The 144,179-nt window shown below is 37.2% G+C and overlaps 1 protein-coding gene and 1 long non-coding RNA gene across 3 annotated transcripts; one reads left to right on the top strand and one right to left on the bottom strand.

Moving 5' to 3' along the window:
* Positions 1–48,928: 48,928 nt before the first annotated feature.
* On the top strand, positions 48,929–105,904 carry LOC131035919 (uncharacterized). The gene is made up of 2 exons (XR_009104010.2): positions 48,929–50,503; positions 105,326–105,904. It is a non-coding gene; the product is annotated as an uncharacterized LOC131035919 (long non-coding RNA).
* Positions 97,546–109,206, bottom strand: LOC131035918 (protein NEOXANTHIN-DEFICIENT 1). 2 transcript variants are annotated; one of them, XM_057967687.2, is made up of 10 exons: positions 108,474–109,206; positions 108,289–108,372; positions 107,958–108,021; positions 107,214–107,260; positions 106,859–106,913; positions 106,642–106,680; positions 106,403–106,525; positions 106,197–106,291; positions 98,225–98,281; positions 97,546–97,852 (listed from the first exon to the last, which is right to left on the bottom strand). In XM_057967687.2, exons 1-10 carry the CDS (start codon positions 108,551–108,553, stop codon positions 97,615–97,617), a joined length of 882 nt encoding a protein of 293 aa, XP_057823670.2. In that variant the 5' UTR covers positions 108,554–109,206; the 3' UTR covers positions 97,546–97,614. The 2 variants fall into 2 exon arrangements, with proteins under 2 accessions (XP_057823670.2, XP_057823671.2); XM_057967688.2 differs by having other exon boundaries at positions 106,197–106,288; positions 108,474–109,196.
* Between the last annotated feature and the right edge of the window lie 34,973 nt (positions 109,207–144,179).

The raw sequence follows: 144,179 nt of genomic DNA, 5'->3' as shown, positions 1-144,179 counted from the left end.
ATCTAGTGTTAAGAGCCGATATGCACATGATCCATAGACTATTGTGATGACATAAGGAACAAGCCAATTTGGTTTGAACTTGCCTTTCTTCTCTCTGTCTTGCTTATTTTTAGGATTTTCTCTCAGAACTAAGTCGCCCACCTCAAATGTGCGAGACTTTACTTTATGATTATAGCTTCGACGTTCCTTGACTAAATGATGTGTTTCTCCCTTGATGGTCTTCATTGATGAAGGAACTAAAGTAGAATTACCGATGTGTGGACTACGTTCGCCCATTTGCATGTCACCTAAAGAAGTTTGGTCATCCCTGACAACAAAGTCCTTTGAGGAAGTTCCATTAAAGGTCCATTGATGTGATGTATCACCAAAAAAGGATGGATGTGTAGAACAATTGGATGAGTAATGAAGGCTTATGATTGCAAAAAGAAGTGAAAGTAGTATGGCATGATGGAGACTTAGGATCAACAAGAATACTTCTTGACTTATAATTTTAGAAATTTTGCCCCCAATTATTTTGGTATTAGGGGAGATCAACTCTTTTTCTTTTTCCTTCATAGGATTTTTATCCTTGACTTTGATTTTTGCATAGTCCAATAGCTTTTGATTTTGATTTGGACTAAAGGAATTTTCTTTATTTTTGACTTTTAGATTTTTCTTTTCAAAGCTTGATTTTTGATCCCCAGTGACTAAGGGCTTTTGTGATTCTTGTTGATCCAAGTTTAGGAGACGAGTGGAAATGGAATGAGTGGATGAAATGGTAAGACTATAGGATTTCTCAAGAGGGTTGGTGATATATTCAATAAGTTCTTTGTTGGAACCACTCTTAAGACTATTGATATCAAGAGCTGCTTGCACCACTAGAGGAGATTTGCATTCAAACTTAGTAGCCACAACACTAGGTGGTTCATACCCAATTCCTTGATATTGAGAATTGTTTGTAGGTTGTTCCTATCAACTAAATGTCTTAGGAGATAGTGGGAGTTGATCAACATGAAAGATATACTCACCACATCCCATGTCTTTAACCTTGAATTTTTCTTTGAGCTCTGCTTGTTTTGATGTAGAAGGTTTTAATAGTTCGGGATCCATATATGTTGATGATGGATTTTCTTCTCTATTGATTGGAATTATTATTTTAGATCCTGTTCATAGGTTATTATAGTACATGAATGGATTTGGATCTCCTCTTATTGTTATTTCAACTCCATTATAAGGGAATTTGATACATTGATGATACAGTGATGGTACTGCTCTTAAATCATGAATCCATGGTCATCCCAAAATTATGTTGTATGTGAGATCTAAATCAAGGACTTGACAAACCACATCCCTCGTGACTAGCCCAATTCTTAAAGGTAAGGTGATTGTTCCCTTGGATGAGCGTTCTTCGTCATCATATTCTTTAATGGTGATCTTGTTCTTTGAATTCACAATTTATTCAGAATATCCCAATTGTTTAATAGTATTCAATGTACAAATGTTCTGACCTGCTCCTCCATCTATCAAGACTCATTTAATACGATTTTTATGGAGAAAGGCTTCAATTTCAAGGGGTGCATTGTGTGGTTGGCATATGGAAACATAATCGGCTTCTATGAATGTAAGGAAATGTGAGTGGAAAGGTATCCCACCATGGCTTGAAACTGGTCCACATTCATATCAATGGGTACAAAGGTTTCTCTCAATGCTTTGTCAAGAATGACCTTATGTGAAGGGGATATGCGTAAGATATAAAGAATGGAAATAAGGGTGGGTGTCTTCCCTAGCTGATCTACAAAGTCATACTCATTTTTGGTAGATGATGAGGTTGTGGTATTGGATGGAACACCTTGCAAGGTGACTTTACCTCTACGGTTTGTGGTATTACATTTAGAGGTTTCATCGTTGGAGGATGAAGAAGATGGTCCAATGCCTTTTAAACAACCTTACTCCTTTGGGTAGGACCTTTGGGAGTTTTGTCCTTTATGATAGTGGTAGAAACATAATTATCCATTGAAATGTGGTTAATAGTTGAGTCATAATCATAGGACATCTTGGCATAGTTGGTTTGATTATCTGTTTTAGCTTTTCCTTTATCATGTTTAGGGAATGGTTCCTTAAACATCACATGTTCTTCATTAGAGGTATGACCATCAACTTCTATGTCACCCTTGTCAATGAGATCTTGTATAGCATCATTCAATCTGTGACAATCGCTACTTATGTGTCCTTTTTTCTTGTGATAGTCACAATATTCATCATCATTCTACCACGCAGGTTTTACTTTTGGTTCATAAGGTGGATTATCTGGTAGCACATTATGAGCTTGTTTGCAACCAATTTCTTGAATGTTATCTCAAGTGGCTCTCCCAATGGAGTGTATTTTCTTTGAGGCTTTGGTGGTCTTTGAGTGTTCACTTGATTGCTTGTATTGGATGAACTTGCACCGGGGAAAGTTACTTTTGGTTTAACAACATTTGCATCTACTACCCCATCATTAACTGTATTCTCATTCTTGTTCCAAAAGTGGGGTTTGTCTTTCCCATTTGATTCCTCTTTGTTCTCTTTGAATATCTTAATGACACCTTTCTCAATAAGGACATTCTCTGTTGTCAATCCTTTTTCAATGACCACTTTCAAGGTAGACAAACAAGCTTTTCTTAGCTCATATCCAATATCCTTGTTGACGTTTTGAGTGAAAATTTCTATCATTTTTTTTTGTGGGATATCACAAGAGCATCGACTAGCAAGACTTCTCCATCGCTATAAAAATGAAGCAAAAGATTCCCCATTTTTCTGCTTAGTATTGCACAAGGTAGTTACTGACACATATGTTTCGATGTTATACGAGAAGTGTTGTATGAAATCCTTTGCTAGATCACTCCATGATTTGATTCCATGTGGAAGCTGGGAGAACCATTCCATAGCTTGTCCACCTAAACTTTGTGGGAACAATCTCATCAAGTATGTTTCTTTTGCTGCTACCTTAATGCAAGCTATGAAAAATTATCTTATGTGTGCCTTAGGATCCCCTTTGCCTCTATACTTATCAAATTTTGGTGTCACAAAATGTGGAGGAAATGGAGACATTGGAATTCTTCTATAAAATGGGTAAGGACATAGATCTTTCATTGTGTATTGTTGCTTTGGTGTATTCATGTTCACCATTTGCTTTTGCAAATCCTTGATTTGTTGTTGCAAGTCATTCTTGGGTGGTGTCTTTTCTCTTTGAGCTAGTCCCATACTTGAGCCACCGGGTGGAGGAGGAGGGATATAATGCATATATGGATGGTATTGATCATAGATGTGTTCATATGGAGGAGGGACATAGTTGTAGCTTGCATATGGACCACTTGGTGTGGTATTATAGTGAGAAGCACTAGGTCTAGGATGATACATATTATGACTATAAGGATAGGAGGTATCGTAAGAGTGATCTTGAGTATTGCCCCCAAATCTGGTATGAGGTCTCCTCGTGTCATGATTTTGAATGTTCACTTGGATGTAATTGTATGAATTGGTATGATCTTGGGTATCATCATGAGCATGTGTAGTGGTAGTTCTTCTCCATGGGAAAGGACGACTGAGGGGTTGTTCATGAGAGTTCCTAGTAAAATTGGCATGAGCATAGGTATTGGGAACTTATGGTTTTTTAAATAAGGATGAAGGTGATTCAGGAACAAAATGCTCTCTCCTATTACCATGATTATGTCCTCTAGGATTTGCATTTGTTTGATTTCCTTGATTTGGGTCCTCTTCTATAATTTGTGACACATCAAAATCATGAGGTACTTTCATTCCACTTTGTGCCATGACTTGAAAGAAGTATTGTCTATCTCTTCTCATGATTTCTTCAACCAATCTATTGAACCTTGGATCTATGATGTTCTCTTCAATGTCTGCGGAAGTGATAGATACATTTTCATTATCATTGGTGTTCTCACTGTCATTGTCTGGTATATTACTGTGATTGTCAAATGGATTGTAAAATTTGTCTCCATCAAACTCATAGGTACTCATGTTGAGAGATCTTAGAGCTTCTTTGGCTTCTCTTCTAGACCTTTGGGAACGAGTTTCAACCATGAAATTGACCTTGCATGAGGAATGGAAGAAAATTCCAAGACTATGGAATAATAAGAAAGGATATGAGATGACAAGAACATAGGGTTGTCTTGCAATGTCCAAAAGTGTAGGTTCAAGATATGTGTGATCTTAAGCAAAGTGTGGCTTCCAAAGAGATTATAGATCTCTTGATGATGTAAGTTGATCTTGACCAAAGATGACCAAATGGGACCCTAAGATGATAGATCTGATGTGGGAACCACTTAGTGATATGTTGTAGTAAGTTTGCAATATATGATGAGGACAACAAAGCAACCTTTTGACTCTATTTTGGAAAATTTGTATGAGGTATTGCAAATGAAGGGAAATGATGGATAAATATGTGACCAATACTGGTTGACTAAAAATGATGACTCCCTATAGGAAATGCCTTAGAAGCTATTTAAATCTCAAAACTTAAGCCTGTTTTCTCTTTTCAAGTTTTGCAAAATGTTGTTCTAAAATAGAGATGCGAAATTGTTCTACATAGACGTGATTTCTCAACTCAGATGTTGTTTTAGGTGACATAGACACAATTTCAACTGTTGAACTGATAATTTCTTTCTTTCTAACAAAAACGCAATTTTGTCCTGTGCAAATGCGATTTCCCAACCCAAACGCGGTTTAAACTGATGCAAACGCAGTTTTTGATAGATTTTTTGAGTCTATCCAAATGTGAAGTTGTTGAATGTGACCAAATCTCAATATAGAGTGTTTTTGTGGCAAGAAGACACAACAAACAATGAAGACACAATGTCTAAAAAGTGTGTTTGCTTGATTAGAAATAAAAACCTGCAAGCACAAATCCTAAGGTCGGCTAGGACAATAGTTGTTGGATCTCACTTGGTTTCCCAACTATGCTTATTCAAAGCGGATACTTAGATGCTTCACCCCACTGGCTCCACTCCATGACACTCACTTTTCAGGGGCAGCCAAGCACCATTCCCCATGGCGAACTTTGTATGGGTAAGTGTACCAAAATTGTTAACAAAAAGGGGGTATAAGTGGCCAATTTTTTTTTCTGAAAATAGGTAAACCTGAACTTCAAAGAGATATTTGAAGGTCATGCACTCAAAACTAGGAGTTGAGAAAAGAATAAGAATTATAGTAATTTGAATCTAGTTTCTAAACTACTAAAGTTTTTTAAAATTGGATAAGACTAAGAGGGTCAAACCTCTCATGCATGAAAAATTGTTCCTAAATTTTTTAGAAAAACATAACATAGCTATTTTCGTGCACTGCACAAAATATATAGTTAAATTTAGTATTTTGTAAAACCCTTTGGTAGGATGATAGGTAAGAGTGAGATCTAGAAGTTGTGTATTTTTTTTGTAATTTTCCATTGAGTATTCTTTTTTTTTTATGATTTTTTGAAGTGACCACATCCTGAATTTGGTATTTGTTTGTGCGTTGGGCATAACTTGCATCAAAATAATCGAAAATGCAAACTTCTTTTTTTTAAAGTGTATAGAATCTAGTGTAGAACAATAATATGTAATTTATTTTGAATTTGGTCAAGTATATCAAAATTTATTAAAAAAATGGTAGACATATGTCTGTGAGGACTGTCAAGGCATTGGTAAAGAAAATTAAAGTTTCCTATGCTAATGTTGTTCAAAAATAGAAAAATTTATATGGTCAGAAAGCTGAGAAGACATGTGAGATTATGGTGGTAATTTTAGAGATACCCACTTGATCATTTGTAAACCTGATGATGACGAAGTTGAGACTTCATGTTGGAAAATGAAAAACGTGTAAAGGGACAAAAATGGAGGGAAAATTGGCAAGCCGTAGGGTCATTTTCCAACCCTCTTAGCAAGCCAAAACCCGCATAGGTTCTGATGTGCAAGATAACCCACTTGGGTTTTAAGAAACAAAAAGTACCATTCATAGTTCTACATAACCCGTACGGGTTAAGTAGAACCAAAACCATCATTTTGAGTTTCACAAAACCCGTACGGGTTATGAAGACATCAAAATGTATGCTTGTAAACTTAGCATTTATTACACATATGTATAAATATATATAATATGTGTTTATGTATGTATATATGCATATCTATAGTTATATATACATATATTTATATAGATATATGTATATATGTTTGTATACATGCATGTCTCTCTTCTTTTCCTCTCTCTCTCATCTTCCTTCCCCTATCACCGTCTTTGTCTATTCTGAGCCCTAATTATCCTCCTTGAGTTCTATCTCATCTCTCCCCCCTCACACTTATCTCTCTGCCAAGTCTCTCACCCTCTTCTCCTTCTCGATATCTCTCTACCTCATCTCTCTCTCTCTCTCTCTCTCTCTCTCTCTCTCTCTCTCTCTCTCTCTCTCTCTCTCTCTCCCTCTCTCCCTCCCCCTCTCCTTATCCTATTCTATCCCTCTTCCTATCACCTATTCTCTCTCACCCCTCTCCTTATCTCTCTCTCTCTCTCTCTCTCTCTCTCTCTCTCTCTCTCTCTCTCTCTCTCTCTCTCTCTCTCTCTCTATTTTCCTATCTCTATCCCTCTCTTCATATCCCCTTCTCTCTCTATCTCTAACTCTCTCTCCCTTGCCCTCTCTCTCTCTCTCTCTCTCTCTCTCTCTCTCTCTCTCTCTCTCTCTCTCTCTCTCTCTCTCTCTATCCTATTCTCACCCTCTATCCCTTCTCTTTCTTTCCCTATCTCTCTCCCTCTCTTCCTATCCCCTAACTCTCTCTCCCTCCCCCTCTCCTTATCCTATTCTATCCCTCTCTTCCTACCCCCTACTTTGCCTCTCTCTAACTCTCTCTCCCTCCCCCTCTCTCTCTCTCTCTCTCTCTCTCTCTCTCTCTCTCTCTCTCTCTCTCTCTCTCTCTCTCTCTCTCTCCACTTCCTCTTTGGTTCCTAGTTCTACATAACTTGTACGGGTTATGCAGAACCAAGGCAAAAACTTCTAGTTTTGCATAACCCATACGAGTTATGAGAAATTGTAAACATTCCCATTGGGTTTGCATAACCCATACAGGTTATGGGAAAATCTTCATATTTAGTCCCAACCAAGCCTAGCATGTTTTTGAATTGCATAACCAAGCTTAGCACATTTTTGAATTTCATAGAACATGCACGGGTTATGAAAAATTTCTTTTTTTTGCATGTGGCCACTTTTATGTTCACCATCATGGTGCACTTACCCGTATCTCTACTAAGAACTGTAAGAATGTGAGATGACATCAGAGGTCCGACCTCCTGTACCAACAACTAGAAGGTTTTTGGCTTCTAAAACAAGGGGTTTTTAGTAAGGGCATCTGTTCAAGTGGCCATAATCAACAACGTGTTATGATCCGTTAAGGAAGGCCTCCCAGTCTTGTAGACGTCACGCTCCACAAGGTTTTACGTGTCACACAGACACCGAGGGAGTCATTACGTCGTTATGGTAGCATGTAACACTTGTTGCTTGCAACTTTTGTCACAAAAACTTTTATTTATAGTGGTTCAAAAGAGCTTGGGTTGTTCCCTCTCACTTGGCCTTATGGGCTCCTCGGGAGGCAGACCCTCCTACTTAAATATAAGATGATAACAATTTCTCTTGCAAAAAAGGTCCAATGGAAGGCGAGGGGAAAGGATACTTTTGTTATCAACTCTAGGGTTATAAACATTAAATGTGCAAAGAGCACCAAACACTTCAAACAAGTTCTTTAACCCCAAATGAAAAAGAGATGTGACCCTAATTAGACTAAAATCCAAAGACACGCACCTAGACTACCTCTACGACAAATGATTAGTATTTTTGATAGATTACCCCCACCTGCAACCACACTAAATAGGTAAATTTTAGAAATCCAAATCCAAATGTGAAAGGGGAGGCCTTCTACAATACGTTTTTTGACAAATCCAAAGATCTGATTTTCTATGATTTTTTTTGCATCAAAATTAAAATAATAAAGAACAGACCACGTGTAGAATTTAAACAAATTTCCAGAAATGTAAGAAAATCCAAAAAACTTGCTAATTTGCTCCCAAAATTATTTTTTTTTATGAAAAATCATAAAAAATTCAATATTGATCCAAAAAATCTGAATTTTGGACTGAGAACTCCTGAAAGCATTCCTAACATCGAAAACAAAATTCCTTCATAAATTCCAAGCCATTTGTGAGATATGATCAAATCATTGCAAAATCCTAATTTTTAAAGATCTGATTTTTCACTAATTATTTTGCATTAAAATAAAAAATAAAAAAAACCCCTTGTAGAATTTTGTGGCCTTTCTATATGTTGGTGTAAATAATTATTTATCTTGGATATTATTACACTTTACTTAAGTTTACTTAGGAAATGCATTTTATAGTAGTTTGGGTATGCGACACTTGGGTGTTTGTGCCACATTGGGATAGTGTGTGTAGGAGAATTTTCACCTTTTATGGTGTTAATCTTATCTTGTTGTTACATTCCACCTCATGTGGAATATTATATTGTTTCTCCTACCTACCACGCCTATTTCCTACCCACCCTTGTTTCTTATTGAGCCACATGTCATGTTTGTGTGCTCACATATCCCTAGCCTTGCCTATATAAGCAGGCTCATCTACATTGCTTTTACAGACATGACAGACAATCTATCAACATCTTGTAATGATCCAGTTGATCATATTTTGCATCTTGATAGAATACAGTTTATTCCTATCATCTATTTTGTTCTCTCTTATTTGTGCTTTCCATTGCCTCTATATCTTGGAAAAATCTTACATGGTATCAAAGTCATTAGAGTGTCATTGGTTTGCTAATTGAGAGAAATTTGATGCTATTTGGGGTTGTGTATTTTGGAGCTTTCTATTGCAAGTTATTATTGAAGCTTGATATGTCAAATCTGAGGTCACCATTGGATTGAGTAGGTCCAAGAAAGTCAGTTTTGCCTTTTGTTTCATCCAAATCGGCCAAATCTAGAGGCATTTGAAGTTTGAAGTTGTGGCGGAAATTTTCCAGAAATTATATTTTTGCAGACAATTTTCAAATAGTGATATCTCTCTCATCCGGACTCCTTTTTTCGAGAATTTTTTTTGTTTTGGGGTAGAATTTTGTGATCTGTACAGTGGTGCAGGAGTGTTCTATTTTTCAAATACAGGGTTTTCAGAAATTATGAAATCCTGATTTTTACAACTTCAGAGGCTTCGTTTAGGGTCATACGACCTCCTTTTCAAGTGCTGGTTTTTTTTAGAGTGCATAATTTTTTGTCTACTTTCATAATCTGCTATTAGTTTGCAGTGATTTTGAGTAGAAATTGTACTTTCAGTATTTGGTCATTTTTTGGCCTATTTGACCTACTTGTATTTTGCTTGGATCTCAGTTTAGATCACTAGCAGTATTTGTTGAAGTCTCTTATATCTTATTTTGAGAAGTTGTAATCATTGAAATTAGAAGTCCACTTTGCCATTATTTCCAAGTGCCAACATGATCTTTTAATGGGGGGTCAGTTGTTCATTTATATCTCTTGGTGAAATTCCATTCGGAGGCATCTTCATCTACAATAATCTACAGGGCTTCTTTGTTGGTAGCATCATTTTCATGTTTCCACATTTGAATATTTTATCATGATGTATGCTCTTGCTTGAGCAATGTTGTACTCACACTATCATAAAGTGCCACACCTCTTTGTATCTTGTTATTATTGACATATTTGATGTAATCCTCTTGTACACGTAGATTAGGAATATCTTGTGAGACTTGGTGCATGGCTCTAGTTGAGACTTAGATTGTACACATTTGTGCATGGCTCCCATGAGACTTAGATTGTACTAGTATTTCTGCCATTTACGAGTATCCAAATGATGCTCAAAGAAGGTTGTCTCCATGCCTGATCTTTATCATATTGTAGCGAGTGATTCATCGTCATCAACATTGGTACCTGGTTTTGTCACACTTTGACATTATTGGTGCAACATTGGCTCTCTGTCTTCCTTATGGGGAGGTATTTTGGTCATCATCATTGGACCATCCTTGCAGGAGATTTGACATTGAGGGGGGGCTTCATGGTCTGTTCTTTTCATCATTGATTGCATTGGTTTTCTTTGCATTTGCATTTGCATTTGTACATGGGTACCTAACATGGCCTCGTAGCCGGGACCCATCTTGCATTGCTCAGTTGTATTGTAGACTTTAGTGCATTCCCCTAAGTTACACTTAAGGGGGGGTGTTGGTGTAAATAATTATTCATCTTGGATATTATTACACTTTACTTAAGTTTACTTAGGAAATGCATGTCATGGTAGTTTGGGTATGAGACACTTAGGTGTTTGTGCCATATTGGGATAGTGTGTGTAGGAGAATTTCCACCTTTTATGGTGTTGATCTTATCTTGTTGTTACATTCCACCTCATGTGGAATATTATATTGTTTCTCCTACCTACCACACCTATTTCCTACCTGCCCTTATTTTTTATTGAGCCACATGTCATGTTTGTGTGCTCACATATCTCTAGCATTGCCTATATAAGCAGGCTTATCTACATTGCTTGTACAAACATAACGAACAATCAATCAACATCTTGTAATGATCCAGTTGATCATATTTTGCATCTTGATAGAATACAGTTTATTCCTATCATCTATTTTGTTCTCTCTTATTTGTCCTTTCCATTGCCTCTAGATCTTGGCAAAATCTTACACTATAAATGTAATAAAATCCAAAAAAATCGCTAATTTCCTCCCAAAATTAATTTTTTATAAAAAATTAAAAAAAAATCATAAAAAAATCAAATATGCTCCAAAAAATCTGAATTTGGACTGATAGCTTCGGATACTATCCATAACCTGCAAAAACAATTTGATGTAAAAATTTCAAGGTGTTTTTGAGATCTGATCAAATTATTACCAAGTCCTAATTTCCAAAGATCTATTTTTTAACGAATTATTTTGAATCAAAATTAAAATCACAAAAACAGTCCCCTTGTAGAATTATGTCCTTTCCATAAATGTAATAAAATCCAAAAAAATCGCTAATTTTCTCCCAAAATTATTTTTTTTATGAAAAATAATAAAAAAATTCAAATATGCTCCAAAAAATCTGAATTTCGGATTGAACACTCCTGATATTGTCCCCAACCTGCAAAACAAATTTGATGCAAAAATTCCTAGCTGTTTGTGAGATCTGATCAAATCTCTCCAAAATCTTAATTTGGTGTCCAAAACCCTAGCTGCACAAGGTTATTCTCCAAATTGTTTTACAAAACAACAATATAGGGTTAGAAAAACTTGCCAAAAACATGGATCTAACAAAAATCCATGTCCCACTGGGCGTGCCAAAATGTATACGGTGAAAAATATAATGATAAACTATTGTAAAACCATAAAGATCCCACCACAAACAATCTAGGTCCTACAATGAAACATTCACCAATACCAATAGAGATACCTAAGATCATGCAAATTCATAAAATAAAACATTATTACCATTCACATGTCAAGTAGGGTTACAAACTCCATTGTCTCTTATCTCTATTGATCTTGTTTGCTATATTTGCTCTCAGATTTTTGTGTGCACAAGAGCTCAACAAAGAACGAATTATGGTTGATAGCTTGATCACAAGAAGGCTTGATTGCATAAGATCAATTAGACACACTAATTAGGGTTGAAAAAGAAGAGGGCATCCTCCTGTATAGAGAACATTGTAAGAAATGGAGGGATAAGATTAAGAGGTGTAAAGATAAATGGTCGACTATGGTTAAAGGGTAGGTAGAGGAAATAATAAAAATAGTAAGAGGGTAGGTAGAGAATAATTAAGAGATGAATGACATGTGTCATGGGTAGAAAAGGCTAATGAATTAATTAAATAAATACATATTTATTTAGTTAATAGAGGAAGTGGGATCAATTAAATAAATTAAATATTTATTTAAATTGAGGAAAAGGATAATTTAAATAAATAAAAGTATTTATTTAAATGAGAAAAGGCTTAGAAGAGGATTAATGAATTAATTAAATAAAAAAAAAATTATTTAATTAATAGAAGACTTAGGATAGGCTTGTTAATGGGTTGTTGAGGGCTAATCTTCAGAGTAAGGGCAATCCAACCCCGGAGTGGACTCCACCTGAGAAGGGGTGGACTAAGATTAATTTTGACGGAGCATCGAGGGGAAATCCAGGGCCATTGGGTGCTGGGGTGATTGCTCGAGATGATCGGGGAAACATTCTGGCCATTGTGGCCAAGAGATTGGTGGATGGGTCGAACAATGTTGCCGAATGTCAAGCTGCGTTGGATGCAATCCTTATGGCTGGGAAATTGGGAGTCAAGAAACTTCATTTAGAAGGTGATTCTCAGGTAGTGGTAAATGGGATTGCACGAGGGCAAATGGAAGCGCGGTTTCTAGATAAGCAGGTGCGTAGGATGCAATTGTTGCTGAACAATTTTGAAGATTTTAAAATAACTCATGTCCTGTGGGAAGCTAATTTGGAAGCTGACAAACTTTCTAATGTGGGAGAAAATGGTTCCTTGGAAAATTTGTTTAGTATGTTTGAGGACTTTAGAGATTGTAGTCTTCTTGAGTAAGTCTTGAGTTGATGGCTTTTTGGAAAAGTGAACCCAAGTTCGAATTGTTGTGTCCACTTGCAACCTTGGCTCTGTGGGAATTTAAGTCCCTCGTGGTGTGTGTTCTTCAAATTTTTTGCAAGTGGCCTTGAGGTGTTGGTTGATGATGGAGGTGTGCGGAGTGAGTGACTGGCGATGATGTTGGGAATAATGTGAAGCATGTGAAGCTTTCATGACAAGAGATGGAGGCAGCTTTTAAGTTCCTTGTGTGTTGATTCTTGGCACTTTGTGGGGAAAGCTTGGTGTTTTGATGGAGTGCTCAGGGTTGTTTTCTGTGCAGCGAAGAGTTAGGATGGAGGAAAAAATTTTGTTGGAGTCGAACGGACAATTGCCTGCTTTTCGAGGGTCGGTCTCGAGTATCAGGCTTTCAAATGTTTTCAGAGTGGATGGAGATGCCTTCTGGAGGGCAGTTAGGCTTCTATTGGGAGAGGAATTTCTTTCTCAGGATTGGCGACCCAGAACAAATCTTGACATCTCATCTCTGTTTACTGCTTTGGCCCTACATGTGGGGAAGTCGAATGAGGAAGTGCAATGGATCTCTTCCCTGGTTTTATGACCCAAATGGACATGAGGCTTGCAGGATGTGGTGGCCTATTCTGTCATTAGTGTGGGGCTGAGGATGGCGGAGGGCCCAAGCAGGAGGATTGGAGTGGATGTTGGGGAGTTGCAGCCTTTTGTAGTTTGGTCAGCTTCTCAGTCAGTCACTTCATAGGTGGAGGATGCAAGAAATGGCTGGGCAGAGATCGTGAACTTTGTTCGCCAGTTGGGGCCAACTGAACGTTTCAATATCCGTGGGAAGGTGACTCCCATTCAGTCTGAGGCCCCCCTGGATGAGAATGGGAGGCCTATGGTTCGGCATCAGCTCCCAAAGAAACCAGCGAAGTTGGTGGAGCGTGGGTCATTGTGTGGAGGAAGGCCTGGAATGGAGCCAGGTGGTGGGAGTGAGTAACAGGTGGCTGGTTCCAGCAGGGGCATTCCCAATTTCTCAAGAGAGGAAGCTTTGGGATGGTTTTGTAGCTAGGTTGGGCTAGTTGGGGTTTGTGGTGTGGTCCTTTTTGTATATGTAAGCGACCCTTTTTTGTGACTATGGGTCTTAGTAGGTTGATGCTTGGGTTCTTTTTTGTAGTAGGGGCATGACCCCTTGGTATTGCAGATTGTCATTCTGCCCCTTGATTGTAATACTTTTCTTTCAAAGCAATATATTACTATATGTTATTGTGTGGGAGAAAAAGTGACACTAAGCAAACATGCCCTAATCTCACCTTCAATCACACATTTGTGGAATACGAAAGAGCCTAGAGGTATCACACAATTGGCTACTTCTTTTTGTGGAAGAGAGAGCCACGGGCTACCTATTAGGATTTCTATTCCTTTGTTGTAATTAAAAGATGAAATAATGCAAGTTCAATCCCTAACCCCAAAGTGCAAGTATGAACTAATAACAAGATTGCAGAATTGAACTTAAACAATGGAAAGTTGTAAACACAAGGACAAGACAAGAATGTAAATGCGTACCCAGAGTTAAAATCTGACTGAAAATGTTCGGGACGGGGGCGCGGGCGCGGGCGCCACTGTCCTAATTCTGCCCCTAAAACTGCTCCGGAAACTGTTGTTTTTGCACTCTGGAAAAGCTGTCAAAAATGCTGAAAATGCTGTCTGTCAGGAGGACCAGGGCGCCCAGCACCCCTATCCTGGTAGGACCAGGGCGCCCCATGCCCCTGTCCTGGTCTTTTACTCTGAAACTTGGTGTGAAGTTCTGTCTCGGTCTGCTTCTTTCGGATCTGCAACCTGCGGCGTCGTCCGAGTCCCGAAACCTGCACTTATATCTGAAAAGATGTTGTGGGTGGCTATATAGGGTTTTGCCTTAGTCAAACCCCCACTTCAGTGATTTCCACCTCCACGAATAGCCAAGTTGTATTGTAAAATGTATTGTGTGTGCAGACCTAGTGTGTGTGCAAGGTCCTTAAATGCAAGAAAGCAAACTAGAGCAACCTAGAAAGTAAACCCTAATTGCTTGTAAATGATAATGTAAATGCTCTAAATCAAGATGCAAAGTGATCTAAAGCATGAATAAAGGATATATTGAAGCTTATGCAAAGACATGAAAACAACATGAAATCATACCCAACCCTCAAGGGAGGAGTACAAGCCAATCTTCAGTCGGTAATCTCCTATTGTTCTTCAATGTCTCCCAAGCCCTAAATGAATGAAATTGATGAATGCTTGATGGATGGATGTTGAATGTTATTGAAGTCTTCAAAGATCTACTCTTTCGCTGCATATGAGGTTCCTGAAAACGAAAATCGGATCCTTTCAAATGAAAAAAGAGAGCTCTTATATATGAAACCCTAGATCTTAATTTCAACTTTTGGCCGACCTAGAGATTGAATATCCCACCAATTTCTTGGGGTTAAGCTTTATTTTATGATTGGATCATGCTCCTAAAATTTTGGGAAAAATGTCCGGGACCATGTGCACTCTGGGCGCCATGGTCCCGACAACTTTTCACCAAATTTTCAGGGCCGTCGGATATGATGATTTTAGAGAGAATCCCGAAGTTACAGCTGATTTCAAGATGTTTTGACCCCCGAAATCAAGCCCCCAAGTTCAAAATAGGACCTAATCAGGGTTTTTGATTAAATGATGTATTGGAAGAATAAAATGAAAGGGGCACACTTTAATGAAAAGGGCCCAACTTTATGATATAGGAGATGATAAAATAGAACCTTAGACCTAATTAATTTAATTAATTAAGTACTAAAGGGGAAATGCAATGCAAAATGCAAAATGACCAAGGTGGGTGCTAAACTAGGTGTGAAATTGTACCACCCTAGCAAGTGCGTACAATTTACGACGCTGCAGTTATCAATCAAAAAAAAATAGAAGACTTAGGATAAAATAATTAAATAAATAAAATATTTATTTAATTAGACAAGACAATTTTAGGTGTCTACATAGATGACACATGCCAAGATGTGTCGCATATATTTTTGTAATTTTTTTTGCAAGTAAATAATCAGTTATGAATTTTTTATTAGAACTTTTTAAAATATTAAAAATTGCTTTTCCGACTGCCAAAACCTGTTCAAAACTTTATGAATTTTTTTTTATCTATAGTGTGGGAAGCATATAATGTGCCACATCTTTCGGATTTGAAAAATGCAAAACTATTTAAAAATTATAGATGTTTTTCAATTAGCCTATCAATTGGGACTTAAGACACAATGCATGTAAAAAAACAATAATAAATATCTATTAAATTCAAAAAAAATCATATCTTTTCTTTTTTTTTGATAAAAGTGGCTAAGCCACTGAAATTTATTAATTTTTAAAAATAATTCATATCTTATATTGATGAAAAACTAGCAATTTTATCAATAAACCATTTCGTTTCATCAAATTTGAATAAAAAATTCCTCAGCTATAAGGGTGAAATCCAAAAAAGAAGATGAAACCTCTTAACATGTGAGCAATTGACCTTTTAGGCTTGACCCGCACAAGCCTAATTCCAAAGCTTTGCCAAGGAAAAATTGGAGGTAAAAATATTATGTCAAGAAAAATGGATATCTATTTCCTAAAGTTGTTTTTTTAATTTTTAATTTTAAGTTTTTTTTAAGCATATATTCATTTTGAAGAACCTTAAAAAGTACATTTTAGTCAAATGGGTATAACTTTTACGTTTCCAATCGAATTTTGGATTTTTTATAGACATTGGAAAGGTGATTCAAATATCTACATAATGGAATAGGTAGCATTTCTATGTTATGTATAACCAATTAGTTATATGTAATCCAAATTCATACTTAGTTTTTGAAACATAAAATGCTCACAACTTTTACATATGAAGTCCCTTTTTCATGATTGTTTGTAACACTCATTTCAAAATACTTTAAACATTTAATGAAAAATCAATAATATTAAATTTAGGCATTTTACTAAGGAGAGTAATAAATATGGATGAAACATAATATCTCTTTCTATCCCTTACTCTACCTCCTCTCTCTTAAGATCCAAACCTATCTCTTGCCCCCTCCCTTGCTCTCAACCTTGCTCCCTCCCTCTCTCTTTATCCCACTTTATACATCAATCTCTAGACCTATCTCTACCTCTCCCTCAATCCCTCCTTCCTTATATCTCTCTCAAGCTCTACACTTATATTTCTACTTCTACACTGCTCCCTCCTCTATTGCACTCTCCATCTCCTAAGATTTAAACTTGTCTCTTTACCTCTCCATCACTCTCCCTTCATCCCTTATAGCTACATGGAAAGATAAGTATGGATAGAAAGAGGGAGAAATATAGAGCTACATGTTTAGCTATTTCTGATAGCTTACCCTGTTAGGAGTATCAAGATCTATTAGATCTACCTTGCTAAAGGATTTTACAACACTTATTCTAAATGCTGCACTTGGTTAGAGGCTTTACAATTTATAGACTTAGTTAGAGTCTTTTACCTTGTTAGAGGTTTTTCTTACAACTCAAAATATTACAATCAAATCTTTACAAATTATCTGCAACTTCACATATAAAATGTTATAGAAAATTCTATGTGCTCAAAATGATATTACCTTGCTTATAGCATACCTCGGTAATTCATATATTAACTCGGTAAACCCTTATGTTTACTCAGTTCCTTGACTGTTCTCTGAAATCCTTCTCGGTGACCTCTGTGTTTCTCTGTCAACTGTAACAGTCATAACACTCTGTGATATCTCATGATTTTCCTTTTTGTATATGTCTTGATTCACACACACATGCACATATATACTTGCACATATATCTAATCCTGAATTCATGTTGTATAAATAGATCTCTTATGTCGGTGATCTGGTCCATGCTTCGATCTTACAAACATGATTTCTCAAATGAATAACCATGCAAAATATTTCATTGGTTAGATGACCTCAAAACCTCAAAATCATACACAATCTTTAAGTGCAATTTCCAATGTGATAACGGTTACTTGTTCCTCGATCTTTGTAACACGTTTCCCATATATGTCCAAGTTCAGTGAATCGGGTAACACGTTTCACTCGGTGTGTGTTCACTCGGTATATCATTCTTGCTGCTCAGTAGACATAGAGTGTTACTCGGTAGAGTATTCAATGTATACTACGCTTTGAGACTACTTTCTTCTATAACCGACTACACTGTGCTTACCGACTGTTCTGTGCTTACCGACTGAAAGATTCGGTAGAAGTAACTGACTAGAATATATAGAATAACTTTGAACATAAGACTAATGGCAATCTTAGTAAGTAGTAACAATCTCCCCTATTGACATTAGTTGAGATGTTTGACAAAAACTACTTTCAAAGTTGTAACTCAAAAATCTATATACTTGCAAAATTTGACTAAACTGACAATATATACATTTGTCAATGAAATGGTATATTCAGATATACTCCCCTTATCAATATGCTATACATAACTCTGATTTTGCATGCTTGGTGATCAATGTTTTGTGTGCTGCTCTTGTTCTTTGCTTACTGCTCTGTTCACTGCTCGGTATACTCCCCCCGTATACTTTGATACTATACTCCCCCTTTTTGACAAACATCAAAATTTAGTTACCATGTGGTGGAGGCAACTAGTCAAAAATGGATTTATACTTTGTCCTTGCTTCGGTGAGGGCGACAGAGAGTGTATCCTTGACACTGTCCATTAAAGAATTTTGTGCTTGAATGTCAACCAATAGAGAAATTAAGCCATCTAATGTGCTTCCCTCTTGTGTAGTAGATAGGTAAGTGGCTCGGTTGAACTATTCTTGAACGGAGGACAAGTGTGGAATGAATAAGGTTTGAAGAGTCATAATGTTCATCCTTGTTTTGTGCTCTTCATTCCTGAGTTCCAATTGTTGAGCCATGAGCTATTGTAACTTTGTATAAAAATTCTGAACATAATTGGGCTCGGTGGTCAACTTATTTGAGAGATCGGTGATCTCTTTCTCAATTGCTTCTATTTTATTTTTGATATCTTTAATGAATAAAGAGAATGTACAGAGTTTCTGAAATAAATAAAGAATGTGCTTGAGTTGAGGGGACAACTCAACAATAAATTTGACAAGTTTAACTTTGCCAATAGCAATAGCTTTCTGTACCTCTTCAATCATTTTTGCAGTGAGCTCTTTGTCCTTTAACTTGCTCAAATATTCATATGCATCTACTCTAGATGTCTCTATCTGATTGAGGAGTTCATCCAATTGAATATGGATGGTTTCATCTGTTGACACTGTAGCTGTGGGTAGCATATCGGATAATAGTGTCTTTACCTTCTGAAGTACTTTATTTTTCTTTTGTATGGCCATTTGTTTTTCCTGTTCGGCCTTTGCTTTGCATAGTTCACCGAATTCAATGAGTGCTTGCCCTTTTAATTTTGATATGTCTACATTGGGAAACACTATTGGTTTCGATATATCTACCTTGAAACTATGCTTTTTCATCTTCTTTTCTTTAGATTTGGCTAGTTGAACCAATAAAATAGCTTGGGAAGCTTGTGGATCCTTGGTAGGTTGCTCGATGGAGGCAACACTTTTGTCAGTTTCTTTAGCCTTTGTTGAGTCCTTCGATGGTTCGGTGCTCGGGGTCTCAGTTGCAACATTTTCAGTGTTAGGAGGATCCTGAGAGGTTTGTTCCCCGGTGGCCTGAGGAGTAGCTTCTCCTTTTGTAGACTTGTGAACCTCTACACCTTGTTCAGTATCCTGAGGGGCCTCGGTTGTAGCAGAATGAGTGACCGGAGGATAAGGCTGAACTTGTTCCAAAACTGATTCACTAGATACTAGTTTTGCATAGGCATTGCCTTCTATCATTTCCTGTTTAGGTGCCTCGGTGTCCATGATGCCTTCATCAATTTGTATGGTGTCAGCAGGGTCTTGCTCGGTGACATCAGGATCTTGCTCGGTGACATCAACTATTTCTACTTCACCTTGCTCACCAGCAGTCTTGAGTCGAAAGATTTATGCACTTTTCTTTTGTCTCATTTTCCACTTCAATATACAGACCATTCATCAGTTTTAAGGCTCTTGTTTGACAAGGAACTTTGTGTGGTAGGTTGTTAGATGTTCTTTTATTTCAACTACCGACATGTCTGGAAAGAGATGTACTAGACTTCTTTCTCTAATCTGTTTCTCTGAGTCCATTGCATATTTCCACCTGTTATCAATATGCAAATATAATTCTTTTGGAAGAGAGTTAGATACTTCCAATGGGACCAATCAGAATTTTAGAATTGTGCAAATGACAGCTTCTTCTATTTGTCTCTTTTCATTATTAGATCTGGTTTCATACTTAACATATCTGAATCCTCCAAATCCACCATATTCTTTCAAGTTAGTACAGAAATTAGCAACACTATGTACATTTTCCTTTGTACTCTTAACAATCTGAAATTTGTTAGCATCTTCAGACTCTGTGTCAATGGACTCTTTAGTCAAAATGAGTCTCCGAGTAGATTTCTTATAGGTCTTTGTTACCTTAGGAACAACAACAGTCTTTGGTTTCTTACTCGGTGACACTGCAGATGATCTTGTGTTTGGGCGCTTTATTGAGGGAGTCGATGATGCCTTTGATGTGTCCTGTTTCTTCCTCTTCAGAACTTTCCCTTTAGGTAGCTCAATGCTTAGTGTAATAGTAGCCTCTTGGGCTTCTGATTCCTCCTCAGTGATTACTAGTGTTCCCTTGATAGGTGTGGAGGAAGAACCTTCTCCAAATTTCTTTGATAGTGCCTTGATCATCTTTGTTGCTTTTCTTGTAACTTTTGGTACTACAATGCTCATCTTTACTTTCTCTTTCACTTCTTCATATGTTCCATACCTCAGCTCAGTAGCATGCCTTGGTAGTGTAAGAAAGGCATCTATCTGTTGTTGTGTGATGTCAAAGTCAATCTCATAACCCATAGGTGGCAAAGATTGAGTTCTTGGTTCCACAACATTCACATAGCAGTAGTCGGTGTCTACTTCAAAACATATGTCATCTTTGTATTTTTCCACTAGCTGGGGTGGAATTCTATACTTGTTATGCATCTTCTCTTGAAACTTGCTGAAATAATCATCCATAATATCATTGAAGTTGTCACCTAGACGTTTGATAAAGTCATTAATTTGATGGGTGACTGGTCGGTGTAGCTCCCAAACTACTTTACCGACTATTGGAAAGAATTTTTCAAAATAGAAAAACATGCATACTAACAGTGATCCAAACTTTAGTGTATTGGCCGAGTTGTTCTTCTTCGGCTTCCTGATGGTGTTTAGATTCTCAAACAGGTTTTTTAGCAATACTTAACAAAGATCAATTTTCATTCCCTTTTTCACAATCTTGTATGCTAAGTCGACTGCTGCACAGGGTACACTGTTTTCCCTTGCCGATTGGAAGAAACAATAACCTATCACTCTAATAGAAAACTTTAGCTCTGCATCAATTACATTATCCAGTTTCAATCCTCTACAATCGGATTCCACTCCGGTTAAGGTGATCAATTCCTTTTGTGATATCATCTTCTGAGCTCGGGCATGATCATAAATAGGGTAACCGGTGATCAGATGAATGATTTCCTTGGTGATTTTGAATGGTTGCTCCTCTAACCAGATGAAATCATCGTGAACTCTGCTCAGAACAAACTTGACCCACTGGGGTTTGAAGACACAGGGATAGGTTAGGGCTTTAGTCAATCCCTTGATCTTAATGTGCTCATACTTGCTATCCAATTTCCCATCGGTGCACAATTCATCATAGGTGTCTTTGATTTCAACATGACCTAGTTCTTCAACTCGACATTTGGTGAAGAATCTGACATCCTCAAATAGTAAAACTCTATCCGGGATGAGTGAAAATGTAGTTTTGTCATCCAGTTCTGATGCTACTTTGGGAGTTAGAGAGTATTTTAGTGAGGGCTTTTCAACATTCTTAACGACAACGGGTTCATGGATCTTCGGTGCCATTGTAGATTTCAGATAGAAATTATCAAAAGATCCTTAGGGTTTGAAAACTTTCAAATGACAGATGCTTTTCCTCTTAACAAATATGAAACAGAAATCTTCAACAGATATGATCGGTAAACCAGCTTAACAATGCATTGAGATTGATGTAAATACCTTGAATTTCACTTCGGAGGATGTTTGATCACCTTGGAATCACTTTGCTCTGCTCTCTTGAAAACTTGGTAAGTGAAAAATGACCGCGTAAATGCTTTAAGTACACAATATACCTTATCGGGCTCCGTGCAGGTTAGGTTAAAACATTAAATGCACTCGGTTCCACTAAACCAATTTACTCTCTCTCTTTTTTTTGCTTTAACTAAGTAGCCAGATTTCCTTCATTTACCAACTAGACAGGCTTCTTGTAGTTACCGACTTGACAGGTTTCCTTTATAGTGCTTTCAAAATACTTTGATAGAATTTCAAACTTACTAATACATCTTTAACTATGCAGATTTTGACTTAAGTACATAATAAAGTAGGAATTGTTTAAGATTTAACCTTAAGAGAATGCAGTCCCTTCATACCTTTACCGATTAATTTGGAATAGGTGCACCTAACTCGATAGGTAAGGTGCTTTCTTCATTTGACACAATTTCCTTCTTTTTCAAATCATCTGTAATTTGCTTTTTATTTCTTTAGTGTCTCCTCTAGGTTGATCTCTGCAATCTCCAGCCAAGTGTCCAACTTTGTGACAATGAAAACATGTCATACCAATATTTCTCCATGATCTTCGGTTGTTCATTCCAAACCTTATAAAGCAGTTGGCACTTATATGTCCATATCTTCCACAACATTCACACCATATCCTTGTATTGTAATCCCATGGTACTGTAGCATATGGTCGGTTAAGTTCTCTGTGAGTTCGGTAGCTTTCAGTATTTGCTCGGTGTGCAGACCACATATAGTTCTTTTTCTTAAGACAACACTTCTCGGTACTATGTCCATATCTATTGCATTTTTTATAAAACCCTTTAATTTTTGGGTTCTTATAATTGCTAGCAGACTTTGTCCTACATTGGTTAAATGTGTGACCATATTTATTGCAATTGTAACAATAATCGTTGGACTTAGTGACATTTGGTTGCTTACCTTTTATGATTTGGCACATGTTGGCAGTATGACCTTGATTTCCACAATAGTTGCAAATAGGCTTCTTTCTTTTGATGTTCTTCTTGATTCCAGCTTGCTTTGATGATTCTCCTCTCTCGGTTGTATGAGTTCCCTTCTCGGTAGAGTCTTTTCCTTTATAATTGAGTCCTGCATCTTTGTTGGGTCTTCTTGTATTCATTTGCTCATCCAACATCTTTGATGCTTCATAACTCTTCTTCAGTGTTTCTTTGGATTTCTTCTCTATTTCAAGTTCATCGGTCAACCTTGATACTTCAAGTTTCAATGCGTGATTCTCATCATCTTTCAGATTTGCTTCATGATGTGCATAACCTAGTTGATCTGACATATTTTGTTGAATCCCAATCAATCTTATGATTTCATCATTCTTTTCAGATACTAATGCTTCAAGTTGTTGTTTCTCTCTTTCTAGATCTCTTACTTTATCCTCGACTGTCCTCAATGCATCAAGATTTTCAGTCATTTGTGTGCTAAAATGCTCATGTTCTCTTTTCATTGCTTTTAGCCAATTAGTCAGTGCTTTGTTCTTTTCTTTCAACACTTCAATCATTTATTCAGTCTCTTTAGACATACTGTTCTCAGATGATGTCTCAATTTGTTCCACCAGCTCTTGAGAGTCCTGCAAATCATCAGATAACCTTCTTCTCACTTTCAATGATTTTTGCATTTGTCTTTGCATGTCTGCAATCACTTGATTAGCATGATCCAACTCTTTTTGCAGATATACAATTCTTCGAGATTGTTTATAGCCTTCCATTGATAAGATCTTTCTCTTTGGGCAGTTAAACCCTTTTCCAAGATTGAAGCTCTAATACCAATTGTTAGGCCCAATATGGAAAGCTAATGTACTGAGAGGGGAGGCGTGAATCAGTACTTCAAAACTTTTCTTCAATAATAACTTTACTGTTAAGCATAAACTGAATAGTGCAGTAACATAATATAATGCTAAAACAAATAAATAACAATCATACATGATTCACTACATAACACATATATTTTGGTTACGCAGAAACTCTTGGTTAGAGAGAAAAACTGTGGTGGGGATGACACCCACAACTTCACTACTGCAATAATAAAGGTTGCTCGGTTAGAGCTACATGTTTAGCTATTTCTGATAGCTTACCTTGTTAGGAGTATCAAGATCTGTTAGATCTACCTTGCTAAAGGATTTTACAACACTTATTCTAAATGTTGCACCTGGTTAGAGGCTTTACAATTTATAGACTTAGTTAGAGTCTTTTACCTTGTTAGAGGTTTTTCTTACAACTCAAAATATTACAATCAAATCTTTACAAATTATCTACAACTTCACATCTGAAATGTTATAGCAGATTCTATGTGCTCAAAATGATATTACCTTACTTATAGCATACCTCGGTAATTCATATATTAACTCGGTAAACCCTTATGTTTACTTGGTTCCTTAATTGTTCTCTGAAATCCTTCTCGGTGACCTCTGTGTTTCTCTGTCAACTGTAACAGTCATAACACTCTGTGATATCTCGTGATTTTCTTTTTTGTATATGTCTTGCTTCACACACACATGCACATATATCTATTCCTGAATTCATGTTGTATAAATAGATATCTTATGTCGGTGATCTGGTCCATGCTTCAATCTTACAAACATGATTTCTCGAATGAATAACCATGCAAAATATTTCATTGGTTAGATGACCTCAAAATCATACACAATCTTTAAGTGCAATTTCCAATGTGATAATGGTTGTTCCTCGATCTTTGTAACACGTTTCCCATATATGTCCAGGTTCAGTGAATCTGGTAACATGTTTCACTCGGTGTGTGTTCACTCGGTATATCATTCTTGTTGCTCGGTAGACATAGAGTGTTACTTGGTAGAGTGTTTGGTATATACTACGCTCTGAGACTACTTTCTTCTATAACCAACTGCACTGTGCTTATCGACTGTTCTGTGCTTACCGACTGAAAGATTTGGTAGAAGTAACCGACTAGAATATATAGAATAACTTTGAACATAAGACTAATGGCAATCTTAGTAAGTAGTAACAATAGATGCTGCAATATAATGATGAAGAGAGAAATAGAGATAGAGAGGGACAAATAGAGAGAGTGAGGGATGGAGAGATAGACATATACAAAAGGGGATATAGAGAAGGATAGAGGGAGAGCCAAAGGTAGATAGAGAGGGGTTAAATAGAAAGATAGAGGTAGAGAAAGGGAGAGATGCATAGAGAGGAAGAGAGAGGAAGAGGGGGGAGATAGATTGATCATGTATAGAGCTAGAGAGATATTGATAGAGGGAGATATATAGAGAGATGGATATGAAGAGAGATAGAGAGATATGGAAATTGAGGTAGAGATAGATATGGATAGATAGAGTAATACATATAGAGTGAGAGATGGAGTGAAATAAGAGAGTTGTATATAATGCGATATAGATAGACATGAAGATAGATATATAGGGAGATAGAGATAGAGGGGCAAGAATGAGAGAGAAAGGAGGTGATATAGACAAATAAATAGGTATAGGTAGAGGGAGGTAGAAGGAGGGAGATAAATAAAGAGAATAAATATTAGTGGAGAGATATAGAAATAGGGATTGATAGGAATAGAGGGGGAGAGGGAGAGATAGGGATAAAAGGGGATATATATAACTTTGGAAAGATCTAGAGGGGATGATAAAAGGAGTGATATATATATATATATATATATATATATATTGTAGCGTCCTAAAATTGCGACACTTGCAATTTTGACTGCATTTCGGTCTTCATGATGGCCACGCAACACGCAACCTGAATGGAGACCCCGAAACCTGATTATGACACCAAAAACTGCATTTTCTTGCACCCTGGCCTGAACCTCCTTTGCACCCTGCTGTCCCGGGAGGTGGGACCAGAGCGCCCAGCGCCCTGGTCCTTCAGGACCAGGGCACCCAGCGCCCTAGTCCCCCAGGACCATGGCGCCCAGCGCCCTGGTCCCTGGGTCCTATTTTGGGCCCGGTCTCTTTTGGACTTCGGGTCTTTATGTTTGCAAATTGGAAAATTATCTTTCCTAGTCGGCCTAAGGTCGGGAAAATCAGTCTATTAACCCTAATTGGCAAGTATATAAATGACATATTCCTCTTTCATTCGATATGATGGAAAAAGCGTGGAAACTATACTCAAGCATTCAAGCATTCTTTCAAGCAATTGATTATTCTAAGTCTCCATTCAAGGCTAAGTGTTGCATTCAAGATAAGGATTCAACCATTGAAGAGGAGATCACATACTACATGCTACATACAACATACAACAATACAACAAACAACAACATCTATACCTTCGCACATAAGGATACAAACATCCTTACAACAAGGTATTAGTACTTGTTTTACATTACATTTACAGCAATTTCTCATTTCTTGGTTAATTCCAAAACCGGGGTTTGACCTAAAGGCAAACCCCTAATCCCTAACCCCCCAATCGTCTTCGCTTTTCTGTGTGTAGGTTGCAGGTACGCGGCTGAAATTGAAGATCTGGAATCCTTGTGCAGAGACGAACAGATCCCCCTTCGTTTCGCGGATTTTTCGGAGGACCGTGTGCACGCCGGGCGCCATCGTCCCGACAACTTTTGCTCAAATTTGCAGGACAGCACCGTATCAACATTTTACTGCTAATTCTAGGTCCGCAGCTTCATCCTATATCCCTATCTCAGTTTATAAGCGAATCTCCGTCACTTTCTATGCATTCCTAGCTTAATTCTTCTATCAACATTCTTTACAAAAGAGGGTAGCCTTGCTTTCTTAACCCTTGAAACACATTTAGCATCCAATCTTGCATTGTGTGGGATTGGATCTTGTGGGTTTCAACCCCTCTTTTGAATGTAAAGTCTCTCCCCTAAGTGAAAACCATCAACCCTAGTGAACCTCCCTTCTCTCTCCTTGGAGTTGGAAGAGGGGAGAGCAACTAGGGTTTGATCGCGATTCTTCGCTTTACATTTTGGTGAACCCGACGTGAACATCCTTTCTGATTATTCATAGTTAGATCTGAAAATTGGATTCCTTGATTACATTTCCATGTTTGATCTTTTGCAAAATTTTAGAGGTTAATTGCATAAAAACCCTAAATTTTCTTTTTAGTAATTAAGCTTGCGAAATGTTTAATTGTTGATGCTTGTTTCAGATCTTCCCTTCTATTACAAATTATCAATTCATATTTGTGCTTTAATTCTGAAAATTAAGTGGTTAAGTGTCAAAACCCTAATTTTTGAAACCCTCTTGATTCAACCTTTGTCCGACAATTTCACTGATCAAAACATCTCCAAATCAGCTGTAACTTTGGATTCCGCAATAAAATCACAATATCTTTCATCCCTGAAAATTTGGAAAAAAGTTGCGAGGACCGTGTGCACTCCGAGCGCCATCGTCCCCGACATTTTTTCCGAAATTTCGGGAGCTAGATCTTACTGTATTTTTCTGCTAAAATCCAGAATTTTGGCTGATTTTATCAATTTTAACACCTTCAAAATTACAGTCAAAGTTGGTCTAGCGATTACTTGGATTGAGGCTTCTAATCATTCAAAAATTGTTGAAATTGAAATTTGTGTCAAAATTGTGTTTCTTACAGTCCTAAATCTGAAAAGGGTGTTATCATTCATTCGAAATTTTAGTGATTTATTCAAATTCTTGCAATTTGTGACTTTTGAAATTAAGTGCTTAATTACAACAACTTTGGTTTCCGCTTTCAAAATTGAATTTTGCGTGAAATTGAGTCAACTTTCAAATTTCAAAACTTGCATTGCTTTTGGTATTCCATCTAAAATCATAAAATTCAAAATTTCAGTTTCCCTCTCTTTTTCAAAATTCAAATTTTGCATTTTTCGACAATCTTGGTAGGGTTCAATTTTGAGATTGCAACTTTAATTTGGCCTATCTACAGATCGTAAAATCACTCAATTTTTTCAGGTTAGCTGTAAAATCATCATAACTTTCATCCTTGCAAATTTCGAAAAAAGTTGCGAGGACTGTGTGCACTCCGAGCGCCACGGTCCCGGACATTTTTTCCAAAATTTTGGGAGATTATCCTGATTGTATTTAACAGCTTAAATCTGGAAGATTGGCTGGTTTTACTAAAATTTGCTACCTTTAAAATTCAAAATCTTCTCTCTCTCTTTAGTGCATGAGTTTTACAACAATAAGCCCTACCTACACTATTCCCGTTAGACAAAGCCTTAGAATTAGGTCCTTCCAAGGTTTAATTACTGAGGAGATGGAACCTAATTTGAATGGTCTTTTTAACGAGGACATGGGTAATTCCTCTAATCCTCTTAATGATGAAGAAGCTCTCCATGAGGTTTCTGTAGAACAACTTTCAAAATTGGATAACCAATTTGACGATTTTCGACAATGGATGTCTCAAGAATACCCTGATAGTCAAGCTCTTCCTTTAATTGAGGGTCTAAAACGTATGCTTCAAAGTGATAAGAATGGAATTGATATTTTGCGTGATATTGCACACATTGTGGATTCAAATGTGATGCCTATGAAAAGTTGTGCCGAAACCTTAGGTTATACACAACCTCCTACTCAAGACAATCATTCTATTCCTTTGACAACTTCTATTGCTAGCATACCTACTTTTACATCAAACATAATGACTACTTCAATACAAGACATTCCTCCTATGATCACTAGTCATGGGGGCAATCCCTCTTCTTCAATTAACCCTCTTCCTTCAATCAATCCAACTTCTTCATTCATTCCTTCAATGAGTGTTCCTATTACATCTCCGCAAATGAACATGATGCAAGGGGGCAATTCATTTAACCATTCCATTCCTCCTTGTAGTGTTCCTCCTTTCCAATCATCTCCTATGACTAACTATCATAGTGTCCCACCACCTTACTCTCTACCTTCTTTCAATAACATAACACCTCCATCACAATCTAACACGTCCAATATGAACTCTTCGACTGAAGCGACCATTAACAATCTTGCACAAACTGTCTCTTCTTTACAGCAACAAATTGCCTCTATGAATCAATCTAAGTTTAGTATGCCCACATTTGATGTTGCGAGCCCACTTTCTCTTGATATTGTTCGAGCTATTCCCCCTAAACATGTTGAAATTCCACATTTGGAGCTTTATAATGGTAAGGGTGATCCTCTAACACATGTTAAGACCTTTCAAACAATATGTACTGATTTTGCTTATGACCAAAGGTTGCTTGCAAAACTGTTTACTAGAACATTAAGAGACAAAGCCCTACAATGGTATTGCTCGTTGCCTTCTTATTGTATTACTTCTTTCGAACAACTTGCAAATGCTTTCATTCAACAATTTCAAAACAATATAAGTCCTAAAGTTACTTTGATTGATTTAATGCATTGTAAACAAGGTGTTAAAGAAAAAGTGACTGATTTCATTGGTAGATATAAGCATTTGTATGCTCAAATTTCTTTTCCAGTGCCTGACAATGATATTCAAAGAATCTTTATTTCTAATTTACAAAAAGATATTAGAGACAAACTCCTGTTTTCTGAGTTTACTTCTTTCCAACAGTTGTGCGCAACTCTTCACAATTATCAACTGACTGTGAGTCAAATGGAACAATCACATCCTATGGCTCCGAGTGATAAGGGTGATAGTAGTCAACAACCATTTGGGAAGTTTAAACCGAACAGAGAGTCCATTAAATTCAATGAAAACATCATCAACAACAATGTGAATGCAGCATCAGGTGTGTCTCCTATTTCTAAGTTTTTCAAGAGAGAAAGAAAGTTTACTCCTTTGAATGAATCATTGCATAGTATTATGAATAAGTTATTGGAACAAAATGTGCTTACTCTTCCTCCTATAAGGCAAATTGATCCTGCAAAGATTACCTCACCCTATTTTGATAACAAATCTTTTTGTCAATTTCATCGTCAACCTGGGCATGATACTGAAAAATGTTTTGCTTTAAAGGGTAAAATTCAAGATTTGATTGATAATAATACTATTTCTGTTTCTGGAGTGAATGATAGAGGCAACACATATGTAGCTCCTCCTAACCAAAATCTTTAGATTTTCACTGATCCATTGCCTTCTCATACCTCTAATGCGATTGATACTACTGATTCCTCTGTCTCACCTGATGATCTCGTGTCTATGACTCCGAATGTGATTAACTTTGTAGAGCAGCAAGAAAACCCTAAAGAACCTTCCATCACATTTGATTCCAGTGAAACTATCAGGGCACCTGATGGTCCTTTATATATAGTTGCAAAAGTCAAAAATACACCTTGCCGTGGAGTGCTTATTGATCCTTCTTGCATGGTTAATGTCATTACTGAAGAATTTCTTTTTACTTTGCAATTGAATCAAGTGATCTATGACAAAACAGATGTGATTGTGAAACTATTTGATGCATTTTCTTCTCCTGCAATTGGTTCTATTACATTACCTATTGAGGTCCATAACAAAACCCTTGATGTGGACTTTGCTATCATTCCATCATCCGAACAATTTCGTGTGAAGCTAGGCTATCCTTGGCTATCTTCCATGAAAGCTATTGCTTCTCCTATTCACAAGTGTTTGAAATTTCCCCATAATGGTGAAGTTGTTACTGTCAATCATAGTCTCTTTAAACCGGCTGAAAGAACCTCTAGTGTTCCTATTGATTATTTTTGGCCTAAACAATTCCAATCTCTTCCTCTGCGAAGTGATCATCTTTTCAAATCTTATCAAAAGTGGAAAACAGATATGATCCTATCTCTAAGTGAACCTAGAACACCCAAACTTGATATTCCTATCGTTCTTGAGAAGGAGGTTCTTCCTTTGAAAGATAAAACTAATGTCTTTCCTCAAGAAGATTCCCAACCCATTCCTATGGATGTGACTATGCCTATATCTAATAAACTTCCTAAAAGTAGACCTATCCCTCCTCATCATGATGGACTTGGTCTCCTTCCAAAACCAAATATTCCTCCCTTATATGGAGCAGTTCCTCCTCCTTCCTTTTATAGAGAGAAGAGACCTTCTTCTTCTCCTATTATCCAGCCTAAGAGACCACAACCTAAACACCCAAGTGATAAGGATGAGAACATTTCTCCTCCTCACTCTTCGCAACTTCCTACTAAGACTAGACGAAATCGTTCTGCACGTGAACGCCGACGAAAGCGTCGTCTTAGAGCTCAGGCAGCTGCTTTTCAAACTTTGCAATCTCCAAAAACACCTTCAACAAGCATTATTCCATTTTCTCCTCAGCCGACGATTGAGCCGAAATCTCCTAAACATAAGATGCATGATGGTCTTGATCCTGTGCGAGTTAAAGATCCTATTTTTATAAATCTTGATGATGATATAGATGAAAATGTTATTCGTGATGAAAATGCTACTTCTCCTGTTCATTCTGATAGTGAATATGAACTTGTTGATATTGATAACCATCTATCTAACGAATTTTCTAAAGCACTTATCCTAGCTCCTAGACAAGAACAACGTGGCTCGGAACATGAACATGGCCCTTGTTTGGATCTTGTGATAGCTCCATCTGCTGTGTTGGATGTTCCTCCTCTAGTGTGTTCCCTACCTTCCGGAAACATTGATCAGCAAGATCGGGGGGTAGATGACGTGCTAGAATAGTTTCATTAGCATAGCAGATTCTCTCCCCCTCTCTTTTGTTACTTCTTCTATATGTTATTCTCATTCTTCTATTTGTTGTCCTTAGTGTTGTCTACTTGAGGACGATGCAAAGCATTGAGATCTCTTGGTCTCTCTCATGTTGACTCAAAAGACACATGTGTTCCCTTCTTCTAGGTGACCTTCCTTGATTGGGGAATGAAGAACAATTATGCATACATACATATGATATACATGAATTATCATATAGCATACTGACCCCGAGGAAAGCGAAGTCACCTTGTGCTTTGTGTTTTGTGTCTATTATCCTTGGGCTTATCTCACACTTGGGGGCTAAATCCTTGTGATAACGTGCTCCTTTCTCATTTCTTATATGTATCACTACCTTAAAGCAATCACCCCCGATGAGGCGTGTGCGATCGCTTTAACGTAGGGGGGCATACATCCCGTCCATATCTTTTCAAGATACTTGAAAATTTCTTGACAAATTTAGCTTTGTCTTGAAAATTTTTGATATCTTTCTTGCATGACTCATAGTGAGGGAACCTTACTACTGACAGTCATGGTTCTCCCTTGTGATCTTCCCTTTTACTGTGTCAATCGAAGTCGTAAGATCCTTAGCCCACTGGGGGCTTGGTGTATCTTGCCTCCTTGACGTGGTGAAAGTTTTTCAATGTTGTTTCCTTGTACTTTACCGGAAGTATGAGCGTACGCTTATACTCCCGCTAAAGTGGGGACTAAATGTAGCGTCCTAAAATTGCGACACTTGCAATTTTGACTGCATTTCGGTCTTCACGATGGCGACGCAATATGCAACCTGAATGGAGACCCCGAAACCTGATTATGACACCAAAAATTGCATTTTCTTGCACCCTGGCCTGAACCTCCTTTGCACCCTGCTATCCCGGGAGGTGGGACCAGAGCGCCCAGCGCCCTGGTCCTTCAGGACCAGGGTGCCCAGCGCCCTGGTCCCCCAGGACCATGGCGCCCAACGCCCTGGTATAGGAGTTGAGAAAATACAACACCACAGGAGCCTGAAGATCTTCTGCAAGCTGAATAACCTGTTACAAGGAGAAGCAATGAAGCAAAATCTGAAGAACATACAAAACACAGAGAATATGCTCAAAAAGAGAGAGCTCAATATTCACAAAAATATGTAATGTGATTCTTACAATGAAAAGAAAGAACTCAACCTTTAATAGGTCAAGAAACCCTAAAAAGGGAAAACCTAGGTTTGTACATAATAATTAATTAAAACAATTAATTATATGCACCTAAAGTTATCTTAAGTGTAATAGAGATAAAGGGAACTTAAATAATTAAACAAAGAATGTTTAATTAATCAAGTAAATACCCGAATACTCTAACACCCCCCCTTAAGCTAGACTTAGGGAGAAGCTAAAACCTAGAACAGCTACTGAAAGCAATAAAGATGGGTCCCGACAACAAGGCCTGATCAGGTACCCAAATACAATGAAATCTCTATGAATTGGAGAAATGGAGAAAACCACATGGGAACAAAACTCTACTCCAAAAAGAGATGGAAAAGAATATCACTGAAGCATGAAGACCCTGCAAACTCTGTCGAAGAATAACTGCTGATCTGAAGAACATCCACTGAACTAGAACATGACCAGGTAGAGAAGACTATAATCTGCATGAGTGCCCTTAAATGACACTACTCGAATCAGGAGGCAAACAAGGCAAAACAACTGAAATCGAAGATACAGATGGCATGAGAAACCAAAGCCTGAAGAGCTGATCAATCGAACCACGGAAGCATTAGAACCAATAGGAAATCGAAGATACAGATGGCATGAGAAACCAAAGCCTGAAGAGCTGATCAATCGAACCACGGAAGCATTAGAACCAACAGGATAAACCTCCCCATAATGCGGAAGTGGGAGAGGGATAGGAAAACTGAAAAGGACAGCCAAAAACAACTGCATGACGAAGAACCAAGAACATCAAAGGTGCTGAGACACATCATCATGAGGCCAATGTCGTGGAAGGAACACTCACTTGACAAAGGAAGATGGCAAACAAAGGCAAACATCAACCCCCTCATGGCACTTGATATGCAAGATTCCAAGTAAACAATGCATGTTGGCACTTTATCTCAGTGCGTTTGCATAATTACAAGCTACAATGATAAGAAGACTAGAAATAGAAACGAGAATCAAAACAGAGACATCCTACTTAGAAAAGAGATCCCAGGACCTGAAACAACCACGATATCCACTAGAGTGCTGAAAAGCAAAAAATTGAATAAAATATGCATGGAGCAGAATCTGGAAAAAAAAACCATATTTATGGAAAGTACATAGAACACGCTTTCCAAAAATATAAAGTTTTCAAAAAATGGAGGTCGGATGCTCATTCTACATCTCCCGGAGTGCAAAAAAGAGACCTCACTTTGACTGTAAAAAAACACAGTCAAACAGAAAAATTGGAATAAATTACCAACACCATGAGGTCGGCCTCGGAACTAGCTTTTCGACGCCTATTCGTTTTCCAAAATCCGACTCCGTATGCCCAAGATAGGGCCAAAAAACCAAACCCCCCTTGAAAAGGCCCAAAAAAGGGGTCTGGTGGCCTGTTGGTTGTCTGGTGGCCAGGGAGCGGAGCTCCGGTGGCGGCCGGGTGGCAGGGCGGCGGCCGGAAAAAACTGTGCCCGGGGAACGGACGGAGCCGGGCTGCCGGCAGTTTTGATAGGCGGCGGCAGCGCAGGGAGGTGGAGACGGCGGACCTGGCCGGCGGGGAGCCGGAGCGGCGATATGGAGCGGCCGGCAGCGGCAGTTCGCGGGCGGCGAGAGCCGGAGGAACAGCGGCGGCATCCGGAAAAGGACGGAGGGGCCGCCGGCAGGGGCCGCAGGGGCCGGACTGATAGGTCTGACAAGCCTGTCAGTCCAGTACCCTGCGGTACCCAAAAAATGTGCCCAAAAAAAATTTTTTTTTCTTAAAAAGAAACAAAAACCTCTTTTTTTTTCGCCTTTTTTGAAAGATTTTTTTTTTAAAAGAAAATTTCGGCTTGCATGCCATAAAAAGGCAAAAAATAATTTATTTTTTTTTTAAATTTTTTTTCTCGATCTGCGTGCCAAGGCCGTACGGCCTGGATCGGAAAAAAATAGCTCCCGGAGGCTCAGGAACCAAAATAGGTCGAATTTTATATGACCATAGGGGTTTTCGGGCCTTCTGAGCACGATGGTGAGGTCCGTTTAGGCCCAAAGTGCTCAGAAAAAAAGCTCAAACGCTAGGTACACAAAAAAAATTCCTGAAACCCCAGATCTGCTTCCAAAGCCAAAAAACTCAAAAACAAGAACAGGCAGCTGCAAATCCACGCTCTGATACCATATAGGAGTTGAGAAAATACAACACCACAGGAGCCTGAAGATCTTCTGCAAGCTGAATAACCTGTTACAAGGAGAAGCAATGAAGCAAAATCTGAAGAACATACAAAACACAGAGAATATGCTCAAAAAGAGAGAGCTCAATATTCACAAAAATATGTAATGTGATTCTTACAATGAAAAGAAAGAACTCAACCTTTAATAGGTCAAGAAACCCTAAAAAGGGAAAACCTAGGTTTGTACATAATAATTAATTAAAACAATTAATTATATGCACCTAAAGTTAGCTTAAGTGTAATAGAGATAAAGGGAACTTAAATAATTAAACAAAGAATGTTTAATTAATCAAGTAAATACCCAAATACTCTAACACCTGGTCCCTGGGTCCTATTTTGGGCCCGGTCTCTTTTGGACTTCAGGTCTTTATGTTTGCAAATTGGAAAATTATCTTTCCTGGTCGGCCTAAGGTCGGGAAAATCAGTCTATTAACCCTAATTGGCAAGTATATAAATGACATATTCCTCTTTCATTCGATATGATGGAAAAAGCGTGGAAACTATACTCAAGCATTCAAGCATTCAAGCATTCTTTCAAGCAATTGATTATTCTAAGTCTCCATTCAAGGCTAAGTGTTGCATTCAAGACAAGGATTCAACCATTGAAGAGGAGATCACATACTACATGCTACATACAACATACAACAATACAACAAACAACAACATCTATACCTTCGCACATAAGGATACAAACATCCTTACAACAAGGTATTAGTACTTGTTTTACATTACATTTACAGCAATTTCTCATTTCTTGGTTAATTCCAAAACCGGGGTTTGACCTAAAGGCAAACCCCTAATCCCTAACCCCCCAATCGTCTTCGCTTTTCTGTGTGTAGGTTGCAGGTACGCGGCTGAAATTGAAGATCTGGAATCCTTGTGCAAAGACGAACAGATCCCCCTTCGTTTCGCGGATTTTTCGAAGGACCCTGTGCACGTCGGGCGCCATCGTCCCGACAACTTTTGCTCAAATTTGCAGGACAGCGCCGTATCGACATTTTACTGCTAATTCCAGGTCCGCAGCTTCATCCTATATCCCTATCTCAGTTTATAAGCGAATCTTCGTCACTTTCTATGCATTCCTAGCTTAATTCTTCTATCAACATTCTTTACAAAAGAGGGTAGCCTTGCTTTCTTAACCCTTGAAACACATTTAGCATCCAATCTTGCATTGTGTGGGATTGGATCTTGTGGGTTTCAACCCCTCTTTTGAATGTAAAGTCTCTCCCCTAAGTGAAAACCATCAACCCTAGTGAACCTCCCTTCTCTCTCTTTGGAGTTGGAAGAGGGGAGAGCAACTAGGGTTCGATCGTGATTTTCTGCTTTATATATATATATATATATAAGAGAGAGAGAGAGAGAGAGAGAGAGAGAGAGAGAGAGAGAGAGAGAGAGAGATGTTCTCTTAGGTCAACTTACACAAAGGTGTGCATAGGATCAAAGACAACAAGACAACTTTCTATGATGATTTATGAATTTTTTTCTCTCCTTAGTATGTAAAATTAAATGTTTCATTATTTACTACTTTTTAAATGTTTCAATTCTTTTGGGAACCAAAAAAAAGACTTTGTATGCAAAAGTTGTGAGCATTTAAAGTTTTAAAAATAAAGGATGAAATTCAAATGATTTTAATTAATTTTTGGTGTATAATCTAATAAAATTATCTTATCCATTTTTTAGGCCTCTAAATCACCTTCCCAATGCTTGTAAAAAATCAAATTTATATGATAAGAAATCCACTAAAATAATAATAAATTTAATATTTATTTTTTGAAAATATGTAAATTGTATTGGAACAATAAATATTAAATAAATAATCTTTCCCATTATATCCTATCTTAGTCAACTTACCATTTTTGGCTAATGGGGACTTACTATATTTAGTAAGTTCTATGTTTAAAAAAAGGGACATGACAGATAATTAAGTGTAAGTGGAATAAAAAATGCTTTTTTGATTGTTGGAAAAAGGTTATTTCCTCAAAGGGTATATGCAAATATTATTAATGTAGTGTGGTTTTCAATCATAATATGATAATTTTGAATATAGTTGTCGATAATTGAAACTTTGTTTCACATTTATTAATAACAATTTTTAATTAATATTTTTTTAAGTCGGTAATCACTTTTGACTGGAGCTTTGAACTAGTGGAGCCATAATGGGGGACTCCATCCCTGAGAACATGTCGAGGCATTAACACCTCTTTGGCATTTTTTCATTTCTCCTCTACCAATCTCCACATCCACCAACCACCAACATGCCCACCAACCTCATGCATGTCCACCAACCTCCTACACACCCACCAACCTCCAACACGTCTACCAACCTCCTGCACATCCACCACTCCCATCTCCACGTCCACTAGCATGCCCACCAACTTCCAACACATCCACCAATCTCTAGCACATCCACTAAGGTGGGCCCAAACTGACATCAATCGTGTTTGGGCCAAGTGGGGATTTGAACCTTGGTTGCATCATTAACAATGCAACCACTTGACCATTAAACCACAAGGTGATCCCCCAATTTTGAATTAATAATTATTATAAACATGGTGTACAATATTTTGATGGTGTTAAAAAATCTCTATGATTATTAGATTTAGTATGAGATGCTTCTACTAATATTATAAATGATTGCTATTGTATGTGGATTATGAATATTTAAAATTTCTTATCAAAGATAATAGTTTTAGGGCATGGGATTCATGCTATACAATGGGTTTGATCACTAGCACTGTCCCTTAGAAAAAAAAAAGTATGCCTCCCTAGTGCTTTTTGGGTGAAGTACTTTGCTTAAATCTATAATTGCCACATCTAGTTTGTTGCTTGCCCAAGATAGTTACAAAATTGGAATGATAAGGTCATATATATTTGGAAAATAATAAAAAGAAAAGATGAAATTTAGATGACGTCATTGATGCAATTATAAGGACTGAATAAAGTCCCAACTTATTTTAGTTAAATAAATCCATGTGATGCCAATAAATATGATTATTCATTTGTTGTTGTTCATAGGAAAAATGCAAAAGGGTCCCACTAAGTACTTGTTGTAATTATCACAAGTCTATAAAATAAGCCTAGACCACAATCATCCAAGGCCTCCTAATATAAATTAGAGTCTCTTTTAGTTGTGTAAGGTGTGTATTCATAAAAATGAACTTGAAGTGAAATTATATCACCCACCACCATTATTGACAACTTGATGTAGATAAGTTTCTTTCTTGTAGCATTGGTTGATTTATTTTGGATGCATTAGCAATGAAAATCGACATCCAGGGACATTTTTCATTAAGGGGAGCAAATATGAAAAGTGTGGTGAATCTCAATTGCAACTAGAAAATGTAGGCAATGACTAACCAAGGCCAACCATATGTTGTGCAATATAAGATTTCCTATTTAAATACTAAAGGGGGTGTTAGGAATTAGTGCATAACATAAGAAATATTATTAAAGCTATTAGTAATTAGTAATTAGTTATGTTAATATTAATTTATTAAATAGATGTTAGTTATTAGTTAAGTTATGTTGTTTGGGTAGTTAGCAAGTTGAAAGGCTTTATAAATCCATTAAATTGTAATAATGGTATGCCAAACATGATTTATTGATTGTTGTGTTGGAGCCTCTCTACCTCTTCTTCATGACCTATGTGGAAACAACTACTAACATGTACTCTCATATTTAGCCCAAATATCATTGTAATATTCATAGTCCAAATAAAGCATTTTTAAAATTCAACTGCCCTAGTTGTGCAAAACATACAAACTCTTTCCTTCCATTATTCTCTAGGCCTATTCCATTTACCTATTTCACATCAAAGATGGTGTGAGCTAGTCTTCAATTAGGCAAGTAACTTTTCCCTTCAAGGGACATGTGTCCCTATGCATGCCTTTTGTTGATGATCATAAGTGGGGTCACATTTAAGGTAATATTTCCTCTTTCTCCCCAATGACTTCTCCCACATAAACTTGCAAAAATTATCCATGGAAAAATCCTTTATTTCTTTGTTATTATTTGGACACACATATAGGTGGATGTCCCATTTTCTCATCCACATGAAGTTTTGTTTATCTAATCTACTTTTTTTCTCTCATTCAAGACTTCTTTGATGATAGTCTTAGGCCACTTATGTGCCTTCACTTGCTTGTTTAAAAGAAAGTAACTTAAAAGGTGTGTCATATCAATGACTTTGATAGGGAAGGTACCTGTTTCAACTAGAAGAATTTTTTAGGGGATTGAAGCTTCGAGCTTATATTTTTTTGTGATCATGCATTTTGAATCCTTTATATTTTCTTCCATTTACTCTAAATTATACTATCCCATAATAAACCTATGTAAAACTCCACTAGAATAACTAAAAAATTGAATAGAATACACATAGTTTTCCAATCCCATAACCCAATCTCCTTGCTTCTATTTTGTAACATATTTAGTGCTTTATAAACTCCCAAAATTCTCTTCCTTCCACTAGTATCCCAAATAAGCTCGTTGTTGAAGTCAACCCCAAAATACTTGTACTTTATTATTTCCTCTAGAATATTTCATTCAAACTAAAAGTTGAGCTATTTTTTTCTTTTCTATATTGGTGAATATCACAATATTAGTCTTGTTAGTGTTGATTTGCATATGCACCTCCATGTAAAAGTGCTTTAAAGCATATAAGTGTTCTGGTAACCCTTAAGTAGATCTAATGATAAAAATGAGATCATCAATGTACAAGAGAACCTCATGACATAATCTCTCAAAAAACACCATCACTTCCTTGTAAGTACAATCATTATTTTGTTTGCTGATCTAAATGTCAGAAATGATAGGGGATAGAAGATGCCCCTGTTTGACACATATGACACTCCTTAAACCTTCTAAAATGCATATTTAAGTATTGTCTTTTACTTGAACCCCCTTATAAAGCCTATAAACACACACTCTATATCATTTCTCTAAGATACAAATATCCTTCCTCCTACAATATATTTTACTCTTGAGAAGCATGCCAAAATCTCTCTTGAATTCAACAAAACAACAATATACTTTTCAAATTTTTGTAATGATATGCCTCAAAACAATGTAATTATCTATAGTTGATTATTTTGGTCTAAAACCTACTTGTCATTTTGCTCTCCAATATTTCTCTTCGATCCACTTTTCAGTCTTGTACTTGACCATGCTTTTAAACAACTTTGCAAATACATGATTTATCATAATGGTACAATAATTGGAGGGATTATTTACTATCACTACTCTTAAAAAATAGGTATTACTATGTTGGTTGTCCAATCACTTGGAAACGAGCATGTCAAAAATATGTTGAAAATTTTCTTGATATGAGGAGCAAGGATGTCCTTTTCCTATTTTAAGTATTCTACCTATGACTCCACTACATCACAAGCCTTTCCTCTACTCATTTTCTTAACAACTTAACCTCTCTTTTTACCGATAAAGGTGGAAAATCCATTATCATATATTGATATAAAAAAGGAATACATATTAGTTAAACACATCTTTTACAATTTTGTCAAAAAATATATTCCCTAAACAAGGGAAGAACAAAAAAAGCCCGAGTAAGACAAAGACAAGATGTAGTTACAAAGAAAGAAAAAAGGACCAAGATCAACTAGTACAACATAAATAATTTTGATTTCATGTTGACTATGGGGGCCTCTACTTGTGATTCATGCTCATATAGTTGTTTTGCATATGCAAACCATTGTTTCACTATTATGTCATTCTTTGCATGCTATTTTCTTTGCTGAAGTTCCTAAGAAAAGAGTTATGGATTAGCCCTCCCCAAATAAATTAATTCCCCTCTCCTTTTACTCATGTACTCTCATTTTTTCCTTTTATGATATGCTTGAAAAAAAACCTTCACCTCTCCTTTACTAGCTCTTGAGAGTTTCCTTGTATCTTTGTGCTCCTTTTTGAACCAATTATTTGTCAAAAAATGGCTTATTTTCTTATTCCTATTTTGGCCCTTTATAGGTTTCAAGAACCTCTTGAATTATGTTGTTTAACTTATTGATCTTGAAACATTGTATTCTCTTTTCCTCCTTTTGCTTTATTTTCCTTTACAACTTCTATGAAGATGGAGTAGTTTTTTTGAGTTATAAGAATTTTTCCTTTTGTTAGGGGTTAGTGATTGGACTACTCTTTTAGCATATGTGGATTACTTTTTGGCCAAGACAACATTGCACAAACTAGGATTTATATAATTGTAGCTCTATAGGAAGATCTTGTATCACTACTTTTATAATCCCATGTATCAAAATTTGTGAGCATATGATGTGATCAACAACACTTGCATCATTGTAGGTTTTACACATGTAATTCTTAGACATCTTACACCTACCCATATCATTGGAAATAATGAAGCCATAATACCATATAAATTAGAAGTCTTTGTGAAAATGATTATTTTCATTTCTATCCCTTGGACATGTAGCCTACTAATGATTTCCTTTTTATTGATCCATGAAAGATTATTATCCTCCTTGCTACATAAAGTTTTTTTTTCTCATTTGTTATCCTAGCATTGTAAGTATCCTAGGAGAAGGACTTCACCATGTTGAGAATACCATGATATATCTTTTTTAAGGCTATGTATGGATCCTTACCATACATCCCATAGTTTTGGTAAGTTTTGAGGCCTGCAAGATAAAATAGCAAGCTACAATTTTGACGTGTCTTTCATTTTTGTTATTCTAAATCAAATGTATCACTTATTTTTGTCTTCTTTTTCCAACTAAATGTTTGTTTCCCAAATTTCTCTTACCGATGCCATTATTTCTCCATAATCTTTGCCATTTTCTACCATGTTTTTCAAAATTATCATTTTTGTATACCTTTCAAAAGTAGGAGTCTTGCAACCATCATGCTCATCAGTTTCAATGTGTCAAATTGTCTTTTTCTTCAATAACATGTCCTAATCTAAGTCCCCTCATCCATGGGTATCCTCTATGGTTCTAACACACTAACTCTATGTGCTCTTGGGTTGGCATAATTGCTATTTACCTAGGATTCAATGATTCACAACAAGATCTTCACCTCTTTTATCCATGTTTGCTTTTCTTTACACCTTCCTATCATCGATTTTTTTGTCCTCCCAAGATTGCCTTCCTTCCATGTTGAGGTGTTTTGGGGCATAACATTAGCAATGAAGCTTTGCTACTTTGGATTTGTGCATATTCATCCTCATTCCTTGCCACCCTTACCTTAGCCAATTCTCCTCTTCTTACCTCTTCCTGCATTGAAGTTAAGTTTTCATTTAGAATGAAAGATGAACCTTTCAAAAAGCCTTATATCTTAAAAGTTATTTCTTGTTTTTGTTGTCATCGTGACAATATTGATAGGCCTTTGCTTTCTTCTTTTAACTTTCCAACTCTTCTTGTTTGACAAATTTGTCCTTTCCATGACAACTTCTCCCTAAGAAAGTCATTGGTAAGATTGAATGTGCTTTAGTTTCATCATAATCTCTCACCCCTCTAATAATTATGTTTTTAAATCTCTCATGCTTTGCTTTGTGTTCTCTTTCTTGTGATTCAAGGTATTTTTTGCTTGCTTCCATTGTCTTTCTTGTTGACCCTTTCAATACTTGTGCCCATGACTTGATCTTCATTGAGTGGTTACCTATGATATTATATTTCAACTTCATGATATATTTACTTCTTAGGCTACTTTTTTTTTTTACCTTTACCTCTTTTAGGTCTACAATGCCTATGCCTATTTTTATTAATTCTTGCACAAATTATCAACTTTGTTTCATTATTTAATACTATTGGAAGCAATGTTGCCTAATCCTTAAACACTACATTATCTTCTACTAATGATGTTTTTCAACCCTAACTCTTTTTTCTTTTTTTAATAAAGGGGTAAAAACTTTATTAATAATAAGAACCAAGAATTACATAAACCAGAGCTTCAAAGCTCCAGAAGAGAAGAACAAGCCCAACCAAAGATCAACCAACTTCATAACTATCCATATCCTCAACAAAGATCTTATGCAAGTCCTGATAATAATTTGGAGAAAGATGCTCCCAACCCTCAACTTTCCAATCATCACCATGTTTTGAGGCCCACTTAGCCAATCAATCAACTGCTCTATTCCATTCATGAGGAATGTGGATGAAAGACACCTTCTCCATCATAGCACTAATTTGCAAAATTTGGTGAACAATCCCTTCCAGCTGCCAATTAATCCCACTCACCTTCTGCTCAATCAACGGGTTAACAATAATCTGCTAATCTGATTCATAGATAACCTTACGTCAACCCAAATCAAAAGCATGCTCCATGGCATAGAAAATTGCTAATCCCTCCATAAAATTATTAGACTTCTGCCCTTTATGCACAGAAAAGAAGAAAAACACATCCCCCATACAATCCCTACCAACACCACCAATCCCAACAGGACTTGGATTACCCCTAGAGGAGCCATCGATGTTGATCTTGATGGACTCATCTTGAGGGGGCAACCACCTTCCCACCCTTTAAACCTTATTCATAGCATGTTTACCTCTCTTGACACAAGATTAGAAAGGAGACATCTCCCGCAAAACCAACCTACTCACAATATCAACCTCTCCTCTATCTAGAGGAAAATTCACCTCACATTTAGCTTCCACCATCTCCCAGATCATTCCAATGATTCTATTCCACACTTGTTGAACTAACAATTTGTCTTCCCTAAAGATTCTCCTATTCCTCTCTAGCCAGATTTGCCAAAGTATGAAAATGGGCCCAATGTGTCAGACAATCTAGAGAAAAGAGGACAAAATAGGAGGCTTGCCCAAACTGCTCCAAAACGCCACCAAAGAATCCATGTGAACACAAGGGTGCTTCCACACCCCCCACTAGTAATGCCAGATTAGCAACGAGAAAGGACATCTGAAGAACAGGTGTGAAGAATCCTCCTCCCCATTACCACACAAAACACAGATGGGAACCCATGCTTGCGAATATTGTCCTAGGTTAGAAATCTATTCAAAGCCAAAGCCCAAGAAAAATAGTTACACTTCGGCCAAGAGAAATTGTTCCAAACATATTTCCACCAGTGCACCTCCCTCCCCTCCAATCTACGTGACAACAACTCCTAGTACCCACTTGCAACAGAAAAAACACCCTTAGGATTTGGGGACCAAGCAAGTCTATCCCTATCCTTAAGGGGACTACAATGTCTACTCGCCAAAATCCCATGTAGCTCAATGCAATCTTCATCCATACCAACAACCGGCCATTCATTAGGAACCTTACACCGCACCATCTCCAATTGCCCACACCTATAAACAGACTTAAAGTCGCTCACTCTAGACCACCCTGCCTCCAGGAACCTCTGGCGAAGATTCCCTAGGTCAGGAAAGTGATCAATAATGAGGGGGTAGCCATCCCAAGAATTGAACCAGAAAAGAACCTCTTCCCCCCTCTTACATATCCAAAAAAGTCCTTCTTTTATTAGTGCAACCCCTTTCTTGAGAGTACTCCAAATCACAGAGCCTTTTCCCGCAAGCGGATATCTTGGGATTTCCTCCTTCGGGATCCTCTGCATTTACTTGTAAGACAAAATCCTAGCCCAACCTCGATCATGTTCAACACACCATCTCCAGTACAATTTTGCCGCCAAAGCCTCCCCAAATAAAGTAGACTGCCTTAAGCCAAGCCCACCCGACTGCTTCGGGCTGCACACCAAGTCCCATTTGACAAGACACCATTTATAGGAGGACAAGCTGCCTGCCCATAAGAATTGTCTTGCCAAAGAATCCAATCTCTTCACAAACCACTTTGGGGCCACTTGGTGCATACACTGATAAATTGGAAGAGCTTGGACCACCAACTGGATCAATTGAACCCGCCCAACAAAGGATAACCATCTGTGTGTCCAATGATCAACCTTCATGCGAAATTTGTCCAGAATACCTTGCCAAGAGTCCCTGGGAGGATTACCAACAGACATAGGAATACCCAGGTAAGTCAAGGGAAGAGAACCGATATGGAATCTCAAGATACGAGAAATCCTCATCTAGATAGTTCCAAGTGTGTTGAAGAAGAGAATGGAAGATTTATTCTCATTGATCACTGGCCCGAAGTAGCAAGATAATATCCAAGACTTTTTGCAGATTTATAGCTTCACTGATCCGAGCTAGTCCCATCAGGGCCATATCATCTACAAACTGCAAATGGGACTGAGGAGGTATGTCATTACCCCAACTCCAACCATGAATAATACCCAGAACCACATTATACTTAATCACCCTCCCCAGACCCTCAGCCAAAAGAATGAATAAGTACGGGGAAAGAGAGTCCCCCTGACAAAGACCCCTAGACGCACGAAACAACTCAGTATGATCTCCATTAATTAGCACAAAGAATGAGGTAGACGAAACACAACTCATTACCCATTGGATCCATTCATCAGCAAAGCCAAAAGCCCTAAGAATCTTATGGAGAAATGACCAACAAACTCTATCATAAGCCTTTGCCATATCCAGCTTGATAAACATAGCTTTTTCCTTGGAGGCTGCCATAGAATGAATGGTCTCAATAGCAATGACCACACCATCCAAGATTTGATGACCCTCCACAAACCCACTCTGCTCCTCGAAAATGACACCCCAAGCCAACTCTTCAACCTTTCTGCTATCAACTTATTAATGATCTTATAAATCACATTACAGAGAGAAATAGGATGGAACTAGCCTAACCGGTTAGCCCCATCACACTTAGGGATGAGCACAATGAAAGCCGCATTCAAAGCTCGAATCATCTGCTTATTCCTCTGGGACTCTTGGACCACCTCCAATAAGTCCAATTTGATAATATCCCATAAATCTTGATAGAACTCAATCGGAAACCCATCCGGTCCAGAAGCTTTCCCCTTCTTCATGTGGAAAACAATCCTCTCATGTTCTTCCAACAAAATAGGACCCATAAGCTGCTCATTCATCTCGCTAGTAACAAGAGAAGGAATACAAATAAGAACCTGATTCCGTTCTTCAGCTTCCCCCTAAGAATTCTCACTAAAAAGGGATTGGAAATACTGCAAAGACTCCCTAGAAATCTCTTGCAAGGATAAACATTGCTCACCTCTATCATTAACCAAAATAGGGATGGAATTGCCATGTCTTCTTGCTTTCACTAAGTTGAAGAAGAACGCAATATTCTTATCTCCCGCTCAAAGCTAATCAATACGATCTCTCTATTTCCAGTAGATTTCCTCCCTAAGATCCCACTCCTCTAAAGCCTTGACTGCCCCGTCTTCCTCCCTAAGCAAGGCTTTTGACAATCCATGCTCTCTAATTTCTCTGGTAATGCCATTCAGCTCTAATTGAGCAGCTATCTTAGCATGAAAAATATTACCGAAACACTGATGATTCCACCATTTAAGCTAAAACTTAACAAATTGCAGCTGCTTGGCAAAAGAGTACATATCAGTGCCAAAGGCTAGCCTCCCTTTCCTCCACCACTCCGCAACATGATCCTGCAAAGAAGGATCCCGTAACCACATAAGTTGTAATTTGAATGAAGGAGTGTGAGCGACCCGAGTAGAAGAAGCCACCAATTTTATGGGCCAGTGGTCCAAACCTCTCCAATCTAAAATCTCAGAGCATGTGGACTACCCCCCACCAACCCAAAAACTAGAAACCAGAAAGCGATCCAGCCTCTCTGCAATCCAATACTCCCCTACCCTCTTGTTGTTCCAATTGAACAAACCATTACTGGGCTTAATGTCAACAAGATGCAAAGTTGATATACTATCCTGAAGAAGGAAGGAAGAAGGTTCCAACCGCATAACACCACCCTTCTTCTCACTCAACTCTAAGATGGCATTGAAATCACCTGCCATAATCCATGGATAGAAAGGAAACAACCCTCGCATAAAAGAAATATGAGACCACAAATTTTGCTTACCCTGAAGGTCAGTGGGGGCATAAATGTTAGTAAATAAGATATATTCCCCAATCTCAAGACTAGAGGCAACCCCGGATAAAGAAGATCTCGAAGCAACCCACCATATAGGATGAATCCTCAAGGGGTTCAAAAGACATGCCACCCCTCCCGAGGAGCCAAATGCCCCAATACACTAACATTTGCCTCTCCCCCATAGCTTTGGCACTAGACCCAACATACTTTCCACAGATAATTCAGTTTCCTGCAAGAAAAGGACATCAAGAGAATGACTCCTTATCAACTCCCAAACAATATTTTGTCTAGGGCCACTGTTCACGCCCCTCACATTCCATGATAGCACAATCATTTCGGGGGATTGGAAAAATGAGAATCCAAAGTCTTTACTGACCTTGACTCAACCAAATTCTCCCATATCAATTTGATCTTATCCAAGTCCTTCTTTCTACCAATCTTCAAAATATTCTCCATTGCTCTTTTTTAATGTCTTTCTGATGAAGACCCAGATGTAAGGAGATCTTATTACTTTTGACCCCAGCAGATTCCAATTTCTGTGCTGCAGGAGAAACATCCCCACTAGCCAACTTCACTTCAGCACTAGAGATGGGTCCCAACTGAGTCACTACTAGCTGATCCATCTCCATTTGTTGACTCTTAACCACCTGCTGAACCTGGGTAGTATCCCAATTCACACTATCAGGAACCAACCCTGTTGTACTTTGATCCAAATGAATCAACCCCAGATTCACCTCCTGCTAGCTAAGATCATCCAAGGCTTCAAATCTGTTAAAGGTATCCTCCTCTTGTCTCTCCTGCAAAGACCTCTTTTGTCCCTGATTCTTGTTATTTGTCTTAACTGGGACAAAACCATTAGCACCCACAACCTCATCAGACATGGGAGCTTTTCCTTTACCAACCCCATCTAGGCCACAGAAAGGCTGTCGAGGTTGACACACAGTCGGTTTAGACCTAGGGCACTTGCGCTGCAAATGACCATACTCATGACATAGACGACACCGAAATGGTAAAGTCTCATAATCCAGCTGCTGGACCCAAGAATAAGAGCCCAGACACCTATCTATAACATTTGGCAAAGGCTTACTAAGATCAATTTCAACATAGATACGAGTGAAAGTCATTACCTTTCTCCCCAAGGTTTGCATTGAAGATCCTACCAACTTCCCAAGCAATGAAGCGAGCATCCGCAACACATCCTCCCGACAATATTCCACCAGAAAACGAGGTAAACGAACCCACATTGGGACCCTATTCGGGAGCTCCTGTGAAGGGTTAAATCCCGCATGCCAAGATTTGATGAACAACCCCACCTAGTTATAAAAATACGGGTCTCCTTCAAAGACCCTATTGCAATCTTCCATGCAATTGAATGCAACCATGATGTAGTTGTTTGCCAACAACATAATCTCCATTTCCCCTTCCGACGCCCAAATCCTTTGAGCCCAATTCTCCAAGAACTGTAGAGAAACCCTCATCCCCAAAAATTTGTAGCAAAGCGAATGCTTTGAAAAATATTCAACATCCTCAACAATCATCTCAGGCGGAATTACCAGTTTTGACCTCTCTTTGCATTTCTCAAGACAACTGTTAAATTTCAAAATCCAGGATCCATTGGACCCACCAGCACCAGCAACCCCTGAATCGGGAGCAAAAAGGTTATTATCAAAAGTCTTAACACCATGATTCGGAGAATGTGAACCCAAAGCTGCTCGAAAATCCAAGTCGGGAGAAGCCCACGAGGCTTCCTCTTGAGAACTAGCCATCCCGTCCAACCTCAAAACCCACCTCGCAAGAAAAAGTGGAAGAGCAAGCCCAACTCCCCCCCAAAAAACCCACTACACTATCCACTCAAATTCCACCGAGGCCAGAGCTTGAGCTTAAGCCCACCGCTCCCTGCAAAGACCACACAAAGCTGCTTCAAAAACCCGTGCAAAACACCCACCACTCAAACCCCCATCGTTATGTCGCCTCCAACACCAAACAGATCTGCACAAAATGATGCCCCTCCCTGTAGAAACAGAAGCTACCCTCCCCCTGCGCACAACCAACACACCCCGCTCACAGACTAGGACATAGATGCCCTAGCTCGCCTCCTGCGAAACCCCCACACATACCCATTCTCTTTTCAAATACACTATAAACCCATCTCAACCCTAACTCTTTTAGATCTACCATACCTAAAACTATTTTTGTTACACTATTATCAACTTTGTTTAGTGATTTGATACTTCTTGAATTAATGCTGCCCACTCCTAGACACCGTGTTCTATTCTAGCTCTATGGTCTCTATGATACCATAGAGCTTGTAATTATTATCTTGCTCCCTAATTTCCACACATTCCATCATGTTCTTCACATTCATTAACTATTGTATGCTGGCCAGATAATGAAATAACTATTGTATGCTGGCCAGATCAATGAAACAGGGGGCGGGGAGTGCATTCGTGTGGGACCCAAGCACATGGGCCGCGGGATCCTACATGCCAGCAGCCGCCCGACACGAACCCCTGCCCGATTTACGCCTGTCTCTGCTTGCTATTCAAGTCTGAGACCCTGCTGGACATTCCACATTCCCCACCAAAGCGTATCTATTCTTGAGGTTTATGCAATCCAGATGGGACAATGGACTGTGGATGGTGGATGGTGGATGGTGGATGGTGGAGTATTGCCTGACTAATAAAATAAATTAAGCTAAGTAAACGTATGGTCCTAGGGATCTGGAATTAGCTCTTGAATCCGAAACTGCAAGATTGATTGGGCGATTCGTTCGTTCTTTCCCAAAGAACTTCCAAATTGGATCAAATGCAGCTATTAAGGTGGAAGGATGATTTGTTTAACTATCTAATCTAAATATCATTATAATAATCCATATTATCAGGCTTTGATCACCGTTCTCAGTTGGACACGGGTGGGCTAGAAGTTTGGCTATTAAAAAAGTTTATTTCAATTGGCATTTGTTCTTTAAGGGTTTTTTTAATCCTTTAAAGCAGTAACTATGTGAGGAAGAACTATACTTCCTCTGTGGAATGAGAGGGATACTTTTAAGTATATTAAAATTGGCAACTTCTTAACCAAGAAGATCTGGCAGCACTGCAAATTTTGGTTGATGGGTGTTCAAAGTGGGTTTATCATCTCTTTGGGCTCAGTTAAGGGCTTCATGTTACCATCAAGAAAAACAGAAATACAGCTTGGCATCAGCATTGTATGCCCTGGAGAAGGTAGACTTACTATGAAATTACTTTTGCTCGTGGTGATATATGCAACAATGCTTTAACCAATTTTATCCAAAACATCATAGTCTAGTGAGTATTTTTAGATTAGTATTGTAAGGATGCGATTTCCACTTCCCTTCTTGTCAAACAAAGAAATCAATTTGAACCACTAGTTATCCAGGAGTATGGCATATATTTACTTATGTTATTGATTATAGCTAACGGTGTTATATATCTCATACATGGGAAGCGAAACATTGTAGGTTGATTAAACTTTCAATATAAATGTTCCTCAAGCCATGCTATCATTTACCATTCAGTTCACTCACATTTTGGGGTCCTTGATGGTGCGCAATGATCTGTAACCCATAGCCGTCATTGTTAATGCATTTTGAATTGTGGGCTGCATAGCTATCTCCTGCTGCCTTTCTGTAGAGCACGAACATTGGTATGCTGCGCCAAATGGGAAAATCATCCATTTGGGCTTGCAAGTATTTTTATTTGCTTTATGTTATAGACATGGAGTGCAGACTCCAAGGTACTTGGAGCAATGCTATGTTCATACAGAGAGTTGCTGCTGCCATCTGACATGGATGCTTCACTTCTATTCAGTGTCCCTTGAAGTATCACCTACCATAGCTGCTTCAAGATGTACATGCATCAGGTTAGTTCGGTAGATAAGATAATGTTTTCTATTGATGGGTGTAGGTTGAACTAAAATAAAAGACAATTTGAATGATGCTTCAGTGTACAAAGGCCTTATCATAACAAGTAGTATATTTTGTTGCAGCTGCTCATTCCACCAATTTACTGATTCTGTAAAGATTTTCAAGATACCTCAAAGAAGAATTTTGTCAAAAGTAACATACTAGAATATAGCAATACTATGATTATTCTTCTGAATCAGAAATTGCCTCTATAGTAATACTTTTTCATATCCGTTTAGATTGACCATGGTCGTGCATGAATTCGAATTTGTGATTTAAATACACAATAGTAAATCTTATGGGAGATAGTGCAAACCTGCCTAAAACGTGGAAGACGGAATCTCCTGATGGGTTTCATCTATTTATGATTTATGTTTAATTCAATTGATGCTTTTATCTTAAGTCCATTATTTTGTTAGATAATTGACAGTGTTTGTGCAGTATCTAATTTTTTTTCTAAAAACTAAAGATTGTGATCGAGGAGATTTCGAACTGCCTTATTTTTTGGTGTTTTCTGTATGTTCTTGTACCCTAAATAATATTTATATGTTCTTATATATTCAATTTGTTCTTTTATCATTCTTTTTGGAAGGGTAACTTACTTCAGAAACTGTTGTCTCTAACTTGCCCTTACGCTTGTTGCTCCTTCCTGATTGCGACTTTTTTTTTAGACCACTGCTCTGGAAAGAGGTAGTGTTGTTGTTGTTGCTGTTTATTTGCAACGTTTACCATCAAGAAGATAAAACAGTAATTGTAAGTAAGTCTTCTTTGGACTTGAGAAATGGATGTTGTAAAATTCATTAATGAGAAAAGGGCTGCTTTGGAATATTGATACCCATTACTTTCGGGAAAAAAGCAAAGTGACTGCGAAGACTAATTTTCTTGTTGAAAAGAGGAAATAAGATAAATAGCTTCTACATATATTTTTATTTTTTATTTTTAATAAAGTTTCAAATCAGTTTGGCCAGCATAGAAATAAATTTTGTTGCTGCTCACTTAATCTTTAGAAAAACATTCATATGAGAAAAAATAAATAGGACATCCATCTGATTCCTCTTTCGACCATGATCACATGCTTCCTTCTTGTTGACAAGTACTGTTGCAGCCCACCTACGTTTCAAATGGCAGGTCCAATTCTTCAGAACTTAGCCAATGCAAACATGTGCTGAATCTCAGAGTGGAAATGGTGGAAGAGGATTGAAATATCAAGGAGAAAGAAAAACAGGTGTTGATAACTAGGTTAGATCATCTCACAAGAGAATCCACCAGAAATTAGTTCAATTCAGTTTTATTGCATAGCTAGTTTAAACCATTGAGCAGGGACAATCTGCCAGAAATCAGGGAGCTGTCACCTGGCCATGGAAGCACCCTAAGAAATAAAAGGACCTTAAGAGTAAAGCATATGTGCAAGTGTAGCATCTAAATCAGCACACTTAGGGGCTAGCTCCCAATTCTTTGTCACACCCTCATTGTATTCAGGTTTCTTATGTGACAAGAGATGAAGGTTGGAGTGTGTGTAGACCAAATCCTTTGCTTTTTTTTCACCCAAATGGTTGCGCTTGACCAAGTGGATGAAGGAGCATGTACTCCAATTCCACTCAGCTGAAGAAGAACTTGCAACCTGTTGAGTTTGCATACATCATTTAGTATTTAAATTTATAATTCAAGATTCAAAAATTAAAAGTCAAAACATAAATCATAAAATAAAAATATTTTAATATAATATATAGCATGATAGCATCAAATGAAAAACGATAAAAATAAAAAATAAAAAGATACATACTTGAGAGAGAATTTTAATTGCAAGAGGTTGTAAGAAAATGGAATCTTGACCATGTAGATACCACCACTCATAGCACTTGTCCTATCTTTGTCATGAAGAGCGGAAACATCATGGTTTTTTGGAGATATGAATTGGCCAAACTTGCACAAGACAATACTTCGGATTTCTTCATTTGTATATATCTTTCTAAATGCAGCCTTATAGCCAACAACAACCTCTCCATCTCTATATGGTGCCACCCTCCCCGGCAATGAAAGTACCTCTTTGTAATAATACTTTGGCAACAAAACAAATGCTAAGAGATGTAAGGGGTGGTCATCCTTTTTTTTTGATCGGTAATGGCCGAAGCCGATGAGGTGTACATACCTTACCCCCTTGTGGGATTTGAACTTGTGACCTCTCTTTCAAGAGGACAAGTTCTCCACCACTAGGCCAACTCAAGTTGTACATAAGGGGGTGATCATCTTGTTCTAACACTCAACAATAATTTGTTGCACAATTTTGAAAAATGTTTCCGTTGGGTCATGTTCCTTGTCCTCTATTAGTGTTCTTATTTTCTCCACCATGGAGCCCATGCCATCATAAATTTCACCAACATGGGTGACTAGTATCAACATACCTAATTATGCTTATGATGGGCTCAATGAAATTCAAAACTATTCCACACGAGCTCACCACTCATCATCTAGGATCAATGCTTTTACTTTTTGGGCTCTTTCTATGCTTGATTGCCTCCATACACTCCACAAGTTGTTGATGACCATAGAACTCAAGGCCTCTTGCATCTTCACAAGTTGTCTTAAGACAATTGTGTGAGATGCAATTCGTGTTTTGGCAACCTTATAGGGTATAAAAAAAATACATGTCACATATTAACAATTAAAAAATAAAAATAAAATTTAAATTACCTTCAACAATTGCAACTTGGAGAAGGTCCTAAATACGGCTTGTGACATATGATGATTAGTCACAAACATTTGAATCTCCTTGGCCTCCATGTAGACTTGTTTGACCCATTCAATTTGTGTGCTAATCTTTTGCAATATTAAATTGAGTGTGTGGACTAGACATGGTGTCCAAAAAATGTGACTATATGTAGCCTCCACTATAGGCCCAACTGCCCTACAATTTTTAGCGTTGTTCGTTATGACTTGGACAACATTTTCAAGCCCCACCATGTCAATGGATTCTATGAGGATATTAGCAATGAAATTTGAATCTTTTACTTGCCCCTCACAATGGATTCTATGAGGATATATCCTTGATCACTCACAATGATGTCTCTATTGAAGTTTTCTCCTTTGCCAATAAGGTGGTTCACACCTTTTCATACCTAAGACTAATATAATCAAGAGGTATTGCAAAGAGAATTCACCATGTCCTGCCAATAAGGTGATCTAACAATGTTGAAAGGAAGCTTATTGCCATAAATGCAATGAGCAATGCTTGGATCCGCAACCTCGCTGATTTCATTTTTGAAGGCCTTGTCCAATGGGCCCCTTTTTCATGAAATCAAAACATTCGCTTCTTCAGAAGATGGTGGCATTGGCATGAAAGGATGTGGGCCAAATGGTTATGTGTAGCCCCTAGGAGGTTTTTACGAGCTTTTCTTGGCAAGAGGATGTGCAAGACTCTTTGATTTGTTACTTCTCATGTCGACATCCTCTTGTTTTTTAATATAAAATATTAGTAGATCCCCTGGCGACCCTTTTTATTTGGCCCCTACAAGCTTTTATTCCTTGTAAAGGGTTGGCACATAAGTGACCTTTCACTCGAAAATATGGGCTTGTATACTCTATGTTACAATGGTTATGTCACCAAAGAAAACTCCCATCACTAGATATTTGTTTGAAGGCTAATCGAACTAGAACTTCTAGTTCCAACCATTTTGCATGAACCTAAAATGAAATACTTAATACATTATTGAAAAAATTGAAAAATAATCAGCATTATAAACCCTTATTATGCATAAAAAGTTCAAAAAAATATTCAAAACTTAATAAAAATTAAAAAAGAAAAACTTGAAAAATCTATAAAAATGAAAGATTTACTCACCTTTGATGGCTATATCTTCCTTGTCCAATGATTCCTAAGCTTTTGGTTTGCGTCTTACTCCTCCATAGCCGTCATCTTCGAAAAAAATGAAGCACCTTCAAAACATAACAATGGCAGCTTTAAGGAAAAGAAATGGTTTTCTTGGTGTTTTGTGTTTGTGAAATGAGTTGCAAACACCAAATAGAGGTAGTTTAGGGTGAAATCCATCATTGGGAGCCGTGAAAGAATTGATAATTTTTTTTTTTGTTGAAAGTTTTCTTTTTGGGGTCGTGGCTGCCATGGGTACTTGTTGTGACCTTTTCCACACATCGCCCCATTGCAAATGGGGACCCTCTCGTTTCCTGCTTTCTAGGATTTTGTTAGTGTCCTGTGACCTTTTGCTGCAGTTTCACCAAGCCTTGTCCAGTTCAGAGCATTTTAGGCCCTGACGATTGAAAGTTAGTTTTTGCAAGTTATGTGATTCCGAAGTGTGAACACCACCAGAGTGCTTAGAGAGGCCGAAGGATGAAGATCGCAATTGATTTGGACGAATTTGGACAACTTTCTATTTTTAGAAAGTTTGCTTTTTGCTTTTTTCCTATTTTTTAGGAAGTTTCGTTTTTGGCATTTTTAGCCCGATCCCCGGTATGGCTATTTTTAGAAAGTGTTTCCTATTTTTTAGGATGTTTGCTTTTTGCTTTTTTGGGATGCAAACCTAGGGTTTACACTTGCACCACTGACCTGCTTCGACCGGAATTCGAAAATTCCAAGTTTTGACCTAAAAAGCCAAAATCCCTAGATTTTAGGCTTTTTGCCTTCTCAGATGATCCACCTAAGCACGGATTTCAAATTTCAAGTTAATCCGGTTAAATTAGATTAAATTGTGAAATTTTGAAATTTCTTTGAAAATTCTTCTAAGTCTGGCTAACAAGGGTTTTAAAGTGTTTCTGCAGGTTCAAACCCCATCACGAAGGTTGAAGAGGCCATGAAGGAGCCTTGCACAAAGTCCGCCATGCCTTAGGAGGCTGTGTGGGTGCTCTCATCAAAGTCCGCCATGCCTTAGGAGGCTGTGTGGGTGCTCTCATCAAAGTCCGCCATGCCTTAGGGAGGCCATGTGGGTGCCTTGCCTGAAGTCCGCCCCCACTTAAAGAGGTCATGGAAGAGCATGGGCCAAAGTCCGCCCAGCCATGAAGAGGCCATGAAGGAGGTAAGGTTGAAGTCCGCCCAAGGGAGATGGAGACATGAAGGAGCCAAGCTTGAAGTCCGCCCAAGATGGAGGTCATGTGGGGGCTAAGGTAAAGTCCGCCCAAGGCTGAAGAGGCCATGAAGGAGGCAACTTCAAAGTCCGCCCGGCCATGAAGAGACCACCAAAGTCAGCCAGGGTAAAGGAGGCCATGGAGGAGTCAACATCAAAGTCCGCCCCAATGCCTTAGTCAAATTTTTCACGTTAATAGAGGCCACGAAGGAGTTCTAGACAAAGTCCGCCATACCTTGGAGAGGTTGGCTAAATTCACCAAAATTTGAAAAAGATGGAAATAAAATTCGGAAAAAAAAAAAAATCAACCTACACATGGAAGATCAAACAAAGTCAACATGATGTCACAAAATCCACAGAGATTTCAAAATTAAATTCAAAATGAAGAAATATCTAAATAAAAAAAATAAAAAAAGCCTCAAAATAAATCCAAAATGGAATGTTTTTTTTGAGAATATCGAGGGAATATTAAAAATTTATTGAGATATTAATTCAAAATGGAAAGTTTTTTTTGAAAGGGAATATTGGAGGATTAATGAATATCTTCGAACTTAAATCAAAATGGCAAGTATGAGTTGGATGATTTTAGGGGTTTTTCTTAAAACTTGTCTACAAATACTTCATTATCAAATTCATTATTACACCAAGAAGTTCAAAATTACTAAGGAGAGCTTAGTAAAGTATGTCAGTTTGAAGATCATCTGGAGGAAATTCTAGATATTGCTAGAAGTAGGATAATATTTTGGCAGAAGGCTTATAGATTTCTGGAGAAAGGCATCTTTTCTGAATTTTCTCAATATTTTGGAGAAAAGTCTAGCCAAGTTAGAGGTAAAATTAAAATTGTGAATTTTCTGAATATTTTTCTAGAATTTAATAAATGATTTTGGAGAAAGAAAATTCAACTTTTTTGGCTAAGTATAAATTTTTTTCGAAAGTTTTAACACTTGATGAGGACTTCAACCAGCTTCAAGGCTGAGGGTCTGGAGGTGAAAATTCAATTTTTTTTGGCTAAGTATAAATTTTTTTCGAAAGTTTTAACTCTTGATGAGGACTTCAACCAGCTTCAAGGCTGAGGGTTTGGAGGTGAAAATTCAACTTTTTTGGCTAAGTATAAATTTTTTTCGAAAGTTTTAGCACTTGATGAGGACTTCAACCAGCTTCAAGGCTGAGGGTCTGGAGGTGAAAATTCAATTTTTTTGGCTAAGTATAAATTTTTTTCGAAAGTTTTAACACTTGATGATGACTTCAACTAGCTTCAAGGCTGAGGGTCTGGAGGTGAAAATTCAACTTTGGTGACTAAGTAATGAGAGTAAAAAAATGAAAATTTTTCCAACACTTAGCCATTTCGCGGCTCCGTTATTTTTTTCGAAATTCTGCAGAATTTTTTCTAACTTAAAGTTTTTATCATTCATCTGCAGGTCTTGAGCACCATGAAGTTCCAGGTAGATAAAGATGCTCCTCCAGAGTCAAGGATGACTTCCAAGTGGAAGAACATCAGTGCCACCAACCTCGGACACATCAATCTGCGGGAGTTTAAGAAGCGAATGTTTGGTCTGGACAACCTTGTGCCTACCACCATTGCGCGGAAAATGATGAAGAGTGGTATCGTGCACGCTGCCGGTTTCCTCCCCACCATGCAATGCAATGAACTGGTAGTTGAATGTGCCAAACACTACAACCCCATCAGTAAGGATATTGTTGCACCTGATGGAAGAGTGTTGGCGAATGTCAGCGATGAGGCCATCAGAGAGGCCTTCAGGATCCATGAGTACCACAACACAGTATATATGACCAAGGATGAAGCTGACAGTCTGTACCATGATCACCTGGAAGAATATGATGCCATAGTTAATCATTCCTGGTTAGACAAGCCGAGGAAGGGCGCCTCTAAACTCCAGAGAAAGAGCCTAGTACGAGCATACTTCAAGGAGGACATTGGGGACATGATTGTCTTACTCAATAGAATAATAGGAAATCCTCAGGGAGCTCCATTCGAACCCTGGATGTATTATTTCATTAATGAAATAATCAATGGAGTAAAAATGATAGACTGGGCCCGTATGATCAGCGACAGTTTAGACACCCAGCTAAGGAATCTGGAGGCAAATAGGACTTTCTTCATGAGTTCTTACTTGTTCTATTCTTTAGCCAGGACCTACAGGTACAGAGGTCTCACTTGCAGAGGAGAAGTTGGGAACAAGGAGAACCAATTCCCAGTATATGATTGCTATCCCTAGCTCCATATGGAGGAAAAGTTCCATTTCAAAAGGGTGAATGATGCCTTCTTGATGCACATTACCTGAACCCTTCAAGGTGGACTGCATCAGAGGCTCTCTCAAGAGTCTATGGACTTCATCAGTCGGTTCGGGTGTTGGTACATCCAATATCCAAAGTTCACTTACCTCCGAATTCAGGGATTCTCTGGTCCTCCATACAAGCTTCCAGCTTACCCTACCAGCCGAGTGGTGTAGCTCGAGGTTGTGAGACAATTGGAGGAGTATATAGTGATTCAAAGGGATAAGCAGAAGAAGGCAGGCACATCCTCACTTACAATTGGTAATGGGTTGGAAACATGTCCATCATCACAAGCTGCAGCTACCGCTGAGAAAGAACTGGCCTGGTATCCCTTTTACCAATACAAGGCAAGAAAAGATTTCGATCCATTCCAGAGGATAAAGAAGATTGAAGCGACAACGTTTGAGCACAGACTAGATCTGGAAGACTACTGGGCTAATGCAGCCGATAGTTTCGAGATCCGGAAGAGGTTCTGGTCAAGAATTCCTCTAAGTATGGTGAGAGCAACGGAAGTGTTCAAAGTTGCCGATCAGGTGGAAGAAAGCCTAGAACTTCAGCAGCCGGGTTTTGAGAAGATGAAGAATGAACCTTTAGTCTTGATAGATTGGACAGAGGGAGAAAAATCAGATCTTGCAAACCTCATGAGGTCAGTGGTTGAATACTCAAGGTGGTGGGCATCTGAAAAGACAAAACAGTTGAAGGCCAAAGGTATGGTTCTAACTTATGAATTAATGGGAGTGGATGATACTCTGTCCGTCTACCCTTGTACCTTTGTCGGTGATGCTCGGAATCCGGAAAGTGTTGGATCTCGAAAGAGAAAGGAGTTGGGTGGAAGCTCCACAAAATGCACAGGGAAAAGGGCTGTAGTTGAAAGAAGAGAATCCAGCGAAAGTCACTCTATCCTAAGTGCTGCTTCCATTGCGCCTGATTAGAGTACAATTGGGGAACAAGAGATGAACATCTATGTGAGTGATGATGAAGTAAGAGTGCTTTCTCAGCCAGCTGAGGAGGTGGTGGAGAAGGTCTTCCAAACTCCAGACAGAGGACAGGATGAAGCCCCTATAATTTTCTTGGATGGCATACCAGCGAACCCAGGAGAAGCAGACGATGAGTTTGATCGGAATACTCTAGAACAATCCACCATTCCTGATTGGCTGAGAGCCAGAATAAAGGCCAAGGTTCCCAAGGGGGTCCACTCAACCGAGGAGGCTACTGCAGCATTCCTGGAGAAGGTGAATGAGCCTGCCGCAGCTAAACCGCCCAAACCAGCCAAGAAGTTCTCCCTGATTCAGAGGGACAGTGCCGGATTCGGGACAGTCCAGATAGCAGTGCCCAAAGAAGGGAAGACTAGGGACAATGTCACCGTAGATGACTACAAGATCACCACCATAGAGATGGGTAAGCCTACCCTGGACCAGGAGGTCCAATATTTTGACGACTCCTGTAATGTTCTAAAGACAAGGCTGGCTCATGAGAAAGAAAAGAGAAAGAAAGTGGAAGAAGAGAACTAGCAGTGGAGGAAGTATGTTCTCCATCTTACCAGCCCGCTCAACCATGAAGTCCCAGCTACTCCACCACAGCCTCTTCAGCAGGGATCAATGAAGGACTATGATGAGATGAAGGGATCGTACACTCAAGAAAAGGAGTGGATTTCAGATGCTGTGATACGTGCTGACACCTTGGTAGAAAACTTAGTATCAGCGCGTGAGGCAACTTCTTTGTTGATTGATCGTATCCAGGATCTATCATCCAATTGGGAAGAAGTGGATGAAATTCAGAATGAAATACTCCCTCACCTAAAGGTTATCCAAGGCATGTCAAAGAAGAGCTTAGTGGATGCAGGCATCATACAGACAGGAGACAGGTACGACTTCGGCATGTGGTACTATGCTCTGGTCACTCGGATTGAAGTCCTGAAGAAATCCGAGACCAAGTGTTTCGAGATAGAGGCAAGGGTTAGAGAGATCCTGGGCAAGGTATTTCGGGTGGCGTCAGAGATCTGGCAGAAGGAAAGCCTAAGGGAGAAGCATTTACAAGCAGAGAACCTGAGAGCCAGGATTCAGACAAGCTTCTTCCGAGATTCAGGGATGATTGACAAAGGCGATCTTTCTAAGATTGCAAACTTCCTCTCCATCGATAATAACTTCCTCACCCAGGCAGTGGAGTGGGAAGGCATCCTTGCTACGTGCGCCGACGATGTGGATCTCATCGATTTCCAAATTGGCGGTTTGCCAAGTGTCACCATAGAGGAGGTCAAGCTCGTGGTGTCCAGATACGTTGAATCTCTGAAAGAGGAAAGTGGCCACTCACCTCAGTAAAATTAGCAGCTGCGCCACTTGTCACTCCTTCATTTGCTTGAACTGATAGTATTTCGGGAAACCCTAATTAGTGTTTAGGACTGTCAATCTTGGCCCTTGATGACTGTTTGATCTCGGCCATTCATTTATTTTTGAGAAACTATATAAGGTTGCCTCCCCTCATTTGAAAAGTGTGAGGTTTTTGATGTATTGTTGCTTAAGGTCATTTCCAGATAATATATTGCATGTGCGCTGCTTTGTAATCTCTATTATTTGAATGATTTGCATGGTTTCAGTTGCCTCAACACTTAGTTAAAATTAATCTAGATTTGCTTTCATTGTTGTTAATTTGAATGAAGGATTTGATAAGTGTCAATTGATGGTGTATCTCTGCTCATACTTTTGGTAAATGGATGATTTCCATCTTACCGTGCAAAGTTAGTCTGAGCCCGTCCTCTGTGCATCCCAACATCTCGATCATAAGCACAACCCATCGAAGATTGCACCGACTTTGTGTAGTTGTCCCTAGTGTGGCGAAGCAAGGTTTGGTTCCTCGAGAGCACCTAGTTGATACCGTCTCCCAAATTCGTAGGATTAGATTAGCCTTCCTGAACCCTATCTCTTTTTCCCTTTCTTTTGAAAGTCTAAATCCCAGAAAATCCCCCCAAAAAAAAGAAAGAAGAGCCTAAATTGCTATATCCATCTAAGTCCAGCAGTTCAAGAATACTTGTCAAACGTAAGTCCCCCTTGAAAATTTCAGCATACACTACCCAAGAAGCTATTCCACTAAAGTCGCTTGTTCGCACATATAGACCTTGGAATCAGTAGTGATTTTTCAGGAGAGGATAGAATACCTTCAGGTATCCTATCCTAATGTTTGGTAGATGATAAAACAAACACCAACAGGACTCTCGGGTTTGCCCAAGGTACTATTGACGTGTTTTTTATGACGACGTCTAACACAGAATAAAGTTATCAATGGTCACCTTACTCTCTCTTGAACAAAGTTAAACTGTATGCTAAGATTGCGATGAGATCAAACGGCTAACTCCAAGGTTCCTTCATACATGGACCTGACTCAGTTGGTGGATGTGTTCTACTGGTAATCCAAGGGGCCTTATGTTTGGATCATTCTTTCACTTCGTTGCTGTGGCGTGGAACTTCATCATCAGATATAGCAATTTTGCGATGCTTCTGCTTCAACTAAACTAGAATGAACTAGAATTTAAAGGGGAAAGGGTTAGAAGGATCTAAATCTACTCTTAAGGGTAGTGATATCAATAGATAGTGCTTTAGTGGACGAATTCCAAATAAACCAAGCTTTGTTTCGCCAAGATTAACTACAACTCCGCAAGAACCGGTGCAATCTTCTGAGGATGTTGGAGGATTTTCACATTGAGGAAGTGCATTTGAGTACCCAACACGATGCAATCCAAACGACTATTCACAATCGAACTTAGCACAAATTTGGGGTTCAGACTAACTTTACACTGCAACTTACAATCAGCAAGATGCAAAAAGTATGAACCATGGAAATTCATTGAACACCATTACATTCTCCATTGAAATCAAAGCACTATACTACTAGTCTAAGTGAGGAAGGTGAAACCATGCAAGTTATGAAAAAATAACTTAAGTGGACACCATCAGAGAACAATGTTTCACTATTATTATCTCAATAACTTATCGCAACAATTTCATACAAATCTCCCTCTCTTTACAAATGAGGGGGTCACCCCTTTATATAGGCCTCAGGCCGTGATTACATGCAAAACCCTAATTAGGGTTTTCCCTAAAAGATTCCCCACACATGATGCAACAAGGTGGGAATCAGCAATCAATAACCCATCATGCCCTTATACAATTAATTCAAAAATACCCAAAATAGTATCCATTTGTGCATTAAATGCACCACCTTTACCAAATTCGCCCACATGCATTGAATCTTCTACATGCAAAATTGCCATGTTGTCATATGTGCACCATCATCTCCACATATGATGGCTGCATGCAAAAGGAATCTGCCATAATGCCTTAAATGTGACGGTTGCATGCGAAAGATGCTCCATTAATTCATCATGCGAGAAACCCTAGGAGAGGGAAAATCTCATATGGGAAGAATTTTCCTTTTCTTGGAGAAGATTTTTCATCAATTTTGCACATTTCCTATTTTTTAGGAAAATTTTCAGATTAGGGTTCTAGGGTCCAGGAGAGAGAAAATTCTCTCATGAATCCAAATCTGAAATTTGGATGAATTTTGATGCCTGAAACGGGATTTTTCAAAATTTTTCCCGAAGGGAATTTTCTTGTTCTGTTCATCTTTGATTCCTTCCGTGCCTTGGAATTTTCATCTTCAATTCATCCTAGGCGTAGAATTCATGCGATGAAGGAATTTTTTAATTTTCTTTCTTGAGGGGATTTTCCTTTCTTCTCTATCCTTGACTTAATTTCCCTGCATCTCTTTTCAACTTCTTCCTTGGGCAGAATTTTCATGTCATGGAGGAATTTCATCTTGGAAGGAAAATTCCTTCCAAACATTCATTTGGCACCCATTCCTTTCTTGGAGCACATTTTCTCCATGGTGAAGGAATTTTGATGTGGAGGGAAAATTCCTCCTTAACCTCATTTTGACCTTGATTCTACTTTACCCTTGAGGAAGGAATTCCTTCATGCCTTAGCCAAATTTCGCATTTTCCAAGAATTTTGTCCTGAAGGAAGGAATTTCCAACACTTCGTCAATTTTTCCACTTTCTCGGAATTCCTAACCTTGGGCGCATTTCTTCCCCGAGGAAGGAATTTTTGAATTCTCGAAGTTTTCTTTTTGAACCTTGATTTTCACGTTTTGCTTCCAACCTTAGGCACATTTCGGAACTGGAGAAATTTTTTTGGAAATTTGTTCCTTGAGGAAGTAATTTTTTGTGCTTTTTGAGTTCACCTTGTCCCAAGGAATCTTTTTCATCAATTTGCCACATTTCCTATTTTTTAGGATTTTTTTTGAAATTTGAGTTCCAGGGTCTAGGAGATAGAAAATTCTCGTACGAATCCAAATCCATCATCATTTTGAAATTCGGATGATTTTTGATGCCCGAAAATGGATTTTTCAAGAATTTTCTCGAGGGAAATTTCTTTCTCAATTCTTCCTTGACCTTTGATTTCCATGCCTTAGAATTTTTTTCACCTTCAAGCCTGGGCATGGAAATTTCACCTTGATGGAGGAATTTTCATTTTCTTCATTTTTCCACGCTCCTTGCATTTTGGCGCCTTAATTCTTCCTTGGGTGGAATTTCCACTCGGTCATGGAATTTGGCAATTTTTGAATTTTCCCTGACCCTTGCGTTTTGTCTCCCTTGAGCTAACTTGGGCGGAATTTTCCATTGGTCATGGGATTTGGCTTATCTTGGATTTTCCATGATGCCTCCAATTTAGTGCCCTACCTGGCAGTTGGGCGTGGATTTCACTAGATGAAGGAATTTCATGACTTTTGAGTATTTCTCCAGACTTGCTGATTTGGGAGATTTCCAGTTTCAGGATGCCATTTTGGGGAATTCGAGGAGCTTTTCCATGCCTTAGGAGATTTGCCAGCTTTCCACTTCTGGAAGGTGAGCCGACACATCCATTTTTTGATCATTTTGTCTGTTTTTGACTTCCTAGATTTAGATGAATCTTGAAGAATGTTCAGTCTTCAATGTCTATCTGCGAGGGTCCTGCCACAAATAGACTTTCCCAAAATAGAAAGTGCTTCGTTAGAGTTAGAGCCAAAACATGACACAGGGTGACTTACTATGAATAGAAACTTACTAAAAATAGTAAGTTTGATTTTTGGCGAAATGAAGACATTCCAGGAGGCAGTGAAATCTCTAAAAAATAGGAACTTTCTAAAAATAGAAAGTTGCTCAGAATTTGCTCAAATTTCACGTGCCAGTTCCTTAGAGGGTCCCGATTCCAATGCAACATTCAATTTTTGAAAACACTAAAAGGAAACCCCTAAAATCTAGGACTGAAGACAAAAACCTTAAAACTGACAAAACGAGCCCTAGACTTAGCCAAATTTGCTCAAACGAAAACCAAACTTGATCAAATAGACCCCACTCACTTACAAACTCAGAGAGACTAACCAGACCGCCGCGAAAAGACCCCAAAAACCAAAACCAAAGGATCGAGAGGGCCTAAAACGTAGGGGGTCCCCATTTGCAATGGGGCGATGTGTGAAAAGGTCACAACAGGTACAACCTGAGCGCTTGTGTACCTCCTAGGTTTGGCTAGGTGGTATCCTGAGGGAACCTGGGACCGAACCTGTACTCACATTCGACCTTTAGGGGAAGGATCTGATAACATAGGTGTTGGCCAATTCCAAGTAGTATCAACAATGATCACAAGTTTACCAAAACAGTTCATAATTCCAAGTTAATAAACACCAAACGGATGTTTCATTATCATATAGAAACATGGGTTCCTTAATCTCCATAACTGCTAATTACCAATTGCTACAGCCAAAGACCCTTAGCCTATCTTTAATTTTTTTTTGTAGGCTATTGAGATGTTGTAAAGAGAAAAAATATTTAATAATTAAATTTAAATCGTCTAAAAGGTAACTTTAAGTTTATTTAAAAAGGAATGACATAAATACAAATTATTAAATAAAATATCTGAAGTATTTTAAAAACACACTTGAATTATTTTAGTAGGGAAAAGGTGAGTAAGGAAAATAATATTGAAATCCCTCAAAAAGCTATAAAAGGGGTTTGGGGTATGAGGAAGGCATCCATTTTGAATTCAAAATTCTTCTTCCAAGATTGTACAATGTTCATATGACTTCTCTCTTGAGGACAAAACCCCTCAAGCTTCGGATTGAGGATGAAAACTCTCCAATCCCTTTATGGTTATATCATATAGAGGTCACATTTGAGCTCAAGATTGATGTTTGGGTATTTGCTTTCGTTCCTAAATGTCAGTTTGACTACAGCGTTGAGAAGGGTTCAGTCTTGAAGTTGCTACTGTTCTTCATAACATGGATGCCATTGTGTAAGGTCATGGTTGCTTATTGTTGGCTGAGTTAATCCATTCCTAGAGGGTGTTTTAATGGTGAAGGATTGCTGATCAGAACAGGGTTTTATAGGTATCATTGAAGGAGATTAAATTGCTATTTATTTCTGGTTGAGCTCATACATCCAACACTGCCATAGCAGCCCAAAATTTTTAAGTTAATATATACCAAACATCAGTCAGAGTTAATGCTGGCACCTAAAGAACTTACAACACTGTGCAGTCAGATGTTATAACGTTGACGGTTGAACAAATGAAAAATAACAATGCTTGTTAATAGTGCTCAAAAAATTTCAATGTAAAGTGGGGTGGTCCCTAGGAGCCATGTCAAGTATGATTTTATAGGTTGGACCAGTTCCTTTGGACTGCCATTGAACTCAAAAGTAGCCTTGTTAGATTACAAGGAGGATTGCTTTATCAGTCTACCTGATAATTTCTGAACTTTTAGTCTCTGGATGTCAGATAGCTAAGTTGAGTGCAATTGGACTTGTATGATCAAATTGGCTGTTTCTACATAGCATCATTCATTGGATTAATCATCCTCGTCATCTCCCCTTTCCAGACATAGGCTGGCAAAAGACCCTTAGCCTATCTTTAATCTTTCTGTACACTATTGAGGTGTTGTAAAGAGAAAAAATATATAATAATTTACTTTAAAGCATCTCATATGATAACGAAACACCTCAATAGTGTACAGAAAGATTAAAGATAGGCTAAGGGTCTTTTGCCAGCCTATGTCTGGAAAGGGGAGATGACGAGGATGATTAATCCAATGAATGATGCTATGTAGAAACAGCCAATTTGATCATACAAGTCCAATTGCACTCAACTTAGCTATCTGACATCCAGAGACTAAAAGTTCAGAAATTATCAGGTAGACTGATAAAGCAATCCTCCTTGTAATCTAACAAGGCTACTTTTGAGTTCAATGGCAGTCCAAAGGAACTGGTCCAACCTATAAAATCATACTTGACATGGCTCCTAGGGACCACCCCACTTTACATTGAAATTTTTTGAGCACTATTAACAAGCATTGTTATTTTTCATTTGTTCAACCGTCAATGTTATAACATCTGACTGCACAGTGTTGTAAGTTCTTTAGGTGCCAGCATTAACTCTGACTGTGATGTTAAACTTAACCAACTAGTGCATCCTTGACATCTATGAACACCTTTAATTTTAATTATTTTGAAAACTAGATCTACATGGCAAACACACTAATACAACACACAATTAAAGCAAATTTAGAAAATTTGATTTCATGTTCCCATGCTGCAAATCAACTAGACCTGTCCACCCATGGTTATATGCTCTTCATAAACTAGATCTACATGGCAAACACACTAATACAACACACAATTAAAGCAAATTTAGAAAAATTGATTTCATGTTCCCATGCTGCAAATCAACTAGACCTGTCCACCCATGGTTATATGCTCTTCATAAACAAAAGAAACGGATGATGAGAATAGAAAGGACAATATCTTACTGAGCATGAGTGGTACTATTTTCAGCAGACATATGGTGTGTTGCCTGCATTGCCTTTGAACTTGCCACAGGTGCTTTCTTGTTTAATCCTCAGATAGGCGCAGGTAGGACATGGTTGAAGATCATGCAATCTTAAATGATAGAGCTTCTTGGTATGATGCCTGTTGGTTGAAAATTTTGTACACTTGGGGAAATATACAAAATTGTGGTTTCAACCACAGCGTGTGAGTAAAACTCTCCTAATTAAGGGAAGGCTCCCCCTATCTAACTACAACTTTGAAAATAAAATAGGATGGGACAGCAATCTTTCTTCTTTCTTTAAGAAAGACAATATCCTTTTCTCTTCACAGAAAAGGATAGCGATTTGATATAAACAACAGTAACAACTTTCGAAATGAAATGAAAGAAAGGAAATGAAGTTTCCGGAAAGCGCAAAGACTTCCATCACTTCCTTCGGGACGGGACAGCAATATCAAGCTCAAAGACTTGATTATGTGAAGTCCTATCTACCCTTTTCTATATTAATGCTATAAAGAACAAATTATAATAGCTCAAAGACTGAAATATCTTACTCTTTTCTACTTAAAAGAATGGGAAGTAGTATAAGCTCAAAGACTTACAGCTATTTCTCACAAAATCTACTCTTAAATTCTCCTAAGAACAAGTGAAAGCACAAAGACTTACAACTTTTCTCAACAAAATATTTTATTTTAATCTATATTAACCTCAACTACTTGCAGCACAAAGACTGCAAATCAGATGTGATTAAGCTCTTTAAGGAACACTTGCAAGAAAGATAATATAGAACACTAACTCAAGAATGTAGCACAAAGACCCAAAGCTTGAGCAATTTCCTTCTATTCCTTTCAATTCTTGAATTTACACATGAAAGCTCAAAGATTTCTTTGCTGTAAATTTGGCAGAGTTTTTGCTTGCTTTCCAAAAGATAAAGATTACAATAGACCCCTCAAGTATTTATAGGAGAGGAGTCATGAGAAAAAGGTGGGAGGATCCCAACTAACTTGAGAGATTCTCTCAACCATCGACACTTATTCAATAACTAACTAAGACTTATTTCCAACTACAGTCCTAATTGAACACAACTTGTAGTTGCTTTACATGTAATTACAAAAGTGCAAGTAATGAGTTAGCTTGCAATTACAAAGTTATTTTTTTTTTACATGTAACTTGTCAAAACAAAATTACAAGTGCATAACTAAAACTATTCCATGTGTCTAAAGACACGACTCTAACTGCATCATCCTTTGTCTATGATGATCTTCATGTCGCTTTAAGATGCTAGAACTTGAAGTATTCTAGATTGGTAAAAACATCTTGAACTGGAACGGGAACTTGCATCCTTGTCTTCTTGCTTGGGGTAGTACTATCTTTTCAGGAGGGAAAGGGTTGCCTTCCTCTTTTCATGTCATGACCATCTTTGTCTTGAAAGCATTCTATGCTCTCAACCATGAATTGTTGTTGTATCTCTTTTTTGTATCATCCTCCATTCTTGAAATTCGCTTGCAAAATAAGGCCCATGCCTTAATCCATTGATTTGGTAGATCGTGTGTGCAAACCGGACTGACAAGGGAAGAGATAAATTGATGCGAAATTGGGCTCACAAGTGAATTTCGGGTTTTGGAAGTTGCATTACATGTGTGGGGAAAACAAGAGCATTAACTTACAATTGCGGGGAACAAACATGCAACTTCATATGTGTAATGGGTAACTACAAGTTTGCACTTGTAATTGGACCTTTAGAATTCATTTTCAAGTGTTTTTTGAGTGCATTTTGGACCAATTTCGGGTTCTGGATGGCTGACCGCAGATAGACTTTAAATGGGGAAAATGAATGAAGGTGTGAAATGAGTGGATGAAATGGTATGTACGGATGATGGAAATGAATATGAAAAGATTTTGGGAAAATCATCTTCAAGAAAATGGGAAGAACTTTCAACATGCAATCTGGTTCCAAAAACCTGATTTTGAAAGGATGGGTATTTCTCATCTTTGCAACTTGGAATTTCAACAAAAGATGGTTAAATCTTTTATCCGTAAGGAAGAACAATTATTTTCATCCAACTTAAAATCCCGAATACAAGTAAAGAGGGAAAACGGGGAAGAACAATGCAATTCTAAAATTGCTAATCAAGGGGGAAAATCTCTCACAAAACCGATTTTTTGGGGAAGAACCAACATATTTGAAAACAAGAAAAATGAAACAAGAAGAAAAGAAATCTTACCTTGCTCCAATCTGAAAATGCCTCTTCAACAAGATGATTAATCAATCTTGGAATGAAGAAAACAATCCAATAAATAAACAAAAACCGCAATCCCAAACCCTTGCCACGTTTTTGAAAAACGTCCTTTGCATAAAAACGTGGTGTCAAATGCATGGAAAGTGACCAAGACTCTTTCTAACCTCAACGCCTTAGCATACCAAGCCAAAACGATTCATAAGATTGCTGATTCGTGGCATCTTTAATGAAAAAAAACGTGGTTTTTTGGCAAAAATGTGTTTGCTGTTATAAAGCTAAAAACCAGCAATCTTAACCTCCATGTGGCGTGAAAGGTGTTTGAAAATGCATGGAAATAGGAAGGAATCCTAAACGCCTTCCTTCTCCAACAAATTCTCCACAAAATTTTGCTAAAAATCCTCAAAAAAACGTTTTTCCTTGCAATTCGGGTTTTTTGGAACCAACAAGAAGTTCGAAATGCATTAAAATAATGAAAATCGGGTTTTCTAGAAGCTATAACAAGTTTAAAATTTCACTTTTTCAACATGTTGGGCAAAAACGGGATTTTTTGACCAAATAGCAAGTTTAAAATGTCAAAAATGCACTTTATAAGCAAATCGGGTTTTTTGAGACAAAGTGCAAGTTTAAAATTGTCACTTTTTCATTTTCAAGGCAAAATTGGGATTTTTTGACCAAATGGCAAGTTTAAAATGTCAAAAATGCACTTTATAAGCTTAAAATGTCAATAATGCACTTTATAAGCAAAATCGGGTTTTTGGAGACAAAGTGCAAGTTTAAAATTGTCACTTTTTCATTTTCAAGGCAAAATCGGGATTTTTTTAGAGAGATGCAAGTTTAAAATCACTTGTAAAGGGGAAATAAAAACCCTATAACAAGTTATAATTTACTTGCACATATGTAATAGGGGTTTAAAATCCCTATTACATGTAAAAACCATTAAGTAGGGGTTTTTGGAAAGAATTACAAGTTTACTTGTAACTTAACCAAAAAATCCCTATTTTAATTGAAAAAGCCAAAACACAACAAAACAACAAAGGGGAAATAAAAAGCAAATTACAAGTTTTTAATTTTCAATAAAGTGCACATGTAATAAGCTAAAAATTTCCCTACAAAGACCAAAACAATGGAAATCATTAAAACTTGCAGTTCAAGGAAAATTCTCCACCCGCAGTCAGGGAGAAAAAACCCGAAATTGAAGGAAAGACATAGCAAATGAATCTAGAATGCGACGAAATTCGAAACGTAGTTCGAGGATAGACTGAAGATTAAGCCAGTTCAAGGATTAGTCGAAATTCTGCCTCGAGAAGCGTGCCATAGAGTACATTTTTTCATTTTTTCACAAAAATTTCATGTAATGGTCCTTCATTTTTGAAAACAAAAATGAGGACAACAATGCCAAATACAATTGCTTTGGGTGACAAGCTTTCCACAAATTTTTGACAAAGATGGTCATCTGAAAGGCAGTAGGAAATTACTATCTCGGCCATTTATCAATGTGCTCCAAGAGAATTTTCGCTTTGCTGAAAAAGATACAAATTATTTTAGAGATATTCTTCTTATTCTCTTAGACATTGTACCAGATAAATGACCCACTGTAGAGCAAGCTCTTCTTCACCTGTGGCTCTGTGCTGGGCCTCACCTTCTTCAATCATCATCATCATCTGGCCAAACCCAGGAATGTAATGAGGTATTCTAGAAAAAAACTCAACAGTTTAATCAGCAAGATTGTGAAACCATAAAGAAAATGTTACCATTCAATGTGAATTTTGATAAATCAAGAAATGTTGTAATATTTTCTCAAAAAAGAAGACAAATTAGTTTGTGGGATCATGCTGAAATATTGCCATGATTTCACTTTGTCCCAAATATGTATGAAGTCTCGTCTTTCTCTATATCAAATTTCTACTGTGTGACTTTGTAGTTGCTCGCTTGATCATATCTAGTCTTCATCACCAAAATTAATATTTGGTCCTTGATTTCTGTGAAATCTCTATCATACAATATAAACTAGTCTGATGAACTTATATTTTCAAATTACTGTATGAGAATTTGTGGATGAAAAAAATGATTTTACTCCGCAATAGATTTAACTGTAGATGCATTCTACTATTTGTATCATTCAAGCAGGTGCAGAGATCTTTAAATATTAAATGTAATTTTCTCTTGTTAGCAAGTCATACCCAATGTACTCTGATTATTATAATGACAATGCCAATAATTTTGTGGATCTCAAACAGTCCATTTATTCCTTGTTTGCAGTTCTACTGTTTCAAGCGGTCAAGTATTCCACAAGTATCATGTTTTCTGCCTAGATTTCCCTTAGATTTCTTCTTCCAAGACACTCTTGTTACAATGGAGCTGCAATATGTGTGTCTATATTATGAACACTTTTTATAATGATGCATCATTGATCTTTGTACTTCAGGTCCTTAGAATGTTGTTCACCTTTTCTATATAAAAATAGTGGTGTTTCCAAGCAGCCGCAAAACTTGTTGTGCTAGGAGAGGAATGCAATTAGCTTCCCATCTTTTGGCTTAGTCAAGCTTTTAGATCAATTTAATGGTTTGCAAAAAGTTTGAAGAAATGTAAATCCATATGTGTGTCCCTATGATCTCAGAGGCTTATTTAAAGCTCTCTAAATGATAATGTGATAGTTGAATGAGAGATAATGGATTTATAAATGCATACAATAGAAACATCTCATCATCAACATGTGCGTAATATATGAAAAAAAACTTTTAAGATGCTGCAAAAGATCAAGCAAATAAGATGGCATAAGACAATGTTAAACAAAAGCAAGTTTGGAAGCCTAGACCAAAATTGAATATCATCCGTATCTCCCAAACTTTCTTGTAAATGGGCCCACTTTACATAGAAATCTGGTTCCATTCCAATCTCACATGGTTACTAATGAATATTTTCATAGTGATGATTCAGATGATGATTATCTTCTAGGGGAAGAGGATTGTCAAGATCTTATTGGTTTTCATATTGATATCTATTTATTTACATGTTTTTACTTCATTTTTTTCTTATTTGCATTTTTATGTTCTTAGCTAGTATGTGGATGGCACAAAGACACCTTTACTGGTGTGTGTTTATACAAACACTTGGCTGTGATCATTTGTTTCTTTTTTGTCACTTTTCTCTTCTATTTATATGTTTCCTTTTGTGTTTTCCTCTATGGACTTGGGATTATGCAAATCTATAGAATGCCTCACAAACACTCACATGACGTTAACTAAACACAGCTTCTTTTTCTTTTTGGTTTATGCCTTTGGATTTTTTGGTGGAGCCACAATTGTTGTTCCCAACTTCTCTTATCGTATTTTTTCCTCTTATATTGCTTATTTGACCTTCTGCTGAAGCAATAATTGTTGTGCTCCCTCCTTTTATCATATTTCTTTTGTCCTCTTACTTTGATTATATAGGCATTTTGCTTGGCCCATGTCTGTTTTGCTCACCCCTCTTTCTTGTTGCATGTTATGCTTCTCTTACACACCAGGGCCAACACATTGCTATAGATGGCCACTTTACACTCTCCTTTCCTCAGATCACGTCCATTATGATGTATGCATCTAATCTTATGGGGGCAGGGGTGGACATAGAACACAATATGCCGTCTCTCGATCTTTCTGTTTATAAATTAAGGAGACTAATTCTGTTACTCCTTGTCACCAACCCTACGCATGGGGACATCATTTTCAAATATTACTTGACTTCATTTTGTGTAGATTGAGGGGGGCAACTTGTTTACTACTTGCTCACATGAGAAGGACCTTACTTTCTCCTCAGTTATAGAATGTATGATTCCTATGCCTCCACTTCAAGAATATTGGCATTTCTTAACAGATTTTGATCTGCAATGTTTTACATTGGCTGTATATAAGTGTAAGAAGGATTGCATCGTTGTCATTTATCTGCATATTTTGGATCTGGTTTTCTTGCAGAGGTTGAGTGTACTTTGTGGTTGCTTGGTATTCATATTGGAGCTCCCCCACCTCTTCCTTAGCTTCAGCTGCAAGGATGATCTTCCCATTCACGTGTCTCTTGTTGTGATTAAGTGTAATCTCTAGACATCTAATGTTCACATTGCAGTCCCCAAAACTCTTTCTCACACTTTGCAATAGGATATGAGTTTATGGTTCCATGATCTTTTGTTGAATAATTTACTTCTTTCCCTAAATTTCTCTTCATGGTGATTCTAATCTTCCAATCTCTAGTGTCCATTCCTTAAGATACTTTATGGAATCATCTATGTTCTCTCATGATACGACATGTTTAGATGACAATGATGATTCCACTATGAGACCTTATATAAACTCTTATGTTTCATCATCTTTTGAGGATCCTATTGTACATGATTAACATGTGATCCCCTACACATATCCCATTACCCAACATCAACAAATTGATAGCATGGAAATAATAGATGATTATTTCTATTTGTAGTAGTAGAGACATTCTACTATTTATGTATGGGAAAACCATTTTTTCCCTAAGTATAATCTCATCCAACCTTGTTTTTCACCATGATGTCATTTCTATCATGTTTCCTTTTCTTGTTTTCGGTAACTAAGGTTGTTGTTAGTGTAGTATGTATAATATTTATGTCATAGGAACAAAATAAAAAATAATTTATTTTTTAGGAGTTTTAGAGATAATGCTCGAAAAGTATGACCAAATATTATAAGACTTTGGTTTTCTCAAGTAAAATGTATAACAAATATTTTTGAGCATTTGCATTGAAAAGAATTCAAAACAAAGAACAAATTAAATCTATACCATAACATTGTTAGTATGGTTTATGTCTTACATATTACTAGTTGTAGCTACCCTCGTTAGATTGTAATGGTGAAACAATGTATTCATTTTACATCACTTGGCAGGGATATCCTAAGTACTTTGTCCTAGAACACAATTTGATTGATTTGGTGTTCTCTTTGATCCAAATTACTGATTGCTGGTAAAAAATTGAACTTAACCCTTGATCAAACAGGCACTTTTGTGATGATTCCCACGTCAAAACTTTCAAATCATGTACCTAGGTCAAGTATAAAAGGACATTTAATCCCAGTGTCATTTCATTATCTATGAACCTGTTGAGGTTTGTTCTAAGAAAACTTTTAGTTTGGTTCATGATGGTTTTGTTGTTGGGTCTTATTGTTCTAGTCTTGTAAATTTATTTTTACCATGCCTTCCTCTCCATTCTACAATTAATATTGCCACTTGTTAAATCTTTTGTTTATGTGAAATTGTATATTGGTCTTATTGTTCTAAACTTCTAGGCTTGTAAATTTTTATTACTTGTTAAATTTATTGTTTACATGGAATTATTAATTGGTCGAAGAGGTTACCTAATGTTTAAATGTTAAGTATTCTTTGTCTTGTGTTAACTAGTAAATGGTTTCTGAACTTTTGTTGATTGGCTTGAGTAGACTCTCACCTTTTGATATTCCAAATTTGTCTGCTATTTGAGCAAGTGCATCTGATGTGGAATGTTTCAACATTTGTTATGATGGCATGTTTTGTCTTAATTGGATTATAGTGGAATCTATAGCACCTACAAGAGTAAAATTTGCAATATGTGGTGGGTCCTTGTTAATCGAAGAATCAAAGACAACATAGTACAATGTAATTGGCTTTTATAGATATATAGATGCTTGGTGTGGGCCTGAGGAAGGTTTCTAGATAATCTAATGGCCAGATCGGTCCATAAAGCTCCACCAAATCTTGCCAAGTGGTATATTTTAACTGGTTTTGGCGGATCTATAGATTATTTGAGTGCACATCTTTTGATCTATAGATATGCCAAAGCCGTTGATTTTCTTTGTAGTTGATCTCAATTGTTAATAATGAAAGCAAGATATAGTTGTGATTGGTGTAAATGAAGATTGCTATGTGACGCTCATTGATGAGCTTCTATGAATCTATAGATCCTAATGGTGAGCACTCTAGGGTTTATGATATCTCAAAGGTGTCGATCTTTTCAAATAAGAGATCTCACTTGTTGACGATGGGTCATTTTTGAGTTCATTAAGTGATGTGATCAATCTTTGTATATTTAGAACATGAAACAATGGGCAGCTATACATTAATGAAAGAATGCAATTAATATGGAGGTTTTGTGAATCCCCAAGTGCAATTTATTAAAAGGAATATCCGAGTTTATTCTTTCTTCTTTGTGTAAATTATCAAAGCTAGACATGATTAAGGAGACCAAAAGATTTTGTAGCCAAATTCAATTTCCTACAAGTTGATGAACACATGTTTTCCTGGTTAAGTCTATTAGTTTCTCTCTATGATATCTCATTACTAAACTTGACCTAGGGGACATAATCGTATCTCAAAAGAAAAGGGTATGGTGCATTGCAAATTTGTAGGAAACATTTGGGAATTTAGTCCTTTTTTCTATATGCAATTTTCTCAATCAGTTGGGTGGTGTTCAAGTCATTTTTTGTAAACCCTATAAAACCCTATTTTGTTTCTAAATGCAAATGGATATGCCAATACAAGCCTTAAGCCTCGACACAATTTGCTCTATACCTTGGACATCCAAAAAGTACAAGATATCTACTAGCAAGGGAGAGATGTTTCTGAATCTTTTTGAAGATATTCAAGAGAAAATTAAAGATCATATAATGATCACAACCTCCAAGAAGGATCTCTTCCTTAAATCATGATATAGGGGAGGGGCATGTATCCTAGTACACAACTCATGGACCTTGGGCCTAAGCAAAGTTGTTGTGCTCCATTGTTTACTTGCCCCTAAAATAGTGGAGTGAACTTCCAAGTGTTACAATAAGAACACTACAAAGGTCAAGGTAGGAAAGGGGCATCTGATTTTCAAACTGGACATGAATACTGTTAAGAAGGTATTCATATTAAGGCTAGAAGTTGATGTATTGTTAAAGTTGAAGAACTTGGCTTTAGAGTATGCAAGCAACAAGATTGGCTTTAGGAGCTAAAGTTATTATTTCATATAATTCTCATTGGGGTTGAGAGGTTTCAAAACAGGGTTATTCCTATTGTTGAGATTTAGCCACTAGGCACAATAAATTCTATCCATACTTGTTTACTCACCAATGCTTCTGTTAGGTGATTAGGTAGGGTTGAAAATATTGAGATATTGTTGGCCTATCTATGCAATAACTGACACTCTAAGAGCAATAATATATATGATTTTAGGGAATTCGTCTCTAGAGAGCAACATAATGAGTTGGTTGAGTTCAAGATCCCAAGAATTTTAGGATGTACTTTGTTCTTTGCGACATCCTTTTGTATTATATAGTGGATGAGTGATCTAAGTTATTGAGAACCAAGCCAACCTTTCATAAGAATCCCAATGGAGAGACCGAACCAATGTAGTTGTTGATAGTACATATGGACAATTACCATGACTTTGCTTCATACAAGATATTTGAGAACTATTTTATGCCATCTCTACTAGAGAAGTTGATGGGTTTGGAAAGGCTTGGATGGCCACTAAGGCAATCAATTTCATTAGGCCATTGTAGATGAAATCTTAAGGCTGATGGGACCACAATTGGGCAAACCAATTCATCCATGATGGGTACACTATAATAAGAACCTATGGAGCTAATGGTTTCCCTACATGCTACTTCAAGTAGTACCTCCCAAAGTTGCTTTACTATAGGCAATCAAGCAAATGTTGTCAACACAAAAATTACATTATGGAGATGCTAGCAAGGCTAGAATTGTTCCCTTTATAATTAAGATTGAGGATTTCGAGTTCTATGGTAGAGATGCACTCAATGGGGCCTTCAAATTCATTTAAGACTAATCTGTGAAGCATGGGACTTGGAGAGTTTATGCCTTGAGGGGTTCATTGATCTTAAGAAAAGATCCTAAGGTATATCAAGGTTGCAACATCACTATGATGAATCAAAGCAACATATTAGGAGTTGTAAAGATGAAAAATAAAATGCCTTATGAGAGGAGAGATGATTGACATTTAGGTTGTCATAAATTAAGAGGCAAAAGATGAATCCTAAATATCCAAGGGCATTCTTTGATGTCTAGAACAAAACTAAAATAATACAAAGGCTTTTAGATCACACACACATATATATGTAGTCATACCTACATAACATAAGAGTAGATGTAGGAAGACTTGCAACTATTGCATAGTAAACTACTAAATAACACCTCAAAGAAGTGTACCTCAAGTGATACCAAGGGATCACATTGCCTTGTAGATTATCCAATGAGTTAGATGACAAGGGAGAATGTAGGATCACAAGGACAATAATAGAATTTTATCAAATCTCTGCAACACTCAAATGGGCATAAAATGGTCACTCCAAAATTGGAATCAGCATTGATGAATCCTCCAAGCATTGAAGAAATGAATGACATTGGAGACAAAGTATGCCATGATTTCTTAAGAGATGAGCATTTGTAAAATCTAATGAGTCCAAGAATTTCACTTGGGTTTAGAAGTGCAGTGACAAGCAAGTATAGTTGGCAACTAAGGGAAAATCTATTAATTTTTTTGAAGTAGAAGGCACACCAAAAAATAGGTTGGCTTCCCTTTCAACAAAAAATGATGTTGACAATATGACTCTAGGGGAGGGAAGGGCCACATGGTTAGAACTAGTGGGTCTTTATTGCTTCTAGGATGGGATATTGTTCAAACCATGGTGTTGAACACCAAGAGGAAGAAAAGGGCATTGACACATGGAAGTAGTCAGTTCTTTTTTGGATTTGCCTTTGACTTAAATATGTAGACTTTTCTTATATGGATAGTGACTCATTCTCACTACAAACTATTTGTTAGAGTTATCATGCATTAGCTAATGATTATTTATTTAATTATTAGTCTATTATCCTCTATGCTTAAGCTAAACTTAGGCATTTAATAATATGGTAGGTATTTAATAATTATTCCCTTTAGGGTTTCTTTAGGGTTGCACAACTTTAGTGTTGCATATTTTCCTTTTATAAGGATTGTATTGTACTTTTTATTTCATTCCCTCTCTGAATGATAATCTTCTTCTTCAGAGCCATTATTGTTTTTTGCCTCCATTCTTCTCTTGTGACAGGTATTTTGCTTGCAGGTGTTCTTGCGATCTCTGAAGTTGTATTTCTCAACTTCTTCATGGTATCGGAGCCTACATTTGCTGTTGCTTGTTCCTAATTTTTCAGAAGATTTTTTGGAGGCCAGGGTTTCAAGTTTTTTTTTAAGAGTTTTATTTTGGATTTGGGGTGCTTCTTTGTTTCTGGGCATTTTGGGCTCAAATGGACCTCACCGTTGAGCTCAAAACAACCAAAAACCCCAATTTTCATATAAAATTTGTCCAATTTGGACAACTTTGGCTCTGACAAATTGTTTTTGATTTTTGCCCTTATTGGGCACTTTTTTCGAAAATAAAAAATAAAAAATATTTTGGGTAGTTTAACGGCTTGCCCAAGCCAACACAGTCACCGCGACAGCCTTGGAGCTGCCGACGGTCTCCAAGATCGTCACAGGAGCCCTTGGTGGTTACCGTCGGGGTGTGCAAACATCGACAGTCTTTAAACCGCCGACTGTCGCCCAGAAGTCGCCCTACCTTGCCACTCGGAAACCTCCACCGCTCCGCTCCGTCGCCGCTCAGCCAAGTCACCACCTCCCAGCCACCAGCAAGGAGGGTTTTTTCTTTTCTTTTGGAAGCCTTTTGATAGGGGGCTAGTTTTTTCATCATAACTTGGACAAACGAAGTCGGATTTTCGAAAACGAATAGGTGTCGGAAAACTCTTTCTGAGCTCTCTTCAGATTTGGAGGTTTGTTCTTCTGTTTTTGCTGTTTTGATGTCTTTTTTTTACGTCAAAGCCAAAAGTTCTTTTTTGCACTCCAGGAGGCATATCTTGAGCATTCGGACTCCGTTTTTGGCACACGAGATATCATTGGAAAGCTGGTTTTGTGCACTTTCTAGTGGTATGGGTCTTTTTGCATTTATGCACTCTAGTGGATATCTTGGATGTTTTCAGCTCCTAGGATCTTTTTCTTTGTGTGGGATGACTCATCTTTGGCTATTATTTCTGTATTTCTAGCCTTTTGTCTTTTTTGAGCATTGTATACATCATTTTGTAAGCATTTTTTTTTTTTGCAAATGCATTGAGATAAAGTGCCACTATGCCTTGCATGCTTGGGATCTTGCACATCATGTGCCTTATTGTACTCGCACTCCATTATAAAGTGTCATGCAGGGGTTTGATGTTTGCCTTTGTTTGCCATCTACCTTTGTTACGTGAGTGTTCCTTCCACGACATTAGCCTTATGATGTGTTTCAAGTGAGTGTTCCTTCCACGACACTAGCCTTTATATGTGTTTGTACTTTATGTTGCACTCTCGCTGTTCTTGGTTCTTCGTCATGCAGTTTTTCTTGGCATTCAGTTTCAGTGTACCTGTCACCTCTCCCTTCTCAGCATTATGGGGGGGTTTCTCCTATTGGTTGTTGGTTCTAATGCTTCCTTGATTCGTTGGAGTGAGCTATGTATTCAGTATTTGTTCCTATGTACTAGGCGGATGCAGTGGCTAGTTACCTATGCATTTTGGTGAGATGGATCATTTACCATATGGACACTCTTTCATTCTTTTTTTTGGAGGCAACCTTCCATCTTCGGTTGATCAGGTCTTCAGACTTTGGTGTTTTTTGCCATTTGTAGCTTCGAGTTCAGTTGTTTGCCTTTGTTTCGAGTAGTGTTATTTGAGGGCACTCATGCAGATTACAATCTTCTCTACCTGATCATCTTCTATTTCAGTGGAGGTTCTTCAGATCGACAGTTATTCTTCAACAGTGTTTGCAGCTTCATGCTTTAGTGGTGTTCTTCATGTTCATCCTTTGTTCCTGTTTTCTGGAACTTTCTCTACTTTGGAGGCTTCTTTAGTCCTTCACTAGCCTTCATCTCTTTTTGGAGTAGAGTTTTTTACCATGAGGTTTTCTCTATTTCTCCGCTTTACAGAGATCTTTTGTACTTGGGTACCTCATCAGGCCTAGTTGACGGGACCCATTGTTACTTTCATGCATTTTTAGTCCTTAGTTGTTTTTAGCCACTCCCTAAGTTCATCTTAAGGGGGGATGTTAGAGTTATCATGCATTAGCTAATAATTATTTATTTAATTATTAGTCTATTATCCTCTATGCTTAAGCTAAACTTAGGCATTTAATAATATGGTAGGTATTTAATAATATTTTTAATTATTAAATACATTTTATTCCTTTAGGGTTGCACAACTTTAGGGTTGCATATTCTCCTTTTATAAGAATTGTATTGTACTTTTTATTTCATTCACTCTCTGAATGATAATCTTCTTCTTCAGAATCATTATTGTTTTTTGCCTCCATTCTTCTCTTGTGACATGTATTTTACTTGCAGGTGTTCTTGGGACCTCTGAAGTTATATTTCTCAACTTCTTCACTATTGATAGAATGCATCCCTTAGGGACTTGTTAAGCAACTCATGGTTATGAGAGTGTTGAAATTGTTCAAATGGCAATATATATTTTACAATCTAGCTAGGAAACAAGGTAGAAAGTGGCCAAGGATAATTACAGAATTGAAGAAGAAAATATGAGCATGAGGAGTGACCTACTCAATTTGAGAGTAGTACGTGAACTAAAAGAACAATTGCAAGCCCCTATGCAAATGGCTCTTTGTCTAGTCCTCATGTTCCAAATTGCATAGACATTTGTTGAAGCTAAGGAAGAAATTGGGAAAAGAATGAAGGAATTAGAAGCTGCTTGTAACATATTGCAAGATATGGTAGTATGTTATATTAGGTAGTGATAAATAAAGGAGGGGTGTATATGCTTTGTAACTCAGGTCTCTAAGTAATTAGAGTAAAAATATTTATCCCACATGTGTGGGTAAGTAGTAGCTATAGGTAGTTGAGTGTTAGATTATGAAGTCAAGAGACTCATGTGAGATGTGAAGTGTATTGTCTGTGTGTGGATCTTTATATAAAGATATAGTGTGAAGTGGCTTCCTTACAATAAGATTCATTGTATGGTGTTGCCCTACCTCAATTATTTGATCTATATTTTTAAAACATTGGAGTATTTCTATTATAAAAATATTGGAGTATTTCTATTATCTCATATGAGATTTTTAACATTTGGTATTAGAGCTTTGATTTGGCAAATTAGGAGGAATTTTGTTGCTAGTTTTTTTTTTCAAATGAGGGCCAAATTTATTGTATAGGGTTGTGTTCCCCACATAGGTTTTAATATTAACCAATTTTTTATTTTTTAGAAAGAGGACTTCATAAGCTTTCCAAAAAGTGGTCACATTAAAGTTTTCTAGTATTAAGGAAGATATAATGTGGAGGGGCCTACATCTATTTAGGAGCATTGTATGGTGTTGCCCCACCTCAAGGTTTTGATCTATCTATGAATATATTGGGGCATTTCTATAATTCTATGTGAGGTTCTTAACACCTTGCTGAGTGAAGACAAGAGTGAGAAGGATGTAAGTAGAACTAGTGATTGGTAGTTTGAGGGCTATAATAAGATTTTTGGTTGAAAAGACGATATACTGTAGGTTCATCTCCTTACTAAATATAGTGACCTCTTATGGGAATTTTTGGGAATATCCAAAGGCGTTTGAAAAGCATAGGACAACATAAGATATTGTGCAAAGGATAAGATACATATGGGTCCCTAGAATAGACCAAAAAAGATATACCTTAACACTAGATGGCTTCAGGTCCCATATGTTACTAATATTGCAACAATGCATGAGAGGTGTAGCCTTATAATAGAAACAATGTCCTATGTTGAACATATAGGTAAAGGTTTGAAAAAAGGCCTTAAATTTGTAGGGCTTGTTTGACTCAAAATTGCCTCATTTGTGGGATAGGAATGGTGAGCTCAAAAGGTTGGATGATTGGAATGACGAGTTTATGTAGGTGCCAAAAATGAACATCCAGACATGACAATCCAATGATAATCTTTTAATCCATCTCATAACCCTATGTGGGATGAAATTACAAAGATTGATCGTCAAATTCTTTCATGATGAAAATTCCTTGTCACTAGCTTAGAATTCCCCATATGTCAATTAATGCTCAACCAAAGTCAATTGCAAAGCATCCACAACCTCTTTCTAATTAAAAGCCTTTGTTTCTACCTCAAGATATGTGTTTGTCCTAAATTTATTGATTTGCCTTGGTGAATAGTGCAAATATTCCGATGAACTCTAGTTTGCATTGGCGAATGAGTTGTTACCAAAAGGGAAAACAACTATTTTTGCCTCCAAAAGCATGATCTTTGCATTAGTGAGTTTTTCCTTAATTTTAGTGTTGTAACTCAAAGTTGATGCTTTTCTTAACTCAATTATCTTTAGAAATTTTTCTTTTTATCTCAAAACCTAATATTTCTTTCCAGTTGATAGTTATTTTTCATTCATTATTGAGGTTTAAATTTGTTTATTGAACAACACTAGCTTCTTGTGAATTGGACACCAACCAATGAACAACAAGCTCTCGAACTTCTAGTTTCAGCATTTGGCATGATCTTGGCAAACTCTTTACATCAGGTCTAGATTTTGTCCATTGAAGAGCTTGAGCTTCATGCAAATGTGAGACCAACTGGCAATCTCCCAAGATTCCAATTTCAGCCTCTTGCACAACCTTTGCAAGCTTTTTACATCATTGGGTTCAAGTTTTCACATCCAAGCGACAACTACAACCAAGAATTTGAGACCAACAACTTCCAAACTTTTATTCTGATTCCTTGCACTTCACATGACAACCCTTGGAAGCATTTGTTTCAATGATTGCAACCAATTTTGTCCACACTTTCATCATTGGAGAGTTCCATAAGTTGAAGGAAGAGGAAGCAAAGCTTCAACTAGGTTCCCAAGGACATTGTTTCCATCCATTAAACCTATTCCATATCTTGGATAAATTTGATCTTAGGCGTGCATGTTTTATTTTATATTTTTTTAATTTTAAAGTACATTTATTTGGTTAGTTAGATTGTTTGTTCTATCTATGAAAGAGGTGTTGTAGGTGTAGAATACATTTAGTTTGAGTAGGGAAGATTTAAATTTACTTTTGGTTATCTTTTGGAAAGACTCTTATTTGTTGGCATTCAAAGCTTTAATGCTTCTTCAGAAAATTGAAAGGAAATGTTTCTTTTTTGTTGTTTGTATGTTGTTGTTTGTTATCTGACTTTTTGAGTTTCAAAGAGACTTGCAATTGTTCATTCTAAAATATTTGTATCACTTACAAAACTTAAAAATTTAAAAGGATTCCCAAATGTGCTTCTTTTTGATCCTCTAATTTGTTTGGAGAGATCTAGAAGAAGCACTAGGAACTCTTCTAGTGGATTAAAGATTCACATAAAACACAATCTGTCCACACCAAAAGATGGAAATACAACTAGGAAGGAATAAGAAAAGAGGTAATCTTCATTTTCTTGCAATCTCTGATTTTACTTGTAAAGAACAACTTCTTTCCTTTTCCTCTACGTGCTCTTTGCCACAAATACAAGTAGGAGGAAATAAGAAAAGAGGCAATCTTCATTTACTTGCAATTAGTGACTTTTATTGAAAAGATGAAATTAATTGTTTGCAACTTCTTTTCTTTTTGCCTCTTCATGCTTTTTGCTGAAAGATTGTATTCTGAATAAGAAAAGAAAAGTTAATTCACTGCTTTTATTTTCTTTAAAGATTTCTTTCCTAATAGATTTCATAATTAAATTTGATCAGCTGATTAATTATATTAAATCAAATAGTGCATCTAATTGGTTTAATTACTTAATTTGCTGGTTATTTTCAGTATGGATTTGTTAATCATTTCATTTCCTTTGGAAGCAGAAAATATTAAAAATAAATATTTAGTGTACTTCAATTATTTAATTGAAAGCTTTACATGCATTAATTCCTTTGTTTTGGTAATCAATCAATTAGTATCTTGCATAATTAAATAATACTTGACTATTTAATTAATTGCATTGAATTAAATAGAAATCATATGCTTAATTTGATTAACCCAAGAGAATCCAAAAACATCATTATATCATTTTTAAATTAGATTCAATTCATCAAAACAAAGCAAGCAATCAATGCATCCAACACAATCAACAAGGCAATCAACCCCTATCACATATGTAGCAATGAGTTTCCTAATTGTTCAATCGAGAAGAACAATCCTATGTGAGTCAATCTTAGGCCCTAGTCTATATACTCTTTGGTCCTCTCCTCCAAGATGATGACATCTAAGTATTTCCACAATTTTTGAGGAAGTCATGACACTACAAATGCACATTGGCACCATTGATAAGGGACACTACAATTTTATTGGATACTAGGTGGATTGCAACTTTGGCAAATGTTCAAAAATCTAGTTGACGCCTTTTTAACAATTGATGGAGAATGGGAAGGCCTAGGTAAGACATATGGCAAGGAGAATTCCCTTATCGTTTAATTCTTTTATCTCTTCAAAGTGTATCAACTTGGATCCATGGACTCAAGTGTTGAGTGTAAATAGTGTACAAGTTGCATGTTAGGAGTGGATTTGGCAATTGGACAATTCTAGATGTAATCTTTAAGGGAATCAAAATGGATGGGTTACACGTGGCAACTAATTAGTTATAAGTCAAGAAAATTCAGCATGACTAAATTACGAAGGGATCTTGCGAGGAACTTGTTCAATCTCAACTTAGAAAGGAAGAATGATATATCAAACATGGATCTTGAATCCTCAAATGCATTAAAGAAACCAAAACATATGTTTCAGGAATTGACAAGGGAGTTGTTGTCTATCAATGATGTGGTTGAGGAAACTAAGTCTACCATTGTTGATCTAAGAGAGATGATAATGGAGTAGAGTACTATTTTGAAAGAAAATTTCATTCATTTGAAACTAGTGAGAGAAGACTTATGGGGCTATAAACAAGTTGGAAAGAATGTGCAATTATGGTAGTCAATAATGTATAAGGTCTACTATCATGTAGAGACTATCCATGATACAATTAAGCAACTATGTAAAAGATGGATGTACCTTGTATACCACCTTTTTGATATCATATTGTGGAAAAGAAAGGTTGATATATCTTACTTATTTTTTGTTACAAGAAAATAATCACCACTTGAGATGTTATGCAAAAATGACAAGTGTTTATCATCCCCAAAGAGGTGATCCTAGCCTTCTTGCTATAAATTAAGCTTATTTTGTTGAGATAAGGATCTTTTTGTCATCTTTTCCTTAGGTGTTTTTGGGTCTAGGATGGTGTCAAAGTTGCATGTTTTGTCTTAAAGCTTAATGTCAATAGAGTCTAAGAATCCTTGTGAAGTGTATCAAAGTAAGATCTCTTAGTAGTAAGAATTTCTCCATAAGTAGTGTAGCATATAAGAAGCAAACAATGTTTCTAGGGCCACATTTATTGGCTTGTTATTATGTTTGATTAATCTTTGCGCTAATTATAGTGGGATGCAGAAAAAATTCAAACATAATATATGGGATATTTATGGATCACACATGGACAATTAAAAATGTCTATGCTATGCATGTCTTTTCATTTTTTAATTGTGTTTGGAACAAAGAAACGGGACTCGGACTCGGCAAGGCCGACTCGGACTCGGACTCGGGACTCGGCGTCAGACTCGGCTGGACTCGGGAAAGTGAAAAACTCAAGAAATTTAGAGATTTTTAAATATTTAAAACTTGTTTCAGACACCCTTTATTGAATACACCTTAAAGACACAATAACATCATCAAACTCGGCTCATTTGATTACATACACAAGTATACATCAATCACATAAGCATAAATGCAAATTGTAGCTGAAGAAAATAACAAACATAGATATATAAATATTGTCAAATGTATACAATATTACAAAACTCATGGAATAAAAAATCCATGTCATCATATGATCATCATCAAATGTTTCATACAAATACCAAAGGTAAATACAACTACAAGTCTATGGCTCAGAGGAGCCTGCACCCTCCGGCCCCGGCCCCCTGCGAAGACGTCTAAGGTAGGTCCTGGATGATTTGACTGCCATAGCCGCTCCCCGTGACACCATGCCATGCTCACCAACATCAGGAACATCCATGTCACTATTTGCCTCTGAATCTCCTGTCTGTGCTCGTGCTCTCCGCACCTCCTCTGCCATGGCTACAGTCTCAGCCTCTATATCTACCTGGTCGATCCAATCAGTGTCAGACTCGGAGGTTAAATTTTCTCTACTTCTATCGACGCAGTTTCCCCCCATATTTTTCGAAGGGGGTTTGGGGGCAGTGCCCCCAAGGTGGGGTCAAGGGGCATCGCCCCTTGCGGGGTCAAGGGGCAGCGCTCCTTGCGTGCTCCCTGTCGCGATACAGGGCGGGGTCGAGGGGTAGCGCCCCGCGAGGCCAAAAAAACTTATTACAAGTCTGAATTAGGGTTTCTTTGAGAGTCTTCCTTAGGGCCTGGTTTTGCTCTTGTTGCTAATTGGGTCTTGCTTGGTGAGTGAGTATCATTCTTGAAGGTCCAAGCTAGGTCAAGTTGGTGAGTGATAAAGTCTGGAATGTCATCCTGGTCTTCAAATGCCCTGAAATTTGGCTAAGTCTGGAATGTCCTGATCCTGAAATTTGACCAAGTTTGGAAAACTGAAGAATCCTTCAAAAACTAGATTTTGCAATATAACTCCTGGAGGCCCGAAACCACTCTCAAACATCTTGACAGTATATATGGAATATAACTTGAAGTATAAGAAAGAAGAAAGATATAAGGAAATGTCACTTATACTTAAATGTTATATTCCATAAAATGATCCTGACGGAGAGACCAAAATGTCAAATTTCGCTCCTGACCCTTCCAAAAAAACTTATTACTTTGAAAAAAAACTTTTTAAAATGTTTTTTTTTTGTCATTTTACTAACCCAGCCAGTAGCCGAGTCTGGGGCTCAGGACTCGCCGAGTTTGGCGATTCGCCAACTCGGCGAGTTTGGCGAGTTTCGGACGAGTTCGAGTCCGAGTCCCTAGGACTCGCCGAGCATGACTCGTACTCGGACTCGCCGAGCATGACTCGTACTCGGGCGAGTCCCGTTTCTCTGGTTTGGAATGAAAAATGCAACTAGATTGGTGGGAATTTTTAATACTTTTGTTTCATTGTTATATATTTTATCATCTAACCAAATTTCGTTAAGAAACTTTTAGTTTCATTCACTCTTTACTTAAGATTCAACTTTGTTGTCAGTTGGATCAAGGCATCGGTCTTCACATGTAAACATTCAAAACAATTTATTAAACATGTTTCTGGCTTTAAGCGTTAAGTTAATCTTTACCAAGCTTGGGAAGCTCTCACAAAGAACATCATCCATAAGAGTTTCAACACAAATATCTTAATAATGGGATTCTATAGGTTTTGGATCATTTTTTCTTGTAATAGATCTTGGGTTGCAAAGTTAGAATGGGCATAGAACATAATTAGTGACAAAGGATTATCTATATGCTGAATGGGTTATATGCTGAATGGGCATAGAACGTAATTAGCGACAAAGGATTATCTATATGCTAAAAGTTTCTTAATGAAATTTGGTTAGATGACAAAATATATAACAATGAAACAAAAGTATTAAAAAATCCCACCAATCTAGTTGCATTTTTCATTCCAAACACAATTAAAAAATGAAAAGACATGCATATCATAGACATCTTTAATTATCTTGTGGAATTTTGAAGGAACACCATCCCAAGTTTAGTAGAGCTCGAAGAGGAGTTACACCCTCTCTTGTTAATTGGCCTGAACTTGATTGTATTTTGTTGGCAAATCTTTATTTAGTATGTCCTTGACATGCCCCTAGACATATTTTTGATTAAGTTTGCAGAATTGCAAGTGAGCTTGAAGCACTAGTGAAAACATCATCTAACACCACTTATAATCACCTTGACTCTTGATGATTTATTTATTGAGGATCTTCATGATGATTGTTGGATTGATAATAATGCTTTACATAATGTTGCAAATGGTGGTTGTGCTTCTCAACTAACAATTGAAAATGCTTCTATCTCTCATGGTGTTTTGGATCCTATACTTTATAGTTATTAGAGATCCATGGATTGAGAGATATAGTGGTGATAGGAATGATCATCATGGAGGTACATATAATTACATTTTAATTTTTTTTTTGCTTCAAATATTATACTTCTTTCAACGATGGTGTGTTCCTCATACACATGTATAGAGACTTTAGTGATGAAACTTTATTATGGTTTGATTTGCATCATGGTTTTTATGCTTTTTTTATGGATCTTGCAAATGCTTTTAAAAAATATTTTTCTTTTAGTCCTAATGAGTGCTTGGAGGCTAATACTGATCTTTCAGCATTACAAGATTGTCATGCAATGCCCTATACAAATCCTACCATTCAAGATGAGCAACAGTATGAGTATGAGCTTAATGATATTGAACGTGAGCTCATCACACCACTACAAGTAAGGAATAGAAGGCATTTCGCTAGATTAGGAGTTCTTCCACATGTTAACCTTTCTTACAAAGAATCCAGGAGGTATTGACTGCCATTAACAAAATTACTTTGTACACTAAAAGGAACAAATTCATTTGCATGCTCAATCCATCCGTACAATTATAGGCATTACAAAATTACTTTTGCTCACAAAAGAATGAAATTCATTTACATCCTCAACTCATCCACCATTTTAAGCAAGCACTTGTAATAGAGTACAATTTTATTTTGTGATGATGAAGTCATAACAACAAGAGAACAATCATAGCTCCCTTTAACACAGGAAATCAAAAAAAGGAAAATAATAATTTCCATATCTTTGTTAAATAAATTCAACATTGTGTTTGGCTTCTTAGTGTTAGGTGTCTCTCTTAGCTTTGATCAATTAACATTGATAAACAAGAATTATCAATTAACAAAAAATGAATGCTATCGTAACTGCCTTGTACTCACAATGTCTGTATACCATTCTTTCTAAAATGTTGCTTGCCCATATTTTCTTATATTTTACAGAATATTAATGCTCTACTTGCATATGCAATATGCCAATCAGTTAGTTTCAGACCACGCTGTCATGGTCAGAACCTTAGGCTCCTTCAGATTGAAGTGCAGTGAGGTTGACTGTCCATTCAGAAGGAGGCTCCCATGGTTGTTATGCTTGTCTCAATTGCAACCCAGATTTTTGCAGTACTCCAGCAGCAGTCCCTGGTATCTTTATTGCTTTCGCTATCTTCTCTTACTCAAAATTTGCAACTCATTGTCTGCAACACTTTACAAGGTGCCAGATCAGGTAGCTCTAACAAACAAGAAGTAATAACATCTCCCAAGAAGCATTCAAGCTCATCAAGTCCTTTACAACAATATAATTATTATGGCCCAAGATTAATCTGCATAGCATGAACAAGTTATAATGGGGTTATATAAATCTATCTGAATATCCTGCTTTTGCTTGGGGGCTTTCCCCCAATATATGCTCTTTTCTTAGCCTTGTCAAACATCCTTCGTAAGGATTCAAGTGCAGCTCTAAGTTTTATGGTTTAGGAGGTACAAATGGAGACATGCCTTGACTATTTTTTGGGTTAAGGTGGAAAGATGTTTCTTTTGAACTTCTTCATCTCAACATTATTATACCGATCTATATGATCAAGCATTTATAACTTTTCCCAATTGGCTGCCTAAAAAAGCTTTTCTCTGTTAATTTTATGATCAGATTAATAGAATGCAGATATAAGACAATTCAATCAAATTTGCACAGCATATACCCTGGGAAAACCCTCCATCATGAGGGAGAAAAACCCAGCAACAAATGTCTCTTATTATATTAATCAAATAGCAAGATGTCTTTACAAAAATTGTTTCACCCCTTGAAGCTAGATGTATGAAACACTCCACACTTGATGTTACATGAACTGCTGGTGGAGATATTCGATCTGCTGTGTAAGATTGGACTGAAGTGAATATTATTTGAACTGCTGTGTATGATATTCGATCTGCCTTGAATGTGCGGACTGTGATTGTGTGTGTATATTGATTGCCAAGGAGGGGAGAATCAATCTCCCTTTATATCCGAGCAAAGGTGACTCTTTATCAAGAGTCGGCTCCTTTTGAACCAAGACCACCCTTCATTAGAGCACGGTGACCTTTCATAAGGGTGGCCGACTTCTCCAAAAGTCAGCCCCCCTTAATAAATATATATTTGTTTTCCAAACAAATGCATCGCACTTTATTAATTATCGGCCAACTCCAAATATGCAAGGTCGATGGCCAATTGCATATTTGGTGAAATTGGCCCCAAGGAGACTCCCGCAGATACATACGACAACACTCCCTCTTAGCTAGGGAGGAATCCTTGCTGATATCTGTGTCATGGAATGACATCCACCATGGCTACTCCCAGAGGGTGAAACAGAGTTCATCACAGAGGCACTCAACGTGGTGACATCCATCATGGCTACTCCCATGTATGGATATGGATATGTACACAGGTGTCCATCACTGAGTCACTCGACGTGATGTCGTCATCTCCTCATGAAGTTCACCATGGCTACTCCCAGAGGGTGAATAAACACAAGTGATGTTGTCATGGAGTCTCTCAACATGACATCCACCATGGCTACTTCTAGAGGGTGGTACAAGGGCTTTCACCTCAAACTTCTCTTTCACAGAGAAGAATGCATTAACAAGGGCTTCCACCTCAAACTTCTCTCTCACAGAGAAGAATTCTTTAAGAAGGGCTTGCACCTCAAACTTCTCTCTCACATAGAAGAAAGCATTAAAGTACATCTCAATAAATCACTGATGTTGAGACTCCCTCTCAGTAAGGGCTTCATTCTCCACAACTCCAAGCTTGTCTCAAAAATGCACAGACTTCACTTTGGCAAGGGGCTTGGTGAGAATATCGGTCGCCTGATCATGAGTGCTAATGTACCTCAGCTAAATGGCTTTCCTTAGAACCATATCTCGAATGTAGTGGTATTTAATCTCCACATGTTTTGTTCTGTCATGAAACATAGGGCTGACAGAAAGTTTCGCATAACTCTGATTATCACAATGAATGACAGTAGGCTCCATCGATTATCGAAACAATCCTGCAAGGAGCTTCCGAAGCCACACTACTTCTCGAGCTGCCACACATGCTGCAATATACTCTGCTTCTGTGGTGCTTAGTGCCACTGAAGACTGCTTCCTGCTACACCAAGAAACCATAGCAGACCCTAAACTGAAGCAACAACTTGAGGTGGTCTTCCGATCAGTAACACTCCCTGCCCAATTAGAATCAGAATATCCTTGCAGATTTAGATCTGCACTGGAAGTATATCTCAACCCATATCCTACAGTGCCACGCAAGTACCTCAATATATGTTTTGCTACAACTAGATGAATATGTCTTGGTTCACACATAAACTGACTGAGAGCACTCACTGCATAACAAATGTCAGGTCTAGTATTGAATAGATACATCAATGAACCAATCAATTGTCTGTACATGGTAGGATCCACCAAATCCGAACTAGTTGCAGACTCACTCAACTTCTTCAAATTTGTCTCCATACGTGTAGACAGAGACTTGCAATCCATCATTCCAAATCTCTTCAAGATATCTATGTATATTTCCCTTGACTTAGAATAATCTCACTGGGTCTTTGCCATACCTCCAATCCTAGAAAGTAGTGCATAAGACCTAGGTCCTTCATCTCAAACTCAGAAGCTAACTCTTTCTTACATATGTCAATGAGATGATCTTCTCCACTAATAAATAAATCATCAACATAAAGAACTAGTATAAGAGCCTTGCCATCAATTACCTTGAAGTAAAGATTTGGATCTGCATCATTCTTGAAGAACTCCAAGCCCATCAAGTATCGATCAATCCTCTCATACCAAGCATGAGGAGCCTACTTAAGGCCATACAAAGCCTTCTTTAGTCTGCAAACATGAGACTCCTTCCCATGAATCACAAATCCATCGGGTTACTCAATGTAAATTTCTTCTTCAATCACACCATTAAGGAATGTTGTCTTCACGTCCATCTGATGTAGCTTCCATCCCTTTGCAGCTGCAATGGCAATGATAGTCCTGATGGATGTATAGCGAGCAACCGGAGCAAATGTCTCCTCATAATCTATTCCCTCTTTCTGAGAGAATCCTCTAGCCACAAATCTTGCTTTGTACTTCTCAATACTTCCATCAGTTGCATGCTTGATCTTGAAGAACCATTTGGAAGATACAACTGATTTTCCTTCAAGTCTTGGAACAATGTTCCAAACATCATTCTTAATAATGGATTGATATTCTTCATGCATAACATCTCTCCATACATGCTGACTTGAAGCTTCCTCAACACTGGAAGGTTCAGATTCAATGATATTACTCATTAATGCAACATAGCTTGAAAATTTCTGAGGTCTTTTGCTTTCTCTGAATGTGCCTCTAGGAGGTGCAAACTTTTCTGCCTCATGCATAGTTTTCCTAGCCCAAAGAGGCCTCTTCTTGCTTATGACAATGTCTCTCGGACCATCAGTAGGTTCCAAGGGTTCAATTGGATCAATAGCCTCTACTGGTTCAGTAGACTCCCCCTGAATCTCAGGAGTATGATCAACATCCATGTCTTGAGGAGTTTCTGGGTCATCATCATCTATCTCCATGCATGAACCTTTAGATCTTCTGAATGCAACATCTTCCTCAAATGTAACATCTTTGCTAACCTCTATCTGTTTCTGTCCTGGAAAGTAAATCCTGTAGGCTTTTGAAGTTTCACTATAGCCCACAAATATTCCTCTCTTGTCAGAAGGTTCCAACCTGGTTCTTTTATCTTTAGGTACATGGACATACACTGGACAACCAAAGATTCTCAAATGACTGACTTCGGGCTTAACCCTTGAAAAGGCTTCTTGTGGAGTCATATTCTGCAATATCCGATGAGGACATCTATTCTGAACATATACTGTTGTTCTGGAAGCTTTTGCCCAAAGAAAGGTTTGCAAGTCTTGGTCATGAATCATGGCTTTAGTTGCTTCAACTATGGATTTGTTCTTTCTTTCTGCAACCCCATTTTGCTATGGGTTGTAAGGAACACAAAGCTCCCTCTTAATTCCCGCCTCAATGCATAAATTACGAAAGCATCTTGAAGTGTATTCACCTCCATTATCAGACCTTAAGACTTTAATCCTCTTTCTAGACAAGTTTTCTACTTGGGCCTTAAACTCTTTAAATCTATCTAGGACTTCTTCAGACTCTTTAGACTTCAAAAAATAAATCCAAGTCTTTCTAGAGTAATCATCTATGAAAATTACATAATACAAAAATCCACTTAGGGATGTTATTGACATAGGACCACATAAATCAGAATGTACAAGATCTAATATACTTTTTGACCTACTTTCACTACTATGAAATGGACTCTTAGTATTTTTACCCATGACACAACCTTTACAAATGCCATCATGCTCATGGCTGAGCTTAGGTACACCTTTAACCATTTTCTCCAATGATGGAAGGGCTTTGTAGTGTAGATGAGCAAGTCTTCTATGCCATAGCTCACTAGAATTGGAAGAGTCATGCAAGAGTGCTTGAACTAGACGAATGGAAATCTTGTATAGACTTTCATGCCAGTTCCCAATCACACGTGTTGTCTTGATGGTAGAGTTCTTTGGCCAAGCAAGAACTTTCCCTTTTGAAAATGCAATTTGATAATTTTTGTCTTCTAAGGTAAAATGGAGACAAGGTTCCTCTTGATTCCTGGTACGAACAAAACATCACTTAGATGGAGAGGGATGCCAGATTCCAAGTTGAGAGAGGAAGATCCAGAGCCTTTCACCGAGTAGCATGCATCATCTCCAATTATCACTTGAAGATTGGTCTTTCTTTCCACCAATTCTGAAAGATGTTCCCTATAACCTGTGATGTGTCGAGAAGTGCCACTATCAATCAACCAAGTGCTACTATCGGTTGGAACATTGCTAGATAGGGCAAAAATGAATAGAAACCCTTCTTGGTTGTTCCTAGATTCCTTTTGAGGAGATACTTCACCAACATTTGCCATAGAAGCATGTTGCTTTGGCCTTGTCAAACAATCTCTTGCATAGTGGCCATACTTGTCACATCTAAAACACTGGATGTGGGAGAGATCTTTCTTTTTCTTAGAATTAGGTGTGAAAACTGAACTTCTATCTCTATTTCTTTTAAAGTTGCCCTTTCTCTCATCTCTTCCTTTCTTCTTTGTAGTTTGAGTGGCTAGAACATGATTGTCTTCATTGTGAGAGTTTCGGCCATTTCCCCTTGCAGCTATTCTAGATTCTTCTTGGATACAATCTGCACGAAGACGATCAAACTTGGGAAATTTGGATCTCCCACTAACACTTTGAATAAATGGTTCCCAAGATTGAGGAAGACCATTCAATGCCAACATGACTAGGTCTTTGTCCACAACTTGATCTCCAATGGTGCTCAGTTGATCTCTTAACTCAATAATCTTCATGAAGTATGTTATGATTGATTCTCCTTTCGCCATCTTGATTTGATGAAGTTGTTGCCTTAGAGCAAGGGCTCTACTAGTGTTGTTGATCTCATAAAGTCCTTCCAAGGTTTTGAACATATCTCTAGCAGTTGACATCTTGGAGATAAGAGGCACTAAATGATCCTTCGCCGAATAAATCAACATCTTCTTGGCCTTTATGCCATTCTTCTTCATTTGAAGTTTCTCAGCTTCATCGGCTGGTTCAGATATATCATCTTTTTCGACAAACTCAAGAAGATCATTTTCTTCTAGTGCAATTAGAATTCTATATTTCCACGAAGTGAAGTTTGTTGCACCTTCAAGCCTATCTTCAATCTTAAGTCCGTTCACCATATTGACACTAAGAATTACTCCTTAGGATGAGAAGAAGAATAGAGAACTTCATTTCTTTAGAGAAATCTGGTCATGATCTTCTTAAACCCGCTCTGATACCATGTTAATTTTATGATCAGATTAATAGAATGCAGATATAAGACAATTCAATCAAATTTGCACAACATATACCCTGGGAAAACCCTCCAACATGAGGGAGAAAAACCCAACAACAAATGTCTCTTATTATATTAATCAAATAGCAAGATGTCTTTACAAAAATCACTTCACCCTTGAAGCTAGATGTATGAAAGAATCCACACTTGATGTTACACGAATTGCTAGTGGAGATATTCGATCTGCTGTGTAATATTGGACTGCAGTGAATATTATTTGAACTGCTGTGTATGATATTCGATCTGCCTTGAATGTGCGGACTGTGATTGTGTGTGTATATTGATTGCCAAGGAGGGGAGAATCGATCTCCCTTTATACCCGAGCAAAGGTGACTCTTTATCAAGAGTCAGCTCCTTTCGAACCAAGACCACCCTTCATTAGAGCACGGTGACCTTCATAAGGGTGGCAGACTTCTCCAAAAGTCGGCCCCCCTTAATAAATATATATTTGTTTTCCAAACAAATGCATCACACTTTATTAATTATTGGCCAACTCCAAATATGCAAGGCTGATGGCCAATTGCATATTTGGTGAAATCGGCCCCAAGGAGACTCCCGCAGATACATACGACAACATTTTCAATTGGCATTTGTTATTTACAGGTTTGCTATCCTAGAAAGTAGTAACCATGTGAGGAAGAACTATATTTCATCCATGGAATGACGAAAACTTTTAAGCACATTTTCTTTGATACTCTCAGGTTCAGCAACTATGGATTTTCCTTCTACAGTTTACTTATCTGTAGAACATGTGGAATCAATTTATTAACTTGCACATCAATATTGGAAATTTCTTAAACAAGGAGATCTGGTAGCAGTTCAAGCTTTGGTTGATGCATATTCAAAGTGGGTGTACCATCTATTATTTTGCTCATAATGATATTTTCAAGAATGCTTTAACCAATTGTATCTAAAACTTCTAAGGAGAGAACCTTTTAGTATTGTGAGGATCTGATTTCCACCTCCCTCCTACCCAACAAAGAATTAGCTTTGAGCTGCTAGTTATCTGGGATTGACAGTATAGATGTACTTATATTATTGGTTATAATTAACCTTGTTATATTTCTCACATGGGAAGCAATACCTAAATTGTAGGTCGGTAAGATTTTCAATGTGCATGTTCCTGCAAACTATGCATTCATCATACCATTCTTTTCTCCAGCAATTTGAAATCCATGATTGTGCAAAATGAACTGTATCTTTACCAATAGCTGTCCTTGTTAATGCATTTTGAATTTTGAGTTCTGAGCTGCAATAATTTCTCTTGTATTTCTGTGAGTACAAACATTGGCATGCTGCAGCAAATGCCTCATGGGAAAAATCATCCATCTGAGCCTGCAGTACAATTATTGAATTTATTATGTTATGTCTTATAGACATGGAATGCAGAGAAGTATCACTTACTGCTGCTTCAAGATGTCCATATCTGGTGAATTTGGTGATCTTGTATCCTTAAACGTTATTAGCAAAAGAAGCACTCATCCTTGCAAATTGATGATACCCTATGTAGTGCTTCATTGGGTTCTCTACTTTTCCCATTCCAGGCAAGACTCGGTGCCAGAGTATGCTGCTTTATAAACTTCTATGGTTTTGAAAAATTTGATACTCTTGATTGCCTATGAGCTAAATTTCTTTTGACAGTTGTGTTTTGGTTTATTTCTGGACTTGCAGAGTATCTGCACATGATAAATTGCTTATAATTTTGATATAGAGACTTTTTAAGTGAATACATGTCACAAAATTTCAAATAGAAGAATAATTTGTAAAAATATAAGTTTGCCTGCCAATCTTTAATATAAGAGGTGAGATTTTAACTTTTGTGACTTTTATCTTCAAACCTCAATGTTTGTTTTCTAAAGAATCAATGACATTCCATAACTAAGATGAGATTCCCTATTTTTCTAACCTTTGAAGCCACAAACAAGATAAATTAAGAACCATTAATGCGAGTGTGGGTCCCTTTCTGATATTTACTTGAATTATAAGGGTTATGCGTGTAACTCTTTTTAAATAGGATAATATCATAATAGCAGAAGATCACACTCCATTTAAGATAGCACTGAAAGGAGCTGCATTTTTGTAACTTTAACTTCGTAAGACAAAACTTTCCTTTTGTACCTTCTGGAAAAGGTCAATGCTACAAATTCCTCCTCCATTATCACTTTTTGGCTCGATTTTTCTCTGTAAAGTATGGTCTTCAAGCTATTAAATTGGATGCTTGTTAATACCAAAAAGGAAAGATGCCTTCAAGATTTCAGGCTTGTAAGGGAATGTTTTCTCCTAATGAATGTAAGATTCTGCACACTAGTAAAACATGGGACCCCAAGGCTCAAATGTAATATCTAGAAATACACTTCCAAGGAGATTACTTTACGTTAATACCTGGGTTGAGGCTCATCAATCTTCGTTTGTAAGACAAATACATCAATTCCATGTCTCTACAGTGTATCAGATACTTCCAAGAAATTGAAGCATCAAGTAAATAATGAAAAATAGGACCAAAATCTATAGAATAATCTGTTTCTAAATTTGAGAAAACAAAGCAAGATGACATTATATGAATTATAACATGCCAATAATGAACATATAATGATTGGACCTTTCCATTATAACTTTACAGCAAATCAATAAGTTTTAGAAGAATAAAATTATTTATTGCCGTTTACAGGAGCTCTCACAAGCATTTTCATGTCATCAAAAGCAAAAGCAATAATTGGCCTTGATGAAAGCACAGAAATTGTTAATTTTTGGGCAGCCCTCTCGGCAGATTCTTCCTTTTGTTTTATTTCCAGCTCTGTTCCATATCCAGTACCTGATATTCTATAATCATTTTTACTCAGGTTTGGATTACATGCTGAAATTATTGCTGTGTTCACAAATCGCACTCTACAGAAACAAATAAATAAATAGAAGTCAGTCACTATTCATTTATAGCAGATATTTATCTTTACAAATAATTTCTCTAAAGGAGTTTGTACAACAAATTAGGTTGAACAAGTTAAGATATATTGTATGGAAGATGAGCTATTTGCACATAGCAATACTGAAATTTACAAATTCTCTGCCTTCAATACCCAGTTCAGTTCACACATGCTTGGAAACAGTAAAGAAGATTCTTTACACGCAAATGATCTAGACTACCATAGACTGTAACTTAACATATTGATGACAACGTTTGAAGACAAATCAAATAAACAAATGCCTGAAAGTTTCCGTGACTAATATAAGAATTCAAAGAGACATTGCATTTGAGCCAACCTGCAGTCTATTGTGCATGAGTACTTGAGAAGGTCAGGCTGGAACTTTGTGCAGCCACTGTTGCCATTGCAAACCAGATTAAAAAGATCATTATTACCAAAATCATCTTAAATGAAAACCTAGTGCATCAGAATGTAAACTTCTGTTGAACACATATTGAAAATAATAAATATTATGAAGAATGTGCCTGGATATTTTAGCAATCAGCAAACATAACGTTTTCTATTGACGGGTGTTGATTGGTCTAAAATAAATTACAATTTGAATGATGCTTCAGATTACAAGGGCCTTATGAGAATAGTAATGCATACTGTATTTTGTTGCAGCTGCTTACTCTACCAATTGATGCAGAAGCACCTTAAGATTCATAGGAAATTAGCATCAAAGACAGAAAATTTGTTTGGTTTTGTTTTACTTTTTTAATTTTTGCAGGTGGCTGATGCAGTTAATTAATAATTAAATTCCAAGATGGGCTGTCTTTGTTGGATTGAGGATCATCAATTGGATGGCTGATGTGGTGCTATTGTTTTCCAATGTATATCAAACATTATTCACACAAGTTCTAGAATTTTCCAAGTGGTTGAGAGTCGGTGAAAGTAGACCTATATAAAGATAACCATATAATTCAGATAGGCCTATCTGAGGACATCTTCTTCAGGCAACTGAAGAGCTGCTTTCATGCTTGTTTGCAAAAAGATTGCTATAACTGGAATTTGTTTCCAGATCTGTTTTGAGTCCATTGTGACTTATTGTCATTTTCTATTTAGGTCTAACAAGACTTGGACTGTCTTTTGTGTTGACACTGAATCTCATTTTCTTTGTATTTGAAATTTTGAACCCTAAAGATTTTATAAAACTCTATGTTCACTTCTCATGTTTGAGTTTTTATTTTTATTTTAAAGCTATGTTGCTTGGTGTTTGTCGGATTGACTCACTCCAGCTACTGCACCCAATGGTATCAGAGCTCGTTGAAGTATCTTGGAGTTGAAGAATGGCCCATAGAGTTAGAGGAGGAGGTGTACCTATTTGGGGTTGAAGAGGCCTTAGAATTGCTCGAAACATAGAATTATTCAAAGCCATTAGAGGTTTATAGGCTTGAATAGAAGCCGTGGAAACTGCCCAATGAAGAAGAGTGTAGGTAGGACCATTAGAGGTTTATAGATTTGAATAGAAGACATGGAAACTGCCTAATGAAGAAGAGTGTAGGTAGGAGTGAGCGATTCAGAATAAAATGAAAAGGGAAGATGAACAAGAGGAAAGGGAAGAACCTGAATCAGGGCTAATTCCGAAGTGGGAAGTAAGCATTGGATGGGTTTAACCAATTATGTTAGTAGTTTGGATCCAAAAGAGTGAATTGGCTCGATATCAAATGTAGAAAAGTATTTCATTTGGAGCAAACTAAAGAACCCACTCAAGTAGGTAAAAATTGTTCTTACTAAACTGAAGGGTCATGCATCATTATGGTGGGAATGGGTACAACAAGGAGTTTGTGGAGACAAAGAAAGAACCAGAGATTGGGATTGAATGGTAAGTAAGTTGAAGTGCAAAATTTGTCATTTTGATTATTTTACAGTGTTATTTAAGAAGTTTCATAATGTTCATCAGAAGTTGTTGTGTGAAAAAATATGCAAAATAATTCTATAGATTGATAATTCAAGCTTGCCATTTTGAAAATACTGAAGAAATATTTCAAGATGTACTAATGGGCTAAGACTAATAGTCCAAGATGAGATTGGTGTGCTTAATTTTATATCAGTGGAGGCATACCACTATGCATTAAAGGCTGAAGATAAGTTAGCTAGCGAACAACAACAAAGTCATGGCAAAGGTAGAGGTTGTTGAAAGCAAGTAGTTGGACCTAGAAGGAGGATGAAGGTGAGTAGTTTATAGAGAGGAGGATTTCAACCATCAAGAGGAAGAGGATTTGGATCACAGGAATGTGATTGAGGGTTCAATGGCACTTGCCATAGCCATGGCACATATGGGCATTGGGCCTGTAATGTCTAGAAGATACTAAAGAAAAAAGGAGGGACAATAGAAATAATGTTGTTCAAGCCAAAAAAATAAGAGATGATATGATTATATCCATAGAACCAAAAAATGGAGAGAATCTAATGTTGAATAGAGTACTTCTGAAATCATAAAAGAAAGGAGTTGAACCATGGTGGAGGAGGAGCATAATCAGCATTAAATGTAAGTCTAGGATAAATGTTGCAAGTTGATTATAGATAGTGATAGCCCTGACAACTTGGTGTCTACAGAGATGACAAAAAAGTTGGCATTGAAAATAGTGGCACATTCACACTTGTACAAGGTTCCATGGCTGCAAAAGGGCCATCGAGTCATGGTGTTTGATCAATGCAAGGTCAATTTTAATATTGGTGACTATTGTGATGAAATATGGAAAAATGCTATTCCAATAGATGCTTGCCATGTTCTTTTAGGAAGCCCTTGGCAATATGATACATGATGGGAGAAAGAATACAATTGCAGTGTCTAAAGATGACAAAAGATATGACAAAAGATATGACCTGCTGCCTATGAAAGAAGCAGCAAAAGAGGCTAGTAATGGAATAGTGTTACTACCTTGAAAGCAATTTTTGAAGAAAATTAAAAAGACCAAGGTGTGTTATTGTATTTTCTCAAGAAGAACCTAAAGAGGATGAGAAACCCAATAAAAGTTGCAAATATATTGAAAGATTGTGCAAATATTGTCTTTGAGGACTTGTCTACAAGGTTGCTACCTATGAAAATGGATCTGATATCAAGAGCTAGTGTACCCAACAAGGCACCCAATCAAATGGATCCAAAGATAACTACACAATTAAACAAACAAAGTACAAGATTTATTAGATGGAGGATTGATTAGGGAAGATTTGAGTATTTGTGCAATTTCAATAGTTTTGACATGAAAGGAGGATGATGAATGGGGAATGTTGCTTTGATTCAAGGGCTATCTATAAGTTCGCTATTTGTTATAGGCTTCCCTTACCTTGAATGTATGATTTATTAGAACGTCTAAGTTATACTAGGCTATTTCTCCAGCACAGATTTAAAAAGTGAATATCATCAAATTAGGATAGGAAGGGTGATGAGAGGAAAGCTTCTTTCAAAACTAATGATGGATTATATTAATGGTTACTTATGCCCTTTGGCTTAACCAATGCCCCTACTACCTTCATGAGATTAATGAATAAAGTATTAAAAACCATTATAGGGAACTCTATTGTTGTTTATCTTGACAATACATTGATATTTAGCAAAACTAGGAAGAACATTTGCAACATTTGAGACAAGTTTTAAAATAATTGAAAGAGAAGTTGTTGAAGAATCTAAAGAAATGCACATTTTGGAAGGAAGAATTGATATATTTGGGTTTTGTGATATCTAGAGAAGGGCTAAAGATGGACCGTGCAAAGTTAATTGCAATTTGGGAGTGCCCTGCACTAAAAAGTGATATAGTCCATGGATTGGCTAGTTTTTATAGGAAATGTGTAAGATATTTTAGTGGAATTTGTGCACCATTGACTTCTTCTTTGAAGAGCAATACATTTACATGGACAATAGAAATAAAGAGAAGCTTTGAGCTTTTGAACAAGAAGGTGGCCAAATAGCTTGTATTGGCACCACTTGATTTTGAGGCGTTTCAAGTGGATTATGATGTTAGTGGAGAACCACCGGAACTGTCTTAAGTGTAGAGGGTAGATCTATAGCCTTCTTTAGTGAGAAATTAAATGAGGCAAAGTAAAGTATTTTGTTTATATCCAAGAGTACTATGTCATCATTTAGGCATTGAAGAAATGGAGGCATTACTTACTACCTAAGAAGTTTGTTCTCTATATGAATCATCAAGCATCAAAATATGTGAACACCAAAGCAAAGTTGAACCAAAGACAAGTGAGGTGGATTGAACACAGAGAAAGTTACTCTTTTGTTTTGAAGCATAGGGATGGATAGTCATATCGAGTAGTTAATGCACTGTGTAAGATCTGTTTTGCCTCCTGCTCTCTATGATCATGATGAAGGATCATGGAGTGTGATCCAAAACATTGATGTGAAACAAGTCTTACAAAGTTGAATCTAGAAATGACATGCACTAATTATTATGGATTGTGGAATCTAATGTCTTTGTAGGATATTGTTGTTGAAGATTATAAAGGTTGAGGTAATTGGTCTTGATTGCTTGAAAGATGTACAAAGATGATCTTGATTTTATTGAGAGCTATATCAAGATGCTAAGGTATGTAAAGATTTCTTTATTCAAGAAGGATTTTGTGTAAAAATCGGTAATTATGTATACCCAAAGGCTCTATCAGGGAGAACCTTAAATGGAAAATCCATTGAGGGAGTCCTAGTGGTCAATTTGGGAAGGACAAAACCCTTTTATAGTTAAAAGAGAAATATTATTGACCTAGTCTGAAACAAAGTGTAGAGAATTTTGTTGCTAAATGCAAAAAATCTCAATTAGCAAAGGGACAAAACCGTTTTATAGTTAAAAGAGAAAAATTATTGGCTTGGTTTGAAATAGAGTGTAGAGAAGTTTGTTGCTAGATGTAAAATTTGTCAATGAGCATAGGTTAGTAGTAGGAACATAGGGTTATATAAGTCATTACCTATTCAAGATGGACCATAGGGAGATTTTAGCATGGATTTCGTATTAGGATTACAAAGGGAAATGGTAGTGTCTTTGTAGTAGTGGATTCTACAAAATGGCTCACTTAATAGTATCATACCATGTAAGAAAACTAATGATACATCAAATATTGCAAGATTATTTTTCCATGATATCATAAGATTCCATGGTTTGTCTAGAAGTAAAAGATTTGATAGGGATAGTAAGTTTGAGTCAATTTTAGAGGATGTTATGGAAAAGATTGGGTACATTAAATTTCCGTTTCGCTGATCGTCCCCAAACTAATGGACAAACAAAGGTAGTCAATGGGAGTCTTGACGATCTACTCAAAAACTTAGCTGGTGACAAACCTACTTAGTGGGATGTGGTCCTTGCCCAAGTAGAATTCGCATACAATAATTCAGTTAACAAGTCAACTAGTGTTTCTTCATTCCATATTGTCAATGGAAGATCTTCAAGAGGTATAACAAATTTGATAAAGGTGGTTGCTAATAGAAAAAATGTAAAGGCTAAAGAATTCATCAATTAGATTTGTGTTCTTCCTATCATCCCCTAATCGATTGACAAACAAAGGTAGTCAATAGGAGTCTTGACAAACTATTCAAAAGTTTAGTTGGGAACAAGTCTACTCGGTGAGGTTTGGTCCTTGGCCAGGTAGAATTTGCATACATAAATTCAATCAACAAGTCAACTAGTGTTTTTTCATTCCATGTTGTCTATGTAATATCATGAATGGAATATTATCCAATATCTGATCAATTTAATTCACTTCCACAAATTTTTAAATGTTAGCTCCACATGAAAGAAAATAAATATCATTAGTTGTTTTATAGAATTATATATGAAGCAATTATGGACGATAACTCTCCTTTATCTGAGCGGCCAAAATTTGAAATATTCAAACAATGAAATCCTTAACCTTTTTTTGACTAAACTCAATAGGAATTGCTACAATAAGTAATACTTGAGGAATAGCTGGGATTATTATAATTGGTAGCATTTGGAGCATACGATTAATCACCACCTTTAAGGAATGAAATCTGCACACCCTCCAATATGAATCATAGGTTTTATCAAGGAATGGCCATTGGGATTCTATGACAAAAAGGTTTACAAATCAGCTCTTACATAGTATGAATTGATATCATAACTCTTGAAGAATGTTGGAATAATATTAATTTCTGCTCTTTGAATAATAATATGAATTTCACTGCCACTTATGAATCTTGCAATGAATGAATAGAAAAATGAACCACTATTGTTCTTTGAAATTTAGTGTTTTCAATTCTATGCAAATGGGAAATTGTTTTCCAATATGGATGCTAATCTGAACTACAGATATTTTTTCAACACATACAACAAAGATTTAACTGTAATTTCAATTTGCTTTCACTTTGAAACTCATTTGCAATCACTGGGTAAATCACCCCAAGTTTTAATTAGGGTTTTCCTCCACTAATTCAGTGATGGAGATCAGGGGGTTTGTATCCTTCATTTACAAACCTAGAGGGTATTCATCCTTAAGTTAATTGAACCAAAGTCCGATGCTCCAATAAAGAGTATAAATCAGAATAGAATGCTTGATCGATAGGCCTCTTTGCTTGGCCTCTCTTAAATAGAATTTTCCTTGAAAAGACGTAACTTCTCAAATTTTCTTCATGACCTTTGATTGATATTTTAGAGAAATTATTTAAAAGAAACTTGTATTATCAAACCTTATTTTATATTTTAATTTTACTTGAGGCACTCTTTGTTATAATTTCATTTTATAATATCACTTAAGCAACCTTATTTATGACAATGCGATTCTCTAAAATTATTTACAAAAAAGACAAACAAATTTGATAAAGGTGGTTTATAGAAAACATGCAAAAACCAAAGACTCAACAAAATATAAGCATAATTTAGAAAACAAGGAACATGCTGATCACAAAAGGAGAAAGGAGTGATTTGCAATCAGCGATTTAGTCATGTTATATCTACAAAAGAAGAGATTTTCCAAGGGGACCTATAATAATTTGAAATACAAGAAATTGGACCTTGCACAATTCTATGAAAATTATATTAATAATGTATTGTTGGTCTTTCACCAAGGATAGATATTTCACCAATTTTCAATGTTGCAGAACTATGTTGATATAGACTATGGGGACGTAACAGGCATTGCTAATTGGATCGATCGAATTCCACATCAAAGCAGAGAATAAATTGATAAAATACCATAGGCAAGTTATAAAGAAGATCGGGAACATAAATTAAAGAGTTTTTGGTAAGAGATGGAAAGGAAAGGGATCTATGGAGGAGAGGAATTTGCTTGTTTTAGCAAAAGGATAGTTCAGTTCATAGGAGCTCCATGAGTAGGGGCTCATGTTTTTGTATCTTGGGTGTTCAATTTAAAAACACCTTAAGGTTCACGTGGAATCAAGATAATTTTTTTTCATTTTTTTTTACTTGTTTAATTTTTGCAGGTGGCTGATGTGGTTCATTAATTCCAAGATGGGCTGTCTTGTTGGATCGAGGATCACCAATTGGAAGGGTAATGTTGTTCATTGATTGCAAGATGGGTTTTATTTGTCAGATTGAGGATCATCAATTGAATGGTTGATGTGGTGTTAGTGATTTCCAATGTATATCAGATCTTTTATTGATTGAAGTTCTAGAAGTTTCCAAGCAGTTGAGAGTTGTTGAAAGCAAGCTGATATAAAGATAACCGTGTAACCATTTGAGGACATCTTCTAGCAATTGAACAGACACCTTCATATGTGTTTGTAAGTGGGATCTTTTGTTGGGTGCATACTGATGTACTTGGGTCTGAGGAACTGAGCATTAAAGCAGGGTATTTGCCATATCAGCCATCTAAGATAGAGGTGAGAAGTGTCTGATTTGAGACCATTGTCATTTGTTGTCATTTCTTGTTTGGCTGTAACAAGATTGAGACTAAATTTTGTGTTAAGGCTGAATATCATTTGCTTTGTATTTGAAACCAGAAGATTTTATAAAACTCTGCATTCACTTCTAATTATCCGATTTTTCTTAATTTTTTTTTTCTTCTGTTGTACAACTGTGATGTATGCCGCTTGAAGTCTGTAAGATTTATCTTACCCACTCCAGCAACGGCATCACCAATTTAATGGTTCTGCTAAGATTTTTTAAGATTATTCTTAAGAAGAATTTTGACAAAAATAACATACTGAAATATCCATTATGTTACTGATGTAGGGATTTCCTCTTTAGTTATCCCTTTTCATCTCCATTTAGATTAATTATGCTTATGCATGAATTTAGATTTGTAATTTAATTACACAATAGTAAACCTTGCGGGAGATGGTGCAAACCTACCTAAAACTTGGAAGCGGGAATCTCATGATGGGTCTCATCCATCTATCATCTCTATTTGATTCCATCGAAGTTTTTATCTTAAGCCCATTACTCTGCTAGAGAATTGAAAGTGTTAGTGTACATGTTCTTGTACACTAGATAAGATTCAATAGCTTCTATAATATTCAATTTGTTATTTTGGAATTATTTTTGGGAGAGTAACTTACTTCAGAAACTGTTATCTCTAACCTGCCCTTATACTTGTTCCTCTTTTCTGATTGTGACTTTTGTCTAGACCACTGCTCTGGAAAGAGTTGCTGTTCTTGTTGCTGTTTATCTGCAATGTTTGCCTTCAAGAAGACAAAAATCAGTAATTTGGAAGACAGACTTCTTCGGACTTTCAACATGGATGTTGTGAAATTCAATAATGAGAAAAGGGCTGGTATGGAATATTGATACCCATTACCTTCAAAAAAGAAGCGAAGTGACTGGGAAGACCAATTTCCTGTTACAGAAAAGAGAAATAAGATCAAAATCTTCTGTATGTAATTTTTTTTTATTACTTTTAATCGAGTTTTAAATCAGTTTAGTCAGCATGGGAGTAAAAATTAGCTGCAGCTCACTTAAATCTTTACAGAAAAATTCAGATAAGAAAACATATATAGGACATCAATTAAATTCACCTTTCGACCATGATCACGGGCTTCCTTGTTGTTGACAAGTACTCTTGCAGCCCACCTGTGATTCAAATGGAATGTACAATTCTTCAGAACTTAGCCATGGTAAAACATGTGATATATCTCAAAGGAGAAATGTTGGGAGAGGATTAATATTTCAAGGAGGAGAAAAAACAGGAGTCAGCAAGCTTAAGCTAGGTTCGATCATCTCAGCAGAGACAATCAACAGAGAAGTTAGTCCGGTGCAGTTTTGTTCCAATAACTAGTTTAAACCATGGGACAATCCAATTGATATCAGGGAGGCATCACCTGACCATGGAAGCATCTTATGAAAAAAAAGAAGAGTAAAAGAAAAGCATACGCGCAAGAAGTTGGCCAATTCCAGACAGTACCAGCAATCACCACAAGCTGCATCAAAGCAGTTCATAAATCCAGGTTAATAAATACGTTTCATTGGCATATAGAAACACAGGATCTTTAAGCTAAACACAAGTTTGGAATGATAATCCAATGAATGATGCTATGTAGAAACAGCCACTTTATTTATACAATTTATATGGCATGCAAGTTAGCTTCCTGAAAACCAGCGACTAAAAGTTTATAGATTATCAAAAACACTGATAAAGCAATCCCCCTTCTAATGTAACAAGACTAATTTAGCAATTTTTTAAAGAATCCAAACCAGGCCAAAGGGACTGGTCCAACATGTAAAATCATACTTTTTCTGTAGATTGTAGTATTGTCATGATATAAATGATTGATTTTTAGTACCCATCAAAAGGAAAAATCCAATGATATTCATAACTGTGAACTTCTGCTACGGAGTGCATACACTAAGTATTTTGGCCCAATGACAAGGAAAGTGTTCTGTAAGAAATTAGAGAGAATTCCAGAGAACCTACTTGGGACTAATCCGAGAAGTGAAGATCTCATGCACAAATTTTAGCCGTGTGACAGTACTATTATGCAGGAGAACTATAACAACATTTTACTTCCATTCAAAAGACAAAAACTAATACATATTAATATTCTAAGCTTGGGCTCTCAACACACTCCATGGATAAGCTAAGGGTATCCATTCAAAATCCGATGGAGCTCTAGATACCTCATCAAATTTTCCTGCTGGACTATCATCATACTGTGCCAAGTATATTCCTCCAAGTGTATATCTGCAATTGGAAGTTACAATTATAAAGTGAAGATAAATTAAGGTCCGTAGAATAACCTATTAAATGTTTTTCTGATATCCATTTATTTTACTTGTGTGCAGAAGATAATCTTTGAGACTTCAACATCTTGTCCATACATCCTGAACCCCTTATCATATTTGAGTAACTAAAAGTTCTCTGGTTAGAAATTGTGCCAATCTTATTTCATTTCCTTGACACAAGCAAATAAATGTACCATCAACCATCAAGATAGAAGTTAGATATTACCCAAATGCCTGAACCAATTTGAGTCCTTTGGGAATGCATTCACGAACAACATCTGCCTTCACTAAGTGCATCTGATAAAAGGCCCTGTAAACCCCAATATTTCAGGGTTTTCTTGTCCCCAATTGCTATTAAAATTAAGCTCAACTAAAGCACATATACAGGAAACAGAAAGGCATGAAACATACCTGCCTCTGAACATCCAAGGAGCTCCACTGCCATAATTTGAGGCCGCTTTTGTCTGCTGAGATTCCTCACACGTGTCCATTGCAAATTTTTTTTTGACTTTCTGACCAGGGTGGCTAAGTGGCTCATATGCCTCACACTCCCATACTCTTCAGTTTTGCCAAGAAGTCTATTTTGTACATTTTGCACTAAAACTTAGAGAAGTGACAGAGCATGTCTACCTCCACCTATATAGCAGGCAAGATATCACAGGTACCAAGGCAGTAAAGCCCACTGAAATCTAGTAGCTGTTGTATTACACAAAAGATTGTCCAAGCTTGTTGCAACTTGCCAGAGCACTGTTTCTCCCAAATTTGTTGCAACTTGCAATAGCACTGTTTTTGGGTTCATGGAGGATTCGGGAATGGATAGGTTTTTCGTTTGTTAAAGCGAGCAATCATCAAGAGAAGGCATCGTGACAGGTGGATCACCTTGATTGGTGACCTAGATTCATATGAACCAATAGTCCCTTTACAGCAATGCAATTAGACTTTTTCAGATTTGTGTTAATAATTGGAGAAATTCAGATTTTTTAGGTTTGTATTATTAATTGTTAAAGTCTTTCATAAGTATGTGTTATTAATTGGAAAAGTTGGATTCAGGGAAACTTCCGTGCGAATTGTGCGGTTGGAAAGGTACAGTGTATCCAACTTGGCCAATAAAATATGGTTTCGCATGATTGTTAATGCAAACGAAAGAGAGCGGTACGGGCCCGAATGGCAATCTATATAAATTGGGTTCATCGCCCTCAGTATAAAACATGGGAACGATGACGCATAAATATAATAAAAAATAATCTAAGCCTTCTGATAAATGATCACGTATGCCATCGATTTTGTTTTGTTGCCAAGTCCATTGATCATTCACAAATTTGAGCAGAGATATTTTCATACGTGACGGTGTTAATTGCTATGTGGATCGGTATTTTGAACATATTTGTTTGGGGGTATGGGGGATAACGCATGGGCGTAGTTATCGATTTGCCCACTTGTTTCTGTATTTGTAATTATGTGCACCAGCTCGAGATATATTCCTCCTGACTCACATCTTCAAACTCACTTTCACAGAAATGAAACAACATTGTTTTACATGAGACTGCTTTTGGTTTTCATTGTTTTACATGGGACTGCTTTTCGTTTTTCTCACACCTACAAAACTTACAAAGTAAGTGAATTAAATTGTGGGATAAAGTTAAAACTGCAAATCCATCTCCTTTTTCTTTGTGTTTTCGGAGGTTGGATTAGAATTTAGGGGGTCATAAATGTAAGAGTTAGTTTATTAGAATCTAATTTTTAATTATTTATTTTTAAATTTTCATTTTGAATTCTTAGGTCCTTTATTTATAATTCTGGGGTAGATTTTTCAAGAGCGGACTTGACCCACATCATTTCAATAGGCATTCATATGAACACTTCAAGTTTAAAATTCCATGTTCAAATTTGCACCTCATCAACTTTTCACTAACCATTGTGAGCCAACTTAATATATGATATGTTGATTTATAGTTGATTGTTATATTTAAGGCTAACCATTCACTCATTTTTGTAATATAATTGTGATATACACATATTATAGACACATTTTTTTACAATATAATTGCGACAACTCATGCTTGCACATGACAATGTTTCCAACATAGAACAACATTGCAACCTAAACACAAGGTTAATCACAACGAGCATATCAAAATAACAACACTAGTGGAAGACGTTACACATCCACCATGGTCGACACCAACATGATGAAAGATAAAGAAGATATAATCTCCCAATAGTTGATGATAGAATGCTCATTCATTTTGGCAACACAAATAAGAAGATGAGGATGGAAGGAACTAAAGTCCATGCTAAAGTTTACCCAAGCCCGCAAGTAAACATGCACACCACTCAAAACCTTCTATCAACAAGCCATATAGGATGGGTCATAAGGGAGAATACATGGCTCGCCTTAGGAAGCGTCTATTCAACCACTTCAAATGCATTTGTTTTTTATTAAAAAAGCAGGGGTTTCGAAAGGGCCTTGACCTTTGTACAATAGGATAGATCATATAGCACTACAAAACAACAAGAGACAACCAAGACGAACAACAAACGAACAACAAAAGACATCAGAACTTACAAATACCCAACCCCAAGTTAAGGTGGTTTAAAGCCAAATTGTTCCAAAGATTTTTGTTTCATGGAGCATGAGTTAACAACCTCTAAGCTTTTTCTCTTCACCCAAGGAGAACATGCATTTAAACTTGAAACCAAAGAAGAGGTGTTCATCTTCTCACAATAGTAGCCTTGTCATAGCCACCAACAGGCTACCATTTCTCATTCTTGGGGCAACTGGCACTAGAGTGACCCAATTTACAACAATAATGGCAAAAAATAGAAGAGTCTTCAAAAACAACATGTTGCACCCACACTCCAAACTTGGAGCGAAGAGAAACCTGAGAAGGGAGCTCCTTGTTTTTCTCCATAAGCACACAAAAACGAGCATAGATCAAATGCTTCTTAAATTTTGTGACAAAATCGACATTAAGATACTGTCCAAAAGTGTTTGCAATGAGTCGAAAAACTTCCTCATCCTAGAATTCCAAAGGAAGCTCTGGCAACTGGACCCACACAAGGAACTTACTAGTATCTTCCTTCAAAGGATTAAATCCAGGGGCCCAATGATTAAGGACAAGTCCATTGTGCCCCATAAACCAAGGACCATCTAAAAGGGTCCTAGAGAAATCATTCGGATTTAAAAAGGAGAATAAGAAGAAATTGTTAAGCATAGCAACAACCTCAACCTTACCTCCTAGGTTCCATCTCCGACCCATTCATCTTCTCACGACATCTATGTTGGGACAATTCCCGTAGAATTTCCCAACAAGAGAGTTATTGAACGAAGTCCATCCTGCAAGCAAGCAAGTCTAGGATATCGATTTACATCCCATCCTCCACAGTCTGTGTAGGAACAAAAGACTCAAGGGAAGTAAACATTCCTTCAACCTCAACATCCACACCCGATTGAGGGGTAACATGATTAGACCCTTCAACTATATCTTGTGTAGGAGCAACAGTCTCCAAGCACAACACAACAGAGGCAACAATCACACCACCAACACCAGGAGAGGAAACACTAGGTGAATCCATCGCACTAGTATTGAAAGAAGGCACAATGTCGGAGGAGGCCTCGGGCAAGCTAAGACGACTCACACCCACAAAACATTATCATTCTGCAAGGAAGGAACACAAATCTTGGAAGCATTGGGAGTCCTTCCAAGGGCAAGAGGGGAGACCTAGTCACCCACCACCGCAAGGTCTTTGGGTTCAGGAAGAAGAAATCCCCTCCGAAGGATGAGCCCAAGGCCACCCCCATCAAAACAAGCTGCAATAGGTTTAGAACCCAAAACAAAACGATTTAGCTGGACCTTCTATTTTGCCTCTTGCCAAAGAGAAAAGAGGGAAACGTCTTCATCATCCTCAGTGTTAGGAGCTCCTCCTCCACACCCTCAACGAGATCACTAAACCCACAAGCCTCAGCAACCACGCCATCATCAGAGCAACTGCTGATAGTGTTGCAAAGGGCAGTCGTTCCACAAGTAGGTTGAGAAATAGGTGCCAAAGCCAAAGGGCCATTCGCATCCTTCCCATCGCTGTCATCTGCACCTTCCTCTCCATCGCAGGTCGAAGAGCACCCACCTACCGATGCTATTGCGGCTAGGGTTTTCGCCGCCCTAGCCTTCCTTGCGCGCGTCTCCATTTCTTAAAATGCATTTGTTACAAAAGAGACACTTGTTTTTTGAACACTCCCCTTATACACCATGTGTTTTAGGTGGTTGGATAGTCATAGGTATCACCTTAGTCATAGCCACAGATCTCACCTCTGTCACCAACCAAACATAGGAAAACAAATTCCCCATAATACTAAAAAACTTTATAGTAGTTAATTATGAAAGTATGCATTTATTTAGTAAAAGTGATAATTAATTTTTAAATTTTTAAAATATTAAAATTAAATAGATATTTTAATAAAAGAATTAAAATAATATGATTCAAAAAATAAATTAGATTAAAATAAAGGTTAAATATTTTCTTTTGAATTTCCAATTAAATTAATAAATTCATTTTCATGAAAAAATATTAGAAAAAATAAAATTAGATATTTATCTTCTTAAATTTCTCGAATTAAATTTGAAATTGTTGGTTTGCTTTGAATTTTATATTTGATCTTGATTATAATCTTAAGTTTATATTTATCTCAATTTTATCTAAGAAAATGAATAAAATAATCTATAATTAATATTTTTGTTTTCTAATTATCTAAAAAATTACTTTTAAAAAAATTTTAATTAATTGCAAAATAATTCAAAGAAAGCATTAGAAAATAGTATAAATAGAAGAGAGAACAAAGAAAACAAAGAAAAATGATAAGAAAAAATTAGCAAAGGGAACTATGAAGAATCACACTAGAAGCAAGGACATCATCAATTAGGGAATAACAATTCTTAAGTATGAGAATGTAAAAGATTTAATGAATTTAAATTTTGAATTGTGTAAAATATATATAAAAAAGAAAAATATTTTTGAAATTAGTTCAAGATTAGATTGTTATTTTAGACTAGCTTCAATTTTATAATTTTAACTAAAATTTAGGTAAAATTAAAATTAATAGTTAATAAGAAATAATTTAATCTAAATTAAAAAATTAAATTAAAATTGTTAGAATGAATTAGATAAAAAAAATTAAAATTAATATAAATGATTAAATTTTAGTTTATGGTTAAAATTGTTAGAAAAATTGTAAATGAGGTTGTGTTCTTCATTAGATTCTTAAGATGGAGATCCACTTTGGAATCCCCAAAGTGACATCTATTGTTGGAATTCAAGAGGTCCACTTCCAAGCCAAAAATCTTGATCTCCAAGGATTGTTTTTAAACATGGTTAATTGTTTTTCCCAATTTTATTATTTTGCTAATTTTTAATTATTATTTTAAAATATTGTTATTGTAAAATTATATTTTTGTAATTTTTTTATGGTATAATTTTGTAATATATATATATATATATATATATATATATATATATATATATATATATATATATTTGATAGGTAAATAGCTATAGAGGGGCAACACCCATTATATTAATATAAAAGATTTTTACATGTATATGTTTTTGAAATATGCCTAGCTTTCCTACTGCCTACTAACCCCAAAATGACCAGATGCCCATGTATTACATCCAAGAAAACCAAAAACTGCCATAGAGAACAATACTGCTATCTACAAAAAATCCTACCACCCTATGTAGTATCATTCCAAGGTTACAAAATTACAATCTACCACCTGATAGTAATATTAGAAAATCAAAACAGAAGAGAAAACCAACGATCTAAGGCTCAAGAAGAGCCTACATCCACCTCCTTAGGATCTGCGACCTTTGGTTCATTGCCCTCCTCCTCCTGCAGGCTCTGCTCGCATTGTTTAGCTTTCTGAATCAAGACCGCTCTCAACACCACAAGGCATTCCATTCCACAGTCTGCATGAACTTCAGAATCTGTCGTTTCTTCTGGGAGACGATCATCATCTGGTATCCAATCTTCGCCGTGACCAAACCCCCAATCATCATCGGGTTCTACCTCACCAATTTCCTGAATTCCTATGTCTCGTCTTTCACTCAGACCCTCCACCAACACAAACTGTCTCATCCATGCCTTGCTAAGGCCCGACAGAATGCCAATTGCCTTTAGCAGGAAAGAAATATTTTGGTCCTTCCCATCCCATTCCACAACCAGACTCCCCTGGTCTAGGGCTTACACCACCACAAACTTCTTGACCTCCACTCCCGCTCCCAGAGACATGTAGTAGTTTTGTGGCAATGGGGTGCGCAAGTTGGCATCAATATTATCCAGGACTGTATCAATCTTACCAAGGAAGCAGTGCCTAAATATCATTTGAGTCGTTTTCTTGACTCGCTGCTTGCTCACCCCCATATAGACTAGCATGGCGACAAACATGGTTGAGATGTCTGAGTTTACCCAGTAGTGGTGATAAGATCTAATAAAATCCCCACCCAAAATTCTTTTCACAACATGCAAAATGAGAGGATGCTTCGTGGCTATAACTGCTAGCAGCCGCTTGTCAAAGATTTCCCCCAAGAAGGCCATCTGTCACTTGGTAGACTCCAACATAATAGGCATATCCATCCCTAGCCTTCCTAGCACACTGAACCCAACCACTCTGAGCTAGCTTAACTACACCAAGAGATGTGGAAAAATTAGAAGAGAAAGGTCTATAAATAGAACCAAATATACACCCTCATGATCACCAAAGGGAAGTGGGATGTCCTAGCACTTTTGTCATTAATGGTCTCTCATGCCAACCAAATCATAAGCCATCCCAATTGTAGCGATGTTAATATGTGATATTTGTTCCTTGTTAAGAAATGTCAAATCAAATCTAACCGGATGGGTAGTGATGAAATTCAATGATCCCATTGTTTAAGAAAAGCGAGGGTGATGTGTTATGAGGGAAAATAAACAGACACCAACTACAAATATGATGTGATCATGGTACCATTAAATCATGAATTGACAGACAACGCTGCCACTTTGGCTAGATTATCCGCTATCACATTCCCTTCCCGATACACGTGGTTAATATGAAAATCATCCAAACTGTCCAACAAGGATCTGATTGGCCAAAGCCATTGATTGAGAGTCTGACTTGGAGTTTCATTTTTTCTAATTGCATTTATCACGTTTGAGGAGTCACCTTCCAAATGGATTTTTCGAGCCCCACTATTGACCTCGACTTGAAGGCTATGTAATGCAGCCCGAAACTATGCCATGTTGTTGTTAGAAAGTTTTGATACCAGAGGAAAACTGAGAGGGGGGGCGATGAATCAATTTTCCACAAGTTAAACAATTAATGCAGTTTATAAACCATTTACCGGAGCACAATATAAATAACATAGTGAAAGATAAAGCATGAAAGCACAAAACACGCCACCAATATTTTTGACGTGGAAAACCTGGTAAAGGGAAAAACCATGGTGGGAAACCCTATCCACAGTCAGATAATACTTCTGCAACAATATGTGCAATAATTACAATGGGTATTGCACTTGCAATCAGGCCAACTGCCTAGAGCTCACTGCTCATCACAAAAGGAAGTCTCACTGACTTACATAAACATTAGACTACAATCCAGAGAAAATGAACTGTGAAAGTAGCATCTCCTAATGCTTGATATAGTTCTGGTTAAGGACATATATCTGCCCTGCAATACCAAATCCTTCACAACCATTCACTGAATGCTATGACCTTGTTCGCACATAAACCTCCCTCTGATAATGCAGACATAACCATACCGATACCAAATTACATGAATATATCACCTATAAATATAGATCATCAACCTTGATAGCAAGGTCGGCTAAACCCTAAACCCAAAACCACAATTACAAAAAATACATCACACGATACCACCAGACCAATATTATGATTTACATTACATAGCATGGACCTAATTCAAATTCCCAAACAATTATATCCGTCGGAAATCATGCGAAGACCAATATCAACACGTTTCACCAACTGGTAGAAATCCTCAGTGCAATAACATATAATAACCAACCGGATCCAAATAGGACCACCAAATTATCACGCCAGCCAATGCGAAGCCACCAAACAATTAGGACACAATCAAGAAGCACCTTCAGCACGTTAGGAACCAATTCTGTAAGGTGGATCAAAATCACTTAACCAATTCATCAAATATCACCAACCGGTACCAAGAAATGTCAACCGGTAAACGAGAACACAAGTGATAGCTTATAGAGAACCAAATCATGAACCAACTGAATATGATAAGCATATAATTAACTAGAATAACCATCCAAAACTGAATCTATCAATCTGATCATACCGGATCAAAATCAGGCCAATAACCAAGACAAAATGGAATAGGTCCAACCGAGATAGCAACAGCCAACCAGACCATATCCAACCAGAGCACAATGTTGACATCAATGACATCACATAATCAATATTGCCAACAATCTCCCCCTTTGGCATTAATGGCAACACTAAATGTGAAAAACATCCAAGTGCCAAGGAATGCAACCAATCTCCCCAAACAATCAAAAAACAGCAAAATATCTCTCCCCCTAATATTTTTTGTTTTTCACATGAACACTTCTCCCCCTTTGACATCAATGAAAAAGGGTTGATGCCAAACCAAACAATTGACTACTCCCCCTGAGTAGCAACATCATCTCATCAACCCAGATCATAAGATATCTTTGATAAGCTCACCGGATTGATGCATCCCTGCATCTTCTAAGTCTCCACCGGAGGGGTGGTGACCCCCAATTGATCTCTGAGATATTCAAAAGTGTCTTTGGGAAATGGTTTTGTTAGAATATCTGCAATTTGTTCCTTAGTAGACACATAAACCAATCTGACTTCTTTTGCTTCAACCTTTTCCTTTCAAGAAATTATACCTTAAAGATATGTGTTTTGACTTGGAATGAAATACTGGATTCTTTGACATATCAATAGAAGCAATATTATAACAGTGAATAACAATAGGCTCATCATAACTTACCCTTATATCCTTCAACATTTGCTTCATCCATAAGATTTGAGTGCAGTTAGTTGTAGCAACTACATATTCAGCTTCAACAGTAGATAATGAAGTGCATGATTGTTTCTTGCTAAGCCATGAAACCAACTTCTTCCCAAGAAATAATGCACCCCTGTAGTGCTCTTCCGGTCATCAACATCTCCTGCCCAATCTGAGTCTGTATAGGCATATAATCTAAAATCATCATCCTTTGGATAACATAACCCATACTCTATTGTTCCTACCAAATATCTAAATATTTTTTTAACAACAATACCATGACTTCCTCTCGGATCAGACTGAAATATAAAAGCAATGCAAACATCATTCATTATATCCGGTCTGGTCTGAGTTAAGTACAACAATCCACCAATCATTGATTTGTATCTAGATGGGTTCACTCTAGGAGATTCATCTTCCTTAGACAATTTGCAACCAGTTATCATAAGAGTATCGACAGGTTTTGAATTTTCAAGACCAAATTTATTAAGCAATTCTTTCACATACTTAGTTTGACTAATGAAAATACCTGTATCAGTCTGAGTAATCTGCAAACCTAAGAAAAATTTCATCTCTCCAATCATAGACATTTCAAATTCATTCTTCATGACATCAGCAAATTTCATGCATAAACTCTCTTCTCCTCCAAAAATGATATCATCAACAAAGACTTCAACGATCAGTATGCAATCATGCTCAATCTTATAATATAAGTTACTATCAACATTACCTTTGCTAAAATCGAGCTTTGAAAGATATTTATCTAATCTACCATACCATGTTCTAGGGTATTGTTTCAATCCATATAAAGATTTCTTTAATCTGCAAACCATGTCCTTGTCCTCTGATAATGAAAATCCATCAGGCTACTCAATGTAGACTTCTTCTTCAAGATCTTCATTAAGAAATGCACATTTAACATCCATCTGATATACCTTGTAGTTCTTGTGTCCAACATAGGCAAGAAATAGTCTTACCGCTTCAATTCTTGCAACCAGAGCATAACTCTCATCATAATTGACTCCTTCTTCCTGTGAGTAACCTTTGCAAACTAATCTAGCCTTGTTTCTTACAACCCGACCTTCTTCATTTAATTTATTCCTGAAACCCATTTAGTTCCAATAAAAATTTTATCTTTAGGCGTAGGAACCAATTCCCATGTTTTATTCTTTTCTATCTGATCTAGTTCCTCTTCCATTGCTCTCATCCAATTCTCATCTTTACTTGCTTCAATAAAATATTTCGGTTCACTTTGAGAAATCAAGCATACCTCTTCAGTAGCTAACCTTCTTCTTGTCATCACACCTTTCCTCTTATCTCCAATGATCTAATCTTCAGAATGATTTAGCTTTACATACCTGTGAGTCTTTGGATTATCTTGACTTTTTGACTCTTTCTGCCCTTCAATAGTCACTGTGGAGTTTTCTGATGTTACCGGAGCAATTGGATTGATGCTCTGAACTAATTCTTGCATTACCAGTTCTGATCTGACAAATTCATCTTCCGGTCCATAGTCATATGATCTGATTTGATTATTACCTTGCTCATCCACTTTGACATTTATACTTTCCATTATCCTATTCAATTTTTTGTTATAACATCTATATGATTTTCTCTTAGTACAATAACCCAAAAATATTTCTTCATCACATCTAGGATCAAATTTCTCTAATGCATCATCTCTTCTAATATATCATTTACTTCCAAAAAATTTGAAATATTTGATAGTAGGGGTATGACCAAACCATAATTCATAAGGAGTCTTACCTGTATCACCTTTATGTATACTCTGTTGAAAGTGTATACCGCAGTATTGACAACTTCTCTCCAATAGATATCAGGAAATTTGGCTTCCATCATCATTGACCTTGCAACATCCAAGATAGTTATGTTCTTCCTTTCCACTATTCCATTCTGCTATGGAGTTCTAGGTGTAGAAAATTATCTTCTGATTCCATGCTTCTCACAAAAGTTGTTGAGCTCATCGGATGTAAATTCACCACCTTGATCTCATCTTAAACATTTTATCTTCAATCCTGTTTCTCTCTCAACCATAGTTTTGAAAATTTTGAATTTCTCAAGAGCTTCTGATTTTTCTTTTAAAAATGCAACCCACATCATTCTAGAATAATCATCAATAAGCAAATAAAGTATCTATCACCTTGAAAACTTTTAGTTCTTGCCGGTCCACATAGATTAGTATGAATAAGATCAAGAATTTCATTAGATCTATCATGTATGCTTCTGAAAGAAGTTCTAACTTGCTTACCCATTTGAAATTCTCTACATACCGGATTGTGAGGCTTGATAATCTTGGGCAAATCTCTGACAGCCTGTGTTGAACTGATCTTCACTATGCAATAAAAATTCACATGACACATCCGCTTATGCCATAGCCAACTTTCATCAATCTGAGCAATCAAGCAGGCCTTTTCACCAGAGTTCAAATGAAAGATGTTTCTTTTGGTCTAAGTTCCAGAGGCAATTTCCAATCCAGATCTATTGATAATCTTGCATTTTCCATCTTTGAATTGCAAATGAAATCCTCTATTTACCATCTGACATACACTCAAAAGATTATGCTTCAAACCTTCAACATAATAAATATTATTAGTATTAGTCTTACCATCCAAGGTTATTGTTCCTTTGCCTTTGATCTTGCATGCCTTGTTGTCTCCAAATCTGACTAGTCCACCATCAAATTCTTGCAAAGTCACGAATTTCCTCTTGTCACCAGTCATGTGATGTGAGCAACCACTGTCTATAACCTATTCATCTTTCTCTTCAATTTTAACAGCTAGAGCTTTCTCCTCAGCATGATTTGTATCAATGATAGGTTCCTAAGAATCATCCTTAATAGCAATAAAGACCTAATCCTTTTTGGAGCTTCCATTATCAGATCCACTTATAGGTTCATCATCATCATCATCATCATCATCATCATCATCATCATCATCATCATCATCATCATCATCATCATCGTCAGTAATACTAAAATCATCATCACCAACATAGTAACATGATTTGATCTTATTCCTTCTTTATCTAGGTTTGCTTTGATATTCCAAATTAGGCTTATAATTCCTCATAAATTTTTCTTGATTCCTAGTGGCTCTTTCAAGACATCTAGAAGCAAAATGACCAATCTTATTGCATGAAAAACATTTAAATGGAACTTTTCCTTCATACTTACTTCCAACTGGTCTTTTAGGGATTCTTCTAGCAATTAGGGCTTCCAACTCTTCAAGTTCTTTGTCTTCTCTCTCAATGTCTTCCAAATCTTTAGCATATAACTCCTTCTAGTCTATCTTTTGCTTACCGGCGGCAGATTCTTTAAATGTAGTCTCTATTTTAGTAGCATTATGATCTCCAAGTTCCTCAAGTTCAAAAGCAATTAATTTCCCAAGTAATGTATCTATGGTAATAGGGGTACTTGACATTGTCCAGAGTTCATTAATTGCAGTAGCCTTCATCTTGTAAGTCAAAGGTAGAACTCTCAGATTTTTTGAAACAAGCTCATCCTCATTAACGTTTCCATTGCACCATTTGATTCCCATGACAATCTCATTCACTCTATCCATGAAATAACTTATCTTCTCATCTTCTTCCATCTTCAAAGTTTTATATCTCACTTGGTAACCTTCAAGTTTTGCAATATTTACTGCTTGGTCGCCTTCATAAAGAGTTTCAAGCTTCAACCATGTCTGTTTTGCATTTTCCAGCTCTATGACATTCAACAAATTCTCATTAGATAGGGCACTCAACAATGCTTCTTTCACTTTGACATCATTATCAACTCTCTTCTGCTCATCAAGAGGTGCCAATGTTCTAGAATTAGGATCATGAGGTGTAATCCTTTTTCTACTATCTCCCAAACTTCAGCTACAAGACATCTTAGATGAATCTTCATTCGCTCCTTCCATAATTTGTAGTTTGTACCATCAAATTTGGACTCTCCTTCTGGTAGGGATTAAATGTAGAAGTTGATGCAATTGGATCTCCTCAAGCGGTTAAGATTATGTAGAGAGGATCTTTCTCTGATACCAATTGTTAGACAATCTTGATACCAGAGGAAAACTAAGAGGGGGGGGGGGTGAATCAGTTTTCCACAAGTTAAACAATTAATGCAGTTTATAAACCATTTACCAGAGCATAATATAAACAATACAGTGAAAGATAAAGCATGAAAGAACATAACACACAACGCCAATATTTATGACTTGGAAAACCCGGTAAAGGGAAAAACCACAGTGGGAAACCCTACCCATAGTTAGATAATACTTTTGTAGCAGTATGTGAAATAATTATAATGGGTATTGCATTTGCAATCAGGCCAGCCGCCTAGATCTCACTGCTCATCACAAAAGGAAGTCTCACTGACTTGCATAAACATTGGACTACAATCTGGAGAAAATGGACTATGAAAGTAGAATCTCCTAATGCTTGATACAGTTTCGGTTAAGCACAGATGTCTGCCCTGCAATACCAAATCCTTCACAACCATTCACTGAATGATATGACCTTGTTAGCACATAAAACTCTCTCTAATAATGCATACATAACCATGCCGATACCAAATTACATGAATATATCACCTATAAATACAGATCATCAACCTTGATAACAAGGTCAGCTAAACCCTAAACTCAAAACAATAATTACAAAAATTACATCACACGATACCACCAGAACAATATGATTTACATTACATAACATTGACCTAATTCAAATTCCCAAACAATTATATCCGTAAAAAATCACGTGAAGACCAATATCAACACGTTTCACCAACCGGGAGAAACCCTCAGTGCAATAACACAAAATAACCAACTAGATCCAAATAGGACCACCAAATCATCATGCTAGCCAACGCGAAGCCACCAAACAATTAGGACATGATGAAGAAACACCTTCAGCACGTTAGGAACCAATTCTGTAAGTCGGATCAAAATCACTTAACCAATTCATCAAATATCACCAATCTGTTAAGCCGACCGGTACCAAGAAATATCAACCGGTAAACCAGAACATAAGAGATGGCTTTCAGAGCACCAAATCATGAACCAAATGAATATGATAAGCATATAATCAAACATAATAACCATCCAAAACCTAATCCATCGATCTAATCATATCAGATCAGAATCAAGCCAATAACAAAGACAAATCGGAACAAGTCCAACAGGGATAGCACTAGCCAATCAAGACCATATCCAACCGGAGCACAATGTTGACATCAATGACAAAACATACTTAATATTGCCAATAGTTGTTTGTGGTACACCCAATGTAATCTGAAACTTTCTCCAAAGAATTCCCAAATTCATCCTTGATAACACACCCGATGCCACTAGGGCCTGAATTGCCCAACAAAGCCCCATCGAAATTCACCTTGACCCAGCTAGGATCTGGAGCATTCCACTGATTTGGGGGTCTAGAGAAAGGCAAGGGGTTATTGGAATTGATTCCAAAGAGAGTGGGTACTGAGAGGTTTGGAAAGGTGAGTTTCACTCTACAATCCCATCCTGTATATATATTTTTCTTCAAAGTCTTTCCTTTGGAAGCTTCGTTAGTTAATTCAATCAATAGGGATTCAATATTTTAACTGAGAATCCATCGATTTATCTTAAAAATATGCTGATTATGCTCCTTCCATCATTCCGAAATCAGGAGGGATGAGAGAATGAGTCATAGATCCCCCAATACTGCCTTTGTAGTCCTTTGTGGCCACATTTTAAGCCAATCATTGATCTCTGCCAGGAAAGGGAAATAAAGGTTTAATTTATGCATGAAATACCACCAACACTTGCTCGAGAATTCACATAACATCAACAGATGATCTACTATTTCTGAATTATGCCCACATAGAACACATATGTTGGGACCCTGCACTCCAAATTTCATGATCCTGTCGCTAGTTAGAATTTTCTTTTGAATATCCATCCAGGAAAATACCCCGACTTTCAACAAACAATACTTGTTCCATAATAATTTCGAAGGCCATTCTTGATTAGATCTAGTAGCTTCTTTGATCTTGTAGCCCAAGGTAACCTTGCAGCTACCATCTTTTGAACCACACCATCGAATAATGTCCTCCTTCCCAGATGGGATGATCATATGACCATTCAGAATATTTTTTAAGTTATCTTTTTGCTGTTGATCCACATTCAAATTATCAAGAGCCCACCATTTCCATTTCATTACTCCATCCTGCTGAACTATTTCTCCAAATTACTGACCTTGCTTCCCCATAATCAAGATGTCTCCTCCTTAATTTCATATAAATTAGGAATCCAGCTCATGAATTCCCCTCCTCCCCACGAATCATTCCAAAAGGATGCATTTTGTCCGTTTCCGATCTCCCAAGTAACATGATTGTTGATAATATCCCTGCATTCGAATATGTAATTCCAAATTATTGAGCCTTTGGGAGGGTTTAGTGTCGTAAGAATTCTTATTGGCTCAACCGAATGTAGGTATTTGTTCTTGAGAATTCTGACCCATTTTTTATCACCCCCACTACATATGGCCCATACAAGCTTTGCACCCATGGCCAAGTTCATTAAAGACAGTTTTCGAATGCCTGCGTCCCTCGATTCCTTGGGTCGACTTATTTTCTGCCTGACAACCAAGGGAAACTTATCTTGATCACCAACTCTGTTCCACATGAATTTCTTCATGATCCAGATGAGGTCATCTTCTACAGCCTAAGGGATTTTTAAGCATGTCATCGAGAATGCAGGGATCAGGGTCAATATTGAATTGTTCATAGTGAGTTTCCCAGTTGAGGATAGCCACTTGCCCTTCCATTTTTCAATATTTTCCTTGCATTTTGCACTCAACATTTCCCAATAGCTAATCTTGTTCAACCTTGTAAACTGAGGGGTACCCAAAAACCTTCCAGGGAAGTTTACAACCCTTAGGTTTAGAATCCTAGACAAGGCTCTTTGTAGCCTCGATTGTGTATTGATGAAGAAGATTTCTAATTTATTCCAGTTAATGCTATGTCCTGATGCTTTGCAATATTCATCCAAGCAAGATTTAATGACTCTAGCCTCACTCTTGCTCAAAGCACCAAAGAGGATTTTGTCATCCTCAAATTGGAGGAATATTTGAAAAAATCGAATTTTATTGATGAAATTGAGTACAGAGTTGATCGTAATGTTGATGTGTAGAATTAAAATTGATTCAGCATTGAAATTGAGCGCAATTGGAAGAAAAATGAACATTTGATGAAAAGAGTGCTAAGTGGTTGAAATTGTGAAATTGACTAGAAAAATGATCTCGAATTTTGATTTTGATCCCGAAAATGGAATCCAAGCGGTCAAATTAGCTAAGAGTACAATTTTCATGTCTATTGGAGCAAGTTGAAAAATTAGGTTTTCGGCTATATATGGGACAAAGTGTCATTTTCAAATCATTTTAACCCTCCAAGTTTGAAAATTCAAAAAGCCTTCTGTGAAGAAAATGGTGGTCCCTACTCGTCAGCATCGATTCGAGCACTAGAGATGTCATAATCGACCCCAAAACTATGAGCCAACGGTAAGTGATCGATCTTAAGCCTCTTTATGTTTTCAATTTTGAATTTTTTTGTTCATTTTTCAAGTTTTTTGCATGTGTGGGGTTGGGTTTCACATTTTATCGTGCGAGACAAGATCCTATCTGATACGAGTAACTGGTAAAATTTCTTTTGTCATTTAGGGTCATTAGAATTGTCGTTCGGGATGCACCCTCGTATCGTACGACATGTCTATTAAAAGACCATTTTGTCGTGCGAGAACCAATAGTATGTCGTTTGGGGTTGTTTTGTCATGCGAGAGCTATTCCTGACTCATATGAGATTCCGTCTCTCTGTGTTTTGTCATTCGGGAGACAGTGAGCATTTTTGAAGGTCTAAACGTGAAATTTTGATTTTGCATGTGACTTAGTTGGATTTGCGTGATGTTTTACTTCTCTTGTAGGCTCATTTGGAATGTTTTCTGATGCTTCGTTGTTGGGTTTTTGCAGGTTCGATTACCTCATGTGCTGTTTAGATGAGTATATCCTCCTACTATGGCATTAGTTCAACATTTATCTAAGGTTGAGTAGGCTCATATTGACTTTTGCGGCTTGACTCATCTATTGAGATTACCTGATATCCGTGTGAATCACGGAATGCTCACGACATTGGTTGAGCATTTTCATTCAGTGCAGAACACGTTTCATCTGCCGGTGGGGGAGTTGACTATCACTCTTGAGGATGTATATAGGATCCTCCTTATCCCTTTTGCTAGGGATAAGGTGGATTATGATTCAGGGCACCTTCCAGGATTACAGGCAGTGAGGCATGTCTTCAGTGATCCTGACATTTTGACTCATTCCATTAGTTGGGACATACTGATGAGTAGGTACAGTGAGGAGTATCCTCTGGCATGTGTTCTAGCAGGCTTCACAAGCTAGTATTTGATGCCAGATACAGGGCAGCAGGGTTTCTAGTGCAGATGGGGTTGGATGTTAGAGAGATTGATAGAAACCCCTTAGAGACTTGGCTGGAGTTCGTGTTTATTGGCCCACATGTATCTAGATATGCATGAGATCATGTATAGAGATGGGCGGAGCATGGCCGTTGGTGTATATATTTTGCAGCTGTGGGCTTGGGAGCACCTTCCCGTTTGTTGGCCCATAGTAGATGATAGTAGAGAGCTTGGGCAGCCGATTATATACAGGTATGCTAGATACATTACGTAGCCCCATCTGGGCAAGACAGATTTTTGGAGATGACAGCTAGATGACCTTATAACCATTGTATGGAGACCATACAGAGGCTTGGAGCCGTGGGATGATCGACGGCTAGTTCACAGGGACCTTTTTATTACGTGTCCTCTTATTGGGAGATCACAGACCATTGTGGAGTAGTTCGTCATTTCTCAAGAGATGAGGCAGTATGGCCGGCCTCAGGGGATCTCGCAAGAGTTTACAACGTATATGCGTTACGCAGATGAGGAGAGACAGGGATGGTCTCCATAGTTGTCCTATGCTTTGGTGATGTAGGAGCTGACTGGTTTACATCGCCTGAGGTGAGATTATATGGATGATGTGGAGGATGCAGGGGTATTGCCTTAATATAGAGATTGGTTTCAACAACATCCATTTCGTCGATTCAGAGATCCAGCAGAGTAGGCTCCTCATATTGAGGATGTTGAGGATGATGACCCCGCACCAGTGCAGGGATAGGGACAGGGCCATAGGCAGGGCCACAAGAAGGGACAGGCACAAAGAGCGGAGGCTCCATGGCAGAGTGGTGGTGATCCTGGTGCTAGCAGCAACAGGGTGCCAGCTGAGGGGTGAGGGCGGATCCCTAGGTCATGTAGGAGTGATATTGGGTGGGACTGAGAAGGAGTGAATAGCTCCAAGACAGGTCTGGTAGGGGCAGGATGAGCAGGGTGGAGCTACAAGTGGAGATGGGGGTGGAGAGCTTGTGAGAGAGTAGGGGACTGATGCAGGGTGGTCGATGAGAGCACGTCTTGTAGAGCTGCAGTCACAGTTGACAGTGGCTCAGACTCAGCTGGCGGAGCGAGATCGACAGCTTGCTGAGGTGAGGGCCGAGCGTGATCACCAGATCGCATCATTGAGGACAGAGTCGAGTGCAGAGATAGAGGCTTTAGGATAGGAGGTCCTTCTCCAGAGTAGTAGGGCAGCTTATTATGTGGCAACATATAGTGTCGCAGTTCCTATTGCGCCGCAGGTGATACCCTACTCGCAATATATGGCACAATCAGAGGGAGCTTGGGCACCTCATCAAGATCCCGGGCATTAGGTTCCTCCTCCTCCTCTAGGCGATGAGGGAGAGGGTGCTAGCTAGATTATTTCTTTTTGTAGCTCGGATATTTTTTGTAGAAACACCCATTTTTTTGTAGCCTATACGATTCTTGCTCTGATGGGAGTTTGTATATGTCATTCGACATCATTTTGTACTCTTATACTTGACATGAAATATATACGAGATCTGATTTGACTTCATTGTACTTGTGTTGATTCACTTATGAGATGTCTTTTATATGCTTTATTCTATATGTATGCATTTCTTTTCAATATGATTGTATGTAATGCAAATGATTATGGATGTCTATTTTTGTTTCTTTTCATATGCAAATGAATGAATGTGTAATGAGTAATAAGTAATGCAATATTTTCATTTTAATATGCAATAAGATGAATGCAGATGAGTAAATAATGAAATGTATGAAGCTATATTAAATGTTACGTATGCAGCTAAAACATCTCAAAACACAAGTACTCAATCGAAGAAATGATGGTTCTTTCAACTCTCATTCAGAAGATAAAGAGATTATTAACATACCGAAATCACTCTAAATTCACAAAAATGCAGAATGATATGCAAAATGATTTGCAAAATGATATGCAAAATACATCCTAAACCTAGTCACTGGGTTTAAAATACTTAAGATTCATCATTAAGCATAATGAACACAACAGGCAGGTTAGAGTTTCTTTCTTTTTCAATGTGCAATATTAATTATCTTGTCCGCAATGACCCTTTTTTTGTTCATATCCTTCGACAGATTTCATAGGGACCCGAATTGCATCATAAAGAAATTTCCTCAAAAAGACATAGAAATGATATGGACCTCCCTGTAGCATACAAATAAGCGGAGTCGAGGTATGTGAGGCGATTTCACCTTATGTGTAGGCTCTTATCAAGGACACACAACTAATTTATATGTTTCCAGATCATTGGGATCATTCCTACAAGCAGAAAAGAAAGAAAATATTATGCCCCCAATCCTTGCTCCTCTTAGTCACAATAGACTTCCTCGAGTTACTCAGAGGGATGATAATCGAAAACCAATATAAAAGACAACATGCAAAGAAAATTTTCAGTCATAGCTCAAACTGTTTAGTGATTGTTTTCCATTATGTTGTTTTGCTTGTTTACTTAGTGATAAAAACTCTTTGGTAGTTAGGAGACAGGTGACTGACTCAGAGTGGATGGTCAGGTTTCACTGATGAAAAGATGACTTGTTTGACACTACTTAGGATATGTAAATTGCTTTGTCGAGTAAGCTAAAACTAGGACGTTGATCAGTTTCAAGTCATGAGGTTTCCAATGAACTAGGATGTCACGAAAGTGACTGAAAAATATGTACAAGCGAAAGCAAAGATGCATGGAAGTGAGAAATGCCAATGTTGCATTGATAGATGGAGCGCTTGAGTACAAGAGGCACCTGTTTGCCAGGTTTTCACCTACTTGGCAGAGAATCATTTTTTTTACCAAGGTGCCTGTTTACCAGGTTTTCACTAGGGCATTTTCTCTCTTTTAAATATATTTTTTCTTTTGATTATTTTTCCTTTTTTTTTAAAAAAAAATAAATTTTTTTTAGGACTTTTTCCAGCTGTACAAGTTGGTGGCACAGAGAATGCTAAGCGAAGAAACTCTTCAAGTGGATGGTGTTAATTCGTTCACGAAGCTGTTCTCCTTTTGAGTTTGAGAGTTGATAGGCACTAGAGCCGAATACTGCAGTAACAATATAGGGACCCAACTAGTTAGGTTCAAATTTCCCTTTATTGTCGCGAAACTGTTGATTTTTTGGATTTTCTCTCATAACTAGGTCACCAACCTGAAATTCTCTTTGTCTAACTTTCTTGTTATATCCTCTGGACATTCTCTTCTGATATACTCTGAGATGATCAAACGCCACTTGCCGATGCTCATCCAACAATTTGAGCTCTTGCAATCTAGATATTCTATGATCTTCATCAGTAACAAGACCTTGCAAAGAAACTCTTAGAGATGGTATTTCTACTTCAATAGGTAGTACTGCTTCGGACCCATACACCAAAGAGAAAGGTGTAGCCCTAGTAGGTGTTCTGATACTTGTTCTATAAGCCCATAGTGCAAGATTGAGCTGTAGATGCCAATCCTTCCCAGATTTGTTCACTGTTCTATGCAAGATAGTCAATAGGTTTTTGTTAGATGCCTTAGCTTGTCCATTACCTTGAGGGTAATATACCGATGACCAGTGTTGCTTTATTTTGAATTTCTCACAAAGCTCGTCCAGATATTTATTCTTAAACTGTCTTCCATTATTAGTCACGATGGACGAAGGTATCCCATACCTGCAGATGATATAATTTAGGATAAACAAGGCGACTTGTTTACCAGTTGCTTTGATGAGTGGAACCGCCTCTACCCACTTGGTGAAATACTCAGTGGTAGTTATGATGAATTTATGTCTGTTGGATGAAGCAGGATATATCTGACCAATGAAATCAAAGGCCCATTGTTGAAAAGGCCAGTGTGTTATAAATGGTGTGAGGTCCCTTGCCGGGGCATGTATGAGATTTCCATGAAGCTGACATTTCTCACAAGTCTTAGAAAATTGGATGACATCTTTTTCCATGTCTGGCTAGTAGTAGCCATCCCGTAGTAGTTTCCGAGCTAAAGTAAGGCCATTCGAATGAGATCCACAAATACCTTCATGGACTTTCGATAATGCACATTTAGATTCTTCAGTTTCTAGACATCTAAGCAATGTACCATCCAAACGTTGTCTAAATAAATCAAAGAAACGGGACTCGGACTCGGCTCGGACTCGGCAAGGCCGACTCGGACTCGGACTCGGGACTCGACGTCAGACTCGGCTTTAGACTCGAGAAAGTGAAAAACTCAAGAAATTTAGAGATTTTTAAATATTTAAAACTTGTTTCAGACACCCTTTATTGAATACACCTTAAAGACACAATAACATCATCAAACTCGGCTCATTTGATTACATACACAAGTATACATCAATCACATAAGCATAAATGCAAATTGTAGCTGAAGAAAATAACAAACATAGATATATAAATATTGTCAAATGTATACAATATTACAAAACTCATGGAATAAAAAATCCATGTCATCATATGATCATCATCAAATGTTTCATACAAATACCAAAGGTAAATACAACTACAAGTCTATGGCTCAGAGGAGCCTGCACCCTTCGGCCCCAGCCCCCTACGAAGGTGTCTAAGGTAGGTCCTGGATGATTTGACTACCATAGCCGCTCCCCGTGACACCATGCCATGCTCACCAACATCAGGAACATCCATGTCACTATTTGCCTCTGAATCTCTTGTCTGTGCTAGTGCTCTCTGCACCTCCTCTGCCATGGCTACAGTCTCAGCCTCTATATCTACTTGGTCGATCCAATCAGTGTCATTCTCGGAGGTTAAATTTTCTCTACTTCTATTGACGCAGTTTCCCCCCATATTTTTTGACGGGTGTTTGGGGGCAGTGCCCCCAAGGTGGGGTCAAGGGGCAGCGCTCCTTGCACGCTCCCTGTCGCGATACAGGGCGGGGTCGAGGGGTAGCGCCCCACGAGGCCAAAAAAACTTATTACAAGTCTGAATTAGGGTTTCTTTGAGAGTCTTCCTTAGGGCCTGGTTTTGCTCTTGTTGCTAATTGGGTCTTGCTTGGTGAGTGAGTATCATTCTTGAAGGTCCAAACTAGGTCAAGTTGGTGAGTGATAAAGTCTGGAATGTCATCCTGATCTTCAAATGCCCTGAAATTTGGCTAAGTCTGGAATGTCCTGATCCTGAATTTTGACTAAGTCTGGAAAATTGAAGAATCCTTCAAAAACTAGATTTTGCAATATAACTCCTGGAGGCCCGAAACCACTCTCAAACATCCTGACAGTATATATGGAATATAACTTAAATTTTCTTATACTTAAATGTTATATTCCATAAAATGATCCTGACGGAGAGACCAAAATGTCAAATTTCGCTCCTGACCCTTCCAAAAAAACTTATTACTTTTAAAAAAAACTTTAAAATTTTTATTTCTTGTCATTTTACTAACCCAGCCAGTAGCCGAGTCTGGGGCTCAGGACTCACCGAGTTTGGCGATTCGCCAACTCGACGAGTCTAGTGAGTTTACTCGCCAGACTCGGACGAGATCGAGTCCTAGTCCCTAGGACTCACCGAGCATGACTCGTACTCGAACTCGCCGAGTCTGGGCGAGTCCCGTTTCTCTGAAATAAATCATTAGCTATGATAACATACCGCGAAGTGTTTCGAGTTAGGTTTCTTTTCTCATTTCGGGTAAGATTTCCAGGGATAATTTGGTCTTGTAGATAGGAATAGATGTGGTTGTATCGGGATGAGTCATGTCCAATAATAGAACAGACTATTTAGGTCTCAGGAGAATCATAAGCGGGGTAATATAACTCTTCCACCAGGAAGTCAAAGAGAAAATTCGACTCCTGTAACTTAGGTATAGATGCCAAGGTAGCCATAGCATCTGCTGCTCTATTTGCGGACCTAGGAATACAAAAGCAAAATACTTCTTAAGATCATGAACCATCCTCTCTTAAGGCATCAATTTCTCATCTCGAGTCTAATATGTATCATTGATTTGATTAACCACCAGCTGAGAATCTCCATAGATATTGAATTCTGTAACCTTCCATTCAATAGCTAGTTTTATCCCATTCACCAAAGCTTCATATTTTGCAATGTTGTTTATGCAAGGGAATAGAATCTTAGAAGACTTTGGGATTGAATACTTCTAAGGAGTAATGAATAATATACTAGCACCTGAACCATTTTGAGTAAAGGAACAATCAAAGAACATCTTCCAGTGTTGTTGAGTAAGATGCATTATTGATTCATCTAGAAACTCTATGTGTAGCGGTTGAGTGTCCTCAAGCAGAGCTTCAACAATTGATCAGCAATTACCTATCCTTTTATGGCTTTGTGTTCCACATATTCAATGTCAAACTCTGCAAGGATCATGACCCATTTTGCTAATCTTCCTATAAGTGTTGCCTTATTGAGAAGATACTTGAGTGGATCAATTTTGGCGACTAGCTTGACTGAATGTGCTAGCATGTAGTGCCTCAGTTTTTGTGATGCAAAGACTAATGCCAATCATGCTTTTTCTATTATAGTGTAGTTCATTTCATAAGACACCAATGTCCTACTGATGTAAAGAAAATTCAAGTATCCATTGATTTGAACATGAGATGTGAAAGAACAATCATAAATATGCTCATCATCATGCAAAGATATAGGTAATTCATTCAAATTAAATGAATGATCTATGGAGATGGGATTATGATGGCATATACATGATGTGTCACCATGAAACATAGTAATGTCATGCTTAGGTGATTCACATGATATATCCTTTCTTAAGACGTGCTCATTTTTTTTATATAATTTACAAGAACATCATGGAAGGTATGGATAAAAGTCAAAAGGCATATCTAACATATGAGGGTAGACATCAATCATCTCAATAGAGAATGAGAAATATAATGCATGGTAGAATAAAATATCCAAATAGGAGACACTCATATCCATCACATGAAAAGTGATTGAGAGAAACATACCATATTTCAATAAAAATTTGCACAATTTAGTCAAGAAACAAGCCCTAACATGTACTGAGATGATTAGTTATCTTGGAGTGGGAGGATAGAAAAGAGATAGATTGTAATGTAATCCCCAAACCTAATTTGAAATAAATAAGTTAATATATATCAAACCCTAAGAAATCTAAAATTAGATGAAAATTAGAGTTTGTTAGATTTGAATGTGTAACTTAGAAAATAAAATGGAAACCATAAAACAATTCAGATTACCAATGAAACAAATACAGGAAGTGATTTCAAAATAAATAAACTCCCCTTTTCTGTCCCATTGTGTCCTGTCACCTTCTTCTCTTGAATTAGATGATTTGATTGCTTTTAGACTGCACTATAGTGGTCTTCAAGATGACAAAGATGAATAGATAGTAGTCTTTGATATCTAAATGCAAACTAAATATGCAAAATGATATTATAAAGCTAATAGATATCTAAGAATAGCCAAAGGCACACTGTGAAAATTCTCTAAAATAACTGAAGTGCAAGATTACGATTAGACTCAAAGTAGTGAAAAATACATTTTTTTATAGATTTTACATGAGCGAAATCCCATGTGGCAAAGATCAATGGTTAAGAGTGAATCTTGATAAGTTGATTGCTATGATTTGATTGGTTGAGATGTGAGAGAAGAAGGTGGAAAATGTTCCTCCTACACATATAGGATGGAGGAAAAGGTGGGAGAGAAATCCAAGTGGTAGCTTGCTAGAGTTTATCACAGTTAGGAACTCCAAGAATATAGGATAGTTGGAGACAATCTAGGAAATGCAGGACAAGTGGAGTTTGAATAGGATGAGGTGGACACAACCTCCTTCAAAGATGTAGGAGTAGTGGAGGGAATATAGGAAGTGGGAGTTGAAGATAATGTAGCTAATTAAAAATTAGGAAAAATTAATATTTAGCCACATGAAGAGTGAGTTGGCAAGATAAGTTGATGTGGAAGAGATGAGGTGGGAAAGGTGAATAATTAAATAATTTTGAATTATTTAACTAGGGAGACTTTAGGAAGATAATTAATTAAATAATGAATATTTAATTAATTAATTGAAAATAGAAGAATATGATAAATAAATAAAAATAAATAGACTTTTTAATTTATTTATTTAATAAAAGAATAATCATTAAATAAATAATAAATATTTATTTAATAAATTATAGCCATTTTTAGGTGTATTGTCCCTCTTTGAGATGATGTTGGAACAACATTGTTTCAAAGAAAAATTAAAATTAAAATCAAGTCTCGATTTTGCCCTTGACGTTGATAAAATTATCAATGGTATATGACCCCTTGAGAGGTTGATTTGAAAAAAAATTGGATAGATTTATTTGAGAAATCAATCTCACAAAATGTTTAATAATGCACAATTAATTGTGAGAATTTAAATTTTTGGAAAATTAAAATGCCCCTCACTTTACAAATATTTATTTCTCCCCATTAGGTCAAAATTAGGTTATAAAAGGTAAGTTGGGCCCATTTCCACCTCATTTGCACACTTGGAGCTTTTGAAATTTGGAGATTTGGATATTCTATTTAGAGACTTGTAGAGTGCTGCTAGCTATTAGAATGGTGATTCCATTGGACAATCATCGTTTTGAGCGGGTCAGGAGATTTCAGAGACTGCCAGATTATGGTCCCCCGATAGGTATTCAAAATCCTTTCTTTTGTGTGATTTGTTTTTATATTTTAGGTTGATTTTTATTAAAATCGTGCATTTTGCCATTTTTTTTTAATTTTTTTTTTATTTTAGTGCATTTGCAAAGTTTTTTCACGCATATGATAATTTCTTTAGCGCTTATATGTTTTTTCGCACATATGTGACATTTTATCACGCATATGTTAGTTGTTTTCACGCTTTCATACTTTTTACCCATTTGTTATATGTTTTCACACCTTTGCTTTCTTGTGTGACACATTTGTTGATATTAGTGCGTTTGTCAATTTTTATGGCACATATGCCAAATGTTTAGGCACATTTATTGTTTTAAGCGCGTTTGTTAATTTGTATAGCACATTCATTGATTGTTGTAGCGCTTCCATGTTCTATAGTGAAAATTTATATGTGTTAGCACCTTTGTTTATAACTGTGATAGTTTGTTCAATGATTGAATTTTGATTAAAATCATGATGAATGATTTGTTTGATTGGTATTTTCTCAAAGAGACCAATCTAGTTCCTGATGAAGAGCTGATAGGCTAAGCAACCATTTTCCATTGTTAGTTTGATTGATCGATAGATAACTGACTTAGATAATAATGTTTGTTGTTCCAAGAGGATTTAGATGTCCTCCAGTGTTAGGAGATTCCCTTTTATGAGACATTTGATTCTTGATTTAGATGTTGCAGCAATTAGGCACATAGATGCGTGTGGATTGAGACACCTCCTATATATGCCTGAGATCAAGACAAACATGGGGTTACTGATAGCACTCACAGAGAGGTGGCATAGTGACCACAAATCTTTTCATCTTCCTACTGGAGAGATCAGTGTGACCTTAGAGGATGTATATAGGATTCTCCATATCCCCATTATCGATGAGCTTGCATAGTATGATCATTGCGAGATGGGTGGCACAACAATTTTGCAGACATTATTCAGTGATGAGAGCATTGATGGTTTCGAGGTGCGATAGGAGGATATGCTAATGTATTATGAGCCTCTACCTTCCATTTTAGTTGGTTTGATTGGAGGTTTCATATATCCAGATAGGAGGTCTCGTGGTCTTTCAGTTGGTTGGGGTCACATTCTATTACAAATGATGCAACATAGGACACGATATGCCTAGGGGGTTTGTATGTTAGAATATTTATACTATGATTTACATTAGGTGGTCTATGATGGTGCTTATAGCTTGGCTTTAGGAGTTACAATGTTAGAGATATGGTGATGGGAGCACATAGGTATCACATGGCCTATTCATGATCGTCTGAGGAGACAAACAACCTTACATATACTTGTATCGAGGTATTGTTACCCAACCCAAGCTGGGTAAGCTTGAGTACTAGAGATATGTGTTGGATACTATGGATGCCATTATGTGGAGACCTTATGTTACTTACGAGTCATGGCTAGATGATGCGAGAGTACTTCTAGTAATTTATCATAGCTGATACCTCATCAAGAGGACACCATATGTTATTGAGAGACAACTGATATCCCGGGTTTACATATAGATTGGTAGAGTACAAGGGATACCACATGGAGTTGCCTAGTATGCACAAAAATACAAGGATAGGTCACAGTGGGGTCCATCTCTTTCATTTAATGTTGTGTATGTAGAGTTTATTTCTATGCCACATATTGCATATGATCCATGACCACACATATTGGATGTTAGTATGACAAAGGACTATGCTCGGTACTTTGTAGAGTATCCTTTTCCTAGATTGACTGATCTTGCAAAGCCACTACCTAGTTCAAATGATTTTGATGATGATAAGGATGGAGATAGATGATCGAGGAGGAGGCGACGATAGGGTGGTTATTCTAGAGATGGAGAGGGAGGAGATGACGGGAGAAGAGGTAGAGCTTTAGTATGGGGTGGACCCTTTGGAGCTAGGGTTAGAGGACTTCCCATGGCTATTGGCAGAGGTGGGAGAGATGGTGGCAGAGATGCATGTGATATAGGGGGCTGAGGAAATAGAGGGAGGGTGATGATGCATGTAGAGGCAGAGCTAAAGATGCAAGTCGAGGCACAAAGTGTAGAGGTGGTCCACTGTGTATTATGTAGGATATTAGGGGTGTTGGTGGATATGGGAGATATGATTTAGAGGACGATGTGACTCTGATTAGGTAGAGGGTAGTTAGATAAAATCCCATAAAACAACCATAGGTTCAGCAGGCAGAGTCATAGCAGCTAGTGGTACAACCAACTCAGGATGATAGAGATGACTTGAGGGCTCCAATTTGTACAATTATAGGAATAGATTGATCAGCTATAGGTTTAGTTGTGGGTTTTGAAATTAGAGAGAGACACTTCCATTGAGATGTATAGATGGGTAGAGGACATGTTAGAGGTTGTTGAGCAGGTTGGCACATAGGGAATGCATGGGGACACTATTAGGGAGATGGTCCAAGATGGGAAGGAGATAACTCACTGTCATGGTTTATATGAGAGAGTCATTCCTCCTAGTTAGAGAGTAGGAAGTTATGTATCAAATTCTCAGGGGCCATCTATATCTTCTTATATAGAGAGTGGTGGTGTTGTGGGGCCACCTCATAGAGACCTAGATCCAGGGGCAGGACCATCTGGTGGAGCAGGCATAGGAGTTCAGAGACCCACAACCTTTGGTGGTAGTACTACTTGATGTATTGAGACTTGATTTTATACTTTGCTATATCATTTGGGACTTGTGCACTTTTAGATTCAGATATCATTATATACTTGGACATTTTATGATTCATGATATGCAGACCAACTTTCATGGACTCTATATGTCGTTTCTATTTGACTTACATGCTTATTATGATGATGATATTTGATGACCTATATGATTTTACTTCTCATGACCTATGTTTATGATGTTGATAATATTATGATATTCCATGTGATGATAATTCCTATATGCATAATTATGATGTGTGTCTACATGTTAGAATCAGAGATCACTTAGAGGAAGGGGGGGTGAATCAGTGATCTACCAGATGTTAAAACCACAAACTCATTCTTTATCCACCGGTTAGCAATGTATAGCAGAAAAGAACATAAAAATGCAATAAGGAGTAGACAAATCCACAACACCAAAATTTTTACATGGAAACCTGAAAAGGGAAAAACCATGATGGGGCTAGAACCCACAATATTCATATAATATGGCTAGGAGTACATAAATATTACATAGATGGGGAATGCACTTGCATTCAGGCTCACTGCCTAAAGCTCATTGCTCAATTACAATTTCCTGAAAGGCTACAACCTTGAAGGAAGTCTCATTGACTTACAAGTTGATTACAATAAAATGAACTCTTAAACAACATCTGATTATGCAAGAATGAGTTCCGGTTAGGCTCTGAATCACTGACTGTCTCTGCTCTTTTGAATACTATGTTTTTATCTCAGTCAGCTACCGATTGTTCTGAAACCAAAATGCACATGTGAAACTACACTCATTCCCACCAAAATGGACCACCACATCTCTAACATGTTAGAATTTAATCACCAAATCGATCTTATATATCCGGTCTTACCACAAAAATATTTTCCTTCAAGTCGACTTCAGTAAGTGTAACGTGTAGATCAAGTCAGCTTCATTCTCAAACAAAACATAGCACCAGACAAAAAAATTATAACCACATGCTTCCTAAAGGTCTTCCATATCACCAAGATCACAATAACAATCACCAAAAACACCACAATCACCGAAGATCATTCTAGATCAAAACATTACTGAAATATCCTGTTTTACCAGTTAACTGCCTATCGATTGCCATCAACTTCCAGATAAGATGGATCACGACTACCAGATCGAACCACCAAGAGATTTTTCATCAATGACAACCCTAAACAAATAATCAACCACCGAAAGTTACCTAAAGTCACCGGATGAGTGTCAATTGCCAACAATCTCCCCATTTGGCATTGATGGCAACACCTATGAAAAATGGCTAAGTGTTGATACCTGTACAACCGGATGAAAAAATAATTATAAGGAATAAAATAATTCTAAGGCTCCCCCTTAGATAAAAAATCCAAGAATTTGCACCACCGGACTATACACTCCATACATACAATCAGTTTGTACATTTTTCACCTCATCTCTTTCCCTTTGACAACAATGCCAAAGTTAGGGTGTGCATCAAAATTGCCTGTACACATATACACATTCACCAAAGGATTAAATCTATACATGTTTCAGTATATCCTCATATGCCAGCTTAAGGAACCCAACATATGTGTTCCAACTTGCTTGCCACTTCTCCAAAATTGAAACAAAACCATTCAAAACATAAGCATGACATTCTATAGCTGCAATCTGAATAGGAGTCTCCTGAGACATGTTCTAAATGTAGTCCATCTTATGATATACTAAGGTGTCCAACCATGGACCAATTAAGTTTTGGAGTTCACCCATTCATCTGATCACCCTCTCCTTCGCCTTCTCAAAATTCCTAATCTTCTCAGTGATATTCAAAATTTGTCCCTCAATACTGCCGGTTAAATTGGCTATGGGATCATAGGCATGAGAAATTTGAGCCAACTGCCCTTTTCAATTCTCTATCCATTTGGCTAGTTGATTTTATCCTAGCATCAATTAGGCTATACAAATCTTTGGGAAGATATTTTTCTAATCAATCAATGCTTTACTAAATAAATCCATGCAAAAAATTACAGCTTCCTCAATCTACCTCTGATCCTTATCATCCATATTTACATAATATACAGGGATGTTCTTTAAGTTTCCATCTTTAATAATTTCATCAATTAATTCCTGAGTAGATAGTGGAGGAACAATATGATACTCTATTTTAGAAGATTTCATCTTACCATATTCTATAGCCTCATCCAGATCTAACTTTGTCTTCTTTCCTTTCTTTGGCTTGCCTGTCAGTATAGGATCAGATCTTGTCTTCATCTTTGGCTCTTCTTTCTCACCATCGGATTGGGGTTTCCGAATCTCTCTAGCAAATTCACCTTTCTCCAGGGCCTTATGAATATCTAAATCAGATTCAGTCTCTAATTGAACCTGAGAGACTGCTACATACTCTCTTTGATTCTTCTTCTTTTTCCTTAGAACACCTTTTCCCTTTGCAGATACACTGGAGGGTTCAACTTCAGTAGGAGGTGTCTTCACCGGAGCAGGAGAAGGTCCTGTCACCTTTATTTTTAAAGAAGTAGGTGTAGTCTTTTGTTTCTTTTCTTTTTCAACCGCATCCCTTTCTTCCTGAGAAGCTCTGACTCTTCCTCAGGGATGACCTTCTTCAACAATAATATCTTCTACAATATTTGCCACCGTCCTCTTCCTCCCCAGTTTGAAAAAATTGGAGTGAATCTCCATTGATTTTTCTTTGCATGTTCCGAACCTCTCCTCCTTGGTGTCTTTCAGAGAATTTAGCAAGTGTTGTGCATAAGCATCCAAGGTAACCTCATCAACCTTATACCCCATTGACATTATCCATACTGTCCGGGGTTGAATTGCTTCCATCAGACATTCATCCTTGTTTACCATAAAGCAGATTGTCTCGTCATATTTCTTGATAATTCTTACTTTGTTTCATTTTATCCTAAAAAGTTTTAAAGAAATCCCATAATGCAACATTTTGATTATCTTGGTTCCCAAGTTTGTCAAGTCCTTTCTTTATTTGTTGCACAATCAGTTTGTCATAATCCCACTGTACTCTACCGGTTCTAGGGGTTTGGTTCATGAAATAAAGGGCCAAACAGATAATCAAAGATCCAAATTTGAAGACATGCTTCTTATCCTATTTAATCTTCTTCAAATTTATCAACAATTCCTCCAATAACACACTGCATAGGTCATAATGACCATCTTCCTTGACCATTTTGTAAGCTACATGAATGGCTGTGCCAGATACCGAATTCAGTCTGTTAGATTGATACACCTTGTACCCAATTACCATTGTGACAAATTTAACATCATCCTTTTTTATTGTGTTGATCTTCATCGATCGCCCATCACACTCATCACCAGTTAGTTTGTTTACGATAGGGTTTGTGACCTTCCACAACCCTGGATTCTTACCAGTTTGATTCAAACAGGTAACTACCTTAATCACATCAATAGTGATCTTGTAAGGTTGGCCTAGCCACATGAATTCAATGTGGATCCTGCTTAGTACATATCTTACCCACTCCTCATCAAAAGTTGAAAAGTTCACAAATTGCGTGAAACCCTTTCTTTTCAGCTACGCAAATTTTGACTTAGGATTGCCAATGTCATCCATGATCCTATAAGTATACAGATCCAAGATGTCCTCCAAGCTAGTTTATTCAATTTCACAGTGAAAGTAAGCTCGAACATCATTGACATGCAAGACTCCATGCGAAATGAAAGAAAATGCTCCAACCGGGTCGTCTTCCATGGACTTGTAGGGGTGTTTCTTAAATACATGATGGGTCCTGTCCTTAACCTCAACTACTAGTGGAGTAGAAATGGAAGATGCAAATGCCATTTTAAAATCTCATAAAATCAGACTCAGAAAAATGCCCTTCGAGAAATACCTTAACCAATTGACGAATGCCCTAGATTGCTTTGCCAGATTGCTTTGAACTCACTGATCGCCTGGAAAATTTGATTGCCTTGTTCTTCAGCTCGAAAACACTATTTGAAAAGTGAAGAATGATTCTTGTATTTGACCTTTTAACTTTGCAAACCTCAAGTTCACTTTGAAATAAATGCAATTCAAATATTCAATCGGATGCCCTTTTTCAGTACCGAATGCTGAAATCAGCCATTTAGGTTCTGGATATCAATTGAAGCTCAGTTTCTACCATTTGTAATCCATCAACTATAGATCTCATCAAGGGGTAATACAAGATTTTCATTGGTTTACCTCCCTCTAAGGCCAAAATCCCTAGTTATCGGATGAAGATTCTGCATCGAATTCAGGTACAGATCCATTATTTGCCTTAGATTCATCCTTCTTTACCCACATATTCTTATGCTGATATTTGATTTCATCTACTTTTGCCTTTCCCTTTTCATCTGACTTGTTTTTGCCAACCGGAGCACTATTTTTTCTTCTGCAATACTTTGCAATATGACCGGTTTTATTGCATGCTCTACAAACAACATTATTCTTCACAAGTTTGAAGTTCATCTAGTTCTATCTTGATTTGCATTATTTGGAAATTTGTCCAAACATTCCACAGGCATAACATCTTTTGTTCTGAAAGTTATTCATTACTTCTCTACATATATTTGACTTGTGTCCAAAATTACTGCATAAGAAACACTAACCAGTAAATGTAGAAACATTATTCATGTTGCTCACCATATTGTTATTGTCCATCATTCCATTATTCATCCTACTTCTACACTGAATTCCCATCTGGCCAAATTTGTTGCAAGTAAAACATTTTCCATTAAATTTATGAGCATAAGGATGAATTACTGAAGGGTTTTTTCTCTTCTTTTGATCAGGTTTAGCAATGCCTTATCCAGATCTGAAGGATTCACCTTTCTCAAATCCTATACCTCTCATATCCTTTCCATGCCTCTGACTTTCCAGCGTCTCATCAAGTCTTGTTGAACTAGCTTTGAATTTGTCTTTATATTCATTGGCAGTAGCAAGTTCATCGCTCAAGGTAGCAACCTGTCCTTTAAGTTCTTTACCATTGTTCCTTGATTGTGTTAATTCAAGCTTCAACTGATCATTTTCATAGGTAAGATTGAAGCATTCATTAGCTCTTTACTTCAATGATTGTGCTAGATTCTCTTCATTCTTCTTCTAGTCCTCAATTTCCTTAGTTAGTCTCATTACAATGAATTGCATTTCATTCTTCAAAGCTTCATTCTCTTTCTCAAGCTTGTTAACCTCATTAGCTTTGTCCTGGTATTGAATGATTTGATCTTATTTCTCCTTGAATTTGTCCATTAATTCCTTCCTCTTCTCTCTACAAATACTTTCTTGATCCTTCAGCTCACTAATGAATTCATCAACAACATTCAGATTCTTCTTCAAGGTACAAACCTCACTTCTAGCTGCATCAAGATCCTCAAGTTTCACATTGAGTTGTCTCTAGAAACCATAATCCATTGAATCAATCTCCTAGATCTTCCTCAAGTGGTTAAGCTTCCTCAGAGGAACTAGGATCTGATACCAATTGTTAGAATCAGAGATCACTGAGAGGGGGGGGGGGGTGAATCAGTGATCTAACAGATGTTAAAACCACAAACTTATTCTTTATCCAATGATTATCAATGTATAGCAGAAAAGAACATAAACATGCAATAAAGAATACACAAATCCACAGCACCAAAATTTTTACCTGGAAACCCAGAAAGGGAAAAACCATGGTGGGGTTGGAACTCACAATATTCATATACTATGGCCAAGAGTACATAAATATTACATAGATGGGGAATGCACTTGCATTCAAGCTCACTGCTCAATTATAATTGCCTGGAAGGCTACAACCTTCAGGGAAGTCTCACTGACTTAAAAGTTGATTACAATGAGAAAGTACAATGAAATTAAATCTTAAACAACATCTGATTATGTGAGAATGATTTCCAGTTAGGCTTTGAATCATTGACTCTCTCTGCTCTATTGAATAATTTATTTTTGTCTCAGTCAGCTACCAGTTGTTCTGAAACCAAAATGTGCACGTGAAATTGCACTTAGTCGCACCAAAATAGATCACCACATCTCTAACATGTTAGAATTCAATTGCCAAAAAAGATCAATTTTATTTATCCAGTCTTACCACAAAAACAATTTCCTTCAAGTCGGCTTCAATGAGTGTAACGTGTAGATCAAGTTGGCTTCAATAAGTGTAACGTGTAGATCAAGCCAGCTTCATTCTCAAACAAAATATATCACCAGACAAAAAGATTATAACCACATGCTTCCTAAAGGTCTTCCATATCATCAAGATCACAAAAAAAATCACCGAAAACACCGCAATCACCGGAGATCATTCCAGATCAAAACATTACTTAAATACCTTGTTTTACCGGTTAACTGCCTACCGGTTACCATCAACTTCCAGATAAGATGGATCATGACTATCGGATCGAACCACCAAGAAGAATTGCTATCAATGACAACCTTAAATAAATAATCAACCACTGAAAGTTACCTGAAGTCACCGGATGAGTGTCAATTGCCAACACTACCCTGATGTTATATGCAGCGATTTAGAAATGTTAACTATTATGCACACTTATGGTGAATGCATGATTCTTATATATTGTTTTTCATGTTTTATTGATGAAATGCTTATAACAGTGATGATGCATATGTGATTTGATTTTCTATATGATTATGGAGTAATATGAAATGTAGATATATACATATATGATGTAATATGATTTGGCGATGATGTATTTATGAAATGCTTATAATGACGCGATAAATGAATGAACCTAAAATACTTTAAACGATAAATGTAATAAATTCTAAATTGATGGAATGAACCCTAAAAACACTAAAATGAATGCAAATGTTTTTTATTTTATTTGTCTAGGTATACTCAATCATACCTCTAAACAACGATTGATCTTTATGCATGACTAAATGAATTGAAATGTAACACCTATATGAATAGTGCAAAATGAAAAACCTACCTAAATGAATTTGTCATCTTTTTGACACATTGTCACAGTGTTTTATTTCATCATTGAGCTTTTAAAATGTTGTAAGATAATACAAGAACCTAGGTATAATTACACCAGGATGACCTGAGTATTTATTACATGGATTTTGATTTAGAAAGTTAATACAAGCATCTAGGTATAATGAGACCAAGATGACCCGAGTATTCCTTGCAGAAACAGACAAGGATCTTATCCTCTTTCATGCATAGCTCTGAATGTCCTCAATGATCTTTTTCCAATCATGTCCTTAGACAAGTACATACATTACTAAAGAATAATCCACAAGCAACAAACAAAGAAAAAATAACCATGCCTCATCATAGCTCCTCTAGTCTCAAACATCTCGAAGTAGGATAGGAAGCATGATCAAC

Source organism: Cryptomeria japonica, chromosome 8 (genome assembly GCF_030272615.1).
Source record: "Cryptomeria japonica chromosome 8, Sugi_1.0, whole genome shotgun sequence".
In the NCBI taxonomy this organism is placed as follows: Eukaryota; Viridiplantae; Streptophyta; class Pinopsida; order Cupressales; family Cupressaceae; genus Cryptomeria; species Cryptomeria japonica.
Note: the sequence above shows the minus strand (reverse complement) of the source record. Positions and strands in the feature narration are given on the sequence as shown.

Excerpts from the sequence above, each read along its gene's own strand:
- LOC131035918 (XM_057967687.2), bottom strand. The coding sequence starts at position 108,553 with ATGGACACGTGTGAGGAATCTCAGCAGACAAAAGCGGCCTCAAATTAT. Across the intron at positions 108,022-108,288 it reads AAATTGGTTCAGGCATTTGG|ATATACACTTGGAGGAATAT; the intron begins GTAATATCTAAC and ends TTCCAATTGCAG. Across the intron at positions 107,261-107,957 it reads CAGCAGGAAAATTTGATGAG|CTTGTGGTGATTGCTGGTAC; the intron begins GTATCTAGAGCT and ends GCTTTGATGCAG.